At 46.7% G+C, this 144,179-nt stretch overlaps 1 protein-coding gene across 1 annotated transcript; it reads right to left on the bottom strand.

The window, feature by feature from the left end:
- Positions 1-30,447: 30,447 nt before the first annotated feature.
- On the bottom strand, positions 30,448-132,148 carry PRSS8 (serine protease 8). The gene is made up of 6 exons (XM_069651896.1): positions 131,609-132,148; positions 66,838-66,867; positions 63,496-63,640; positions 51,833-52,101; positions 51,175-51,338; positions 30,448-31,728 (listed from the first exon to the last, which is right to left on the bottom strand). Exons 1-6 carry the CDS (start codon positions 131,661-131,663, stop codon positions 31,405-31,407), a joined length of 987 nt encoding a protein of 328 aa, XP_069507997.1. The 5' UTR covers positions 131,664-132,148; the 3' UTR covers positions 30,448-31,404.
- Positions 132,149-144,179: the final 12,031 nt, after the last annotated feature.

Below are 144,179 nucleotides of genomic sequence, written 5' to 3'. Positions count from 1 at the left end.
ACCTCCTCCAAGGCCTGAAGAGGTTCCACCTCTGCCTGACGTCCTCTGGTGGAGGGTCCTCCTGAGCCTAAAGAGGCTGAGCCTGTGCCGCATAACTGCTTGGCCCCACCTGCTAAATTTCCCACCAAAAAGGGTGTGACTGATGTGCATGGGGAGGATCTTCCTTCGTCAGTCAGGGCATTCCATAACAGTGTGGTAGATTTGAGGTTGTATTTAGACATTCCGACTCCTGACCCTCCTATTCTACTGGCGGGCATTTTGTCGGTATTAGGTCAAATGACCTTTTTCTTTTTTCCAAAAGTGAAAAAAGACTGATTTAGAAAAATTGCTCCGTAACCGCACAGAGCAGTCTAAATGTTCACTCGTGTGCGGTGCAGGAGCCGACAGTCTTGGAGAGGACGAGCTACGGGAGTCAGATGTAAGTGTATGTGTAGTGTGTGAGTGTGAATGTCTGTTTGTGTGCACATGAGTGTGAGAATATGTGTGTACGCAGAGAGAGGTGGGGGGACAGCAGGGAGCAAAGGGTAGATTTGGGGGGTGAAACCCCTCGGGAATAAAAAAAAAAAATGTGGTGATGTCCTTTTCCTGTTTTCTGGGGGTCGCATGAAATCGATGAAAAAATACTTGGTCTTTTTGGAATGCGACCATCGGAAAACAGGAAAGTTACATAGAACCGTTTTGTCAGGAGCTCTTACTTTGAAGACACAGGAAAAGTCAGGCCTTTTCCTTCAAAGGATATATTGGCCGAGGCCAGAAAGTGCAGGAAAACCAGACACAGGCCAACACAAACAAAAAGATAGATACTCCATACAGGCTACAAGCATCTGAGGAAATTTCCCTAACCACGTGTCCCTTCCCATCTTCTACGATCGTGGCAGTAGCTACCCTACATTCCAAGGCCTTGCTGTCATCCACCTCAGCATCACAAGTCTTGTCAAAGGAGGATAAAGAGTTCAGGTGATTGGGAAGAAAGTCTTTGTAAATGCAGCCTTCCACCTCCATCAAGCAAATACTGAAGCAGTGCTAGCCGCTTTCGGAATTCAAACAGTTAATTCCCCAAGATTAACTTGACCATTTCAAGAGCGGTCTATCGGAAGCCAGAGTCCTGTCTCGGGACCTGTTAGAGGGAGCCGCACATATTGACATTTCGGCATGCAGCCTTACGAATGGCGTCGATGTCAGCCGCCAGGCGTGGCTACACCCAACCAAGTTCACGAAGCAGGTCCAAGAGAAGGTCCTGGGTCTTCCCTTCGAGGGAAATGAACTGTTCCACAGCTCTACTGATGGTGAGCTGCCAAAAACCAAGGCAAGTACTTTGACAGCAAAATCACTGCCTGCCCTCACAAAGCCTCCAACCAAAAAGTCCTCTTGCCCCCAGAAATCAGACTTTCATTCGAGATCCTTTTCGGGGTTTTCCAGATCAAAGGTCGTGCCAGCCAGACCTTTCCCAAAGCAGACCTCGGCGCAAGCAGAAGAAAATTAGTAGTCAATGATTTTTCTCTCACTCAGAAGCCTCCACCTCAGGAGCACATACCTCCTCTTCCGCTATAAAACCCAAATGATGGTTTGGAATGGTCTCACCCGAATCCCGATGAGCGATGCATCTCTTTGCACCTGGCGGTGTGGTGGTCAATCACAAAGGATCCTTGGGTTCTGTCAGTGACCCCGTTCGGGTTTCCGCCTTCCCCGTGCGCCAAATTCCTCCATCCCGTCATCCTCTACAGAAGACGGGATCTCCTCCTCTCCTCTCAGAGGGTCAGAAACTTCTGGACGTAAGGGCGATTGAACATGTCCTTCCAGGGGTAGAGGAGAGGGCATTTTACGCCCTAATTTGTACAGTGCCAAAACCCAACCAGTCTGGTCTGCACACTATTTTAGACCCATCAGATTTCAATTTCCACAGTCCCTGGGAAATATTCAAGATAATCATGACCACACAAATCCACTCGTCCCTGGTAAAGGACTATTGGCTTTGTGTGGTGATCTTCAAGATGCTTTGCTTCATACACCAATAGGACCTCAATACTGCAAATAACTTTCGGTAGGGGGCAAGCATTTCAGTACCGGGTCCTCCCTTTCGGGATGCGCTTGGTGCCAACAGTCTTCACAAAGATGATGGCGGTGATAGCAGCATTTCTCAGGCTTTGGGGAGTCCATGTATATCCATATTTGTACAGCTGGCACCTTAGGAGTCACTGGGCCTCATCACGAGTTGGGCTGTAGCCCTTAAATGCAGTGGTAACGGTATTACCGCCGCATTTAAGGGCTGGCCCCATCACGAGTTGGGTGCTAAATCGGCTGTTTTACCTCCAGCTTTTTTCTGGAGGTGAAAATCCCTGTTTTCGGCTGTATTACAGCCAGCTGTATTAGCCCGCAGTATTAACACCGAAAATTCCCCATTGGATCCAATGGACCCATTCAGGAATGGGGATTTACCGTTAAGGCCCAACCCGTGATCCAGTGGTAATACCACCGGACCAGTCGGCGCTAGGGCTATTACAGTCAGGAATACAGCCCAACTTGTGATGAGGCCCACTGTCTTCAGAAAGTTGCTTCACAAATGCATTTGTTACTTCAGTTTTATGTCAAGCTGGGATTGTCAGTGAACTAGAGGAAGTCTTCAATGACGATCTTGCAAGATCCGATTTTGTTGGGCTTTCGGTCGAACATAGTCAGTGCCAAAGTCTTTCTAACGAATGATAGGAGGAGAGACCTAGTGCATATATGTTCCCCAATTTTTTAACTCCACCCACAAATTAGCATGGTGGTTCCAGAGGCTTCTGGGCCTAATGGCTTCCTGCGTCTAAGCAAGGTTAAAGATGAGACGTACACAGACAAGGCTCAGACAGAGCTGGTCTCAAGCATGTACCATGACTCCCTGTTGATCCGGGGGTCCACGGTGGTATGACGTTTATGATGGATTCTTCCCTACTCAGCTGGAGGGCAATGCTAGGTCATCTGGAGGTGTTAGATTGGTGGGCTTCCTTGGACAGGGATCACCGCATCAACTACCTGGAGTTACTAGCAATTTTCTTAGCCTAGAAGGCTTTCCAGTAAAGCATCTACACTAACATAGTTCAAATAAGGTCAGACCATTCAGCTGCAATGTTTTATGTGAACAAGCTTTGTGGTGGGGGGAAAACAAAGTCTTTGCCCCTGGTGGATCTTTCCCTTCAGATATGTGAATGGGCGTTACAGAAGGGAATGTGGCTGCCGGCAGCACACATTCCTGACCAGGAGAACACAGCAGCGATTCTATCAGTCGCCAGTCTACTGCACACCACGATTGGGATTTAAATGAACAAGTTCTCTCCCAACTCTTTTCCAAGTGGGGGAACCAGAGTGTAGATGCATTTCCAACACTCTCCAACAGGAAGCTTCCTCTCTACGCCTCCAGAGGCACTGGGTCTAGGTTCCCTGGAAGACGCCCTAGAGACTTCTTGGGACAGATTGTCGACGTTCACCTTTCCTCCACTGCCCTTGATTCATCACGCCTTGAAGCTCCGGAGGTGCACAGCGGCCAGCTGGTACTTCTAGAACCCTGGCGGCCAGCCACATTCTGGATTTCAGAGCTAAAGTTACTGTCCACATCTCCATCGATCCACTTGCCAGAGATTCCCAATCTCCTGCACCAGAGTGACGAGCAGGTGTGGCATCCTTGCCCACGATCTCTCAATTTAGCGGCCTGGTTCCTGAAATCAGGTCGCTAGCACAGTTCAACCAATGCGATGATAATATGCGTGTCTCTAGGCAGCGCACAAACCCTCATGCACAGTACAAAATCAAACTCCTACGCGTCCGTCACTGAAGACAAAACGGCTTGATCCTCGTTATCGGACTTTGCATCCACAAGCATTTATATCCACTCTTGCCGTACGTACCCGTTGGCTAATTGGCATAACTCAATACTGATTCTTTGTCGTTCACTCTCTACATCTCTATCTTCCCGTCAAGATGTGACCTCACGGTTGTGTTCAATGCGCTCTGCCCTAAGCCATTCAAGCCCATGGCAATGGTGGTCTTTAAATTACTCACCTTGAAGTGGCCTTCTTGGTCGCCATCACTTCATCTAGTACGAAGGGCGATTGCAGGCCCTCTGCATTGAAGCACCCTTTGTGTCTTTCCATACGGATAAGGTGGTGGTGTGCGCACACCCATCTTTCCCCCTAAATAATAATTTCAGTTTCATATTTACCAGCCTATCACCTTACCTAACGCTCATCAGACGTAGAATGGGTCTTTCACAACTTCGACATCAGAAGAGCTCTCAAGTTCTATCTTCATAGGACAAAGGACTTTAGAACCTCTTCTCACCTTATAAGATTTAGAAATTCAAGAAAAGAACAGCCCGCAAAGGCCACAATTTCCTGCTGGATTGTTTCCTGCATTACCGAAGCCCCCACGGTAAAAAGCCTTCAGCCAACCGCCCCTTCCCTCCATCTCTACCCCCCACAGGACATCCATGCACATCTAGTGCTGGGTAAAGCGATCTCTATCGCTTTCCAAACGTACAATGATTGGGAAACCATTGCCAAAGCAGCCACTTGGGCCTCCACATCGGCGTTCTGCAAACATTGTCTCGACCTTAAGTCTAGGGCTGATGATCAGTTTGGCCAAGCCGTCCTCAGAAAACCTCTTTCACTAGGGAAGTTTTATTGCATCCACCCAGTTCTACACATCAGTGCTTGTGAATCTCCCACAAGTATGGAGGAAAGTAGACGGGACTCAGGAGCAGGAAAATGTTACTCACCGTAGTGACTAACGTACTCTTAGTCCTTTCTCCATTTGCCCACCCACGGGCCCCTCAATTGCAAATCTGTCTACCCTTCACCACCCCTTTTTTTTACCCCTTAACCCTTAAATATCCATATTTTTGTATGCAATTTTGAAGGATTTACTTTGTAGTAAATTACCACAAAGTAATTCCGGTTGATGATTGAACAGGATACCAGCCCATCCCTACCCTTTACCACCCCTCTATACCACTTACATATACCTACTATACCTCCACGAAGTTACCCATCACAAACTACTGGGAGAAACCGGAGGTTGATCTCACAGGTAGTCCCGAGGATCCATTGCTCAGGTGGCCAGGGAAGGGCCATCGCACTTGGATCTCAAACCTGGGGGCGGACCAGCGAGGGAGGATCACCTGGGCAGGGGGTCTTCGGGACTCCATGGAGGGTGTCCGAAGGTGAAAAATTGTATCCCCCCCCGTTGCTTGCCCCAATCCATCCTACCCACCCTCATTGTTCATGGGATATAGTCACCAGAGTCCCATCCTACCCCTCGACCTTCCCTCACGAAAAGGGAAGATAAAATATCCCAGACAGCTAGGGAGAACAAACCCTTTCACAACTCTTGACTCTTACAGTGTCTTTCCTTCAAGACCCATTGTTTATGGTCCAAGAGGAGGAAAAGAGTCAAGTACATGAGATCATCGGGTGAGAAAAGATCAAGCACAACAGAGACAGGACCGGGATATTAATATCCATTCATCAGTTACCCATCTAGACCACAGGGAATACTAACAAGACCCATGCATGTATAATAAAACAGAGGTATGGAATACTCTGCTGCCACACAGGGAAGCTATATTTTCTTTATTTTTTTAAATGTTATGTTTGTTGCAAAACTTTTCATTTATCACTTTCCATTTTCGATTTAGCGATTCTATGTCTATGGCTTTTTCCTTTGTTCTATTTTCTTTAGGTAGTACCTCTTTTCCAGTAGGGCTATTTTTTTGGAATCAGAATTACGTTAATCCAAAACTGTACAATGGTCAAAATTAAGCGGTTGTCTTGTCCCAGGAAAATATGTGACCATCTTTCAGTTGGCGCCATCTGTTTTTTTGAGGCTCCAAAGAGGTCTCTGTGATGGTTCCTTTTATCCGTCAATGGCAGACATTCCAAAACTATGTGATATAGTGTTTCAGTTTGTCCTGGTTGGTTGAAAAACCGGCAGCTTTGGTTCATGGTTGGATTTTGTTTTCTCTGTGCTTGGAGTTCCCTCGTGGGGAGTATGTTCAAGTGGAATTTTAAAAATAGGTCACTGATCTTTCGATCAGGAAAGAGAGATAGGTAATCGAGGAGTTGATTCAGACTTCTTGTTTCGCTTTCACATATCAGATTGTGTTTGTACTGCGATTGTTGGGCTAGCATCATTATCCAATCGTTTCTTTGGATCTTGAGTTTAGCATCTTGCGGTCGCTCGACCAACACATCTACAGATATCTCCTTGGTTGGCAACTTTTTTCCATGTCCATTTTCCAGCTATCCAGAGCTTTGACATTCATTGCTTTTTCCATAAGATTTCGATTGCTAGAATTTGTTCAGGACTGATGACTTTCCTGTATAACTCCAGTTGCTTCCATAGAATTATCGATTGCAATGATTGAAGAGCTAGTTCAAAGCAAATTCTTGGCATTGGAACGTTCTTAGGTAGAGCTAGTGTTTTTCTCCAAAAAATAAATGGCTTTGTATCTTTGTCACTCTGTATGCTGTTGGTTCAGCATTGACTCGCCTCCATAGCTTAAAATGGGTATCACCGTCTCAAAAATGCCACAATCTGTCTTAGGGAGAATTTACCAAATTTACATTGGAAAAATCTACCTTGGCAGGCTAGTTACAAAGCCTTTGTCTCAAGTTGTTCATTCCACTCCTTCTCGTCTTTTGATTGATCAAGACGCCAAGGTATCTTATGGTTTTGACCACTTCAAAGGTTTTGTTTTCTATGACAACTGGCAGATTTTTAGTTTTTTTTTTTGTTTGCATTAGCATCATTATTTTGTTCTTTGTACTGTTATTTTTAGTTTGTTTATCTTCATGTATTCCTCCATTTTTGCTTGCTTGTAGCCCTCTGACCATTTTATCTAGTACAATGATGTCGTCTGCATACATCATTGTTTGGAGTGATTCTGAGTTTGGAAGTTCTTTGGAAGGTTTGATAAAGTAGAATATTACATTCTTCGTAATTCAACGTGTATAATTTGTACAAGGTCGCTGCCAACGGATATTGATATTTTATTTCTATCGCGCTCATACACAAGTGTTTCAGAGCGCGACAAGGGAAGGGGAACAGAGGAGAAACAAAAACAACGATCTTACTAGGCCCAGTGACATTGAGAACGCGCAAGTGCATGGTAGAGGGGGAGAAGTGCATGGAAGGGGGAACAAAAGGAGGAAAAAAAAACAAATAATAATAAATAAATTAATAAATAAAAAGTCAACAGAGGGAGTGCAGCCAGCAAGTGGCAGTGCTGGGTTTAAGGCAGAAGGCTGGGTAGGTCTGATAAGTGCAGGAAGACCAAAACAAAGGGGTGGGGGCTGTATGGGTACAGCTACAGACCCCAGTGCAAGGGGTGGCCCGGAGGCAGTGCGTGCCGGTGGCAAGAGGAGCAGGTACCTGGGCCCAGAGGAAAAAGGGTGGACAGGTGCATGGTGCTGAGGGAGAGTAGAGTCAGCAGGGGGGAGGGAGGGCAAAGGCAGAAGCAAAGAGGAAGGTCTTGAGGTGCTTCCGGAACCGGAGATGGCTCTCCTCAAGTTTTAGAGTGGCAGGGAGGCTGTTCCAGTGGGAGGCCCCAGCTGATGACAGACTGACCCTGAGGGAGTTAGAGGTAGAGGAGCGGAGTGCCCGAGATGGGAGGTATTTGCGGAGGGATCGCTCAAGGTATGTTGAACCCAGGCCCCAGAAAGCCTTGTGGACAATGCAGAGGGTTTTCAATTTAATCCTTGCATCCACTGGGAGCCAATGGAGAGATTTCAGAGCTGGAGAGATACGATCCCAGGGCTCGAGGCCAAGGACAAGTCTCGCAGTCCTGTTCTGGATAAGTTGCAAAGGGCGGAGAGTAGAGGTAGGTAGATTATGAAAGAGGCTGTTGCAATAGTCCAACTTAGAGAGAACCAGAGCTTGGGAGACAGTGAACTTCTGGGGGAATGAGAGGAAAGGAAGAGTACCTCTGAGGCGGTGCAGTAGGAAGTTTGACTTTTTTGCTACATCAGCAATGTGGGCGGAGAAGGAGTGTGTGGAATCAAAGGTGACACCAAGGTTCTTGGCCTCGCAGTTAGGGATAGGGGGAGGGCCAAGGGAGGCCGGCCAGAGAGTGAGGGGAAAGGAAGGTGATGGTGTGCCAATGAGGAGGATCTCAGTCTTGCTGGCATTCAGACAGAGATCGTTGGCAGCACACCAATCTTGAATGGCAGTTAGGCAATCAGTGATGAGAGAGGTGGAGGAGGTGGCCGAGGGCAGCCTGAAAATGAGCTGAGTGTCATCTGCGTAGCACTGGAAGTTTGAGCAGAAAATGGCAATACAGCGGGCAAGAGTTGCTAAGCATTGGTTGAAAAGCCACGGCGAGAGGTTAGACCCCTGGGGAACACCAGGGGTCCACAATTGGAAACATCCTTGTTTTAGGCCATTCCAGGTTTTTATTGTCTTTGACATTAGCCCTTCTTTGGTAATTCTTATTCGTATCATAGTATTTGTGTACAGTTGTTGAATCAGTTCCAGAATATCTATTGGGCATTGCCATGCTGCTAATTTTGTCCACAGCCTTTGACTATTGACAGAGTCTAAAGCCAACTTCAAGTCAACAAACGCTGCGAAGATCTGACATTTATTTGCAAACGTCTCTTGTTTTATCGTGTTTAGCAAGATTAAGTTGATGTTGGTTCCAACTTTTGGGACAAATCCTGTCTGTCGGATGGCTCGTCTCTTGTTTTTTTTCCAAGTATTCATGTGTGTTAGAAGGATTGTGGCAAACAGTTTTCCTAATGGATCTAACAAGGCAATTGGCCTGTAATTGGCCGGATCTTTTCTATTGCCTTGTTTAAAAATCAGAATCAGTGTTGCAATTTTCCATGTCTGTATGATTTATTTTATTTGAACAATTAGAGTGATCAGTTGTACAAAGAATGAAGTCCACTCTTTAGGTGCTAGTTTAAGCGTGAAATTGGAAAGGCCGTCTGCTCCTGGCGCCCTTGATGTCTTGAAGTGGGTTATCGTTTTGGAGATGTCTTCTGGGTCCCATTGTAGGTTCCAGGTCTTGGCCGGACTCTCGAGGCTAGGTATGACATGTTGAGTTCTTTCCTTATAGAGGTCTGAAAAATGAGTTATCCATTTGTCTTCTGACACTTCTTGGATCATCTCTTTATTTGTTCTCTGTTTTTAAGAGCAAGCATAATTCTCTGGTGTTTCTCTGTTTCAAGGCCCTAAGAATAGCTTCAGCATCAGTTTGTTGCAAGGTACATTCCGCCGATTTTAGCCAGTTTGTACATTTCTCTTTTGAGTCTTATTTGTACTGCACTGGTCTCTGAGTTTTGCTTCTTCAGAGCACATATTTTTTTCTGATGTTAATCTGGCTGTTAAAATAGTGTTTGTGTCCGGTTAAAGGTTTTCTACTCTTGTTCTGTGCTTGTTGATATGGCTGTAAGATCCATTAATAATTTACTTTCTCACACGCTGTTTTGGTTGAACCTTCAAACGTTTCTGTTAGCTGAGTGATATGATGTTTAATTCGGAGGCTATTCATCCCATTATTTAGCTCTAATGGTAGTAACTCTAACATCTCTGTACAGGGGATTCCTTGATCCCAGGTTATTAGTATTTGATGATGGTCACTCTTATCGGTAGCAATGTTTACTGTTTTGGATATTACTTGCTGTATGTAATCTATTATAGCTTTTGTTTTTCCTCGGGTCCAAGTTGTATCATTTGTCCAGTTTCAATTACTGCTTTACCCGTCAACATAAGATTTCTCAGTGCCATTTCATTGGACCACTTCTGGGCTCTACTAGTTAACATTGCCGTATTGGCAGGATTTCCATTTAATGCATATAGGTGGATGCTCAGGTCACCACATATGATGAAGTCGATGTACTTGCATTTGTTGCTCAGTTAATCTATCATCGAACAGGTGGAATCTATGAAGACCACATCGCCAATAGCTAATGGATTCCAGTACAAGTAGAAAATTCCAATTTTTTCCCTTGGTGTTGCTTTCGGGTTTTCTTTATCTGTGGGTCGTCTCTGTATCGGCATGTTTAAAATCACATATTGCACCCATGGATTCAGATTCTTCGTTTCGATGATTAGGTCTCGGTCTAATTTTATAAGTATCATAATTCCAGACGATGGTCTACCTTGTTTGTGTTTTATTGCTGGATTTAGATTAGTATATCCATCGCAGATCACTTCTGAGGTTAACCATGTTTCTTGCAAACATATGAGGTTTAGCTTTGCCAATTCTGGTGTTGATTCTTGAAAAAGGTGGGCATTACCTCTTGTTTTCCATGTGCATAATGTGTAGCCAGTGGACAGGAGATGGTTTCATTATGAGTGCGCTGTTTTTTTTTTTTCTTCTAGTTTTTGGTCCTCCTATACTTATTGGTTCCAAGTGCTGTTTTAGGGTTTCATAGTTCATGTCTCTCCAAATAAAATGTTTGGTAATGTTCGAACTTGCCATCCTTATTCTAGTTGCATTGTCATTTGCTTCTCTCATATCACCGTTTCTTTGTTCATCTACTGAGATCGCTCTTCGTCTGTTGGTTCCATGATCGGTCTCAGCAGAAAGTCTTTTTTCGTCTCGTCGATTTTTGTTGTGTTCCCCAACTACCTCTTCATGTTCGGGTTCTTTACACTCGAACCCCAGTCTGAGCAGGTGTAATTCCATATCTAGGGTAGGGTTTTTTATTTGTTAAGAGTGAAAGTCGGTTTCTACTAAATCAAGTAGATTGTCATCTGGAAAATAGATCGACTTAATGTCTTCCAATCTAATTTTTTTTGAGGTGGGGTATTACCTTGAGTAGCCGTAGAACATTTGCTCTGTTCAGTATCAATGGATCCTTTCTTCGCTCTAATCATTCGAGTGTAATTGTGTTAGTGGTTTGTTTCCTCATTGGGTCCATAAATATTGGTCTCGGTAGCTCCTCTATTTGTAAACTAGAACACCTTTGTTGCTGCTGTTCTTTTTTTCGATATCTTTGCGAGTTCAACTCGCACATTACTCTCTTGTCTTTTTCCTGTCGCTGGGTTCCCGGTTGACTTGTTCCTTTTGAGGCATGCTGTATCCAGTCTTTGCTTGTCTCATCAGACAAGCTTGAATATTCAAAGTCATTATTCAATATTTCCTCGCAGGACAGTTCCATTAATATGGAGTGGATTGAACGCTCTTCCCGATATTCGTAGATTATTAGATCGCCATCCTTTGGGTCCTTTTGTGAGTCTATAATCGATATCAGGTCATCGACTGGATATATGGAAAGATTCATTAGATCAATGGGTCCTCTTCTGAATTTGATCGAAATGGGGTCTTCGGCTGGATATGTGGAGAGGTTCATTGGGTCTTCGTGTTGAGTAGTCCATGCTTCTCGTTTGTAAATGTCTCTGTCTCATAACCTTTTCATTATTTGCCGTTTCTGGTTTCTTTGCAACTGCTACTTCTATTTTGTTTTTGATGGGCTGGTTGTTCTTAATTTCTTTCTGAAGATTTTGCTGTATCGGCACCAATTTGCGTAAAAAGTCCCTCGAGCCCTTTTGATTTTGTTTGGATGTTTTCGTTTGTTTGTTAAGATGTTTCTTCGTGTTGTCGCATTTCGTAGCATCAAAGATTTCAAAAGGCATGATTGGAATGTGTGTTGAGGTCCTATTCTGGCTCTCTCGCATGGACTCAGTTTTCTTTAGAGACTCGGTCTCTCCTTTTCTGTTCTTGAGTTTTCCTATTTTTGATTTTCCAATATGGGACTCCCATCCATTGGGGTGCACCAATTCTCTTTGGTGCTTGCTTTTGTAATTTTCTTCCTGTTCCATTGTCTTTCTTGTTAGAGCTATTACTATCTCCATCAGCTGTTTGTCCATTCTATCATCTCTTGCAATATCAGAAAGTCAGTCTGGTTTGCCACATTCTGCTCGCCTCTGCTTCTGATTTTAGCCGTTCTTGTAGTATTGTCATAAAAGCCTCTACATTTATCTGCTTTGTATGTATTAGAGCAAGTAGGGTGGCTTGATCTTTTGTAGCTTCAACCATTGCTTTCTGTAATTTCAAGAAGGGGATTATGGCTTGGGAAGTTACTGCGATGAGAATATTTTGCAAGTCTACCATCATGGTCCGGAAACTTTCCGATATCCCGTCTGTTTCTAAGTCTGGAGTTTTTTTCCTGTTGAGGATAGTATCACTGCCATCCTGGTTCTTTTCTGTTCTTTATTGTAGGATCCATGTCTGGAAGTTAAGCTTTGTGTGCATTTTTCTGGCCTTGACCTTTTTGCAGGGTTATTGGATACTTCTGGTGTTATTTTTTTTCTAATGGTGTTGATGTCCTTTGTGGCTTATTTGTAGGTGCCTTACACATCTCTCCGAAGATTTCTTTTCTTCGCTCGGGACTATTCATGATGGTTTCAACTTCTGTTATGTCAAGGAATAGGCGTGCTAACCTGGCCAGGCCTGGTTGGTTCCTTTGTCCTATACTTGATTCTGCATTTTCCCGCTGCATAAACATGGTTTGCCATTTTGTTTTGCCAATTGTGCTTTTTCTTTCATTGACATATCGTTTTGTTTATCTCCCCGCTTGATAGGTTGTTTTCTTTCCTTAGGCTTCGTCACATCTTGGTTGGAGTCATTCGGTAAGTTTAGTTGCCGTTGTATCGCTGCTTGTAGATCTTGGTGTGTGTCTTCTTTTCCTAGGTCGGGGTTTTCAGGGAGGATCCGCTCTCCCGTAGTCTCATTGGTTTACTCCTCACTTCTATCTTGCCATTCAATAAGAATGGTGTCACGATTAGACTCTCTTGGTAGTCGCATGGGACTACATCTTTCATTGTGTCCTTCTATCCGCGCACAATTTGAGTTGCGTGACCACATCTCTTATTGCCAGTCCATTATTATTGTGGTTGAGTTGCTCGTTCTCTTTAATCAGTTTGTCGGGCAAAGTCTGTTTCTTAGGATGCAGGTTGTTGATTAGCCGCCATTGAGGCTTTCCACAATGTCATTTGCGCAGAGGTCTGTTGGAACTGGAAGTCAGATAGTGAGCTTTCATGAGAGGACTGAGTTGTTTTGTTCTCTTGACTTCCTCCAGATTTTTCTAGGGTTTCTGGTACGATTGTAGGTCCCTCAGTTAGGTCCACTAAGGGAGGGTTTGAATTGGGCTCGGTGGTCGCCAGCTGATTCCCAATGTGTGTTCCACTGTCGGCATTCTCTGTACCATTGCTTTCACACTCTTTTGGTTGTAGCATGTTCATCTGCAAAGCTTTAAGATCTTCCTTTTGATGCAGTTGTCGTAGTATACTGTACCTTCATTGTTGACACTGGTTGGAGAGTTGGTGTTTTTATTGTATTCTCATTGTTCTCTCTTAGTGTGGACTGTGTTCCGGTCATATTCACCATTTCCTTTCTGGCAAATGCCCAGCACATTAGCTCTTACATGTCGCGTGCGCTTGCTTCCTGGTGTAAGCAGCCTCGCTCTTGGGATGGAAAGGAGCATTTCCTTGGGTCCCCAGGCGACTGATGGGTCCTGGATGGAACTGAAAATTGAAATAAGGTGAAAGGAGGTGTCGCCGGTTGATGTTTTTTTGTTTTGTTTCGAATGGTTTGGCTGTCTCCGCTGGTCAAAGGCCCCAGGCGTGCATGCAAGTGTGAAACAGAGGGAAGTAGAAGGGCTCTTAGAAGACTTCGATCTGTCGATTTGGAAAAAGGCCATAGTTTGTATGGGCTGGTTATAAGTTCTCGTCAAGATTTCTGAGTATGAATCATAAGTTATTGACGGCACACTGTTGTATGTAAAGATTAAACTTACTTGGTTTGCCAGTAAACTGATGGATCCTGTCTGCGAGGCACTGGCGCCAACTGGCCAAACAGCTAAACAGCAGCGCCTCGCCCTTTCCTCTTCAGGGCTTACGCTGCAAGGGCATGTGGGGCGAGGTTTTATGGACGACTAAACAGCTGATGCCATCAGCTGCGTACTGGTGGCGATTTAAAGTGATGGCACACGTTTGTTCCCTGTGCTGTGGCGTGCTGGAGTCAACCAATTGTTGCATTGGGTAGAGCACCAATAGCTGATAGAAAGCTGATCAAAAGCAAAAAAACAGTTATTCACGTAGTAGGTCCTTGCAAGTAGGTTCGCTGAACAGCAGCGCCTCGCCCTTTCGTCCTCAGGGCTAAAAGCTATCTCATTAAATAAAAACAAGGCCAGAAGATGTTCCTATCTCCGTTGTCTATCTCCTAATTGTATTCTAGTAAATAGACTGAACCATCAATCTAATCTCTGATCCCATTTCACTTTACAGTCCTCTCCCTCAGCTTCCATGGGGTAACTCCAGTCTCACCCCATCTCCCCCTTTCCACCAAACACTGTGACAAGGAAGAGGCAACTAGGATCAGTAAGGATTGCCCAGAGGAATAACAAGGGGAAGGTAAGGGAAACCTCCCATAGAAAGAACTCTAGTTGTCCCACTAAGTAAGGCAGAGTCAGGCCTTCAACAGTAACCATTAACACCGGACTCCAGTTGACTGGTCTTTTCACTATAAAAGGTGTGGTCAGACATAGGAGTAGGAGAGCCAGTAAGAAAGCGAGTTGGGAAACAGCCAAGTCGCCAGCCTTATCCAGGACCAGATGCCAAGGTGAGGAACTGCCGTGCAAAAGGGCAGAAGCATGGCGAGGGAGCTGTGTCTCCAAGGAGCGAAGAAGGGTCTGTACACAAGAGTCGAGAGGCATGCTGGTGCCCCAGAGGGCCTGTTTACGTGAATGCTCATTCAGACCCTGACCTCGGAACGAAGAATCAAACAGTGGTGCAGAAGTCAGCCCAGTGAGTCAGAAAGCTTTACCGGGGTTGTGAATAGCGAGATACACAGTAAAGCATTTCAATGGGTGTTCATTGAAGTCAACAGGAAAATCCCAGACAAAGATACAAGCGGAAGACTCGCGTGTGTGCAGGACTATGAAACAAGTTGAATGAAAGAGGGTCAGAAGCCTGTGAAGAAGGTGCAAGAGGCATGAAGGAAAGGACAGTATAAAAAAGGTGCCAGAGACCTGGAAACAAGGAAACAACCGTAACAGTGTGCGAAAGCATGAAAGAAGCATGGAAGGGGCACAAGCAAGATAATGAAGAAAGGTCAGTGCAAATGTGTGTGTGGAAAAGGTGAAGGGACAGACTGTTGGTGCAGGAAGCAGCACAAGTTTAAAAAGTGTAAAAGAAAGAGAAAGTAAAGCAAGAGAGGGGGAAAAGGGGTCAGAGTGGACGTATTGAGGAAAAGTAAAAAGCCTAGCATTTTCAAAAGCCTCGTATTGTACCCCACAAGAGGATGAAATGCAGGAAAAGATTGTACATAAAAAGGCACATCCTGACCAGCTGTTCTGTGTTTTGAAAGCTGGGAGAGGCCTGAACTTGGGGAAGGGAACCCTTCGAGGCCAGTTGAAGAGAACCTGGCTTTGTATGTTTTTAAAAGCTCGAAGAGGCCCGAGATTGGGGAAGGGAACCCCGAGGGGCCTGTTGAAGAAACTGATGTTGTAGTTTGCATTGAAAGCTGAAAGTTAATCAGTTGAAGCTTAGGTAAGGGAACCCCCAAGGAACTCATACATTGGAGGCGTTTGAATTCACCATAAGGGCCCTGTGAAGAAGGTCGTACAAACAGCCCTGGTGAGTGAACCCCTCTTTGTGACATTGACCAAATTGCACCTGGTGAGAAGACCACCTGGTTTCGCCATTTTTGTTTAACCACTGTTTTTTCTTTTCACAAAACTCCCTATAACATTTTTGTATATAGCGTGAGGGCAACATTAGGTTTAGATAAAGACATTTATTTTGGACTACTATACAACGGAAATTAGAAACATCAGTTAAGGGAAACCTCCTTTTAGAGTTAGGGACAGTCAGGCATTGCACCACCCTAAGAACCTCAGTAAATAAAAGGTTTCAAAACAAATACTTTTGGGCATTTGCCTCTCTTGATACCATGCCTGTCCTCACAGTACCCAATATTGCGCAAATGAAAGCAGAGGTGATCCTCCCATGTGAGAAACTGCACCAGGGCCCTGCTTAACTGTCTAGGTGAAAAGAAAACGTTCAGCAACAGTTACACAAGGCTCTTGAGGCAACCAGGCTCTGGCATCTGGGAAAGGTGACACAGGCCGATCCAGGAGCTTCAGTGAAGCACAAAATATCTTGCTGAGATCCAGATGCGACTTGTCTCACCAGATTAAGGTAAGCACACTGCAGTCTATTCCTTCTGGTTGCAGAAGAGGTCGAATTTTGATCCAGGAAGATTAACCTTCAGACGGCGAAGCATGGGACCCTTCAAAAACCAAACAACAAATTCCACAGTTTTACATGGTACTGGTGAAAAAGAGTTTGTTTTTAGCACTAAACGCAGGAAAGGGGAACCCTTACCGACAATGATACACAAATGCACCAAACATTTGGTGGCTGGTCACCACATTTAAAATGTTCTGGGCACATTGACAGGCGATTTCGGGGATGTGGATTCCACAGGACTTCCAAATATACCAATGGTCATTCCCCAGGCACGGTGAGGTAGGCATTGTATCGCACATTAGACACAGACACAAAAATACACGTTTCAACACCTTTATTAAGCTCTGAATGGGGGTTTGAGACTTCCTAGCTGGCCCCAAGACTATAATGGGACTAGTTTCGACCGTTAAAAGTAATTAGTGAGAGTCAGTCTAGTGAAAATAAAGAAATGTCTATATCCGAAACCTATGCTTGCCCTCATGCTTTTACAATAACCAAGTGGGGGGAAATAAGTCCAAACAAAAGAGTATATCCAAAGAAAGTCAGGATGGCAATCAAGTTAAATAACACTCCCTTCCCTAAACTCGAGTAATAAGAGAGTTTGTTGGGAGCTTGGTGGCTAGTTCACCCAGTTCAACAGCATACAGTTTTCTCACACTTTTCTCACCTGGTTCAGCATTAAACTCAAAATGTTTCACAATGGGGTTCCCTTCCCCAACAGTTCAACAATCCTTCAATGGTTTACGTGACAGAGACCTTTACAAACTCACAGTATCCCTGAAGCTGCCCACGCACACGGAGTGCATGCAGCACCATCGCCGAAGGGCCTGCCTGACCCTGTCTCTAAAGGTGCCTGACTCCCGCATGCCGGGCGCCGCGCGGCACGAAAGCGAGGCTGATCCTCGCTTGATGCAGTTTAAACCTGCATCCATCCGCCGGTAGGCGGAACCGCCGGTGGCCAGCACTAAGGCCACACAAAGGCCTGTTCCTGCGCCTGTGCCCCATTCCTGCAAGCCTCGCCGAGGGTAGAGGGCAGGAGCCCCCCCCTCCCATCCCTGAAGCTGCCCACGCACACGGAGTGCATGCAGCACCATCGCCGAAGGGCCTGCCTGACCCTGTCTCTAAAGGTGCCTGACTCCCGCATGCCGGGCGCCGCGCGGCACGAAAGCGAGGCTGATCCTCGCTTGATGCAGTTTAAACCTGCATCCATCCGCCGGTAGGCGGAACCGCCGGTGGCCAGCACTAAGGCCACACAAAGGCCTGTTCCTGCGCCTGTGCCCCATTCCTGCAAGCCTCGCCGAGGGTAGAGGGCAGGAGCCCCCCCTCCCATCCCTGAAGCTGCCCACGCACACGGAGTGCATGCAGCACCATCGCCGAAGGGCCTGCCTGACCCTGTCTCTAAAGGTGCCTGACTCCCGCATGCCGGGCGCCGCGCGGCACGAAAGCGAGGCTGATCCTCGCTTGATGCAGTTTAAACCTGCATCCATCCGCCGGTAGGCGGAACCGCCGGTGGCCAGCACTAAGGCCACACAAAGGCCTGTTCCTGCGCCTGTGCCCCATTCCTGCAAGCCTCGCCGAGGGTAGAGGGCAGGAGCCCCCCCTCCCATCCCTGAAGCTGCCCACGCACACGGAGTGCATGCAGCACCATCGCCGAAGGGCCTGCCTGACCCTGTCTCTAAAGGTGCCTGACTCCCGCATGCCGGGCGCCGCGCGGCACGAAAGCGAGGCTGATCCTCGCTTGATGCAGTTTAAACCTGCATCCATCCGCCGGTAGGCGGAACCGCCGGTGGCCAGCACTAAGGCCACACAAAGGCCTGTTCCTGCGCCTGTGCCCCATTCCTGCAAGCCTCGCCGAGGGTAGAGGGCAGGAGCCCCCCCTCCCATCCCTGAAGCTGCCCACGCACACGGAGTGCATGCAGCACCATCGCCGAAGGGCCTGCCTGACCCTGTCTCTAAAGGTGCCTGACTCCCGCATGCCGGGCGCCGCGCGGCACGAAAGCGAGGCTGATCCTCGCTTGATGCAGTTTAAACCTGCATCCATCCGCCGGTAGGCGGAACCGCCGGTGGCCAGCACTAAGGCCACACAAAGGCCTGTTCCTGCGCCTGTTACGCGCACAGGAGCGCGGCGTGGCCACCCCCCCTGCACAATTTTTCCACTCTCCAACCGATAGACTACCACCCGGACAATGAAAACGTACTGTAAGTACATGCTAGCACCGGAGACACTACTGTATGCTTATAATCCTAACCGATTCTATTGAAATGTGCTCCCAGTCTCTAACACTGGTCGTCTACAGACCATTAGACTGCTGTATTGTGCCCCTTGGTCGCCTACAGACCTTCTAGATTGATGTATTGTGCCCTCTGGTCATCTACAGACCACCTAGACTGCTGTATTGTGCCCTTTGGTCGTCTACAGACCATCTAGACTGTTGTATTGTGCCCTTTGGTCGCCTACAGACCATTTAGACTGCTGTATTGTGCCCCTTGGTCGCCTACAGACCTTCTAGATTGATGTATTGTGCCCTCTGGTCATCTACAGACCACCTAGACTGCTGTATTGTGCCCTTTGGTCGTCTACAGACCATCTAGACTGTTGTATTGTGCCCTTTGGTCGCCTACAGACCATTTAGACTGCTGTATTGTGCCCTTTGGTCGCCTACAGACCATCTAGACTGTTGTATTGTGCCCTTTGGTCGTCTACAGACCAAATTAGACTGCTGTATTGTGCCCTTTGGTCGTCTACAGACCATCTAGACTGTTGTATTGTGCCCTTTGGTCGTCTACAGACCATCTAGACTGTTGTATTGTGCCCTTTGGTCGTCTATAGACCATCTAGACTGCTGTATTGTGCCCCTTTGGTCGTCTACAGACCAAATTAGACTGCTGTATTGTGCCCTCTGGTCGCCTACAGACCATTTAGACTGCTGTATTGTGCCCTTTGGTCGCCTACAGACCATTAGACTGCTGTATTGTGCCCCTTGGTCGCCTACAGACCACTTTGAGGAGCTAGCGCGGCACCTTATGGTCGCAGCTCGCCCTGACACTAATCCAATATGCAAATTTGGTTGCCCCTCATCATGTTCCCGTTTTGCATTCTCCCCAGCCTCACACCCTGCTTGGGCCACTACTACCGGCCCCATAATAACGGTCTCAGCAAGCCGGCATGCCCCCGGCATCACCCTATCCCTTGTCCTACACCATTCCTTCCCTCTACTCCCCCATTCCCAAATAACGCAAGTCTCACCCCCAGGACCTATCAGAATACAAGCTCACACGTATTGCCCATCTCAGAGTCACCTCACCACGGCCATACCGAAAAATTCTCTAACCCCGTGATAGGTGTAGCAAGACACTTCCGATTAAGGTCTCGTACCTTCAACCACCCCAACCCAGTCAAATATGAACACACACCTCCCAAACAAACTAGGCCCAGAGCTCTTCCCCCTCATCAAAACCATACTCCTAGCCAGAAACCCAACACTACTTCCAAACCAGCTCCAGACACCCCCAACAAATCACTATCCACCTTCAAAGGAGCGCTCATCAATGCCCGCTCCTTAGGGGCACATGCTATAGAAGTGCACGACCTCATTATGGAATCACAGCTCGACATACTAGTAATCACAGAGTCCTGGCTCCATCAAGCATCAGGTCCCCTACTAACTCTGGCAATCCCACCCGACTACACCATATTTAGAACAGATAGGACCCACTCACAAGGAGGAGGTGTCGCTATTATAGCCAAGACTAAATTACAGCTTAGATCATGTCCCATCGAAAGTATAGAAGGGTATGAAACACTACTCGTAAAATTTCCCATAAATGCTAAAACTACTATTAATTTAATAGTAATTTATAGAGCACCTAGCCCTAACAACCACCCAGAGACTGAAATTCCGTTGCTATTAGCTCCACTAATAAAACCTAGCTCGAAATACATCATCCTGGGTGACCTCAACCTAGGTTTCAATGATAGCCAAGATGCCAAAGCAGAATCACTTCATTCCGCCCTGAAGGACATGGGTTTCAGCCAACTAGTTAATGCACCCACACATATCAAAGGCAGGACCCTTGACTGGATCCTCTCCCTTAATACACCCATAACCATTGACGCCATCTCCCCTCTCACTTGGTCCGATCACCATAATATTGTATTTACTATCAATCCCTCCGAACCCATACAAAAGAAACCTAAAACCATGATTACCTATGAAACTAGAAACGCCCGCAAACTCACGCCAGAAAACCTCACGCCTCCTCTTTCAAAAATCCTAGATTCCACCTCGATCACTAGTGACAACCCCTGTCTCCTAGCTGACATATATCACAACTGCCTCACTGAAACCATTAATGCCATAGCACCGCTCACCACCAAGGCAAAACGCTCAGACAAGCGATCTAGCTTCTGGTTCAATGAGGATCTTATCGCCCTCAGAAGAACCAAACGCGCGCGTGAACATACCTACAGAAAGCATCCTACTGCAGAGGCAGAAAAAGCCTACCAAGAAATAAACAAAACCTATAAAACAGCTACTATTACTTATAAATCTAATGCGTACAACAATAGGATCAACAATGCCACCTCAGACACCAAGGAATTATTTGCCATTTTAAAAGAATTGGAAAACCCCACCCCAGCCATAAACCCAACCATCCCCAGCAAGGAATGGTGCACCACTATTCAAGACGCACTAACAGCCAAAATTGAACTACTCCAAATAAAAATCACATCTAAAAAACAATCACTAGCCGATAAACCTGCCCTCCTTAATCTAAATCGACCACACCAGGAATTCACCAGCTCCCCATTCCAGTTCACACCAGTATCCCAAAACGTAGTGTTTGACACCATCGCCAAACTCAAAGCCTCCAATTGCAGAGGCGATTCTGTCCCCGCATCAGTAGTCAAATCCTGTGCCCACACCCTCACCCCTATTATCACCAACTTCGTGAACGCTTCCTTCAATGCCAACCTAGTACCAGCCAGCATCAAAGAAGCCTGGGTCACCCCTCTCCTGAAAAAACCTACCCTAGACCCTACGGTGCCCACTAATTACAGGCCAATAACAACTGTCCCATTTCTCCTCAAAATATTGGACAAACTAGCTTACAACCAAGTCCAAACTCACCTCGAACAAAACCACCTCCTTGGCACGAGGCAATCAGGTTTCCGCCCCAACCATAGCACAGAAACGGCGCTCCTTGACTTAAAAATCCAGATGGATACCATCAGAGACTCAGGAAAACTCTGCATCCTCCTCCTACTCGATCTCTCCGCAGCGTTTGATTTAGTAGACCATAATAAACTGTGTGCCACACTAGCGAAAGACTTTAACTTCTCCACCGAAGCTACTACCTGGATCAAATCTTTTCTTGCTGACCGCACCTCCAGGGTCGCCATAGGTAAAGAAGCCGCCAACCCAATCATAGTACCCATTGGTGTCCCCCAAGGGTCCTGTCTCTCACCAACATTATACAATGCATACACTAAACTCCTCTTCTCAGCGCTAGACGACATGGGTGTCATCTACACCAACTTTGCAGATGACACCCAGATCCTCATCCCTTTATCGGGAGATTACACTGAAGACACCGACACTATCAATAAAATATATGCCATAATCCAAAATTGGATGGCACTAAACAGCCTCTGCCTCAATGATGAGAAGACTGAGGTTCTCATTGTGGGCTCCCAATCCAAAATAGAAGCCTTACACCCTGATTACTCATCCATCAACATTGATGGCACAAACATATCAGTACTCAAACAAGTCAAAACACTAGGTGTCTACCTTGATGCCAACCTCACCATGACCAAGCACATTAACGCCCTTTCCTCCTCTACTTCCTACACCGCTAAACTTATTGCTCTCAGTCGCCAATTCTTGACACCCACTAACTGTATCACGCTGGCAAGAGCTTTAATCTTATCCAGACTCGACTACTGCAACGTACTCTACCTGGGCACCTCAAAAGCCAATCTAAACAAACTACAGCTTATTCAGAATAAAGCCCTTCGGGCGGCCCTTGGAATAAGGAAGTCAGATCATATCTCAAATATTAGAAGAAACCATCACTGGCTCCCCATCAAAGCCAGGGTCACATTCAAAGCCCTGTGCGTCACATACAAATGCATCCACTCATGTGTCCCCATCTACCTCAACCACGCCATCACCAAAAAAGTATCAAAGAGAACCCTCAGATCTAACAGTCAACTACTCCTAGCCATCCCCCGATACAAGACTACCAAGGCAGGAGGCAGTAGTTTCCAATATCTCGCACCCACATATTGGAACACTCTTCCCCTCCCCATCAAAAATGAGCAAACGTTCGCAGGCTTCAAGAAATCTCTGAAAACGTGGCTATTTAACCAAGACTAAAAGCCTCTTCCATGCTTCAGGAAATATCACTGTATTTAAGCCCTGCATTTAAAGTTTTCATGTATGATTATTTTGTATTCACATGCACTGCGCCCGACTGGCAATTTCCAAGAAATGTTTTAACTAAGCTGTCTGTAACATCGCCGTGGTACCTAAGGGTTTGGGCGAGTAACAAATGCAATAAATAAATAAATAAAATAAATAAGTATTCACTAGCCCTGTGCGGGACCACTCGGTCAGTGAGGCTTTTACACAATCGTAGTTATAGCATAGTAACAGACTTTCAGAAATCATATATGGCATTTATAACGCACCTATACACAAGTGTTTCAAGGCACGACAAGGCAAGGGAGGGGGACAGAGACAACGATCTTACTAGGCTAAGTGACATTGAGATTGCGGAAGTGCATGGGGGAGGGGGAAAAGTTTGGGGGGGTGAGTGCTGATCATGGGATCAAACAATAACAAGAAGTGCGGCCAACGGGTGGCAGGTGCAAAGGTAAGTGCAGACAGAAGGTGTCCCAAGTGCAGGTAGGGGGGACTGAAGGATTACAGACCCAAGTGCAAGATTTGCCGGGAGGCAGTGCAGGTGTGCATCTGGGCGGGCATGGACTTCTGCCCGAGATCAGAGGGTAGCCAGGTGGCCAGTGCAGTATCGGACAGGAAATCAGCAGGGGAGAGGTAGAGAGAAGGCAGAAGCTAAGAGGAAGGTCTTGAGGTGCTTCCGGAATCAGAGATGGTTATCCTAGAGTTTCAGAGAGGCAGGGCGGCTGTTCCAGAGGGAGGCCCCAGCCGACGGACGATCTCCCACCAACTTGTTGCTTGGAGAAGCGACTGACCCTCAGAGAGTTGGAGGAGCGAACAGCTCGATGAGGAAGGTATTTATGGAAAGAGTTGGAAGCACTTAGGCCCCAGAAGGCCTTGTGGACAATGCAGAGGGTATTGAACTTCATCCTCGCGGCCACTGGGAGCCAATGCAAAGATTTCAGTGATGGAGATACACGATCCCTGGGCTTGAGGCCAAGGACAAGTCTCGCAGTCCTGTTCTGGATGAGTTGCAGAGGGCGGAGAGTAGAAGCAGGCAGATTAAGACAAAAGCTGTTGCAGTAGTCTAGCTAAATGCACAGCATCTTACTCAGCCCTGAGCGGGACCACTGTTGCCCAGGCAGTCTATACAGTTCTTGCTCCTCGCATTATACTTCACTTGGTCGCGCCCCCAGCATGGTCTTTCACAATCTTCACTTGTGGGTCTCATCTCATTACGGGTCCCAGACCCTCTTAATTCTACAAACATAACCGTTCTTATTTAACTTTCGCTCATGCTTTGAGCATTGTGCAATTCACAATCTCAAAAAGTCTCTTTGCTCATGTAAACGTACTTAGAACACTTTCCACAATGGACAAATGAAGCTTTCATCTTCACTGCATCTCTCGCCATACACGTGTCCTCACTCTGCAACATTGCATTTCTCTTGCACCTTTCAATAAACAGGGCTCCCTTCTGCTTTGAACTCACCGGCTGTTTTTCTCCATTGCTGGTTGCGTGTCAAGGTCAGTGTCTCCTCCACTGCACCCCTGACACTCCCAAGACTTCATGCACACCCAGTAGAACAAGCACCTGTGCCAGGATTTCTCTTTGGAGTTTTTTCCTCAAGCAACCCCCTTCTGGCTCCTTGGAGACACGGCTCCCTCGCCACACTTTCTGCAGCTTTCCAGGGTCTGTGCTTTGTTTTTCGCTGACAGATTTCAAGGTACCTAGGCGACCCAGTTCGCCTGCCTGCTCAACATCCAACTCTTGTCATTTGTTGGGCTCCAACTCAACTATCTGATTCTATGCTCCACCTCTTATACTCTGGGTAGCCGTTAATGTGTTTCAGGCTTGTGTGTGATTATGACCGAGTGCCTGGCCCTACCTGGCCTCATTACTGGGACAGGACCACTGCATATTACTAGTGTTAATCTTCCAAATCTCAGTATTCCTCTTCCCGGTATAAGTAGTTGGGCTGACACAGAAAGGAGGGGAATTATGGGAGTTGTAGCTCCCATAAAGGTAGAAGGAATATGGGGTAAACAATTGTTGTGCAATAGGGTATACCATGTCTCGCCTTCCGGTGCTTCTTCCCACTCCCACAAGGATCCCCAACCCAGGTGATCCTCCCTCGCTTGTCCACACCGATGGTCTGGATCCAAGAGCAATGGCACTTCCCTGGCCACCCGAATAAGGACTCCCTGGGAGTAGTAACCCTCAGATTTTTTACAGCACAAACACATTTACAAAGGACAACCAGGTACATTTGTCAGGTTACTGTATTCACACAAACCAGGTCTGTCTGTCTGTCTCTGTCTCTGTCTCTCTCTCTGCAATGAAGCCCCCCCCCCCTGTTGTAAAATGGCCACACATGGTGAAGCCATGACCCAAAGTTGCACAGACACCAGTCACAACATAGGCACACTGTTTGGGCAAGGTTACACCCACAAGGAGCCTATGGAATACCTTTGCAGTATCCCTCTCCTTACAGGCCATAAGGGTCCTCAACTAAGCATACATGTTACAGAGTTGCATCCTGTGTGAGACTTCAGTGGGGCACACTTTGAAGAAAATGGGCGAGAATGAGGAAAAAAAACCAGCCAAAACGTTCAGAGGGCTACATATGTGAGCAACAATGGATTTTCTACCCATTGCAAAAATCACAGGAAGGGTGCTATGGGTTGAAAAACAAAATACACTTTAGATTGATAAAATGGTTTAATTAGCTTCTTTAGCAGACAAAAAAAAATACTATTTTAGTCACCGGAGTAATTGAAGAGCACTCAACAGAATCACTATAGTCCTTGGGCCTTCGGAGTCAGATATGACCAATTTATTGTCAACTTATCCTAGTTCAAGACTCGCATGCAAGGTATATAGTAAATAAATCCCCACCTTCCTAGCTATTGCTATAATAGGTCATGTGTAGCCTTCTACATGCAGATATAGTCATTGTACACCTATTATATCCTCACATGCCTGTTAAGGTCATACTATTTAAGGTGTAGCCAGACGCATCAGAAGTTGCCATCATATGCCGAGCGCAGACTCCAATTTCTTATATATGCACACTTCACGCAAGGCCAGTTATTGCCTTGTATGCATGGTATAGTCACCAGTTATGTGGAGGCTCACCAATCCTGGTTCTGCAATTATGTGCAGTTGCAGCCACATTGCCTCGAATACTGTGCTATGCCCACTCATCCCTAACGTTCAACATGTCCAAAGACTGCCACTGTATGTAAATTACAGTCTCAAATGCTGAGGTTCTGCCATGCAGGGTTTGTTAATGTTTGATAAGTATGTCAGGACACCTTACGTAAGCTGCAGTTTTTCCAGGACATACGACGACAGCACCTGTACCACACATGTGGCGGCGATAACATGCATGAGCCATTAACAGACATTGGATGTTGTAAGTGGAGCTTTGGAGACCGCACTTTGCATATGATGGTAGCACCAGTAAAGTGCAGCCTTGCCTACCTCAGAAAATTCCATTCCCTGTCAATTACTTCCCGATATAGTCACCATAGATGAATGTGCAGTGCACATGGCCCTCACGGTCGCCCCTACACTTTGCAACCCCACCCGAATCATCCAAAGTAGTCAAAACCCTTGGAATCCTAATGGACAACGAGCTAACACTAGAACCATAAGTCAACGCAATAATTAAGAAATGCTCCTTTCATCTGCTCACCTTAAAAAAGATACTACCCTTCCTTTTCGCATAGAACACTTGCCATCGCCTCCATCATCATGCCCAGGAAAGACTACACCAACAGCATAGACCTTGGAATGCCTGAATACTTGCTGAGGAAAATACAAGGATTGTTGAATGCAGCTGCCAGACTTCTCCTCAAACTCTCAAGAGACCACATCACACCAGCGCTAAGGATGCGACATTGGCCCCAGTCAAAAAGAGAATCACCTTTGTAACAGTGTGCATAACAGACAGAGCAATCCATAGCCAGGGAGTGGAATTCATAGAAAAGAAAATCACCATCTACCAGCTAGCAAGAACCCTTCTATCCAGCAATGACATCCACCTAGAACCTAAATATAAACTCTACACAAGAAAAAAACGTCAAGGATATGGGTGTACTGCTGAGATCACTGAATTTATGGTCACAAAGGCTGTCCACCAAGGGTAAAGATGGCTGTAAGGCATACCGGTGGCCCTCTTGGCAACCGTTAAATGATGTCCCAGAAAAATCTAGGGGAAATTCACCTCCACCTACTCTTTCACTGTAACAATTGCTTCCATGGCACAATTTCCGCCCTAATGGCTCGCTACAATAACAGGTAAACTGAGGTGCACAGGAAGGATGTGCACGCACTCCCTCGCCTCACTGGTTTACATGGCTACCCAGTTTACAGAAAATTCCTAGCATGCGGCCCAACACTGCGATCTGGGGTAGTTAGTATCTGCTGTACTAGGGCTTCTCTCCAGGTCACATAACAGTTTAAGAATTCAGATGGAAAATCAGGAGGGACACAATTTAAGATTTAAAATCACATTGATATTTATTACCATCACACATTAAAATGATTTAAAGCTGGTGAATGGAGAAAACATGATCAAAGATGAGTAAACTTCTTTCAAAATTAATAGCGGAGCAACTTCTTCAAACAGCAAAGTTTATGCAATCGAAATCGCCCGTCTTGGTGGCTTCAAGTTCAAGACAACGTTTTAACAAGATTAATGAAAATATGCAGCATGGTGGTTTTCATTTTGTTGTGGTTAATTGGACATGATCCTTACTTTGTCACATCAAAAATGTTATATTGAAATACTGCACGCCAATAAATATGTTAAAATGAAGCTGGCACTATAATACCATTTGGTCGGCTTACGCGGGGAAGCTGTGAACAGGTTACAGCATTTGGAGACAGCCTTGGACTTGCAACCTGCCTGGAGGCCATCTGCTCAATTTTTATTGGGCTCATAGCCATCATTTATGCCTACAATCTTAAAAGATTGTGTAGGCAAGGCAGTAATGGCTAAAAAGAGGATATGTTGTCATTTGAAATACAACCGCAAACCAGGATGGATGTTCAGGTTCAAGACTGGTTAAAATATGTGAGCAGGTTTTTAATTTAAAACAAATAAGGTACATATATGCATACATCATCCTTGCACAAATGGTAAAAGATTCTAACAGATGTGAAGAATTGTATGAGCGCAAGTGTGGCAGGGACTATGCCCATTATTTTCATGGACGTGGATTGTTTTGCCTTATATCGAGCCTCCACTTCTTCACCCCTTCCCATCCCAGCCACCCCTGTCTGTACCTTCTTGTTTCCTTCCCTGCCACAGATGTAGACGGGGTAGGGTCGGAGCAGGCAAGGCCCACCAAAAATCTGTAAATGCCCGCTCAACAGCCCTATGTGGGCATTTACAGATATTAATGCCACTGCGGTGGGCCCAACTACATTAGCTTCAGGCCCCACTTGTTAAGCAATCCTGGTTACGCCTCTGTTCCCGCTCTTCCACATCCTCTGTAAGTCATTGACCGATTCTTTTTGTAAAACGATTTTCAGTTTTGTGTTTCTGCTTAAGAATGCTCATTTAAATAAAGCTAATTAGCTATTAGCGAATGGAAAATAACTAGCATAGCCATCAAAATTGTTTTGGAGTACATGAACATGCGATTTTGACATAATTTTAATGAATGTCCGATGATACATTTACTAGATTTTTGTAAAAAAAAAAAAAAAAAATGTACAAGAAAGAAATCGTTTGCTGTCCTCCCAGAGAGGAATATTTGACTTTAGCCCTGCAGAGTTGTGTGGCTAGATCAATTCAAAATACATTACTCTTCTCTCTTTAGAGCCATCTCTTTATATAATGCAACTGTCACCCCACACCAAGGCAAGAACGTCATATTCCCTTCCCCTCGGAGCAAATCGTTCTCTCTCGGTTGCAGTTTCCTCTGGAAACAAGATGGTCGTTGCCCTCTGTGCGGTTCTCTGGGTATTGAATCTCCATGCACGTCAGACGCCAGCGCCAATGCAAATACAGCATGTTTGTTGAATGAAGTGCACAGTACTGGCAATGGTTCCTCCACTCTAAAGGGTTCAAGTGGACTGATCGCACAGGATCACAGAATCGTGGACAGTATTATGACGTCATAACATCCAAGGGGGCTTTGTTCTAGTTACACAGTAGCAGAGACAATGGGGTGGAAATAGTCACTCCTGGCAGACGTTAGTCATCCTTTGTCCAACTCTTTCAGGGAGCATTTGCAGTTGTTAGGGGTGATCCCAATTCTGTACACACGCGCACACACCCACCCACGCACAGCCCTCCTTTTCACTTTAGCGCCTAACCTCTGAAGCAAGGAATGAACAGAGACTAAAACCTGGAAATTGAAAAGACTGGCTGCGGTGGAACAAGAAGAAAGACTGGATGGACAGAAAAGAAACCAGCAAGAGTGGCAGAAAGTTAAGGGCTGTGCATTATTGTGCGATTTAAGATCCACATGCAACTGAAGACTTATGTACAACTGGTTGGCAAGGTTGTCTTGTTTTGCAGATTTCGCATTTAACCTGTAGATCATTTTCTGTACACGCTCTCACCACAAGCATTTGAAGCCATGGAAGGTTTTCACAAACATTAACAAAATAGATTCACTTTGCTGTTATATTCCACAAATTGATGCAAGATTTTGTAAAGCACCATACATACTTTTGCATTAAATATGCTTATTTGTACACAAATTGGAATACAAAGAGGGGATGATGAGAAGTATACTTTAAGGTATCCTAATATAACAGTAGCCAGGAGGTGAGTTTGGGGCGACACCGCTCTTGACCACATGAAGCACAATTTCTCAATACAGGTAGTTAACTTGTCTATGTGGCGAACCTAGGGGCCATTTAGAGATCGTGACAGGAACAGGGTCCAAGCGAAACATCAGAAATCAACCTACCGCCGCCTCTACAAAGGCATCCTACCTGTATAAGAAGGTAGTAACGCTTTTCTTTCACAAGTACATTGCCTTAATAAAAAGGGAGTCATTCTAAATCTTGTCCACATGTTTCGATGATAAAATCATGTTTCTTTGAGTTGATGGGTGTAATTGGTTTATAAACCGAGCAGTTCATGTAGCATTGATTTGCATTCTTGGTGTGGTATCCATTTGTACAGCTTCCAGAAGTGTATGTGCCCATCTTTTCATGGCTCAGGCAAAGCAACCAGTTATGACGGCACAGCCTGCCCCATGCTGTGCAACAAGGATAAAACTGACACTACACAACCATGGACCCATAGAGTCTACTTATCGGTGCACTGGCTTCATGGCTCTCCTGATTGTGTACACAGGAGTTGACTGTTAAAGTGATTGAGAACGGAAATCTAGTCTTCCTGTCCTGGGAACAACATGCTTTTACAATCGTGTTTGGCTTATGGCTAGAGTACATAGTATAGCTGCTCCAGCGCCAATGGGCCATCAGACTGAACGACAGAATGCATTAGCACCCAGCACAGGGGTGCCAGCCATTCAGCTTCCCTGCGCCACACCCACCGTTTACAAGTACCTCTTTTGGCAGTAAATCCTCAGTCACGAAACCCTCCCATTTCCCGCTCACCCATCCCCTGGCACACAAACCGTAAGCGGCTGTGGCCCCTTGGCGGCCTCCTCCATTATATGCTGCCAAAGATCGCGAGGGAGGCCATGATTCGCTTGGATTAAACAGTGGCCAGCCGCAGCCACCCCTTCATCAAAGGAAACAGCTCTTTTGCTGAACAGAACCCTATTTGCACACCAGGCAGCATGCCAATAGCTTTGCGGGGGGGGGGGGGAACAAGGCCAGTGGGGGGGGGGGGGGGGGGAACAAGGCCAGTGATGGCCGGTGGTTCCTCAGAGACTGGACTCCAGATTCAGGCTGGTGGGCCATTACTGGCCGTTTCCGACCCTGAATGCGTGGCTTAACAGTAGAATGCAAGAGCCCCTAGCCATGAGGTTTTGCAGTGAAATTTCCCTGGCTTTGTGCCCCCGAACAGCTGCTGCCCTTCCAATTGGGGCTCTACCATCTCATGTGCCCCACTGTGACGGAAGTGTCCACTATGCCAGGCTTTTGCAAATGCGAGCTGTGGCGCTATGGGCATGGGAGTAAGAAATGCCAGGCACTGCAAGTCTGAATTACGAAAAAAGGATTATGTAGAATTAAAGGGAGTGAGGCGAGACCTATGGGTTTTGATGGTGCAGAAAGCGAGGAGACACATTAGAATGGCAACACTGAAGTGACTAGGACCTACAGAAGCAGAGGTTCTAGAAAAGAAATATTCGGGGGGGACAAGGACACAGAAAATGCCAAGAAAGTGAGGACACAGAAACGAGTCCCAAAGCGACGATGCATAGGAGTTGCCATGCCAGGAGAAACAGGTAGCATAAACACAGACATCTCTGCGCTTTTCTTCGGGTCGCACAGTTCATCTATAAATCATACAGAAACGTCACAACATATATATACCTGCGCCCTCATCTATGGGGAAGTTATAAACACAGAGGAAAGTGTGTCTTTGATGTCTGGCTTCTTTACATTCTCTTCCGGTTCCTGCACCTTCAACGCTTCCTCCATTACAGAAAATAGTGTCCTATACTCCAGAAACACATGCCTTATAGGCAAGGATGCCAGAGTACGCCACATTTCCCCTGCACCCTCCTCATACTGTCTGTTGCACCATCAGGTCTTGGGGGAATCTCGCTAGTCTGTTCCTGGGATGAAGCTCTCCGGATTCCTCCAGGGCCTGACTGTTTACAACGCACTCAGCAGGTGCACTGTCAGGAAGTAAAAAGGCAATGAGGTGCCCACTAAAAGCACAGAAGAAGCTCCGCTTGCATGAAACTGCCCATCAGCATCCAGGCACCCGCCTTCCGGTTCTGGGGCAGGAGTGATGTCAATGGTGGGACAAAGGATCTGTGCATCCGGGGCAATGCTTGCAATCCAGTCCGAGTAGGTGCTGGTCTGTATGTAGACACCGACACGGTTTGGAGCTCCGCAGTCATCTCCCCAGCTGACGACCCCTGCCTGGTAATAGGTGTCACCAACAAGGCACGACAGTGGTCCACCAGAGTCACCCTGCAAAAGGAGGAACAAGTAAAAAAAAAAAAAGCCATTAGTCTCGCTCGGAGGGTGCTGCAGCACAGTTCAATGTTTATTCAGAAACTGCATGCCCTCTTGGTCATGCTCTTCACATTTCTATGCGATTAAGGGGTAGCTTCCTTAATGCCAGTGTGGATGGTGTCTTCTATGGTCAGTCAGCAGCACTTCTCATGCCATCAGCATCCATGGCAAGTGAGAGGGCCCACTCTTCCAAGGATATGTTCTAGTGGCGCTTCACTCACTTGCCCAACTGCTTCCTTGGCAGCAGAGGTCTCGGGAGGCAACGATCGGCCTTCTGCTACAATGAAATGGATGCTGGAATGCCATACACAATATGTCTTGCTGTTTAATAAACATCGACTGAAGTATTTCTATCCATCATGGATAGGCCTTTTTCAGAAGTCATAATTTGAGCGGATGGTCAAACACTTCTCCCCTCCAAACCCCACACGGGTCTCCCCAAATCAAAGGTCCAAGAGTGGCATCTGGCATCGAACTACAGCATTCGGCAACATTGAATGATCTAGGATATATTTAATTTATAGTGGGCCCATACACACAAGTGTTGCAGGGCGTGACGAGGCAAGGGAGGACAAAAACAACAATCTCACTAGGCCCAGTGACATTGAGAATGCGCAAGTGCAGGGAAGGGGGAAGGCGGAAAAGTGCAAGGCTCAGGGGGAGTGGAGAGTGCTGAACACGTGATCCAAACAACAGGCGGTAGTGCGGACAGCAAGTGCAAGAATTAAGCGCAGACAACGGGTGCCAATAAGTGCAGGTAAGGGGACTGTAGGGTTGCAGATACAGGCCCAAGTGCAAGGGTTGCCAGGGGCAGTGCAGGCATGCAGCTGGGTGGGTGGGTAGGTAGGTAGGGACATGGGCCTGAATTCAGAGGGTGGCCAGGGGCCCAGTGCAGAAACAGATCAGCAGGTGAGAGGAAGAGAGGCAGTAGAAGCAAAGAGGAAGGTATTGAGGTGCGTCCGGAACCGAAGCTAGTTCTTCTCCTGTTTCAGAGAGGCAAGGAGGCTGTACCAGAGGGAGGCCACCAACTCGTTGCTTGGAGAAGCGACTGACCCGGAGGGAGTTGGAGGAGTAGGAAGGTATTTCCAAAAGGGGAATTGAAGGTATTGCGGGCCCAGACCCCAGAAGGCCTTGTGGAAAATGCATAGGGCCTTGAACTTAATTCTTGCAGCCACTGGGAGTCAATGAAGAGCTCTCAAGGCTCCATTCGCTGGGCTTGAGGCCAAGGACAAGTTTCGCAATCCTGTTCTGGATGAGTTGCAGAGGGCGGAGAGCAGTAGCAGGCAGATTTAGAAAGAGGCTGTTCAAGTAGTCCAGCCTAGAGAGAACTGGAGCTCGGGAGACAGTGAGATTCTGGGGGAAGGAGAGGAAAGGAAGAATACCTCCGACGAGGTGCAGTTGGTAATTGGACTTCTTAGAGACACCAGAGATGTGTGGAGAAAAGGAGAGCGTGGAGTCGAAGATGACCCTGAGGTTCTTCACCTCACAGGTGGGAGTAGGAAGAGGGCCAAGGGTGGCCAGTCAGAGAGTGAAAGGAAAGGAAGGTGCAGGAGTGCGATGGGGATCGTCTTACTGGCATTAAGGAAGAGGTCATTGGCAGCACACCACTCCTGGATTGCAGACAGACAGATGAGCGAGGAGAGGCGGTGGCAGAGGGGAGCCTGAAAACAAGCAGAGTATCATCAGCATAGCACTAAAAGTTGGAGCAGAGAGCAGCAATGCAGTGGACAAGGGGTGCCAGGTATTGGTTGAAAAGCCAGGGAGAGAGGTTAGACCCCTGAGGAATACCACAAGTGGAGAGTGAGATAGAGGAAAGGAAGGACCCAAGTTGGACCTGGGCGGGTTGGTTGAAGCTTGAGCTAAATGAGGCATTCTAAATGTATTAAAAAAATTAGAACATAATGAATGGCCAGTTTCTATTAAAGTTGAAGCTTGTTTTCATGAATGACAGACACCTCAGCATGTTCTATCGATTTTCTCCTCAATACTTTTCCCTATTCTGAATTTCAACAAGGGTAGCTCCACATTTCATCATCCACATTTTATCAGAGGTCTGAATTTTAACTAAGGCCAAGGGTGTGAGGCTCAGGCTGAATCCAATAGATGCCATTATTGGAAATGCACAGAACACATGCTAGAAAAAGAATCACTTTGCTCCACGATACCACGGTTGTGGTCTCAGTTGCATTTAAAACATAACATGAAACTAACATACTAATTTACCTTATCCGTTTAACTAACAGATTCCCATACTAACATTTAGTGCATGCTAGTTATATAAACTTGGTGCAGATTGATGGAATGCATGTACAGGCTTTAAGCTGCACAGTGTCTGAATGGGAACGTGACAAATCAGAAGTATGGAATGTGAGATCTGTTCTGCTAAAGACATTGTATAAAAAGCTTTCAGAGCAGGAAGACCACACTGAGATCTAGCTATTATTTCCGCTTACAAGCGGTGAGGATGGACACGGCAGAACCTTCTTGGATTGGTTGACTGACAAAAAGGGAGGTGGCTTGAAAACACATGAGGTTGTAGAAAAAAGGCTTGAAGAAGAAAGGGCAGAGTCACTCGCTCACTGGCTCGGGAGCTGGCAGCTGTCTAAAGGTTTGTTCCAGGCGCTCTCTGCCTCGGGCTGACTTCGGGAGCAAAAAGAATGGTAGAGCGTTAGTTGCAGGCGAAAAGGGAGTGGACCAGTTAAGAGTTCTTCTGTCTGACAACTAGGATTGGGGTCGCAAGCAGTTCAAAAGACACACCGACAATTAAAGATTGCTTTGGCAAGTTCAGTCAATGTGAGCAGCGTGCTGATAAGTGAATGCCTGATGTTAGATAGTGTAGAGTGAGTAAGTCATTTCATTTTTAGGTGCTGCACCATGACATTTTAAATGTTCATGTTTCTCCACGTTTTGCTGCAATAAAACTCACATGTGGCAGAAGCCTGTGCTTTGCCAATTTTTGTTGCAAAGTTAAAGCCCAATGTTGGCAGAACTTTATTAAAAAAATCTTGTCTACTGTGCCACATGCCCATGGGCCTCAGGGAACACACATAGAACTCTGGGCATTATCGCAAATAGAATGTTTTGAAACGCAATGCAGGAAAGGCTTTGTTTATGTTTGAATTACAACGTGGTTGCACATGCCATTCTTTGTAACTTGCACATTTCTAACAATTTGAAAAGGTGAATTAGCCTCAGTGTACTTTGTCTGTGCTCAGCTTTATTGGGTTGGCATACAGTGAGGGGCAGAATGTGCGGTAAATAATAGTCGTCGTAAATGGTGTTGCTTCAAGAGGCTCTGAATGAATGTTCGTGTTTCATTTGCATGGTAAATGTATTCTGGGATGCAAGCCAAAGGGGCATAAGGTGGTATTGTAGATAAGATACCACAGGAGGGGATAGTCCGGTATTGGATTACCAATTCTGGTATAAGAAAAATGATCAGGCGGTACTCTGACGTTAGGCCCACCACTATACCATAAATACCAAAAATACCACGAGATATCAAAAATATAGCCAAAAAGAAACACCAAATGAGAGCATTCAGCAACATTAAATGGTCCAATATCCCTTTGAAGCTTGAGCTAAATGAGGCATTTTAAGTTTATTAACTTAAATAACATAATGAATGGCCAGTTTCTATTAAGGTTGAAGCTTGTTTTCATGAATGACAGATACCCCAGTACGTTCTATTGATTTTCGCCTCAATGTGTGATGCTACTCATTAACAGAAATGGGCTTAGAAGGGATTTTAGTTACATCAACAGATCTACTTTCTTATTCTACTAATATCGTGTGAACTTCAGAAAATGCTATCTCTGAGATGGATTAGAGACTCTGCTCCCATAAGAGAGGGACAGGCAAGAGGTATTGCCCCCCCCCCCCCCCCCCGGCTCGAGAGGCCTTCATCTGCTGTTTTTTTGCAGTGGTTGCTATACCCATCGGCTGTAAACCACCAACGCTGCAAGCTTGGTGCCCAAGTATGCCACTTTTATGGCCACCCACAATTTAACCATAAATGTGTCAAAATGTAGGTTGTGTGGCAAGAAGGGTATAAACAGATGGAGGGAAATATATATCTCAATGGGTTTAATGCTAATCTAGCTCAAGTAAACTGTTATGGATTACCTTAGGGTTTGCATATTTGACCATGTGAGCTGGACCACGAACAAAGAAAATCGAACTATCAAAGGGACACAAATTAACAGGCATTAGGAAATCTCCGTCACCAACTGAGGATTAGCAACAACATCTGTGATGGAGTTTTACAAGGAAAAAATCTCTTTGGATTATAAAATCATTTTGTGGAATTTTGTGCCATGACCCTGGGGACAAATGTAGCATTTAGGAAACATTTGAAAAGTATTCTAATGGTACCCAAGTCTACATCGAATGATCCATGCATTGGAGCTCTTGACATTAGAGCAGGTTTGACAGCAGCCTTAAAATGCAGGCATGAACCTGGGTTAACTCATCCATCCCTCTTCTGTTAACCATGCTGTTTTTCTTTACATTTAATTAAACTATAAACTTTAGAATACATTTGTTAAATTATGTTACAAAACATTGATGACATCGGGCTGTTCCGCTTTATTACAAAAGCATGGTTTAGTCAAATGGACACCAAGACGCTAAGAGAAACATGGTTGGAAAGGGGACCTTTCTGCAGCCACTTGTTTGTGAGATAGTCATTTTCCTCTGTCCAAAGTTTTTACTTTGCAAGGAAGAACATTCATCATGTTTCAAAAAAGTTAAATTGCAGAATTACTTTTCTAATACCATCGGTGCTCTGGATTCTGGTCTCACTTATGCTCTGCGTAATATTTTATGTTAGGTTATGCTATGCGAAAGGTTCTTATACCGCACAATGTGACCACCTGCATGGTCCCTTTGCACTCTGGCAGATCTGTAAAGCAAGAGGGTAAGGGGGTGTAAGTTAGTTGGACTGAGCATGAGAAAAAAAAAGCTAGAGAGCTGTGATGTGTTGTTGGCAGTTTCAGTTTGGTTTACACAGTTCACTGAGCATAGGTATGAATTTCGGTCGGTAGCAGTCATGAGCTGTTGTGCGAGGCTATGTGTAGTTTGCTTCATTGTTGTGGTGCAGTCAAGTACTTGCAGTTTGTTGTGCTGTAGAGGTATGGCTGTGTGAGGTGTATGCAGGAGGAGTTTCTTTAGTAGGGTTGGTTAGTGGCGGTACCCTATACTATGCCCTCAGTTTTGGCTACCTGCAGTAAATATCCCTTCCCCTGTCATACAGTGTGGTGCGTTACAATTAGCACTCCTGTGTTGTGTGCAGAGGTGTGGATCCTCAACAGGGCTATTCAGTGGCGGCACCCTCTCCTCCCCAGTGTTCAGACCAATTGCTGCCCACATCTCTCCCCTCAGCATACCCCGGTGTGCAGCAACCACCACCCTGATGCCCCCACATAGGGTGTGGGGGGTGTCTGTTCTTTGTGCCACGTGGTCCATCTCTTCAGAATTTGGGATGCCCCCCTCTCCCCTTTTTATCTGGACCCTCAAGATCCTCCTTTTCTCTTCTTCCCTCTCCCCTTCCTTTGCCAATGCCCCCCTCTGCCACAGTGCCTGGTTCCTTCGGAGTCGTATAGGGCACCAGGCCCCCCTTGCCCAGTGTACCCCAGCACCCGCTGACCCCCCCCCCCCCCCCCAACCTGCACTTGTTGCCCCCCCGCCCCATACCCTCACTAGCCTGGTAGGGTCTGCATCCATACCAAGCCTGGTCCACCCCTGTCCTCACATCTAGCCGGTGGACCCTCACTCCCTGCATTCCATGGCACTTGCCCACCTGGCCTCCCCTTAGCACTCTCCTAGCCGCAGGTGCCTTCTTCTCCTCCCCCCCCCCCACACACCCCTGAGCACTTGCATGATCTTTACTCTACTCTGCCCTCCACTCCACTCCCCTGCACTTCCTATGACTGCACTTGCACGATCCGAATGACACCAAGGCCTAGAAGGGCCGTTATTATTTTTCATCCAGGTCCCCTTTGTGTGTTGTGGCACCTTGTCTCCTTCCCATTCAGACATGTCTCTACTTGCCTGCACTTCACTCTGGTCTGGCTTACTCCCCAGTCTTTTTCAGTTGTGTGTTTATATGGAATTAGGCAGATGTAATACATAATAGGAATTCTTTACATTGTGTATGCAGTGTTTCAGCTGAAATTGACTAAATTGCTTGTTATTATTATGCATTATATTTTAACAGAAAATAAAATTGTATAGATGTTATGAATGATTTTAACCGAAATCCCATTAACTTTCATGGGATCATGCATATAATTGTGTACTTTTATGGCCATGTAATTTCTGAAACAGTTTTAATTGATTGAGTCCTGGGTTTACCAAGGACTACCATGGATTACTGAAAGCAAAATCTGACCACAACCCAGAGGTTATTTGCTTCTTTTTATGAAAGAAACACAAAAATGTACCTAGTAGGGAGAGTAAACCAAACTATTTATTAATAATATTGGCTTAGGTATTATGAAATGAACCCAATATGTTAGAAAATATAGGAACTATGCACAAATGATCAAAAGTGTTATTTGGGGTGAGTTGGTACAAGTCCCATTCTCTTGGGAGGGGGCGAGCCACAAGTTACTGAGATGCCTGGCTGCTTACGGAGGAGACTACCAGAGGATGAATGGAGCGGGAACCTGCAAGCTCACTACTGCCTCTAAGACACAGTAACAAGCCTCCAAAGGCATCCCTGCCACAAAATACAGATATAGACTACAATTCCCAAACTGCTTCTTTTAAAGCTGGAAAAGACATATGTGGACTGAAACCCAGAGATTTAACCCGGCACTGCTTTCATTTCTGAAAAAAACTTCTTGCTGCAGTGCACCATGGGAGATCAAAAAGGTTTTGAGCTGGGAGCGCACCCTTCTCTGGCAATTATTTTTTAAAACACTACCAGGTGAAATTACACCAAACCAAAGAAAGGAATATCTGTAATACTTTTCTTATTCGTTTCAAATCGGTCTATTGGTTTTTGCACTATATGGGTTCAATTGAAAGACTTCCATTATGGGAAAATGACAGTCTGAAAACAGCATTTTCTCTCTTTGCTCAATAGCTTTTAAACAGTTTGACGTATTTTCTTCAAATGTTCCGGTAGGATGGAGGAAGAGGGCAGCGAGTAGCTGGGACATGCATCATTTTTCTGGTAAAATCGGATCATATATATACACACACACACATATATACTCACTAGAAGTGGGCAGGTAATGTTTCTGGGCACACCCGGAGAGCAATGAAAAATGTGAGAATGCGGCATTGGGTTTTCCATAGGCCACCAAAAACCCGCTTTCAGGACTCCGCTCTCTCGAAATTGGCTGCTTCGTTTTAAGATTTAGACACCCACCTAGCCAAGATGTGCACTGAAAACTGTCAAACTCGAGATGTTCACTTTTTAAGAAACAAAAGCATGTGCAGTAGGCTTGGAGTGGCCCAGATGCTTGCTGCACATAAGGTGTGCACACACACAGAAGCACTCCCAATAACAAACCTAAAAGGAACAAACTGCTGCCATCACCATCAGTGCAGAATACTGATGACAACAAAAGACTGGACGAATAAGTGTGGAATATTCATGTATGGAGAGAGACACTGCATGTGAATAACAGGGAACACAACAGTCAACAATAACTCAAATCTACCATACACAAGAATAGACGCTTGTGACGGCAGAATACAACCAAGCATAACAAGTCCAGCCAATGGGCAAGCACAGCACAGATCACAAACGGAAGCATATGGGACAATAAGCACGTACCTGAAGGTTTGAATTAACGTAAACACGGATCGCAGGCACAGACTGTCCAATGGGCACAAAACATGCATATACACACAATACTAGCATACATTATTATGTTGAGAATCAAGCAAGGACAGGTCTCATTAGCAAGCAACACTAACCTTCAATACACACACATCTGACGATCGGAATTAGAGCACAGGTATGAAGTGTCAGGAATATGCACCTAACATGCTTACTCGCACTCAAACGAGGTTCTAGGAGTAAGAGGTGGACACAAGGGTGGCATGTTGATTGGCAAAGACTTTATTTAATCGTCAAAATAAGCGAGGGTTGGAAGAAATCCTAGCTAAGGACCCTGCCTCAACAAAACTAGCTAATAAAACTGTGAGAAGGTCCAAAGTAAAGTTTGCCGTCCGGTTTCCAAATCTTAACCCGTCCCTCACATTCTAAAAACAGAAGTTGAAAACGGGAAATGCCTCTTGACTGCCAAGCTGCAGCCCAACTTTGTAGGCCAAAAACACCAAAGGTTTCAAAAAGGTGCAGAAAGTAAGCAAAGAGTTCCACAAGACTTAAGTGGTTGATTCCCTTTCCCCAGAGTTTTCTAGTGTTCATCCAATGATCTGCATCTGTAGTCTTGAGGGTACCAGACCCTTTTCTCAGTACCCACTCTTTGGTCTACTCTCCTGCCAAGTAGGGTATTTGACTTTCTCATTCACCCACACTGTTGATTTACTCTCCTGCCAAGGTCTCCGAGTGTCGCTTGCATTTGCTTGCTCTGCGTTTCTTGATATTGTGCTTTGGGGTAGGTGTACCCTCTATGGGGACCAGACACTCTTTACTTGGTTAGCTTCCCAGCTCTGTCCCTTTTCAAGCCTCAACCCTGGTTCACTCTCCTGCCAAGGTTGGGGAACTCTCATGTTTAAGATTTATTCTCCTCTTGGTTACACGTTGAGAGATCTTTCCCCAGCGTGGGTCCCAGAGCCCATTCACTTGCTAATTCCATGTATTCAGCCGCCCCAGCCTTGGTTTACTCCCCTGCCAAGGTCTGGGTGTGCAGCTTGTATAAACAAAGCTCATATTTGTTACTGTGCAGTTTTAATGCTTCCACTATGGGTCTCCGACGCCCCCCCCCCCCCCTCCATGTGATAATCCGCCTCTTTGGCTCTTCATGCGTTTTGGCTCAAGTTTTCTGCCGCCTCTGATCTCCCCAACCCTGGGATCAGCCATCCTGCTACCTGTAGGGTGTGGGAATCCCACTATGTGTGTGTCTCCCTCCCAGGAGCTTCAGAGACTTCCCAGGCTCTCCGGAATCCTCTCCGGCCTTCTTCTGCTGCTACGCATCGGTCCCCCTGCACTCCAGCTGCTCCGGTCACCGGTAAGGGAATAGTTTCTTACCTGTAACTCCATTTCTCCAGCATTGGTATCTTTCATGGATTCACATGCTTCGAATATTCCCTGTCGACAGACTGGGAACCCGCGGTACGCTTATAAAGCCGTTTCCCATAGGAAAATTTCCAACACTTGTGTCCTATCTACGTCATTTTTGGGGCCGCCCACGCATGCCCCACTAGGACGTAGCGGTATAAATGCCCCGCCCCCATGGCTCCCTTCAGATTTCGACCCCTCCAAAGCAGAATGGGGTGAAAACCTAGTTATACAAGACGATTGCATGCCGAGGAGGCCGGCGGGCGCATGTGAATCCATGAAAGATACAATGCTGGAGAAATGGAGTTACAGGTAAGAAACTATTCCCTTCTCCAGCATTGGATCCTTCATGGATTCACATTCTTAGAATAGAATGCACAGCAGTGATCCTGAAAAAAGAGGTGAGAATGTAATCCGGCACCCTCCTAAGCATATGTATAGCGAACCACGCTTACGTAAAATGCCAATTTAAAATTACGCAACAGTACATGCACATATCTATATATAGATACATACATCAAAATAAGTACAGACCCTTCTTGAAAAGGGCTTACCTTATAGAAACAAATGGCGTAAGACTGCTCTTCCCATTTGTATCTTGTCCGCATGCTGCCGTTCGAGGCAGTAATGGCGGGTAAACGTGTGAGGCACTGACCATGCCGCCGCCTGGCAAATGTCTGCGGGATTCCTGCCCACAACGCCGTCGACGACGAAGTTGCCCTTGTGGAATGAGCTCTCGGATGCTCTTGTAGCGGTTTTCCCGCTTTGGAATGACAAGGCAATCGTCGAGACCCATCGGGCCAGTCCCTGCTTTGAAATTGCTTTTCCTTTCACCGAAGGACCATATGCAACAAAGAGTTGTTGCATAGATCTAAGTTGCCGAGTCCGATGAAGGTAAAATTTTAGAGCTCTCTTTACGTCCAAGGTATGGAGGACTTTTTCCACAGCCGATGAGGGGGTTGCAAAAAAGGTGGGCAGGTCAATGGATGAGTGTTTATGATAAGCCGTACAAACTTTTGGAATGAAACGAAAAGCCACTTTCCATGACAAGAACTTCATCGATGATGAGGCCATTGGTTCAAAGGGTGCTTTCATTAACCCTGCTAGCACCACATTAAGACTCCACGTTGGTGGAAAACGTTTAACCGGAGGGAACGTCCGGAACAAACCCCTCATGAAGTGTTTCACCAACCTGTGACTAACTAATGGAGACGACCGCCTCCTCCACGTGAACATAGAGATGGCCGCCAGGTGTACCTTTGATGAAAAAGATAATCCGCTCTTCGCCAGGTGCAGCAGAAGCTGTTCCGGAGTTACTCTTAGAGGTTGCACTCCAGTCTGTCCTTGACACCACGTCCAGAACCTTCTCCACTTACACTCGCACGACTTGTTGATGGAAGGGGCCCGCGCTGCTTGCAGGATTCTCCAACCATCTGACGAAATGCTCAAGGCACCAAATTCCGAAAAGTCAGGAGCCAAGCTGCGAGATTGAGACTGTCTGGATTGTGATGCCACACTGTTCCTTCGTCCCGGGACAGGAGATTGGGAACCTTCGGGAACGTTATTGGTTGATCCACTGACAGGTGAAGCAGGTCGGAAAACCACGGCTGCCTCGGTCAACACGGTGCCACTAGGATGACCCGGCACCTGTACCTGCGTATCCACTGCAGAGTTCTCCGTATAAGAGGGAACGGAGGGAAGGCGTAGAGGAACTTGTCCGTCCACGGGAAGGAGAACATTTCCCCCAGAGAACCTTCCTGTGGCCACCTGCTGGCATACCTTTCGCACTTCTTGTTCCTCTTCGTAGCGAAGAGATCCAGCGGAGGCCGTCCCCATTTCGCGAAGACCTTCGACAACTGAACGCGGTCTATCTCCCATTTGTGTATTTGGTCCATTTTTCTGCTGAGCGAGTCCGCTTGCTCGTTCCTTACTCCCGGAAGATGAGCTACGATGGATATATCGTGTTTCAGAGACCAATGCCACACCGGAGCCTCGGTGGAAAGGGTTCTGGATCGCTTGCCCCCTTGCTTCCTCAAGTAAAACAATCGCCGTCGTGTTGTCGGTCAATATTCTCACTATAGACCCTCTGATGTGCAGCAGGAAAGACTTCAGGGCCCAGTGCACTGCTCCCAGTTCCAGAATGTTGATGTGCAGGAGAGATTCCCTCCGAGCCCAACGACCTTGCGTTTGTAGAGTGCCCATGGGTGCTCCCCAGCCTGTCAGAGGCGCATCCGTCACTATGGTTAGCCGAAACTCCGGCTCCTGTAGGGGTACCGCTCTGGATAGATTCTGAAAGCTCTGCCACCACTGAAGAGCTAGTAGGAGCTTGTCATCGACTGGCAGTTTGTCCGACCAGAGCCCTTGGGCCTGCATCCACCGGTCCGCCAGAAACTCTTGAACCGACCTCATGAACAGGCGGCAGTTGCTCACCAGAGGAATGCAGGACGCCATAGCGCCCAGAATCGACACATTTTCTCACTGATTGGCAGGTCAGCTGAAAATCAATACCAGACTATCGATTGAGTTTGGTGATTCTGTCGAAGGATGGCTTCACTAACCCTGACTGGGTCTCGAATTGTGCGTCCAGGAACACCAAGCTTCAACGGCGGTTACGAGGATTTCTCGAAGTTTACCGCAAACCCCAGCCGCTGTAACAGGTGCATGGTGGCCTGCAAACTTCTGCGAGTCGACATAGGGGAGGACCCCCTCACCAACCAGTCGTCGAGATATGGGTAAACATGATGGCCTTGCCTTGTCAGCCAGGCCGCCACCGGGGCTAAACATTTTGTGAACGTTCTGGGAGAGGATTTCAGCCCAAAAGGAAGTACTGTGAACTGGTAGTGAGTCCGTCCTACCACAAAACTTAGGAACTTTCTGTGTCGCCGACACATTGGTATGTGGAAGTATGCACCCTGCAGGTCCAGAGACGCCAGAAAGTCCCCTTCCTGAACTGACCGGTTCACTTCCTGGGGCATGAGCATCTTGAATTTTAGGCTTTTCAACATCTTGTTTAGATTGCGCAGGTCTAGAATGGGACGCCACTTTCCATTTGGTTTTTTCACCACAAAGTATCGGGAATAAACCCCTGGACTCCTCTGCGACAATGGAACCAATTCTATAGCACCTTTTTGTAGCATAAGTGCTACTTCCTGCTGCAACACGCTCAGATGGGGTTGAGCTACAAACGCCGGTGGAATGTGCAGAGGGTTGCTTTTGAATTGCAGGGAATGTCCGCATTTTACAGTGTCCAACACCCATTGATCCATTGTTATTTGCTCCCATTCATTGATGTAGCACGATACCCTGCCTCCCAGAACGTTCAGATGCCCGTCATTGCTGGTCCTTGGTCTGCTTATCCCTTGTCTACGAGTAACCGATTCTCTTCTTGGGGGCCTGGTAGTCTCTGCGTCGTTTTGCTGCTTGAGAAGCCCATTTGTATCCCTGGGAGGGGTATGCTGGCCTACTGATGGATCTGTCTCTCGATGCCGAGAATCTGGAGTTTCCCGATGCTCCCCTAAAGGGACGAAAAGACCTGAACCTTCGACCACTTTGGAGTACCCCCAAGGAATGCGCTGTGTCCGAGTCCTCTTTCATGCCCTCCAGGGCCTCATCCACCTACTCGCCGAACAGAAGGTCTCCCTCAAAAGGCATAGCCAGCACCTTGTATTGCACCTCTGGTCTAAAGTTGGTGCATTTCAGCCATGATTGGCTTCGGAGAACCACACCGTTATTCACCTGCTTAAACCCTGATTCCGCGAGGTCCACCGCAATGTTTATGGCATGATTGGAGGCCTCTTCACCTTTCCTGACCAGTAACATCCCCGCCTTACGATGTTCTTCCGGAAGATTCTCCAGCATAGGAGCCAGTCGGTGCCACATCTCCCTGTCGTATCTGGCTACTATGGCCAGAGAATTGGCCGCTTTCACTGTGGTTGCACCTACAGACAGCACTTTTTGCCGAAGGCATCCTGTTTTCTGGCTTCACTTTCTGGGGGGGGGGGGTCATGCACTTGTGCTGGGTCCTCGCTTTTCTCGCCGCCGACACCACCGAGTCAGGGGTTGGTTGGGAGGACAGACACTTGGGGGTAGCTTCTGGGGCGTTACATTTTTTCCCCAGGCAACCTTTTATTGCCGGTTCCGAGAAAGGGTGGCGCATGGTCTGTAACCCCTCCTGCCACACATGATCCAGGATGGGTACTGAAAACAATGACCTTCTACTCTGACCCATGTGGTAGAAAAGAAACGTCATTTTTCTCCTCTTCCTGTGGCAACCTGAGTTCTGTACAAGCCTTGGCCATCATGGCGTGAAATGACCCAATGTCGTCCGGGGGAGACGGCTGAGCCGGGCTTCTAATTCCACTTCAGACCCAGGTTGGATCCCTGGAGAGAGAAAGTGAGACATCCGATAAGGCTCTACTGTCCGAGTCTGAATCTATCAGCTCTCCTTCCTCATGGCGTGGAGCTGAGAGGTCTCAACCGTGGGGGTTGACGAAAGTGGCCGACGAGACAAGCCCGGTTCGTCGATGGCTGTCCTGGCCAGAGTTGCTTGAGGTAGTCTCACGTCCAGTGTCTTCAGCAACGTTTGTAACGTGGATAAAACCTCCAGCAACAAGAGTGACTGCAGATTGAGAAGAGGGGTAGACCCCGGAATGCTCCCGGAGAGAGGCCTGGTAATCTCTCATAACCCAAGGTCTGCAGGGCCAGCTACTCTCACATCCTCATCTCCCGAGGACACCGACAAGGCCTCTTGCTGCAGTAGGGTCTCTGGCAAAACTGGGTGGAATATTTCTGGTCGCCAGGCCTCTTGCGGGATCTCCGTCGACAAGGCTAAAGCTGGCCCTGTCGTCGTCACCCTCTGCAGCCCAAGAACGGTTGAGACCAATTGTGCCAGTGGCAGAGAAGTGGTCGACGACTGCCCAGCCATCGACGACGGTGGTGGTGGTCGTGTAAGTCCTTGAGGCGTTCCCGCCTTTTCTGAACTCGACCTACGCTTCTCTGCATCTCGACTCGAGGTCTATCTATGATGATCGCCCGAGGAGGATTTCGATTTTTCTTTTCTGTCTTTCTTCGTCGAAGATGAGGATGACGAGGCTTTCTTCGACGAAGACTCCTTAGAATGGCTTCTCGATGATTCCTTCTCCGCCGGTCGCGATTTCTTCACCGGGGGTTCCGACGATGTCGAGCGGCCCCTGAAGATTTTGACACGGAGGCCAGAGCCCACCTCCGAAGGCGGGTATGCCCCGGCTCCATCGTTTAACGATGCCGCTAGTCTCCGATCTTTACGAGTCTTCTGGGAGAAGCCCTTACATATGTCGCACTTGTCTGCCGATTGATGAGGGTGAAGACAATATATGCAATCCATATATCCGTCCCCCTCGTACACCTTCAACCCGCACGTAGCGCACGGGCGGAACCGCACTTTTCCTGACATCAGGAGAAAACTCCAACAGCACAACCTAGACAAAATAGTAGACTATACAAGGTGCTCCCACTACTTTGGAGACGGTTGAAATCTGAAGGGAGCTGGGCATTTATACCGCTACGTCCTAGTGGGGCATGCGTGGGCGGCCCCAAAAACGACTTAGATAGTAAAACTTCTGACACTTTTGTGTCCTATGGGAAACAGCTTTATAAGCGTACTGAGGGTTCCCAGTCTGTCTACGGGGAATATTCTAAGCATGTGAATCCATGAAAGATCCAATGCTGGAGAAGCAATTTCCCCTTCTCTCCAGTCGGCTTTCAATGTAGCAAGACTTCTACAATTGCCGTTTGCTCCTCGACGCGGTCTGCTTTTTCTGGAGCCTCTCTCAGTCCACACAGGACCAAGAACGAAGATGCCATCCCTCGCTTCCCTCCCTGCCGTTGAATGACAGTGGGCCAAACGAATTGCTGAAAAGGCTAGAGCGTACACCGTTGTTTGTGCGAGTTACCACCATTACTCATGGCCTTTTCCTCGTGCCAGTAGTTATTATCTGGGATGTATTACAATACATGGTGGTATCAGGTAATGTGGAGGAGGATAGGTCTTGTGGGGGGGGGGGAACGGGACACTATTCTCCCAAGCTGGTCACCACAGCCAACAGGGTTCTCCCTCCCCATGAGATCCTCCCACTGAGCACCTCCCCAAGGGGGACTATCAGGTAGTGGCCTCACCTCCCTGGCCACACAGAGAGGGGCTCCCCCATCTAAAGTAGTGACGACACCTCAGGATTTGTCACAGCACACGCCTCACAATCAGGATGAACAGTGTAACAGAAAAAACAAAAAAGGAGGGGCTTGCCAATGTTAAAGTGCAAACGCTCAGTCTATAGGTAAAACAATGCTTCAATTACACTACCACATCTCAAATTAAACTGTACCGCTGCTTCACAACAACATTTAATGATGGCATTAATTTCAGAACCTAAATGTTTAAAGTGTCGAGCCATGGTTTCAGAGACTTCTTTTTGAAAGTCTACACTTTGATTGTGGTGAAGACACACGAGTTGGGGTGAGGTGTGTGGCGGAGCACTGCAGGAGACACCCCACCTGCCCCCCAATCAAAAAGGTCAGAAATGGGTTCATCAGTCGACCAAAATGTAGATTTTTAAAAAGAAATTATGTAATCACGCAGAACTGCTTACATTTGATGTATTATTTATTTTGTCATTTGTATAGCGCACACAAACTCAGAGGCACATAGGTTCTGTCAGAGGAAAACCAGTTCCATGTGGCCCGGAGGCAGTGTGCAGGAATAATCAAGTGCAGACAGTTACAGCAAGTATAGAAACAAAGTCAACCAAGAATTAACAGAAGTTAAAATATCTCATGTTACTCATGAGCCACTCAGTAAGGCCTCAATCACTTTTTTTGCTTCCAGTGCCAGTAGCAGAGTGAATAGCCATTTGCAACCAGACCCCGATTGCACCCACAAAGCAAGTCCATCAAAATAAAAAAGCTAGGCAAACGCCTCTAAATAACAGAAACCTGTGCCCGGGGTTGTGGTTTGGATGCTTGCTCAGTAGTTTATGGTCTAACATTGTCCAAGTGCCCTATTCCGCCCTAAAACAGTCTCTGCTGAACTGTAAACTAAGTGAGTATAATTTTTTTAAATCTCCAGCATGTTCTACTGGGGGTCTTGCGCATGTTTCCAATTTTACTTCCCTTTCCTTCCTCATTCTGAATGAAGAACCAGCAAAAAAAAAAGAAGTCCCATGTTTAAGGGTAGATGGCAAGCCTGAATCATGGAGGCCGGTGACCACAACCTTCCAAGTGAACATCAGAGGCATTGCATGCAGGATCTCTCAGATTTCCAGGTCCATCGTTAACCTAGTGCAATTATCTGACATGTCCCGTCACCCCGGCTCGAGAGTCATCGTAGGAGAATCAGAACTGGAGTGACCATGTACATAACAGAGGGGAAAGGAAAAAAAATCCAGGCCTGGGCCACAGCAGCTATCTATTGGCAGTTTTTATGGACCCTCAACATCTCACCCATATGGACTGTGCACCAGAAAGGGATGGCAGAACATGTGCACATAAAATACCATCTAAAGATTGGAACCTGAAGGGAAAACACGATTTCCAGCCATTTGATCAGCTAGGATGTTCAACAATGGTCTAAATGAGCGATGGTACCGGTCGGCAGTCATCTAGCACACCAAATCCGTTGAGTTGCTCCACAAATCTGGACAGGGCATTTGCTTAGATGCAGGAGAATAGTCCTGGAAGTCACTTAGACACATGGGTGGCTGGCTGGAGTAATGCTACACAACTAAAGGTTCACATGGAATGTGGGTCATTAGAGAGCTCGGTGGGTGATCATGTACACAAACGCGGATAGCAAGGGAGAACAACTAAGCAAATAAATTAATGCATGCAGTCAAATGCTGGCTCAGCTAATTTGGGGCCACAGCTGAATGCAGTTGAGTCAAGGAAGGCCTCAGAAATGCAGCCACACCATCAAAAAGAGTCCTGCAGACTTACGCCGGGTGTTGGAGAGGACATGGTCCCAGAGAGGGACTTCTTTGGCCATGGAAAGCAGCCAAGAGGCAGAAGAAGAGCAGGATTGAAGGAGGAAGAAAAACATTGACTGCAAGAGAAGTGGTGAAGAAAATGAAGGTGATATCAGTGGTATATTAAGAGCAAAGGAGGTGGAGCGCAAGGTAATAGAACATACGAAGGGGATAAAAAAAACTAAAATACAGAAGATTGGACAGAGTTGAGGGAGGGGCCAGAGGTTGAGGACAATAAGTGCGGAAGAATCCATTGGAAAGACATTGGTACTGAAAGAAGGAGGGGGAAGAACATTAGGATAACAAGACTGAAGGACATGGGCAGGCAGCCTTGAATGAAAAACATAGGCGGAGGATAAGCAAGAGGCAGCAGGGAAACATCTGTGGCGTGGAAAGGAGGTCCAAGAAAGCGGTAGGTGTAAGAAACCTAAATCGAGGATCAAGAGGGCCATGGGGTATTGTGGAGGAAAGCATTAAGGGGGAGGAGGAATTAAGCCGGTTGGGCCAAGAGAAGGATCAAGTGTCAAGTGCAGAGGGAGTCGGGTAAACCAGCTGCCATCTCAGTGCTGGCAGAGACTGTAGCAGAGATGTCTGCTGCAAGTGCCAACAGTTCTTCCACTTGAGACTCGAGAACCCCGCAAGCCCTACCTGGTGGGAGCTTGCCAGTAAGAGTGAAGAAAAAAACAATGAAAGAGGAACTATCCAGTCAAGAAAGACGTGTTGGTCTCACTGAAGGTACCATGAGTGAATTTCATTTTACCACCAGACAGCAGAGCCAAGCAGAAGAGGGGCTGGATTGACAGACTACAGTCCTTAAACAAGCTGGAATTGCCTAATTTTGATTTAGTTGAATATCCCACTTTTAGTTTTAGTGTACACAAAACCCCTGCATATTTACTTTACTCAACACTTTACTTCTGGGTGTTGAGTCGTCTATTTTTGTGAGATGCTCCTGATCCTAAACAGAGAGACAGGGAGGAGGTTCCCTCACGTCCGTGGACTAGGATTAGAATGTCGTCCTCCCACTGCTCCTCTCTGATCCTGCCATAGGCTCCCTGTTGATCACTTGTTCCTCCTCCTACTGCTAGCAACAGTCTTGGGGAAACAGGGCCTGCTAGAACCACCTGTGTTTATTTCCTCCTTCTGATGCTCTAGTCCTGCCTCATTCATGTTTGCCACCACCTCCTTTTCTTCCCTAACCTCCATTTACTTACCTTCTATTACTTCCTTCTGATTTCTACTCTCTTTCTGACTCCGCCCGATAGGCACCAACCTTATCCTATTGATGTTCCCCTTACCAAACTCCTGTGTCCAACCTCCCCTTCTCATGCTGTTCTCTACCCACCTGCTGGCTCTGTCCAACCTCTTCCTTCTGACGTCCCCCCTCCATGAATAACCTCTCTATCCGACTCAGTCTCAATGTTTTTCTCCAACCTTCTATATGATCTCTCAGTGTCTACTAGTCTACTTTGAGCTTGCAGTGTCTGCGTATGCATTTGCAAGTGGGCTTCTGTGCAAAGGCGTTTAGGGAAAGAATTCGATAGTTTTGTTGAGAAGATTAAGAGGAAGATTCCCATGTGTCATTAGCACTCTGTAGAGCATCATTGCTTGCTCCAAGTCTGTACAGTGCAACACTTTCTTTACAATCAAATAATTTCTACATTTCCTATTTTTTTTTTCGAACATAAGAAACGCTGAGGGATGGGTTTAAAGGGGCTCCTCCCTGTATTATGTGCTGCTTTGTATCACTTCATTGCTTGAGTACCTTAGTCTTGCACTTGAAGACGACCTGCCGAGCCCACCTTCATGGCCAATGTAATGCCAGTGGGCATTTAAAGAAGCTTTTCTTATCCATTTGCTTTTATTTTCTAGATAACTCACAGTGCGTTGCTTAGGATAGGACAAGCCAAGTCTCAAGGGAGTTCAAACCATGACCACTCTTGCTCAACATGCCTTACCTTAAAATGCCTTCCAACACCCCCATCCAGGCCCTTATGAATGGGGACCGGCTGAGCAAGATTGTCAGAGCAGGGGTTTGGAGCTAAGAAATCAAGAGACACCATTTTCAATTTTTAAACAAAGTTGCTGCCAAGTTTATGCCCATGACTGGATGATACTCTAGTGTTGAAATTCAGAACCGTTTCATTCACAGGCGACACGGGAGCAGAGCCCAGGACAAGAGCTTGCTTGCTGATTAAGGAGACGCACCTGGCAGGCGTCCCGGGTTCCGCTTGCTGTGCCGGCGCATAACATATCTGGCATGACCTCTGGCTGATTGCTGCTCGGGTTGATACTGAAGAGGCACTTGCATGTGCGCCGGCTCATGATGGGCACCAAAGCAGCCTGGAGATACATGGGATAAGGAAGGGGTGCTGCAGGGAGAAATACATTAAATTAGGAGACATGCTTGCTGACAGACTATACATTTATTTAGTCTTGCATGTGCAGTACTAATGCTGTCAGGCTACATACACAATGTTCTCAACTATGCCGTATTTAAAGTGGTGTCACACCCACCGCCCGAACCAATTACCTTCTGAACAATGCACAATCCCCTGATGAATTTAAAAGGCATCACTCTACCACATGTTAATCTTCATTGACCTCAAGGTCACTTTAGACCCATTGGAGATTTAGTAGGTGGACAGGCATGCACATATGTCTATGGTCAGTGAGTGGCACCTTTCTCTCAGAGGATGTATATTTGGTAGGCTGAAGCTCCTCTTGCAGACGGTGTATATGTTTTTCTCATATACCGTTCTTTAGGATTAGCAAGAGTTGCTTCTTGTAATCAGAGCATATTAGCAGGAAGAGACACCCTTTTCACGGTTTCGGTTAAGTCACAAAAACATCTAAAACATCTTACCAGAAATCCCAATGTTCCCCCAACCAGTGACAGTGCACTGCATGCCTACAGGGAAGACAGTCGTGCTGCAAGGTAGAGCAATGGGTTTGATGGCGTCTGATGGATCAACCGGACTGCTCAAAGTCAGCAGCGCAATGTCTCCGCTGCCCCCTGCCTCATAGTCCAAATATGTTTCGACCTTATCCACTGTGCGTGAGACCATGTTCGGGTCAGGAACCCCCAGTGTGCGGCAGCCAAGATTGATCAGATAGTTGCCCAATGAATGGTCCCTAGAAAACACAAGGAGTCAAATGTAACAACAGAATGGCCATACAGCGACACATCATGCAGCATCAAACAGAGCAAGCATTCAAGAATAACATATCCAATGTTTTGACAGAAAGGGTTTAAACACAGGAGGGGGTATCTGTACTCCTGCCCTCCATATGGCAGAGTAGAAGCACAGAGCACCCCAGCCAAGGTTCTCTATAAGGTAGCGAATGGACGAGCAACCAAGACTTAAGAACCAGCCCGAATCACCTCCTGAGAGGTGAAGTACAGTGTAGTCCCAAGACCACACAAAGGAAATGTCCACACACTATGTTATGTGCTAACAGTTCTTGATATATAAAGAAAAACATATACATCAATTAATAACACTTTGTACTCTGACAATTCTAATATGGCAAATATATATGTCTATGTGGTACCACTCTTAGCTAGCGACTCCTTTAAAATGCATCAGCTGCCGACAGTTATAATGGCATACAAATCATACAGCACTGGGTAACAGCCAAGACAATAGAAAGGAAGGCAAGTTAGGGTAAACGCTGGCAGCATGCTTTCCATCTCTACCAAGGCACAATTCTGAGTGATGGTTCCCCCCACCCGCCACCCCCCCCACCTGCGCAACCTGTAATAAAGAGTATTAACAAGCCCAGTCCATTCATGTTTAAATAGTCTTGGTTCCTGGTTAAACTGCTCAACTACCCCAAAATACCAGAGTTATAAGTTTCTTCGACGGTTCATCAACGGATCCCTCAAGAGTGGACTCCTTTAAAAGCAGCACCCATAGGGTGTCAAGATTCCTTGAAGAAATGTGAACTCTTGCATCGAGACAGCAGCTTTGACCTTTGCGGTGCTCTTAGACGATAGATCATGGAAGTCCTGTGAGGAGTGCAGTCCACCTCCGTGCAAAGCGTTCTGTGCCGCAAGAAGACTCGGTGATGAATGCAGGCCCAGCAGCGGACGCCAGGTTAGCTTCGGCGATCGACCACGAGCTGGAGTTTGGCTCTTCACTGGTCTTTGTGGACTTCAGGTGGCAGGAAACCCACTGGCAGAATTTCCTCAGTTGTCGACGACCTCAATCGGTGGACGGTGATGGCAAGGGAGCACATCGTTCAAATGTTTTTTGGGCAAGGTGGAGCGTTGCGGCTCCGGTCGTCAGCACAGCATCAAGCGCTGGGCGACACAACTCAACAGGCTTCCAGCAGTTTCGGAAATCCTCCAAACCCCGGTCGACGGCCTCGATGTTCTGGTGCTTTACTTCAAGATTTCTCGGCAGACCCCGTCCGCAGTCGACAGCCTTTTAGGGCTGGCTTCCAGGTGCCTCAAAGATCAGCTTCTGCATGATGTTCCTTCTCCTAGGACTCCTAGCCAGATCCTCTTGAATCTTTCCTTGGCAGACTCGACGGATTTTGGATTTCGTCAACGGAAAGCAGCTGCAAACCTTTCAGCTGGGCTTCAAGGATAAGCAGCTTCAAGTTTCAACTTCAGCTTCTGAACAAATTGGGAAGTGAGAGGTCCCCAGATATACACATCTGTCCCTCATGCCCACTGCTGGACCAAGCTTAGTCAGCCAATGAGACAGAAGGGCATTCATGCAGGCAGACAGCCAATCAGGCTCATGGGCATTCAGGCTATTCACTTCCACCCAGACACCCAAATCAAGGCATGTGGATTGGGGCAAACACCCAACATTACATCACACCACACCGCATTCATTTCTGTTTCAGACAGGCTGCCTCATTCATTGTGTCACCCACACAGAAACCAGGCACCCATAACATGGAATGCATATGGGCCACACTCCATTCACACAGGTCCCACCCCAAGGGTGTACCCACAAAATACAGTCCCTGGGAAGGCTCCAGCCAGTCTGGCCTGGACTTCCTCCACAATACCATATATGGTTCTTCCACCCAACTGCCAATCAGGAGAAGGGACAGAGTCAGGGATTCTCGGCACTTTGGGGAAACAAGATGAAGTAATAGAAATCAAGCTGCCACATGGGCCATCTTGCCTTCTATCAGGAATCCACTGATTCCTATGGCAGGGTCTGGGTATCCCAAAATGGAGGATACTCAGCACCTGTCAAATTCAGCATGGATTTGCCACCAGCCCATACCCTGCTCTGTGGGCCACACACACACACACACAGACTGGTGCCTGAAAACATACACTAGGAGTACAGGGTTGTACCCCCACCGATTGGTGCCATAAGGGTACCCCAAGGGTCTCCGTTCACCACAACCAAAAATAGAGCAAGAGCTCCATTGCCAAGAGTCCCACAAGAACTCCTGTTCAGAAACCACAGAACACACATAAGGAGTACAGGATAAGGACATGGAGACCCTGTCCCTCCAATGCATTTCCAGAATCAAAAGGGTGCAGGAGCAAGCAGGGAAAATTGGGAACAGACAAATACAAGCATTATGAAAGTTACTAATTTTAGCTTTAGCATACAGCAGTCGGTGTTGCCTGGTTAGCATATGCCCAGATACTGACTTTCCTGGTAGTGGCATTCTATGGCCAATCAGTCTGATAATTTCATTGCCATTTCCTGCCCAAGTACTACCATTATTTGCCAGTTGCTGACATTCTCACAATTTGTGATTTATCATCACAAAATATTTGGGTACTCTTACCACGTGCCCAAGATAAATGTTAGTCTTTCTACAAGTCTTCTGGTGAGGGCTTGTGTGGGTCAACCTGTAGCATATGTGCACGGTTTCCATCACATTATTCCCGACTCCCAAAGGGGTAGCTGGCAAAGCAATACATACTTTAATTTTAGGAGGAGGAGGGGGATGGTAATAAAGTGCAAGCCACACAAGAACAAGCTTTGAAACAAGTACACAAAGGAATTTTCACAAGCATACTACTCAGAAGTATTCTCTAAAGTAACATTTCCAACCATAGGGAAATGCAAAAGATGATATAAGAATGTTAAAAACAGCTCAGTGTCTCTAAAAGACCCAAGAGTATCACTTCAAACCAAATGTGCAACAGTTTTAAAGGTAAGTAAACTTGTCAGTTTTAAAGAGTTCGAAATTTTCCCATTTTTCACAATGTCAAAAGGCAGCTCCCAGTAACAAAGAGGTGGTCCAAGGGCTCATTTTTGGTGGAATGTACATGGATCGCCATAGAATCCCACTGGTTTGTCAGATTTTTGTCATGGTGCGGATGGAGGTGGCCGAAAAGGCAATTCGGATCAATGTCCCTACTCCTTGTTACAAATCCAGGAATATCCGCTAGTACATTAAACCAATGCATAAAATGTTTGATACATGGTTTTTATGCACAAGGCACACACCAGTCATAATTAAAAATGACCAGCTTAAAGTCACCACATTCATAAGGGTTCGGACATTTTTTTCCTTGAAACATCGAAGGATTCATTTTAAAGCTCAAGAACGTCTCACACAAATTTAATTAGCCGGTATGCCAATTGAGGTCTTAGGGGCCTGTGAGCGGCAGTCAAGCTAACGTATCACAGGCGCCTGAGGGTTTGTCTTGAATTAGAAGGACCAATAGAAAGGGTTTATGTATTAATTATTAAATTACACCAGTTTTGAAACAGTATATAAACGGGCTGAATTCAGGGATCAATTGATTATTGTTAGAGCTCCTGATGTATGCTGTCTGTCTCCTGGTTTGCCGAGAAGAATAAAAAGATGACTCTGAAAATCAGTCCGAGTCTCTGCCCGCTTTCCTGCTTGGTCATGATCCAGAAGCGCCAGAGGCTTCGAGGGAGAACTGGGCCCATCTCAACAATACAGTTACACACCGTAGGGATTACCTTACTCCTAGTCCCCTTTCATCCATACGTTTGGGACATTCCGTTCATCGGGACGGGACCAGAGCACTTTTGAAGCATCAAAAATTATGTTTTGTCCTTTTATTTTTACGTGGGGCAACTGCGTGTGACTGTAGCCCCGGCCTCCTGAGCTCCGCCCCGCACATCACCATTCAGTCCTTTTCTATCACCAAAGTCGAAGGACCATTAGCAAAATAGAGGATACTTCTTAGAGGTGACGGCGGGTGGGCGTCTGGAGGAAAGGGGACTATGATTAAGCTAGTGACCACGGTGAGTAACTTTGTTATACTCCTACGGCCCGTCCACTTTCCTCCATACTTTTGTGATATTTCCAAGCACTGACCAAAGAAATGGGAGGATGGAAACTTCCCTTACTGGAACAGGTTCTTAAGAACTGCCTGGCCGAACTGGCCATCAGCCCAGGAGCTCAGTTCAAGACAATAGGGTCTGCAAAAAGCTGAAAGAGAAGCCCACGTAGCAGTATTGGCCATCGACTCCCAGGGGACATATTTCTGGAAGTCAAAGGCGGCTGCTTTGCCATGGACCAAATATGCATGAATGCTGTTTGGGGGCTGAAGGCCTTGAAATGTGTAAGCCTTTGAGATCCATAAAGGGATCCAGCGTGAGATGGACGCTTTCGAAGCAGGTTTCCCTTTTGGGTCACCAAAAGTAACAGTTTGTGAAGAACTTCCAAGCTTGCTTGTTCTGTCGAGGTAAAACTTCAGAGCTCGTCTGACATCTAGGTTATTTAGCACCCTCTCTGCATCAGAGATCGGATTTAGAAAGAAAACCAGTAATTATATTGATTGGTTTATGTGGAACTCTAGAATTTTTGGGAGGAAAGAAGGAGGAGTGCGAAGCACAACCTTTTCCTTGTGGAAAGTTAGGAACAGATGTTCAACAGAGCTTGAAGCTCACGTATTCTTCTTGCAGATGTTACCGCGATCCAGAAGGCCACTTTTCAAAAAAGGAACTTGAGCTCAGTAGTGGCCATAGGTTCACACAGCTTGCGACAAAGTGGTGAGGACCAAGTTCAGATCCCATTTTGGGTGAAGAGGCCTGACCGGCAAAAAGAGGTGAAGAAGACCTGTAAGTGCCTCCTGATTACTGGGTTTGTCCATGAAAAGGAGCAACTGTCTGTAGAAAGATAATCTGCAATGGCTGATAGATCTGTTCTGCACGACAAGACGTGAATGTCAGAGGCCGCAAGGTCTGATATAAAAGACAGTCAATCGAAGCCTGTCGAGGATCAAACTGTTTAGACAACAAGGACAAAAACAAAGCCATTTACTTTTGTACTGTGCCCTTGTAGAAGGCGTAAGTGCCACCTGAATTACGCACACATTATCCTCTGAAAGACTAAAACTGTGCTAAGGAGCTGAACTCCAGTACCAGGCCGCTAAGATGAAGGGTTGTGGGGAGAGGTGCCGGATTTAGTGATTGCTCTGGTGAAGAAGGTCAGGAATCTGCGGCAACCTGATGTTATGCTTGAACTAAAATGGCGCTGGTGCGCAGTGTATTCTGGGAGCGCTCAGAGCCATGATGGATATTTACTTCATGCCGCAGTGAAAAGCTGCACACATTTTGCCGAGTGTTAGATTCACGGTGCTGAGAAAAACATGCTTTCCAAACCTGGTATGCGGTCAAGGACATTTCTGCTGGTAAAGCTAACTTTGTTATGGTTTGGTACGGTTCTCCGCGGAGCGAGGCACTCTGCTCCTTGAGGGTAGCACTCTATTGACCCAGCTGGCAACCGACGTCTGCTCATCAACTGCACAAGTGCAATTTCCAGAAGGTTCGAGAATTGACCCCCCCTTTGTGGAGTGTGTATATATGCGGAAACCCGGAGGTGGTCAGGTGAGACTTCAGCCAGGAGGACGCTTACGTCCGGAATTCCTGTGAGCTGTGGTGCTCTCGGCCTGGCTGTTGCCGGGTCTTCCAGCCGCTTCTGGGCGAGATGAGGAATCCTGTTACGCTCACGGTGATGTATTTCCTTCTGAATTCTTTGCTTCTTCTATGATTTATGTCTATATTAGTTCTGTGAGTTATTTCTATATTATTATTGGTTGCTTCAAAGCTTTGAATAAATAGCCGTATAAGAGCTGATTATCTTCTAAGAGTGTGTGGTTGTGAGTTATTGCATCTGTCTGCGTTCAAAGTATTTGCTCTGTAATTGCAAAGGTGATTTGTTTTTCCGTGCACTCTGGGGAGAGCAATACACCTGACCAGGTCACATTATCAATGGCAGCTACAGCTCCAAAAACCAGAACCTGACTGGCCACCAAGGAGCTATGAAGAGTAGAGTGCAGTAGGAGACACTCCCGAGTTTCCAGAGCGACCGATAAATCAACGGCAAAGGCGGAAAGGCATAAGCCTTCATATTGGCCCAAGCAATCTCAAGGGCATCCCCCACCCCTCCCCAAGGAAGATGCTCCGAGACCATCCCCGGAAGCATAGAGTGGTAGTTTCCCGTTTGCTGCAGTCGCAAAGAGGTCCATCGTTGGAGAACCCCATTGCTGGAAAGGTTTGGTAAACTCATTTCCCATTCGTAACTAGCCACAGACTGCCAGCTCAGGGAATCTGCTGCAACATTGATCTGACCCGAAATGTGCACAGCCAGTAGCCAGACATTTTGTTGCACTGCAGAATTCCAAATCTGGATAGCTAGATCCACCAGGGGAGGATCCCTGGTGCCCCCTTGTTTGTTGAACATGGCTATATAATTGTCTGTGGTAATTTGCAACACTTGGTCGATGATAGAAGGCGGGAAAACTTTCAATGCCAGAAAGACTGGCAGGAGTTCTAGGTAGTTGATATGAGACTCTGTCGAAGGACATCTACAGATCGTACACCTTGAGGTGCCCCAGTGTCGCTCCCAACCCTAGGAGGGAGGAGTCTGTTGTAACCATAATCGGTGGGTAGAGCTCCTGGAAGGAGGTTCCCACTAAGGGGTTGCTCGCGGTTGACCACCATTGAAGATCTGCCGTCATGGAGCATGGTATCGGAATCTCTTTGGAGTCCGGGTCCAGAGCTTGGTACCAGCAGCCCCGAACTGCTTGCTGTGTGTGCCTCATTTTCAGTCTTGCAAGAGGTAGGGCTAACACGCAAGAAGCCATCAGGGCGACATGTGGGAGGCATTCAGGAAGAAAAAAAAAAAAATTTGCATGGCTGATAAATCTGCTATTCTGTCCTCCGTCAGGAACACACTGGTGTTGACAGTATCCTAAGGGGACACGCAGATAAATCGGGTCTTAAGCAACCATCATTGACCATTTCCGCCAGTTCACCAACAGCCCCAGTTGGAACAGGAGCTGGAGGAGTGACAGAAGATTGGCTGTTGCAGCTTGTGGACAAGGACTCTGCAGACGCCAATCATCCAAATATGACATGAACTCCCTGAAATCTGAGGAATGCTGCGATAACTGCCATCTTTGTGAAGACACGCAGTGCCGAGCTGAGACCAAACGGCAGCACTCTATACTGGAAGTGTTCAGTTCCCATGGAAAACCGAAGCTATTTTCGATGTGGGCCCCAGATCAGGATGCAAATGTAAACCTCCTGAAGATCTACCACACTGACCCAATCGCCCTTCTGGAGAGAAGACCTTCTTTGGCTGGGCGTAATCATCTTGAATATCTCTTGGGGTAGGAAAAGATTGAAGTTGGACAGGTCGAGGGTAGTGCGCAGACCAGCCTGGTCGGGCACTAAACAGATGTGAGTAATAGCCCTCCCCTTGTCCCTCAAGGGAACAGGTTCCACTACTCTGAGGTCCAGAGGTTTATGTACCTCGGCTTTGAGGGAGGGAGACCCAGTCTGCTGAAGCAGAGGGCGAGAAGGTGGGATATGAGGGAGGGTCACGCGGAAGCCCTTCTGGGAGACGGACAAACCCACCCCCCCCCCCAAACGGTCATCTGATTGTCTGCCACGCCTCCAGAGGAGACAATATACGTCCTCCCACCGGAGTCTCGGGTGACCTATGGAAAAGGCCCTTGTCTGTGTACCCGACCTCTGCTTATAGACCGCTTCAGCAAGAAGAGCCAAGATTTAGTGGTTTGCATGCTTGCCTTTGTTTTATTGAGCTCGTCGGTGGAGGAGTGTAACAGCTCTTTACCTTTGAAGGGAAGATAGAGTACTCTGTCCTGAACCTCATTTGAGAACTTTGCAGCAGGCAACCACGCTTGGTTGGAGAGGTCTACTCCCACCATAAGGCCCTGAGCAGAAGGGACTACATGATGGGCCGTGGGCTCCAGCAGGTCCTGCGCCAGAACTCTGGCATCAGATAGGCACTCTAAAATCTTTCAGCCTGTCCTGAGGGATACATTCCTGAAATTAGGAAAGCTCCTTCCACAGCTTGAGATTTGCTTCTGCAAGGATGACTTCGATATTTGCCTGGCGCAGCTGAAGACCGGAATTGGAAAATGCCTTTTTCCCCAATGGCGTCAAGAAGTTTGTCCTCTTTGGACAGGACCTGCGAGGCCCCTGTAGAGGATGTTGAGGACAGCTTAGACTGGAGCGCAGCTGCTGCCACCTCCGTTGAGGAGTGGAGTTGACATGCAGTCAAGGGTATGTCTTCTGATGAGTGTAGCTTGTAACAAGCATCGATTTTTCTATTTACTTGCTGCCAAGAGGGAGGTTTTTCCCAGACCTTGCAGGCTTCAGCAAGCACATCCTTTTTCCACATACCATGGAAAATTCTGTGTGGCCCTAAAAATAGGCCCTTCTGCAATAGCCATTGAGAACATTGGTGTGAAAGAGCTGGTCAAAATGGTCGACTCGGACCCCGTGGGTTGAGCTGCCATTAGTCACTGCCTGAAGTGATCTGTGTCACATGTTTCAGTGAGGCCATGGTCACCATTGTGGTTGCAGGGGCTTTTTTTATCCATTTAAGCCTTGTGACTAGCAGATCTAGAGCGCTTTTGAGCCCTCTTGGCTTCTGTGGAAGAATTAGCCCTCGTGAGGGAACGTCGGCAGGGCCAGTACTTGAAGACTTAGAGGCCTTTGCCCCCTCAGCAGGACCAGTTCAACCACAAGATTGTTTGCGAGAAGGCTTCGATCGATCTCGATCTGGTGGTTTTTAATTATAACCCCTAATCGGGGGGTCCTCTGGGATAACCCTGGTACCTTTGGTGACTGGTCAGGAATCCTCAAGACTAGGCTCAGTAGGTTTAGTTCCATACTTGGAAATCTCAGGTATAACCCCGGTCAAAACAGCCCCAGAAATGTTGCATTTAGCCTTAGCCCCTAGATGGGGAACCTTGGATTAATATCCAGTCCGGACAGCCCCTTGACAGGCGGCCCTCGAAGCAAACTCCAAAATCCAGGTTAAATCCCTTTTGGAACATGTCCTGAGAATCCTGGTACCAGAGCCACTTGGGGCCCTCCCAGAACCCAAAGACCCGGGAAGGAGACCTAAAAAAGGAAGGAACTTGCGGACACTTCCTTTTTCATCGATGAGCTTGCTGTAAATGTGGAGGAGGAAGCCGTTGAACACCTCCCACCCGACAAGCCTACGCTGGAGTGCCCAGACGGAGAGGGAGTCGAAGCAAGAGACCCACCAATTTCCTTTGCCCAAGCACTCCAGAGAGAATGGGGATCCGCCCTCGTGAAATGACGTTCGCACGAAGCACAGGACACGAATCCCAGATGCTCCGGCATAGACCCAGGAAAGCAGGAAGATGAAGGACAAGGGAATAAAAAAAAAAAAAAAAAAAAAAAAAAAAGACAGACCTACGGTGGAAGTGTGTCCAACCACGCAGAGAAAGGGACTGAAGGGTAATGCCTGGGGCAGAGCTCAGGCTATGGTCACATGCGGTGGCCCTGCGTAAAAATAAAAGACGGACATAAAAATATTATTGCTGCTTCAAAAGTGCCTCGGTCCCGTCCAGATGGACAGAATGTCCCAAAAGTATGGAGGAAAGAGGACGGGATGTATATGTAAATGGAATCCCATAAGAATATTTATAAACCCAACACTGGGGAACTTAATTCGATAAAATGTAAGAACACTGCACCTTTTCTCTGTACGTGCCAAATTGCTAAATAATTAATAATTACCCACTTGGTTTTAGTGGACACCCGGTCAAAGTACCACAATCTGTATTTAATGGAGGATACAGTCCTCCTTGGTACAGAGAATTGAGAAGGGATACAATTGCAATCCTCAACAAGCCAATGTTTCTTTGTTTACTGCTGACTGGATGGTATAGTTCAAATCTTCATACATAGAATTCAAAGGTGGGAATATATTGTATATTATAGCAGTAATTCATTTGATTGAGCAGGAGCTTGGAGGAAGATCGAACAAATCTCATACCCAATTGCTGAAATGGAGACAATTCCTTTACAATTATTTATTGATCTAATCACATGTAGTGCTGAAGCATGATGCTGTAAAGGAAACTCTTCTTTACTTAGTCTATGATATAGGAGTGAATGTTGTACGATTATGTGTGTACATGTGTTTCTGTAGGGCCGGGAGCAGGTAGGAGCATGGTAACTATGGCATTTTTACTGGGCATCTATAGTAGATGCCCAGTAAAAAATGCTGTAAAAAAATGCTATTATGTGGCTAGAGTGGCATTCTGGGGCAGCTAGTCTAGCCTTTTGCTACTGAGGCATGACATGTTTTACTGGCCATCTATGATCAAGCAAGCAGGAGAAGTGTTATTACATGGCTAGACTGGTCTATGTTGTGCAGCCAGTTCGGACAAGTTTTCTTATTGTAGCATGCCATTTTTAAAAAAGGCAAAGCCAACAGGATTATGTTCTTAATTTTGTATAGTGCCAAATATTGGCAGAGCGTGGGCATGTTTTCTTATAGTATCGTTACTGGCATTATGCGCAAAGCAATCACGAGTACGTTTTTATATGTGAATTCTGACATACTGGTGCAGTCAGCATCAAATCTATGGACACAGCCAGTGTACAATTATATCAGCATATATTTTGGGCAAAGGCATCATAATAATGCTTTGGGAAAGGACTATGCAATGTTGGGGACTTGCATCTATTGCATTTTTGGATTTCAAAACCAATTAAACGGTCTGGCTTTTTACCCAATTTGTCACAGAAAGCGTGATTTGTAATGTACTTTATTTAACCCAGCATCCCAAAATAAATTTTCTGGGGCTGGGGGGACCCACCCTGAACCTCCATTGGTCGGTGTGGGCTCCCTTGCTATGCTTGGTCGCTCTGCCAGATTTGTGGGAATATTAAACGCATCCAATTAAAATAATTTGCCACAGACGTGCGTATTGGAAGATCCCTTTGACATGTTTTGAGGAAAACGTTCAATCAATTTATAATGAAAGAGAAATACATGACCTGTATAAAAAAATCATTACTTCTGAAATATCTGGAGTAATATTTAAATCAGCGCAAGTATGAAAGTGAAGAGTTTGCAATTGTATTGAACAGTACAAGTTTTAGCAGCATGATCCCTCCTTTCGTCACTAGGTCTAAGGCCACTCGCACTGTTAATTGAAAACAGCCCACAGATTACTATAGACAAAGCGTTTGTGATTGAAAAATGGTTTGGCCAACATTGTAACAGAGCGACACTTGACATACTGTTCATTATGCTTACCCTGGGAAGCAGTGAGCAGCTGACAGCACACGGGTTTTGCTGATAAGAGACCCTCCACAGACATGGACCCCCAGGTAAGTCACGCTAACCTGCCATGGCCAGTCCCCTACGTCAGCACTGATACCGCCCACGATACGACTGTGACCTGGAGAAACAGAGGCAAGCGTTCATTAGATCAGAACATGTGTGTGTAAAAACAGTGATATTTGCAAACAAAAATTGTTGCCCATAACACAGATGGAGCAGAGAGGCAAGTGGAAGACTGGAAATTGCTGGTTGTGCATCCTCTGGGGATTGCGTCCGACATGCAACAAGGACTTCAGTCTCAATGTTTTCTACATCAAGGGACGATGTCCTCTCATTCGCGAAGTATTGCTCCCTAACATTCAGACAATGCCACATTGGTCGAACATTCTGTTTTGGAAGGATTGAGATATTCCCATGACTTGCATTTATTTTCCAGGTGTTCACGACGGTGTTTAGATCAGGGACACGGAGGGCTTTGCTCAGTTTCCAACACTAAAAAGCAGATGTTGAATCAGAAAGTCTGACTAATTGACTGGATTTGGGAGTTTATTTTATGGCCATTTTCTTTTTTAGATACAACAAGAGCACAGTCGTACATAGCTGCATGATTTGGTTTGGGCGTCGCCTCTTCTCCAGCTAACAAGGGACACGAGTGAGATATGTGAAACAAGTTCACACTCTTGTACTTAGTTTGAAATGGAAAGGGCCTCCGACTAATTAGAAGAGACTCTGCAACCATGTTGGATTTCTACAATTGGAGTATGGCAAGCGCAGGAAGAGGGATTGCCTACATTATATAAACCCTTAAAGAGATTGTGCAAGGACTGTTTCTTCCAGACACCCTACAATGGTGATCCTCGTTCCAAGATTAAGTAACCTTCTGAGCTGGTAATGGTGGATGCATCCAACCCCTCCATTATTACATGGGAATTTGCCTCCCGAGATGGTTTATTCTGCATTTTAGGTCACATACTCATCGAATATGGATGGTGGGTAAAGTATAGGGGCCCCGTGCTTTGTGTCAGAATCTGATAAATCAATGGTCTGAAGCAGGCATGCCAAGGTTTTCGGCCACAACTGCATGAGAAATCTGCAATGAAACTGACAAATATCACACCAGCCACATAAACTATGTGCCCAAATTGTGGCTGGTTTGTGAACGAATAGAGTTCTGTGGATATAGACCTGGTAACATCAGAGCACCGATCATGTACTGCATCTGGCATGTGTGGCTAATGTCCAGGCAGACCCCTTGAGTCAATAGACAATGAGCCTCCATGAATGGGAAATAACATTAAAGTACACTAGGGAGGATTTGCGAACTGGCTTGCCGGAGTAGTCCTTGATGGCTTCGGGAAATAGCTCGATATGATAGAAGGGGCTATGTACAAGTAAGCGCACTCTGCTTCTACTGCTGGCTGCAAATGTGTGTCAGTCTCTTGCATGCCCCCTTGCCCTCTGCTCTCTGTGAGAAAAAAATCCAAGTGCATGATCTCCAGATAATTATGGCCCACCAGATCTTACGGTCAGAACTACTCCACCAGATCGCCATGGTGCCTTCCCTGAGAAGCCTTAGTTTATTAGATCTCCTGCCCCAGCAAGGGGCACCGATGCATGCTTCACAGGAATTACTAAACGTGTGCATCTGACCAGTTTGAGGAGTTACACGCTTCAGGTTACAGTTTAAAAAACGATCAGACCAGCTGGAAACCCCTTTAAATTGGTAATTTATTGCTGTACATGAAAGACTGTCTGGGACACTACTGGTCCCCCTCTTTAGTACTAGATATCTTCATTGGCACAGACTTCCACAACTGGTTCTACAAGTTAATTTGAATGGCATCTTTACTTTAGAAGGATCTTCTAAAGATGCAATTTGCTTCTTTATCATTTAAAGACTCTATCAAGCATTTATAAACATTTTACAAGTACAAAACATTTTGTCCCAATGTATTTAATTTTATACCTGCTCATAGATTTGGTTTGGTCTCAGATAAACCTGAATGGTAGCAGCGATCCCAAAGGAGTATGTTGAATAGTGAGTGCAGTGTACTGCTTTCAGAAACTATTTGGCTAAAGAACTACTTTATGCATGGCCGAAGGGTGCAATTCAGCAAACGGAAGCGGGTTCTACGGCTTCCATTAGGAATCTTCCCTTGGAGATGTGTGAGATTGCCACCTGTGCTCCTGTGTACACCCTCATTAAGAGCGATTATATAAAGTCTCGTATTCAAGACTTGGCAGAGCAGTGCTGCTGAACCTTTGTTGTGAATCCCCATCAGTTCCCATCATGCCAGGCTTTGCTCTGCTTTCGGAGTGGATTCAGAAGGGTCAGAATCCAAATTCAAATAACTGAACAATGGCAACCTTGTTCAGTTGGAGAACGTGGACGTTACCTTTTGTGCATCGAAGAGCCTTTGGCTTAAAACGCTTTTATGGGGCTTGTTGGTGAAACCAAGTTCACTGGCCTTCATAGATTTTTAAGAGCCATTCCATACATTTGAGTGTGTGCATGGTTGATTTTTTTACTCCAGACCTACCGGTGCTCCAACTATTGTAGTGGTAGATGTACAAAGGCACCTGTGTAGCAAACCACAAGAGCAAAGATCCGTAGCTATAGGGAGGAAACGCAGACCTTGTGAGACAACCAACCTAAGGGTGACAACAACTACATCTTCTGCAGTTTTGCTTCCTGTGGTCAGGAGTATGAGGGGAGCCTAGCTAGGGGAGCTTAGCTAGGGTGCCACTGTGGACAGGACAAGTTGAAAAAGTAGAACCGTTAGAGGAACTTTGAGGGTCAGACAGCACAGAGTGACCAAAAAAAGTAATAATGAGGGGGTTACATAAGTAGGTTGGCTACACAGAAAAAGAAAGACATTCGAAAATACAAATTTTAGGTGGACCTTACAACAGCCCTCCCTTTGTCTTCACACCACCTGTCATTTTTCATGTTTCCCATAGCTTATTTTAATCGGCATGCTCACCATCATTCTTGCCACACTTCTTAGTCTCCCATACAGTTCCAGTTTCTCACCACTTCTACAACCGAGCCAGGCTTTCCTCATCTTCACATTGAACTCCTGTGCACCTCCCTACCCCTTCTGTACACACCACACCTGCCTCGCTGACCTTCCTCTCCCAACGGGACTTCACTTACTAGCACCCAAATCCTCACCTTATTTACAAATCCGAGGACCTTCCCTCACACTTCAGTTTCCCATAACATCTATTGAGATTCCACAGCTATATTTTTTCTAATACTCATTATTTAATCATTGTATGTGATCTTTAAACGCTTTTAATAAAAATTCTTACTTGCTTCTTCGGGTGGGAGATCACAGGCACCTGCAAGAGAACACATACGATAGTTACTTTTCAGAGTAAAGGACTTGTCACAGTTGTAAACAAGCACATTAAGGCGCAATCTTTGGCTTGCAACGGATGCATTTGAACCCCTTGCATTGCTGCATTTGACTCCGTCGTATATGTAAAGTCGCCCCTAGGTGATTAAGTAGGGCCCCATGTCAGGTTAACACGGTTTATCCGTTAATGTGGAGGCGCTGGCTTTTGAAAACAGATGCTCATAGCACTGACATTTTTACAAATGTGAATATTAAAATTATTGGAAAATCAAAACGTATAAATATGTGCGAGTCTTTAAGCAAGATTTGATTGCCTGGTTTGAATCGGTTTTTAATGTAAAGATCCTTTTTTTGCCAGTTACCCTCGTAGTGGATTGTACTCTTAATTGTTGAAAGCACAGTGCCGTCACTTACCCAAAGCATCCAAAACGTGCGACCTTATTATCCTATGCTCTTAATCCTAAACCCCTCAATTTAAAATGTCCTTCGTTTTATTTGCAAGCACTTTCACAGAACACATACAATAAATCAATGAAACAAATGTATGGTGCAAGTACAAAAATAAAAAACGCCAGAGCAACAGTATGATACACTTTGTGAATATATTATTATTCACCATTATTTTTTTGTTGGAATTATTGCTAAAGATTTTTGGAAATCATTACACAACACCCTGTTGGCTCCCTGATGAGGGAGCACTTTAGAAAACCTTTAAATAAAAAAAAAAAGAAAATGCAGAAAAGCCAGAGACAAAAAGGACTATAGCAAGATTTCTCAAAAGAGCACTCAGGAGAGAGAAGGGGAGGCGTAAATGGGGAAAAAAAATGCCAGAACTTTGGAAACGCAATAGGACCAAGAATACACTTGCACCCCACAAAGAAAAGAAGAACAGGAGAGGACCAAAGCAACCGGGTGTGGTATAATGTGAGTAGAGTAAGTGAGCCTGAATCATAGGTCAAAAGACTGAACCGAGACCAAAAACGCAGAAAACCACGATGGACCGAAGAGAGGCGTTTGCGGCAACAAAAGGATCAAAGTGTAAATTAAGAATTTTGGTAGATTAGAGGGATACGTAGTGAAAAGATGTGCACAGTGTATTTTTAAATGCTCCATGTGCAGGCTCAGTTCTAGATTATGTTGGCCCAAGTTACTTAGAATTGCCTGCATATGAATTGATGCATGTGTGTCATTTTGTTTTTGCTTGTTTTAGGTGTTTAGCACAATCAAGAACAGTCGAAAAGAAGGGGGCACATTTTTATATTGAAGAGTGGAAATCTAAAAGTTGGAGAAAAACAATAAGAATGTCAGAAAAAAAGTTTAATAAAAACGTTTACTCTCCCATTGTAAAAAAAAAAGTTGTAGTAGAGTTGATGGAAATGGGATAGCAGAGGCGGGGCAAGCAAAAAGGATGGGACGCTGGAAAGAAAAGTCACTTTTGCAGGAATGTGCTGTAAATAGCCAGACATTCAAGATTGGAAAGATGCCGGAAACTGCATGAAAAAAAAAAAATTACAAAAAAACAAACAATTTAAGAATGATCAGCAACAAAAAGGCAACAAAGGCTAAAGGATGGGAGAATAGAAGCAAGGGAAGCCGCAAATGGAGAAAAGGCAAGGACTATACCTGGAAGGTTGCATGGCTGCGTAGAGCAGAGATAAAGCCGCAGAGACTTGGCCTGCCCACCGTTCAGGATTAAGCATGTTCAGAAAGGTAGGAGGAACACTAGATATGTGACGTCACGGGAGATCCAATAAGGAGAAAGATTAGAGAGGATAGAGGCAGGCTCTAGTGAAGATACTGGTAGGCTGAAAGAAGAGAAGAATCTTTCCAATTGCAAACAGGCATCACTGCTACTTGGGGTACATTACCAGAACATCTACCAAACAAAGGTGCAAGGGTTGTCAGCAGCAGATATGCAAGGTTTCCAAATGCGGACGGGTTCTGCAGAATCGTTTTATTTCCATGTGTCCATCTTGCTAGGAGTCTTTCTATAGAGGTTAAGGGAGTTCGCCAATTTTCACAAAGCACAATAAGAGTCCAAGTCCCAACTCGGTAGCGTTCATCATCCACATGAAGCTCTGCAACCTACTTTGAGAACAAGTGGATTTTACAGAGAGCAAGGACATGAGAAGTGTTAAGGGGGATTTGGACCATCTAGGGGGCAAGAACGGAGTCTAAGCAAAGAGTCCTGAACTTGACGCGGCTGCCAAACAAAGCTGGTTGGGAGTTGGCTGGGTGGCCACAATTTGTCAGCCACTCTTCAGAGTGATAGCAAGAACTCTGCATTCTGTAGTTCAAGTAGGCAAAAATATAACTAACATTTTCCAGGGAGGATAGCTCAGGGGCAACATACTCGCCTTGGAAACAAGACGACACAGAGCAACACAGGTGCTATCCCTAGGTCAGAAACCTCTGGATATTAAACGCGTTATATATAAAAATATCATCGAGCACCTGTGTTCTTTGAAGATGCAAGATTTGCCAATAGAACCGATGTGGGGTGCAATGCTTTCGACATTAAGGCCCTGATTCATGGAATTATTTGTGTGTAAAAATGGGGATTTGTGTGCCATTCTGTCTGCAAATCCCCTTCGTCAAACAGGATTTGTGGGCAGAAAGACAGCCAATAAAGGGAAGACCCTGGGGGTGGTACTGGATCAGGAGCTTTCCATGAAAGTGTATATCAGTGGCCTGGTATCTAGTACAGGCTAATATTTGAAAATGTTGGGCCAAATTAGCCCGTTCCTTAGTAGATCCAACTGTGCGGCAACCACGAGAGCGATTATTGGGGCAGCAAGGACTACTGCTCCAGCCTTCTTCAGGGTGTTGGAAAAGGGGAACTGGCAACACTCCAGCACATCCAAAATAACGCAGTGAGAGGTGTGAGTATCAGAAACGCTCCTAGTTATCTCACTCAGAAACTGGTTCGGCTGCCAGAGAGAAGGGTCCCGAGATCAAACAACTCAAATCTTCTGCTCTTTCCCAAGGCAAGACGGACCATGGTTGCACATAACTCCTTTGCCCACACAGCCCCCAGGTTATGGAATGATCTTCCGCCTGACCCGAGGGCCTGTAGCAGCTTTCTGAAATTCGAACAGGTACTTAAGACACTCCTTTTCTGCTAGCTGCCTCTGCCCACCCTTGCCCTGCCTTCTCGTCCTAATCGGTTTTGTTCCTATATGCATGTCCTTGCACTTTAATGCCTATGGGCCTTGTCAATGCGCACTACCAATACATAATGTTAAACTACCAAGATACATTAAAATTCAATCATTTTAAGTCCAGTTTGAGGTAAGATATATACAATTGCAATCCATTTTTCATGTTTTAGCAGCTGTGAGACATATTACCAGATTCAGTAAAAGGCAATATGCAGAAAAGTGCCATCAGAATTAAGACAGTAGATCCAAAAGTCCATACTCTTGATAGTATTATAATCTCTGACAAACGTATCTAAATTACACATGTATACAGTACCCAACTGTCTGCATTATAACATGTTTCGCTGATTCATCACCGGTGATTGAGGGGCATCCAAAGTTCCAGTTGGGGACTGCTGCAGAAGGTTACTATCTCCACCTAACTATATCTGTGCTCCACCACCACAAAGGCCCAAACTAAGGCCCCTGTCTGGCCTCACATCTACTCTGTCCTGCACTCATCCGGAGCTGGCTGGTCACTGGCTTGCTCTCTGCCACCACTGTCCCCTGGATCACGCGGAGGAGCGGGATGGATGCTTTATTCCAGCTCCTTCAAGTAGGCCCATGCAGGCTGTTTATTTTTCATGTGGGCCTTTGATCTACATCTGCTGTCTGAAATTGAACTGGTTGCGCTTTGGTGTGGTGATGCTCATTTGCCTGCGTGCTACTACCAAGCCCATGTTAGCTATTGTTTGGGCTACGTTTTAATCCATCTGAATTGCATTCAAAGTCATTTGCAAATGGCCGCCGCCATCATCATCGGCACAGGAGTGCCTCTGAGTGTTGCCATGGAGCCTCCCCAACGTGCTCCCAATTGGCTGCAAATCACAACTTGCGCTAATCCTGGTAGCTGGCAGGCATAGCCGGCTCCAAGCACAAAGGCTGACACCAAGGACCCCGTCTGGCTGTGGCTGCAGGGCCTGGTGTTGCTCACCCCCATTTCTTCATATGTTTCTCATGCATGCTCCCACCACTCTGCTGTCTGAATGTAATAAGAGCTTTATTTATATATTTATTACATTTGTATAGCGTACAGCAGCCCTTGGGCATTGAGGCAGTGTTACTTGAGGGGAGCTTAGTTACAGGGAGAGGCTGGGAGCTCGATTCTTGTTGCCCAAACAGAATGCACCTCTTCGATCTCATTTCCAGAACCTTTTCACAAGCGTCCCTTGTTGTGGCCGGTCATCTGGCACCCGCTGCAGCCCCCCCTCCTTCCCCCACCTCACTGTTCGCATTTGGGCTGTCCTGGCATCCTATGGGACCCTTACTACACACACCATGGTTTTGCCACCTTCTCATGCCTTCTTCCGCCTGCAACCCTTGCCAACTTAAAACATTGAGGTCGGCAGTCTCTTCATCTCCCGCCGTGTACAATCTTGAGACTTCTGACCCTGTTCTGGGTCCTCCATGTGCTGCATCGCTAAACTTCTTGTCCCAAAAATGGTCAAAAAGGTACCAGACTTACAACTCCTTCGGTTGCCCATCAGCCTGCTCCGTTGTTAATGCCACGTGTCGCTTTATCCCACCACTCCCATGATACATTTTTAGGCCTCTCTTATTCTGTATGCCGAAAATATCCTGCATTTTCTGAATGTTGGGTTATTTTATGTAACCTCATTTAAATTGCAGAATTTTTTCCTGTCTGTATTGCCAGAATCTAGATGCGATTTCAATACCTGCACTTGACCGTAATTGCTGCATTCTGTGTGCTTTGCCCGATACCCGAAACTAGATGCGATTTTGAAACCTGCACTGCACTATATTGTGCTGCATCAAGTGCTTTTTCTGTAAACCGAATCTAGATGCATCTTTAAATCTGCAAGTTCTACACAATGCTGCATCTTGTTAAATCAGAGTCTTGTGCCCACATTCTTTGGCCTGTGATAATGTTTGGTCTATCCATCTAGTGTAACATTTATTAAAGTTCCTCTGTAAAATATTTCACTTCAATTGTGATTCCTTTTTACCTTAGCTCAATTATCACTGCGGGATGCCTTCTTTTACTGGTGGCTGCGGCCCCACATTTCTAACTGTTCTTGCTCAATGTCTCCTTTTTCAGCATAGGCCCTATTCCTTATTATACTTGGTTTTACTGCTTCACCTGTTGTCCTCGCTGGACTTGCTGCTAGGCCACCTGGTGAGCTCCGCGTGCAGTGCGCAGTTCTCGCATCTACTCTCCACCCCTCATCCCCTGTAACTATGGTGCTCTCTACCTCTGCTATGTATTCTAATTGCTACTCTATTACCTTTGCTGCCCCTCTCTCGAAGTCTGGAAAGAAAACATTTAAGAAAGCACTCCAGGTCTCCAAATCTGAATTGCCCATTGCGGACACCAACGTAAATGCTTCCTCCAGACAGACTATTACTGACATCCTTTTTACTGTCCCCTTTATGGACCAATGGATTCCCCATATGGTCACTACCCTCTGCCCTTTTTCCCTCCTCTACCATTAATGGAGGTACCAGATGGTAAGTTCTCTTGGCATACTTCCTATCATCTAGGTGCATTGTTAATATTTACCAGAACAGCACTATCATGGCCCAGGGCTCTCAGCCAGACCTCCTCCTCAACAGGCATCTTCCAACTTCCTCCCTTCTCCTGCCATTCCTCTGGCTGTCCCCCCCCTTTGGCCTCTGTCCCCTCCGACGGTGGTACCCCCCCCCGCCCCTGTACACTGCCTAGAAAACTTTTTTTTAAAAAAGGTGGAAACCACCTTCACTTAGCTACCCTCAACTATCTCTCTGCGGTAAAACATTCCTCAGACATCCGTCACCTCCATGAAGACCTTGACCATGACGTCTTCGCTCTCACCGAGACGTGGTTCAATGCCAGCTTGATCACTGCTTTCGACACTTCTTCCTGAGGGTTACAAGATCCTCTCCAAGCCCCGGTCTGACCAGTCTGAAGGTGCAGTGGCCCTAGTCTTGTGTCCCTGATACCATTAAACTCAATCAATCCTTTCCCTCCTTTGCATGTCTTGTCTGCAAGCTTTTCATCTCTCCTACCTTCTCGCTCACCCTCTGAACCATCGATAGGCCCCCTGGGCCAATCTCCCCCTTCCTCTCGGAGTAGGCCGACCTTGCCTCCTGTCTTCTAACCTCTGCCTCGAAGCTGCTCTTCCTGGGAGACAGTATTCACCTCCTGATGAGGCCACCCTACTCTTCTGCAACATCTGCGTCTCGCTCTCTCCCTCACCATACTTCCCTCAGGTCCAACACTCAGCCGGACACACTTCGAATGTGCGGATATCTTCTCCAACCCTCTCAGCACTCCCCTCGCCTGGACTAACCATGCTGTCCTCTCCTCTGGAGCACCAAGGCTCCCCGGCTAAGCCTCTGCATGCACTGCCAGTCTCCTTCTCTGTCATTCGACCAATGAAGCGAGTGTCAGTAGCTGCGTTTGCTGCCTCCCCCCCCCCCATTCCTACTATTCATTCCCACACTGATTCAGCTCTTACTAACTAACCTTCACCTCTCCAACACTCTTGACATCCTTGCCCCTGCCATGGGGATCGGCATGAAGCCAGCTCCCAAGTGCAATAGTTGGTAGGATTCCGAACTAGCCTCCCTGAAACCCAAGTGCAAAGCTGCGGAACGCAAGGGGTTGTCTTCCAAAATATCCTGACTAACTGGCCTGCCGCCAGCTCCAAAGGCACTAGCGACTCTCCATCCACTCTATTTAACGGGTCCATATCCAATGTCACATCTATGGGGCCTCCAACAACACAGCAGAACTTTTTTAAATCTGTAAAGAACTTACCAATCATACTGCTGTCTCCACCTCTCCTCTTCCTTCTCAGGCCCTCTGCATGGCGTTGGCCCCGCATTTCATAACCAAAACTCAGGTCATCCCGTTCTCTCTCCCCCCCCCCCCCATCTTCCCCTGACTGCATGCAGACCTTGCCTGACCCCCCCTCCCCATTTCGCCCCCCCCCCTACCCCTTTCTTGGGCAAACTCTTGGAGAAGTTGGTCATCTCCCAACTTATCCATCACACTCGGTCAGCTGCCGCCATGACCAGCAGTCTGGCTTCAGAGCAGCCAGAGGCACGGACACTGCTCGCCTGAACACCCGTGAGGACCTGCTCTCAAACCTAGACTTTAACACCCCTTCCGCCCTTACCCTCCAAGATCGGTCCTCTGCCTTTGACACAGTCAATCAATTACTCCATCCTCATAAAGCGACTCCAATACCCTTAGCATCATGCACCAGGTACTGGACTGGTTGACCTCTTTCCTTGCCAAATCGGGCTTCAAGTACAACTGGGCCCTTTTCTCTCCTCTACTCAAACTGGACTTGCGGCATCTCTCAGGGTTCTATCCTCTAGCCCTGGCTTTACAATATTTACCTTGCCCCCCTGGCCCACTTGATTACCACTTTCCAATGTTATGCTGATGACACTCAGCTCTCCTTTAAGCTTCCCTCCCCTTCCACCTTCTCTCATTCCCGACTGACTGCTATCCAGGCATGGTGCACTGCAAACAATCTCTGTCTTAATGCCAGTAAGACCAAGATCCTTCTCATTGGGACTCCTATTCCTTTCTTCCCTCTTACACTCTGGCCGCCCTCCTTGGGCCCCCCCCTCCCCTCAACCTTGTGTGAGGCAAAAAAAACATGGGTGTCATCTAAGACTCCTCTCTCTCTTCCTCGCCTTATATCGCTGACCTTTCCAAGAAGGCCCACTACCAGCTTTACCTCTTCTTCACATTCCCCCAGAAACTCAATGTCTCCAGAGCTCTGGTTCTCTCAAAGATTGACTACTGCAACAACCTCTTCCTCAATCTACCTCGCTCTTCACTTCGCCCTCTTCAACTAATCTAGTCTCTGAGACTTATCCTTGGCCTCAAGCCCAGGAACTGCATCTCTCCAGCCCTAAAACCTCTGGACTGGCTCCCGGTGGTTGCAAGGATCAAATTCAAATCTCTTTGCTTCATCCACAAGGCTTCTGGGGCCTGGGACCATGCTACATCCAACCCTCTCTCCCCAAATACCTCTCTGCTAGAGTTCTTCAGTCCTCTAGCTCCAACTCTTTGCAGATCATGGAGCAATATAAGCCCCAACTCAAGTCAAAGGAATTCCATTGGTCCTGATGCAGGAAGATTTCAAATGTTCCTCCAGAATTTACCTTCAAATCTATTCAATCAGTTAACATCTCCAACTATCAAGGCGTCCAAGTCTGTATAGAATGGCTGAACAAAAACTCACTTTAAGAGGACAACTATGCCTTTAAGACTGTAGCAACAATCAAAAACAGAAGAGTGCAGGGCACAATTTGTAAATGTGTATAACTAGAAAACCATGTAGGATTTAGTTAAATGGGGAAGATCATTCTAACGGGAGTATTGCAAATGTTGACAAAGTGAGTTGACCGTTTTTAAAGAAAGCACTCAATACATAGAATTCAATTGTAAGATGTACAAAATACTAAAACAAAAACCAATGAAATGCAAACATGAGAATTTTCAAAATATAACTGGGTAAAATTTGTAAACATATCAATTCAATACAAGACCTGGGTCAACCGAAGAAAGACACATACTCGCACATCCACCAGACTCACAATCTCAACCACTCATATATACCTCTAACGCACTTCATATCCAAACAATGTACTCGGATGTGTTAATTTTCACAGAATAGGATCCAAGTGCTGGTGAATATATCCCAGCTTGCATCACTTTTCAGGTTGTGCACCACTACTACTCGTCACCTGGTTTTACATTGATTTGACCCCTCACGACACAATTTCATCACAAAATATATCACAGAGTTCATCCTTCATGTACTGCTGCCAACTCGAGTGTCAGCGAAGCGGTGTAAGCAGTTCATAGAGACGCCCAGCCTTCATCATCAGGGCAGACCCCAAAACCGTTGTGGATGGAAAATGTCTATATGCAATAGCGATCGCGACAATCATTAAAGTATCACTTGAAGGTCCGACGGGCACAGGAACAAAAGCCGCACTCACCCTGTCCAACACAGGGTACCAGGGGCAACAACTACATCTTTAGATGAGCCATATCATTTGGTTTCGACACAGCCAGGTTGTCAAAGCACGCCAATTGATGGTATCTTAATTGGGCAGTCTGTACGGGCTACAGGCCAAGACGACAACAGGGCTAGCCAAGTCTTGCTGAATAAACACTGAAACCTATGGCAGAACTCTGTTAAATGCCTTATCCTCATCCAACACTTACCGGCGTCCCATGCGACAAGACTGTAGCCAGCCATCTGCCTCTCAAAGTTATAAAAAAGTGTGCCCTCCTACTTTTAGCTGCAATCGTTTCTACATAATCAGAAGAATTATCTTGATACCCAAGTAAGGATAGCTGGCCACATATTCTATTGTTCCTGCTGAGGCCTTTTAGTATGCTTAGAAACAAACTGCATGGCCTTAGACTTTTCCATGTTTATCGCAAGGTTATTTTTTTCCCTGCATATGGCCATAATTGTTGCAGAGTTCTTAACATTCCTGAATATGTGTGTGATCGAATAAGACAAGATCGTCAGCACAGGACACAAATACAATATCATCTCCAATCTTAGGAGGACAATTAACCACAGCACGAAACAGAGTAGGGATGTCTGCAAGGTACAGTGGTGTTTTGAAAGAGTACCAGGACGTATGGGACAAGGGTTTGCTGTGGCCAAATTATGGGGGAGAGGGGAGGTTGGTTGGGGATGTATCTACCCTTTTTAATGAGGAAAACACCAACAAAATATAAAAATAAAAGAGGCTTATGGATGCATTCATGGAAAGGGGGAGGAAGGCAATGAGAGAATGTGCTACTCCGTTTGACAGAAGCTTCACAAGGGGAGGCCACATTATTTCAAGGGTCAGAGGGGCCATGGAACAAGGTTGTAACAATAGGGTATCAGAGCAAAAGGTAATCCAATTTGGTGGCTCCCCATCTTTGTGCCAGAGGGGAGGCAGGATGCTCATTACATTTTTTGTCGCCAAGTGTTTGATCTGAGCCTCATTATTTCAATTTCGCTGATTGAAAGTGTAGTCACGGTTTGGGTTGCTTCTTGGTCTGTGTGGTCTTGCCACATTAGAGTTGGTTTCATAGGGTAGTCACTGTGATGGGACCCCAGCAGTGGTCAAAAGGATTTGCAGTAATTGTAGCAGGTTTCTGGATCAGTGGGTTTGCGTTCCGATCCAGTCCTTGGGAGGAGGATGGTTGTTCCACCTCAGCACCATATATCCGTTCATAAATATGCATCAAGCACACTTCTCTCCTGGTCTGCGTAAAGCAATGCCTTCAAAAAGGCACAGCCCGTCTGATCACGTCTGACGTGCAAGCAAATCAGACGTAGCACAAGCATGGCCCCTTATCTGAAGATGTGGGTCAGGCGTGCAACGACTATTGGGCAAATGGGGCTTTAGCCTCCAACTCCCCAACGAAAATGATGGGTCATGTTGACTTGAACTCGCTCACCGAAAGAGCTCGTAGGCAGGACAGGACGCAGAGGATAAACGGTGCCTTGGGCTGTCTGTTAATAAATGGCCAGCAATTACTTCTGTAAAGCATTCCATGGTTAGCTGCGCATTTCGTATGCACACACTTTTTGGCAATTGAAATCGTGATGGGATGTTAGCACTTGCCTATCGGGCTAGTGCTTGGAAGGGTAAGACGGGACAAGAGAAATCGTGGCAGTTTCAGAAATTAAAGGGAAGTGTTATGGCCACTTTTAAAACTGAAGCGTCACCTGAACAGTGCCACTAGACTTTGTAAAGAAGTTAGATGGCCTACATCCAGCATTTGGTCAAGAATGCCCACAGAAAGAAAGGGACTTAAAAAAAGAATTACTTTTTAAATCGGAGTTCATATTTTACTAGACCATACCATTGGAAAAAAAATCGAATAAAAAAACAAATGCATTTTTTGAAATGCTAATGGGTTTAGTTTAGTAAAAATCTGTTTTCATTTTTTTATGCATTCGATGTTATTTTTAGATTTTTGTCAATGGAGATTTTTGTCAATGGTATGGTTGTTGATGGTTTGGCTGTTGATGGAATCACTAGGAATCATGTCAGTTTAAATCAAATGCAGCTGATATGATAATGGCATTTATAACGCGCCTGTACGCAAGTGTTGCTAGACGCGAACAAATGTTTCTAGGTGTGAAAAAAATAAGACATTGTGCATGTCTAGCTGGACATGCACAATGAACTAGCAGCTGATGAAGCCAACCACACACCACATCCCAACCACAGTATTACCACGCTGCTAAGTACCAATAGAAATGTTCAATCCCATTATGTTTAGCAGCAGTGTCAGTGGCCCCGTTGTGCTTTAAATTGCACAATTTGCTGATAAAATCTTGACTGGTTCCACAAGCATTATTTGTCAGAGAACACCCCCACACAATTAAGTTTGACCCCCCCCCCAACAGTCCCTGAAGTTGGACCCTCTCTCAACATTTGAATAGCGAGCCGTCTCCCCCTGAAGCTTTAGTCTAGTCACTTGTGCATCACCCAAAAGTAATTATGGGCTAGGAAGAGGGAAAAGGCACAACTTTTGGAGCGGCTGCAACGCTTGTTTGGCAAGACCTGACCGGGCTTCCATCCGTGGTAGAGTAAAACGCTCTCCATACCCGCACATGGACGTCAGTTTCCGCTGAGCTTCTATGGGCCACGACCGACGCGGTCCAGAAATCCTACATAAAAGACTATTCTATCTTTCGCCTTTCTCAAAGAGTTGATGACAGCCCTCTTCCCTGCACTGAGCTACAGAAAGCCCCCCCCATTTATACGCAAAATATCTTGCCAGGAGACACCCACCACATGGCTCCCACCTGCCTGCAAGTTTCCCAGGTTACTGAATGAGGAATTGTGCAGGGCAATCGTGTTGCCACACCAAACTCCAGGTGGAGTGATTATCTCTGCAAAGAAGAGTTCTGGTGGACTGGTGAAACCGAGGACTTCCATCCACCCCAGAAGATCCCAGTCTTCTTGCGGTGACCTGCACTCCTGCAATTACCCAGAGGGCTTCAGGGGTGCAACACGTTGATGCCACATTATACCAAAAATAAAAACGTGTCCACTTTTTAACGCCGAGTTCAAAAGGGGTGCAGTCTAACTTTGCCATTTCTGTCCCCAACGGTACCCCGAAATCCCCCCCACCCCTACAACCCAATAGGCACCTAAATCATGACAGGGTTTTTACTCCTTGCATTACAAAACCTCTCAAGATGGCAGCCTTAAAATCAGATTGGCTCTCCATATGCGCATTTAGAAGACACTCCTAGGGTTACTTTGTAAATGTTAATGAAAGTGCTTAACACCAATAAAAAATACCACTCAAGACCAACCGTCACTACGCCGTCCTCCTGCTTTTCACTTTTTCCTGGTCTAAAAGAAATATTTCATTCCAGAACATGAAAGCCTCTGTTATTACCCAACATTAGCACAATTCGCTCTATAGACAGTTCTAACCACAGTGCCTTCCAATGAACAATACTAATCCATGGACCCTATCAGAGACGTCATTTCACCAAAATGCCAGGGGTAGCGGAAGTGACATCACATGACCGTCATCTGATGACATCACATGAAGTTATGTCATTTGACCACACCCCGAAGATCATGTAAAGTGATAGAACACGACCTTTCACCCCTTTAATGAGTCTAGCAATTACTGTATAGAGTTCCAGAAAAAAACATTTTTTATTCCTATTCCTTCTTATTTTAGGTCACTGCTTAAAGTTTCACTTGTGGAACCACCCCCCCCCCCCCGTTTAAAAAAAATATATATATTTTTTATTTAAGAGACCTCAACAAAAATGCCAGCCACTTCAGAAACAAAGATCCACACGCACACGGCACTGGCCACAGCCCAGGAGCTTCAATGTAAAACAAAAAAATATATAAATAACATCTTTTTTTTTAAGGGGTAGCAATGGAGATCTGAGGGATCACAAGTGCGATGGCTGGCGACCCCCAAATGACGCGACGTCCCTGAACCCCATCACTCAACACCCGGTTGCCGTGAGAAAAACCCGACAACCTAGTCAGTATATTTTTAATCTTTGATTGGGACCAATGTTCCTTCACTGCTATCATGGACCATCAAAGAACGAGGCAAACCTTCCATGATCTGTGTAAACTAGTTATAGCTAGAGCTAGGACGACTTGGACCGATTTTTGTCATTATTCCCATGGCTCTGCGCTACTATAACTTGTATACAACTGAAGTATACACAAGCCAACTTGGTCTTAGTGTATGTACTTGGTCTTGTGTGCTGGTGAAAACCCCCTTAGTCTTCCGCGGCCTCCCTCCAGAAGGCAGCAAACCCCAGGATTTCCTAAACAAGCCCAAGGGCAGTTCTGAAAATAGAGCGAGGGTCTTTAAACTGCCCCAAACCCGCACCCCCGCTTAAGTGGGGGAATAAAACACTTGTCATGTACCTAGCCTGACCACCCTTGGGCCCCCTGAATCACTTGGTGAATCCAAGTTCAGAAAGGTTTCTGCTCCCAGAAATTCTAGTATCTTGGACGTGGAATCAAGGTGGAAGCCGGGGAATGATTGACAGGCGGGCGTCCCGCTCTGAAAACGTGCCATGATTCTGGAGTGGAAAGCTTCAGTATAAACCATGGTTAAAGAAAAAATGTGTACATCTTCATGCTACAGTGGCACAATTTTAAATTCCCTATGCGCGAAAGCCATCCAGCCCAGTTTCCTCTTGAAATTCCTGGTCCTAAATTTAACATCCAAAACTACAGCAACATAATTCCAGTGAAAACAAAGCTGCAGGGCTTTCTCGATCAGGAAACCGGGAAATCTGAGCGCTCTGCATTAGATCTTTTTCTTAAACAGATTATATTTATCTTTCTTGGCACCGTTGCTCATGTGACAGAAGCTTGGAGGCCTGCACCAGACCCAGAAACCTTTTTCCCCCCCGAACTTGGTTATACGACCTGTAACTCAAGCCTTATTATTATCTACACGCCTCACTCTCCAGCCACCCCCACAGCGAAGGCTTTATCCAAAAGGGGCACTTTGCCAGCTAAAGAAACCAAGGAACATTGCATCGTGATTGAAAGAAAAACCTGCTCTGTTGGCAAGAACAAAGGGGTGGTTGTGCTACGTTTACCAGAAGCTTGTAGGGATCAGATTAAAATGGACACAGGTATGAATGCTGGGCTATCAACTACCTAACGCCAGGAGAGTGGCTCATTAGCACTACTCTCCAATGCAATGGGAAACAGCATTAGGCGTTAGTAACAGTTTCTCGAGGAGAAACTGCTTTATGGTGGATGGTGAACACAGACGCCTGCAATATCTATTTAGAAGCATGCTAACTTACTGCCGCCTCTTTGTGGAACCCCCTACTCACTTGTAATAAGAAAAGGGAATCACTGATCAACTGTAATAGTTTAGTACAATTTGTCATGCATCCTCACAATGCTGCTGGCACCAGCAGAGAGCCGAATACTAGGTGCAGCTTGACCACAGTAATTGAAGGCGGGCCCAGTTTTCCAAATTCCTTCCTTAGGAATTTATGTTGATAAGGAGACATTTATGGTTGCATGTTTATTCAGTGCACTGCTGGACTTTAGTACAGGAAAGTCAGACTGTCTAATCTACACAGTACCACATATCTCAAAACACAAAAACGACCGACTTTGAAAAAAATGCATTTTAATTAATCCATTCACAATACATTGTTTTTTCCCCCCACCTTTGTGTGTATATGGACACTGGGAAAATATCTTGTCTTGTATATGAGGTGGCATAGTGTCACCTTGCCTTAACACCATCTCCAGACAGGAAACTAGACTGACCCGCAAGGAGAAAATTGGTTAACAGTCCTCTTGCTAAGCTCCCTCCTGGAGGAACTCAAGAGTGCTCCAAGTCTCCTTCACTTTAGGAAAGAACCGAAGACCACGATCTTCTTCCAACAACACCTTGGTGTAGAGTAGACTCTGGCTATCTGGTGCACACCCCCATCCCAAAGTTGCAATGTGATGACCATTACTAATGTTAATGTGATGACTATTCTCGCTGCCAGAGTTTGCTCTATGGCCGCCTGCACGGTGTTGCTCAGGGGCAAGCTATGTGCTATAAAATATAGCATGCTGTAAAAATATACAAATATGTTGGCGTATGAGACCAAGTTTTGAAGGGAACCGCAGTCTGGTCATGTACTGTAAGGAACACAAAACCCCCTGCCATAAGTAAAAGATAGAGTCCTGTGCCATTATAAAAAGAACTTGAACGCTCTATTCCCCCCCCCCCCAAAATCCTTGGTGACTTGCAATATACTTGTAACATACAGGAGTGGTGCTTCATCCCACATATCACTAACGAACAATGTTAGGGCTTTACAATACCAAGCTGAACATAATACGTACACAAAAAAATCCGAATGCAACAAAACAGCCGCCGACTCCTCGTACTGTTCCTGGCACTGCACACCGCATGGCCGTCGGTTATCAGCAATTCGGGGCTCAAACACTCAAGGTTTAAAAAAAAACAAAAAAAAAAAAAACACCCCCCAAGTGCTCGCGTTATCAGAAACCACACCGAGACTCTCAACTGAGTTCGTCTCAGCAATGAGCAAATCATTCTCTGGCAGGCATCTCCATGCACCTGCTGTCAAGCCTGCCAACTGAGAGCGCAATGCCCCCCGCGAGCTCATCCTCTGCATGGCTCGGTTAAGGCCTTGTTGCTAGAGACTATAATCCTGAAACAAACAAACTCTTGAGACCGCTTGGCCGTCGTAGAGGAATGCGAGTTTCACTCAGTCACGTTATGTGCTTTCATGATTAACAAAGGAAGGGCCGAGAAAAAAAAAAAAACGAACACTACCTAACCCGGGCAAAGGTGTCGGGTACTAAAAAACTGATGGCAGTCATCCCAGAAATCTACAAAAATGGCAAAACAATACATAAGTGTAAGCTACTGACAAAAAAAGGAAGACAGCCGTTTAGCGTTTGGTTGGCACTGAAGAGTTTGAAATTGGATAGGATGGCTTTGTGTTTGGAACTAGTACATGCACTGGCAAGGAGCGATCGATTTCCTGTTCCCTCCTACTCCTAGAGGCACACTTTTCATAATTTCCGTCAGAAATCTGCCTTTATCCGTTTCCTAAAGCATTCCCAGGTTATTGAAACATCACTTATTTACATCAAGTTCTAAAGCGTGGGGTCCATCACCGATTTAATCCACAGTAGTTAGGAAGGACTGGCAGTGAGCAAATGCTAGTCCCATGGGGCACCTTAGTTCATATTGGAACCCCCAGGTTTGGAAAGGATCTGAAGACAATTGGAGAAAGTTCCAACCTGAAGAGACTCAAATAGAATACAGATCATGGTCTAACCCGGGTGTTTAATGTTTAGCCCAGATCCATTTTTCTGCTCGAGCTCTTCTCCGCCAAAAAACCTAATCGATCTCAAGACATCATTAACTACTATGACTGACGGGGTGGTTGCGTGCGCATTTCAAATAGTTTGTGATTCAGTATAGGCCAATAATCATCCTGCCCACTAAAGCAAACATTCTGGCGAGAGCGGCGGTTAAGAAACTGGACCATTTGGACACGTTGCATTTGGAAAATCCTATTTTGTCCTATTTCAGAGAACTCCATGGAACAGAGATAGTCCTAGTTGGGAAAATATTCTGGGGTTGATCAACTCTGGGCGTTCTGGTCTGCTGTGATTAGCTCACTGAGAAACCCTGAGGGTATCCTCACACCTACTCCCCTTGGATCCTCTCAGGTGGCCAGGGAAAGTCAAAATCACTTTTGTATACTGACCCTAGGGGTGGAGTTGCGAGGGAAGGTCACCTGGGTGGAGGGTCCTTGGGGAGAAGATATCCACAGGCGAGACATAGCATCCCCCTCCCTTTACTGGTGAGAACCAACCTTACCCTCCCCCTGCCTTTATAGGCTATTGCCAATCACTTCCCCTCTTTCCCCCCCCTCACTCATCACTATAGTACTGGGACGAGGAAGGGCGACTAGGATTAGTGCACATTAGCTTGTCATTTCACCACTCTGGTACTGAGACGGGAGGAGGCCGCAGGACTGTTGAGGGTCAGGCATGTCCCAATAACTATGGTCAGGCAATTGGAACTAAGAACTCACACCTGCAACCTGTTAAATGGGTGCAGGTGTATCAAAGGAGAGAGAAGCAGCAGAGGAGAGACCCAGCTCGGCAGGAGAGCACGACAATCTGAGGAGGAGCAGGCAGAATATGGGCAGGTGAAAAGGACGTAGACTGCAGAGAAGCCAGGAAGAGAGACCCGAGCGGGCCTCGCGACGGTCTGGAGCCCATTGCAGTCTGTTCACCGTTGGCAGTGGGGAACATCGAGACTTCCCCGATGCCGCCAACCACTGCAGGAAGGTCTGGAGGAAGAGAGCGCTGATCACCGGAGCTCCTCAGGAGTGAACGAGTAGCCAGCAAGAACGAGAGTGAAGCCAGAGCACCCAGAGGAGCGGCCCAAAGACTGGAACTGACCTCATGCATACCACAGAGAACAGGGAAGCATGGAGGCAGGTGGGCTCGTCTATTCCTAGCCAATCTGATCAGGAAGGCCAGTCCTTATCTGACATTGATGAATATTCACCTCTAACAAACAGTAGGGAATGTGGCAGGACCAGTGTGTCATGGGAGACCAAACAGTCCTCTGAATACTTCTGACCCTGAAAACTCATGAGAAAATCAGAGTTAGATTTACAGAAAATGATATTGCAAAGAGACCACCTTGCCCTCTTAGCTGCAAGAGAAAAAGCTAAAGCTTCAGCCTAGGAAGGATATTTTAAAAACCTCCACATATTCAGGTGAAAGGGTGTATTCTGTCAGACTACCTGGAAGGCGGGATAGTACATATTGGCAACAATCCGAAAAAGACGGTTCTATCCTGCGCCTAAAAGTGACGACAGGGAAAGGGACCACGAGAGCTCACGGCAGCACAGGCGAAACGAGAAGTCTAGATCCCATGATTCTGGGAGGAATTCCCATAGGGAGCGCTTAGGAGGCAGGGCAGTGCCAATAGCAGCACCCATTCCAAGTGTGAATGGACTCCGCTTCAGAGGCAAAAAAGAAATACACAACAGTGAAAGGGTTTTGTTTAAGACCCAATCAGGCAATCCCAACCACATTTGTATCACCGAAACCTGGTTCTCTGATGATTTTGCACTAGCCGCGCATGAAGCGAGTGGCGGGGGGAGGCCTATTGCCCACAACAGACCTTCCAAAGGTGGCGGGGTGGCAACGCTCTCCAAACCTCATTCCTCTGTCTCACTTGTTGAAACCCAGACATGCAATGCTGCCTGTGAATCACTTCTAGTAAAACTTTTGCTACCATCATCAATCTCCCACAGCTTCCTACTAATTTACAGACCCACTGGAAATTACATTTTGCCAACAATCTCTGACTCAATAGCTACCATTCAGGTAAATCACCCAACTCTCACACTTTTGGGAGATTTCAATATCTGGTTCGATATGCCCAACAACCCCATGATCCCAACCTCCGGTCGACAGTCTCGATGCACTCAACCTCTCGCAACATACCACTGGTCCAACTCACTGAGGTGGTCAAACCCTTCATGCGATCCTATGACCTGGTCTCCATATACAGTCTCAAACCACTTATCTGGCCAGACCACTCTGCCATCCCTTTCTCTACACACCAACCCCTCCTCCCACTGCTCCCCCTACCCCCAGTTCTGATCACAAATGTTAGAACAAAGTCAAAGTACTCCCCGAACTGGCCAAAGCCCCGTTACTCCGTCCCCCAGCGATGCTGACCTGTGGTAGACCCTGAACCATTGAATCCTTTGACTCCTGGCTTAAAGAATCACCAATTCCTCTCATGCCCCGCAGCCCCACGCAAAGGCCCGTCCCCCAAATGGTTCACAACCGAACCTGAAGACTCTCAAAAACCTAAATAACTCTGGAGCGTACATGGCAAGCATCTAAAACCAATGTCAGCAGATCTAGATCTAGTAGATCTATCCAGGCCTGGATGGCAGCAAACGGCCTCTGTCTCAATGGGGAAAAAAAACAAACAGATTTGGTTGGCCCCAAAGAGACCCTCAAAAAACTAGACAGCAACTACTGCAATTTCAAAATAGAGAACACTGTAATCACAGTCTCTGTAAAAACTCTGGGAGTTTTCCTGGGAGTTTTCCTGGACTCAACCTTGTCTATGGAAAGACAAGTTAGCTAAATCTCCTCAGCAGCACTTACAACTAAAATTATCAATGCAGTAAAACCCCACCTCTCTGCCAAGAACTGCCTCAACATTGCTAGAGCTACCATAGGCCCAAAACTTGACTATTGTAATGTCCTCCTACTCGGCACATCCACCAAAAACATTAACAGACTACAAATTGCACAAAACCATACACTTAGAGCAGCTCTCATTATCCCCAGGAGGGAGCACATCTCTCAGGCAAGACAAGAGGCCCACTGGCCTCCGATCAAAGAGTGTATACTGTTCAAGACACTCACAATCACTAACAGATGCCTATCACAATCAGCACCCCCCTACCTAATGGAAAAATACACCAAGACCAAACAATCAGACCTAAACGTGACATATACTGACACCAACTCACAATTCCTGCCTTTAACAGATCCAAAGCCGGTGGATCCAGTTTCGAAGTATTGGCTCCAAAATCTTGGAAATCACTACTACTCTAAGAACTGAAACTTCTCTCATAGCTTTCAGAAAGGCTCTAGAAACCAAACTTCAAGTAGACCGCACTCGCTCCGCTGTTCCCCTGTAACCTTGCAACAAGAGTACTGTATGTACCTAACCATTCAACCTGAACCTAAATTATTGTACTAAGTGAATATTCTGTAACAGCGCCTCAATGACAGAGGGCAGTTTGTGTGCTTTATAAATGGAAACAAAATAAATATATTCGCCCTCCACCATCGGAATTACAAATTCTGAACTGTGGCAGCAGCAGTAAAGAACTCCACAAGATCATCTCCGAATTCGGGAAACCTACTTGTACCTCTGTCCAAACTTCTCCCACGCAAACGCTCTGACTCCCCATCGCTTCATTTCTACAACACTGCACTTGACAGGATGGCAACCCTTAACACCAAGCTTTCCACCCTCACCCCATGCCTAGCACCTACCTCTCCTGATTCGTCACCCTGACAACCACTTTGCTAACCCTTAACTCTTATCAACCCATCTCAAGAGACAAGTTCCTAGATCTATCCAGCAGCAGACCCTCTGGATCTCCCCCCCCCCCCTCTTCCCCCCCCATCCCCCAAGCCCTGCCACGCCTGTGTTCTGAAAGATGCATACTCTGGCCCCTTTCCAGAACCTTTTAACATAGCGCATGTCAAACCGCTTCTATAAAAAAAAAAGGCATCCCTCGACCCCACTGACCCGAAGAATTACAGGCCGATCTTCAACACCAGATTTATCGCGAAAATCATTGACCGGGCTGCTTACTCCCAGCTCAACTGTTTCGTAGAATCCAACAAACTACTCAACCCCACATAATCAGGCTTCAGACTACGCCATGGAACAGAAACCACTAAGATCTCGATCTGGGATGATCTCAAAGTCCCTGCAAACTCTGAGGGTTGCACAGCTCTTCTCCTTGACCTGTCGGCAGCTTTGACACAGTTAACCATTCAATCCGCCATGACTGCTTCCTCTCCCTAGGAATCTGTGGCTCGGGCACTCAAATAGATTGCCTCCAGGAAACAAATCGCCTTCCTCTCCACTTTGGTCTCAACTGCTCACGCTGTGAACACTGAGTACCCCAAGGTGCCTGCCTCTCTGCTCTCCTTTTCAACCTCTATCTGACCACTCTGCCAGGAATCATCAACACGCGCAACCTCTCTCCTGCTACAACTATGCTGACGATACCCAAATTATCCCAAGTATTCCCAAAACAAGCACCAACCCACGTCCCGACCTTGAAGCATGCCTCAGTGCTCTTGACAGTGGATGACAAGAAACCACCTCCTTCTGAACCTAGACAAAACTGAAATCATGGTGTGCAGAAATACGGCCTTTCTCCGGCAACCACTCCCTTGGCACCCCCGCCCGCTCTTTCGAAAATAGTCAAACCTTGGCTGCACTATGGACTCAGGCCTAACCCTCTCCAGTCAGATCAAGAATGTATCAAAATCCTGTCACTACCACCTCAAACTCCTTAGATGCATTTTCCCTTACCTCACCTATCCCAACAGAGTAGCCGCTGTTATGTCCATTGTTATGACGAGACTGGACTATGCCAACTCCTATCTGGGCGCTCCAGCATACCAATTTAACAAACTCCAAAGAGCCCAAAACGCTGCCGTCAAGCTCCTTCTAGCCCTGGGACAGAGACCACACCTCCCCCACTCTCTGCACCATTCACTGGCTTGATGAAGGGCCGCCTTCAAAACCCTATGCATTACCCACCAAGCATTGCACAAAACCAGCCCAACGTACCTACAACAGAAGACAAAATCTTACCTTCCATCACACACTCCAAGATCAAGCTCTGCCCTCCTACTAGTAATTCCAACCTCAAATTCAGCCAGGATTGGAGGTTCCGCCTTCTCAACCTTGACTCCAACCCTTTGATACGATAGGTTATTTATAACGTGCTTAATACCCAGAGGTTTCTAAGCGTGGACCCAGGGATCGAACCTGTGGTGCTCAGTGTCGTCTTGCTTCCAAGTCGAGCATGTTGCCCCTGAGCTATCCTCCCCAACTCGCTCCCCCCACACATTCAACACACCCAAGACTACACGGCCTTCCGCAAAGCTCTAAAAACCTGTTTCCAAATTCAGATTAAGACCATCTAATGCCGCCGACACCCTGCAACCAGTGGACAAACGTAGGAAATACCGAGCAATGATACCACTGAAAATAACTAATAAGTAATAAGTCTATTTAGACGCAAGCTATCGCAAAACGTGCAAATGAAATCAGAATAATGGGCTTGTAAGATTAAATCCTCAACTCCCCTCTATCGCTATGCTTACTCTCTACACCAACACACAATAGAGCGCAGCTACACCCCTCGATCAATTTTAGCCTAGCTGCGCACATAAAACAATACTCCAAACACCATGCTACAACGCAGCTATACCCCACAACAATCGGCCTAGCTGCACAAGTAAGCGTCCTGCCTATTTATAAATATATATATTCACACCAGCCTGGTTCTTGGCTTACCTATTTCGTAAGGGGGAGGGGTCTATGGGGTATGATATGGTTCATAGACAGGGCTAGATTGAATGATATAAAAAAGGTATATTGGTGTGGTGCTTTTAAAAGGGGAATGGGAACGTACTCCTGCATTAATCGTTGCCCTATGCATATATCCCACAGGTCTCACATGTAAGCTATCCTTTTTCACATTTAAGTGATCCCACTTGCCAACTGGACTGCATAAATGCAGAGGACTCTCAGATCTAGATTTTTTTAATGCCATGCCAGACTAATGGGAGGCATCATCCATGTGCTTTTCTGCTCTATAACATAGGGTTGGAACTGGCTGCAACAGAACAAAGAAGAATAAAGGGTGCGGGCCGGAAAAGGTCAAGACATCTTTCAGAAAGCTCTTGGATTCCAACTTTATTTTTTTTTTTACTCTACCCGTGCCTACTTTCCCAAGACAAGGTGAATAATAAGTCCTCCCCAGATTACTCTACGTGTTTAGTGGAGTGCCATTAGAGTTTTGAACAAGGACTTGCCCTCCAAGCATAAGGTACTGGGCGATTTTCTCTGGGGGCCTATTAAGAGGTTTAAATAGTCATGAGAATTGTTGAAAAGGTCTCTAGACAAAGAAGGTTTTTAGGATTCACGACTTTGCATTATATAACAAAGCAGGCACACAAACATTTGGGCAATGGTTTGGCGCGAAGGGTCTGCCCAGGTGGATAAAACTGGACAATAATCTACTGGCTCCCCTAGATATCAGGGCTGAACTAGAATTGGTGAGTGGATTTAAAAGGGTACCCTATTCTAGGATAGTCAACAAAACTACTAGCTTGCTGGTTAAAGATAATGAAGAACAAAGCTTCATTGCAAAGAGCATAATTTGGAGCAATAGGTGTTTTATCATTGAGTGAGAGGGGGGTGGGAGGACAGTAGGCTGGAGGCTATGCGTTTAGGTGAATGGCTCAGTGCCAGAGTTTGAGGGCTTTATGTTTAACTACACACTTGGTGAAGCAGAAAGGGGCAGACAACCTGTCACAGGAAAGGCTTGATGTCTGCCTGTGACAGCAGTGTAGGTGGTTGGAAAGCATCTAGTACTCATCACTCTGAAAAAGGCCCTCGGTTGATTGCAGCCGTATACTTTTAAACGCGATGATCAAAAAGCGATCGAATAACCAAAGCTTATTCTTTGGAGAACATGGAGAAGCAAATACGCTTTGGGCCATTTCAACACCACCAACAATGTAAACCTCTTCTGAGTCCTGGCGCTGCCCTGATCCCTGCACCCATCTCCCATTTCTTTTGACCCTATAGCTCTTTCCTTTCCCGCCTTCTGTCCCGACTAAGCCCACAGCTTAGCTTTTTGCTTAGGTTTTTGATTGGTTTTTTCCCCCCCAGCCTTCCTCCAACCCCCCCTGCCCACCTCCCACTCCCTCCGATTGGTCTGTGACAGGGGACACATGACCAGGATTAGGGGTGTCACGGTATTAGTTTTATGACGGTACGATAACCTTCTTGCAAAATGACGGTATATCATGGTTATCGCGGTATAGCAGGTGGAGTTAACAACAAATATTTTCTAAAAGGTCATAAATTGTCAGATTTATCATCACAAACAAAACCTGGCACCCAGAGTCAGAATTGGGCTTTTCAACATACTTTTAACTGAAATGCCACCCCTTGCTTCCACCAAACACAAACATGTGTGGAGAGGAGGAGGGGGAGAGCCCTGCTGCGACTGGCAAAGCAAACTGAATAGCTTTTCTTAAGTGGTCATTTAGGCTTTTAGCTCCCCCACTAGCTACTGGTGAAGATGAACATGTTGCCATATTTATAACATGCATGCCCCAGATCAATGGAGGCCGATGGTAGTATAAGCTCGTGCGCATTCTCGCACACGCATGCTCTCTTTACGTTACAGCCTTTAGTTTACTTGTGGGCCAAAAGGTGTTCAATAATCAAGGACATGTCACCCTTTGTTATGGCAGCAGGGAATACCCACAGAGATGAGTGAATTTCGCAGTGTGACTTATCATATGTTAATTCAATGAAAGAACCAGGGACATCCCCCATTGTCATACGTTTAGCAAACATACATTATAAATATATAAACCCCAAAGCCGCCAACCCAAAGTAAACCCTTTTCCTTCTTGGCACTGTATTTATTCTTCCTATTGCTAACACATTGATTTTGTGTCAGGCACGTGTAGTTTATGGAATGGCATTAAAACTGCTCCAACTGAAACTACTTGGCAGATGGCACATCCAACAGTGCAAGACCAAGACTGCGCAGCACTTGCTTACTGCAGCTTTCCAAATCAGATTGAAAAGCACACTTAACGGTATACCGGTATGAACAATGTGACGGTTATTATTGTTCAATTGAGTGGTTCGCGGTATCCAACGGTATACCGTTATACCGTTACATCCCTAACCAGGATACCTCTCCTTCACAGACTCTCCCTGGGAAGCCTTGCCAGGTAGCTGGCCGAGGGCCACAAGGGAAAGACCAGCTCCTCTCTGGGCAGCTCCCACCCAGTTAGCCTATGGACACCTGGAAAAGCACCCTACAGCAACAACTAAGGCAAGGTGGTAGCTATGGGCGGGGAGCACAACCATTATTGTGCGCAATTAGAACCCTGCCACTTCATCACTACCATCAAATCAGAACATTGTGCAGATTACCTGCTGTGCTCCTCAGATTGCCCTTCACAATGCATCAGGCTAACGTTGTGCTGCACTCAAGGCATTTTGGGGGCAGGAAACGCGTTGCACTTGGATGCAACACATTTGTCCCCATCCTGCGTGAAATGAGCAAGTTACCCTCTTACCTGGTAACGTTCTTTCGATGGGATGGTCCAACTATGTATTCCATATCTATGACAGTAATCACCACAGCTGTGCTGCTTCGGAAGATCTTTCGGCGTCTGCGTCGATGACGTCGATACGCCGTCTTCGAAGGCCTCCGTCGATCCAACGTCACCGGATGTTAGAAGTAGGACGCACGACGCCCGTAGCCTCAGTTGTAGTATTTCCCCCAGAACGTGTGGCACCAAACCACTGCTAGTATGACCACAGAAAGCCTTGCAGAAACGTAAGCTGTAATCACATAAGAAATTCTGTAGCGGGGCAGGTAGGGAGGGAGCAATATGGAATACGTCGTCGGACCATCCTATCGAAAGACCGTTATCAGGTAAGAGAGTAACTTGTTCTTCGAGGGGATTGGGTCCTCCGACGTATTCCATATCTATGACAGACTCCCAGAGCGGTACCAACATATGGGGGAGGGAAAAAGAATTTAGAATATAGAAATGTAGAATGCCCAATCAAATTGCAGAGTAAAGCACCACCTTGTCAAAGGCCAGATCCTCCCCATGGATAGAATCCAGGGACTAGTGTCGTACAAAAGTATGGACCGAAGCCCATGTGGCTGCTTCACAGATGTTACGAATAGGAACACCCCTCTGGAGGGCAGTAGAGGCAGCCATACCCCTAGTAGAATGGGCCCGTAAGCCTACCAGAGGGTCCTTACCCGCCAGGCGGTAACATTCAGAAATTGCCAAGATAATCCATCTAGACAAAGTCTGCTTAGTCACAGCTTGTCCCAAATGCATTCCAGCGTAACCAATAAAGAGCTGATCGTCCACTCTGACCCGGGACATGCATGAAATGTAGAAACTTAAAGCTCTCCTAGGTTCCAACCTACGGAGCCTCTCCTCTTCCTTACCAGGATGTGGAAGAGGATAAAATGCCAGAAGAACAACCTTCTGGCTTAAACGACATTCCAACACCACCTTCGGAAGAAAGGAAGGACTAACTCTAAGGACAACCCTGTCCTTATGAAACAGTGAAGGGTGGCTTAACTAAAGTGCCTGCAACTCACTCTGCGCACGGAAGTGACCGCAACTAAAAACACAGTTTTAAGGGTTAACAGCCTCAAAGGACAAGAATGTAAAGGCCCAAACAGAGCACCCATAAGAAATTTCAGAACAAGGTTCAAATCCCAACCAGGCACCTGGAAAGGTGACGGCGGAAACACATTAGTGAGTCCTTTAATTTCTCAGTTTCTCAAAGGAATTTTGAAATAGGAACACTGCTCAGACGAGCGCTTAAATATAGACAGCGCCGCCAGGTAACCTTTAACAGTACCCACTTGCAGGCCCCTGTGGGCCAACAAAAGCAAAAAAGACAGAACCACATGAAAAAGGATCCACATTCTGACCCCTGCACCAGTCGCAGAACTTTCTCCAACGGCACATGGACTTAGTCGCCGGCCATCTGGCCGAAAGCAACACCTCCATCATGTCTTCAGGGAGGTCCCAATCCTTGTACCTCAACCTTTCAGAAGCCAAGCGTGAAGGTTGAGGAACCTTAACTCTGGATGGAGAACCCGACCCCCTCCCCCCCTGCCCTACCGTGAGAGCAGATTGTCTCGGTAGGGAAGACGACGTGGAGGGCAGATGGACAAGTCGAGAAGGTCCGGGTACCACGTCTTCCGGGCCCATGCCGGAGCAATGAGGATCATCCGGGAACCGAACCTCCGTAGCCCTTGCGGGATGACGGGGACTGGAGGAAACGCGTACAGCAGTGGGAAGGACCCCTCCACCCTAAGTTTCCTTTTGGAGGAAATTCCCACGAGCAGGTTGACACTGGAGGCGAAGAGATCCACTTGAGGGGTCCCCCATAGGGCGAAGATCTCCAGGAGAATCTCCAGAGCCAGCTCCCACTCGTGAGAGATCGTGCTCTGCCTGCCCAGAGCGTCCGCCGTCTCGTTTTCGTCTCCGGCCATATGAACTGCCGAGATCGAAACTTCCTGCTGGATGGCCCAGAACCCGAGCTGCATCGCCTCCCTGCACAGAGGAAGTGACCCTGCCCTCCCTTTTTGTTGAGGTAGTGCATGGCCACTGTGTTGTCCGTCAGAATCAGGACATTCTTCCCTCGCACAGTCGGCAGAAAAGCTTTCAGGGCAAGCCTGACAGCCCGCAGCTCCAACAGATTGATATGGAGTCTGGACTCCGACGGAGGCCAACGACCGCTGATTGTCAACTCGTTGGCATGAGTTCCTCATCCCGTGAGGGATGCGTCCGTCACGATCGTCACCTCTGGCCAGGGCAGCCAAAATGGAGCCCTCCCCCCATCAGATTGCCTACGACGGCCCACCACAGAAGGTCCTGGGCGACCGAGGGCGGCACCTGAACGGGGTCCGACATCCTGCCGGAGGACTGTGACCACTGGAGCTTGAGGGCCCATTGCAGAGATCTCATCCGCAACCTGGCCTCTGGCACCAGAAGAATGCAGGATGCCATGAGGCTGAGCAACCTCAAGAACGCAAACGCCGGGAGCATCTGGGCAAGTTGAAACTTGTGCACCATCTGCTGAATGTGAAGAAACACTGCCCCAGGGATGTGTCGAGCACTGCTCCGATGTACTGGAGCCGTTGTGTTGGAGTCAAGTGGGACTTAAGTTGAGGGAGAAACCCAGCTTGTGAAAGGAGTGTCAGGTGACGGACAGATGATCCAGGACCTGCTCGGGTGAGCGCGAACTGATCAACCAATCGTCCAGGTAGGGGTAGACGTGAATCCCCACTTTCCTGAGATACGCTGCCACCACCACCATGAGCTTGGTGAAGACCCTTGGGGCGGAGGTCAATCCGAACGGCAGGACACGAAACTGACCTCAGGTACTTGTGCTTTGGATGGATCGGCACATGAAAATAAGCGTCCTTGAGGTCGAGAGACACCAACCAGTCCTGAAGTTGAAAGGCCTGGAGGACTTGAGAAAGAGTAACCATCTTGAACTTGTCCTTCCTGAGGAGTTTGTTCAAACCGCGCAAGTCCATGATGGGTCTCAAACCCCCGTCTTTCTTAGAAATCAAAAAATAAGGGGAATACCATCCCTTGTTCCTCTCTGCTACAGGCACCAGTTCTATGGTGCCTTTCTCCAGCAGGGATTGAATTTCCTGCGCAAGGAGCGGATCAGGACTCTTCAAAGAGAGATTCCCTAGTGGATTGTCGTGAGGCCTCAGCCGGAAAGGAAGACAGTAGCCGTGGGCTAGGATCTCCAGAACCCACACATCTGAAGTAATGGCACACCACTCTACAAGATGCTGCGCCAGCCTTCCCCCCCCCCCCCCAACCGGCGAACCATGGGACATGGCCTCATGACTGAGCTGAAGTGGCTGCGGCAGTGCCTGAGGGCAAAGAGGCAACTGCCCGAGCAGCCTTGGCACCTCAAGTACCCCGTTTTCCACCTCTGGCATTCCTACGGTGGCCCCTTTGACTAGCAGCTCCTCTCGATTTACTAAAGGAGTAATATCAAAAGGAACCTCCCCTCCATTGTTGTCCCCTAGGCCAAAAAGGCGGAGGTTGGAGAACTGCAGCACCCAACGACTTTGCTGCAGCTTTGGAGGTCTGCAACCTCTCAAGGCTCTCGTCAAAAAGAGGTTCACCATCAAAGGGCAGGTTGAGGAGCCGAGCATGCACATCAGGAGCAAACCCTGACTTCCGCAACCACACAAACCTGCGTATTACGGTGCTCGCCGCCAAGGACCGGCTGACGCAATCAACCATGTCCAGACCCGACTGAACGGACTCACATGGCGTCCTTGCCATCGTGCATGATAACAAGAAAACCATCCCGTTCCTCCCCTTTGGGAATATGATCAGCCGCTAAGGAGATACAGTTCCACAGAGTGTGCGTGAAACAAGACAAGGCACAAACTGAGTTGGCAGCCTGAAGCGCCATACCCCCAGAAGAAAACACCTTCGCCCAGCCGTCAAAACGTTTGTCGTCCCCATCAGGAGGGATGGTAGGGTACGACGCCTGCTTTGCGGGGGCCGCAGCCGCCTGCACCACCAAACTCTCCGGAGTGGGGTGCGTGGTCAAGTAGCAGGGGTCGCCACTGGCTGGGTGATATTTCTTCGGCAAGGACTTGCTCACTGCCGGGAGACTCTCCGGAGAAGTCCAAGCCACAGCCACCCTTTGTAGGCCATATGGAATGGCAGTACCGGGTCAGTTGGTGGACCTTGGTCGAGTATATCAGTCAGATCATCCTGCTGAAAATCCCCCAGGGGTGCGGGGGGTGGAGGAGGGAGGGGGCAGACCACCCCAGGTAATCCGTGAACCTCGACATCAGGCGCCAGTAAGAGGAGTTGGCATGCGTGCCAGGCTCAGGCCTACCAAACTCCACCTCTGGAGAGGTGTCCAGCCCACTGGCGTCGTGCAACGACTGGCGCAGGTCCTCAAGTTGGCTATAATCAGAAAGGAGGCCATCAGGAACCTCTGCAGGAACCTCTGCAGGAACCTCACCTTCCTCAGACCCCTCATCCAACTCAGAAATATAATCCAAAGGCTGGAAAGAGGGTACAGAAAAAGGAACAAAGACATGTTTAGCCTTGGCCAGAGCCTTTCTGGGGGGGTTCCACTGTGCCACGGGGTACCCCCGACAAAGCCACCTCGAAAGGCGTCAACGGAATCAGCGACAAGCGAAGCGCTGACAGCTTAGGCGGCGTCGACTCAGGCCTCGAGGGTGGAGCCCCGAGCGTGTCTCTCGACAGCCTGGTCGCCGACAACTTCCTCAGAGGCGGAGCATCGAGAGTGTCAGTCGACGACCTCGGCGTCGATGTCTTCTTTGAAGACATCGAAGGTTCTCATGGCCTCGAGGACCGGGACCTGGAACGAGCATGCCTAGAGTGACCATCCTTGTCCGACCGGGACCTCGAAGGCGCCCGGTGGTCGTGACAACTGCTCGAGCCCGAAGGCAGACAAGCAGTGTCTCGTACGGCCACGCCCGGCGTCCTCAGACGGCACGGGCAGACCGGAGCCCTGCGATTGAAAAATCGCCAACATCTCCTTTCAGAAGGAATCCCATTCCTCAGGAGTGGAATGCTGGTTGGGAAAAGCAACCCGCCGACGGGCGGAGTCCTCGGACGAGGACGGCGACCAGTGATGGCACTTCCTGGAGTGCCTCGAAGAGGCAAAGGAATGGCGGGACCGACTCCCAGACCGAGAACCCCTGGATTCACGACGAGGCGGAGAGTCGCCCCTCGAATCATTCGTCGAAAGACCAGTGGAACGTGACTTCCGGGGGTTGGCCACCTTACTGATCGACATCTTCTTCTTATGCTCCCCGCAAGGCCTTCGATGTGAGCGATTGGCATTCGAGACAGTCATCCGTATCATGGTCCTCCCCGAGGCACCAGAGGCAAGCATTGTGCGTGTCTGTCAGTGACATCTTGGACCCGCACACCCCACACTTCTTAAACCCAGACCACGGGGTGGAAGAAGCCGAAGACGACATACAATATTCAATGAAAAAACAGGTTCGAAGAAGCGAAAGAACAGGATTCAGTAGAATCGAGGCGCGCCGAGATCTCCGAAGCGAACACGTTCGTGGAAAAAACGGAACTGAGGCTACGGCATCGTGAGTCCTACTTATAACATCCGGTGACGTCAGCTCGATGGAGGCCCTCGAGGATGGCGTATCGACGTAGGATGCAGAAACATTTTCTGAAGCAACACAGCTGTGGTGATTACTGTCATAGATATGGAATACGTCGGAGGACCCAATCCCCCTTGAACTATTGGCTTCCACTCCAAGCCAGGATACTGTTCAAGACTGCATATATCATGTACAAAGCAGTCACTGGTAGCACACAAATGAAGCTGGCGGCTAAGTTACACATTTGGTGGCACAAAGCGGCAAATCGACCAGCCAGCTTGAACCACAACTCGTCCGCAAAGAAAGAACCCGCAAACAATCCTTTTGTAATGTACCTACCCTCTGGAACTCGATCATGGTGCCGGCTCGGAATGCACACACAGACACACACACACACACACACACACACACACACATCTCTCTCCAATTTGGCAAATCTCGCAAAACATGGCTTTTTCAACACCTGACCAAGGACTAATTCCAATGAAAGCACATACCGATACAGACCTCCTAGTACTACGCTACTGAAAAAAAGATGCTAGCCCAAATCCTGGCTGCCCACACTCTGTACAGCACTCGCTGCTCTTGAGCTAGGTCTGCGCACTAAACAAAAAAATAAAAATACATGTATTTGGTTAGCTGACAATGTGTTCCACATCCATGTATCTTGGAGAGCAGACAATGCGTTACACTTGAGGCATTTTGGGGTTGGGCATGGTGTTGCGCTCAGATGCAACTTGGGGGCAGGCACTGGGTCACACTTTGATGGATTTTATTGCAATGATTCTAGATGAATGTTTGAACGTAGCTAGACCACTGAGGGATTTCTGAAGTTGTAGCCGATACTTGAAACCTGTCGCACCCACTCACTCTATAAACCAAACTTTACACAAAGCACAACACTTCTGCGATTAGAATACAGCTACGACCTATGACAAAATACGGTCTAGTTGGACACAACTAGCCACGCACATTCCCCTGTCCACCTCCCAGCACACATACACATGCCAGACCATCACGGGTAGCCTTTTCAGTGGCACAGCCAGACCACCCAACTCACTTTCTTGGCAAAATGCATGCACGCATCCTAAGCCTCTGACACAATTTCCCATACAATGGATTTTGTTCCTCCAAGGGTGTTCCCTCCACAAGCGCCTTGAGGCCATATTCATCGGATAAAGGTGCTCTACAAATGACAAACTACTACTCGTATAGTCTCATGTCCGGGGTTTACAGCCTCATTGACATCTCAAAAACATATTGGGCCAGGTTTGGAGAGAATATAGGGTAGGATTGGAATGCGTGATGCTGTGTCTTTAGCACCCCATAGGTCAAGCGCAGCGCTGCGTTATATTCAACAACTAAAGATTTATTGGATGTACTGAACCTCTTACGGCTTGACCGACAGAAGGCCCTATACTGGTCTTGCGCCACACGTTCTGGGAGCTCAGTAGCGTTGCGCATTATGGTAGGGAAATAGTTGTATGAGTGGATTTTATCCTGAACTCCATACTCAAAACAACAAGAGAATGGATTCTTCTGGGTTTAGATGAGGCAACCCTCAGGAGGGTCACAGGCTGTGGAAGGATGCGTCAAAGCCTGATGTAGATGGAAGGCTACAGATAGGAGTACGCCTGCATCATACGAGAAAGCCCAATTGTAAAGACTCAACCGCGAATACAAGTTTAGGAGCATCTGGAAATACTGTTTCGGCTAATATGCTTGATGCCCTATGCCACATAGACCATGTGTGAGGCCGTACCAACCCTACCCCCTGCCCCTCTTCCGCAACCCTTGCCTGCGTCTTGGTGTACATCCTCATCCCGTGCTAAGTGAATAACTGAATTGTAAGAATTGTCCTTACCTTCCCACCATGTTCTTTCAACCCCACACTTAGTATGGATTGTGCAGTGTCAGTCTAAATTCGTATTAGGAGCTTATGTAAACAGAAACTTTAACAAAATAGCACTGTATATTGTAATGTACCCCTTTTCATAAATCGGCTAAAAACAAAACCGGGAGCATGGTGGGATAACAAGAGATCACTGGTGACAAAACAGACACCAAAATGAAAGCAATATACTTCTGGCCTCTCATGCAAACAGACAATTGGAATCATTCCCAGGAAGGGCTGGTGGCATTAGCTCTTGCCAAGTTTGGAGGTGAAAGGCTGCTCCGGGTCGATACCATATCACTACATTTGTGGCTAGCAGACGGGGTGCATCATTTCAAGTGCTTGCGTGGGGGCCGGGAAAGAGTGGGGAGGCCAGGGTCTTTCGCGCGCATGCGTTTTTTTTTTCTTTTTTAAAATACTGCTGGATGTCAGGCTCTGGAGTTCGAATCTCGCGAGCAACCTCTCAGAAGTTCAACCGCTCAGAAGTTCATCCTGCGGAGGTCAATACACCGAGAACCACCAGCTGTGTTGGGAATAACACACTGTCATAAGCATGCTGTACCACTTCTATTCCTTTAATGTTCGAATATTTCAGTGATTTATTTTGTTTTACATATGCATTATACAGAACCTCTCTCTGATCCCCTCAGAACATTCTAATCACAGAAACATCATTCAAGGTCAAGTCGGTTTATGTTTTTCAAGAAATGATGTACATCAGAAGGAGAAGTTATCAAGATTCCATGATTCAAACTACTCACACAGTCGTCTCCTTCGGTTGTCAACTGGTAGAAATAGCAGGCAACGCGGCCACAACAGGACCATAATTAACCCTTGCCTTTTGGGGAAACTAGCTGAATGAGAACTCCTTTCCTTGGAACTAGGAGGCAGTAGCAAGGCACGAGTATGGCGCAAGGTGGGGTTGCGCCACCATGGACAGGCAGGTCCGCTCAGCAAGTGAGAGGAGGTGCCCCGGATCCAGTCCGAGCATATGGGCCATTTCTGGGCAATGCTGCAGTGCTTCACAAAGCGAGGCAGGGTAACTGATGTTCCCATTAGCAGGCCTGGAGAGGGGCAGCCCAACCCTCCCCCTCACTGCTCCCCCCCCCCGCCTCCCCCCCAGGCGAAGAGACACGCAGTCTGTTTCAGCACAATGCTGAGGAAGGCTAAGGTGTGAGCAATCACCTCACCCTTCCTTCAGGCAACTAGGTGCTAAGCACCGAAGGAAACCAACAGGCAGGCACCAGCTTCAAAGACCTGCCCCCCCAGGGGGCCAGATAGTCGGCTATCCGGCCGGGGGCTGGAACATAGCAGCCCCCACTACTATACATATCAAAGACCCAGGGTCTTATAAATACAGAGCGACATGCTCTGAGAAAACTACAGTTTGTGGACCCTGAACGGGGACCCAAACAATCAGGAAGTGCACAGTTTACTCAGTGCCTTCCAAAACTTTGCTTCTTAAGCAAAATCATTCGAGTTCGCTGTATTCCGCAGCGTCTGGTTTCCTTTTTCCGATCATTGTACTGTTCACACCACTCAAGACAGGCGAACGAGCGGTGAGCACTGGAGAAACAAGAAGATAAAACTCCAGGGACACGTGCCGTGCGAAATTGTTTCAACTCAGCCCGGACGAGAGAAGGAGAAGTCAGCCGAGCAAGCCCGGCGCGGACGGTGTCAGTTTCAACAAAAACTTGCAGGTGAGCCGCCACGCTGGGAGCACAGGAGGGGGAAAAGACATCAGTTCCCGATTGTCGTGAGGCTCCACGGATAGAACTGCAAATAAGTCATTAGGAAAGAATGTTGCAAGCAGAGCTCCGGGGCTGCAAGAAGTCTGCGCATGCCAAACACGCTTTCTTCTGTTAAAAACAGAAAAAGTTACAGCCGGTCAAGTGGCACAGCAAATAAGAGTTTTTGCTTTTGACATTCGCGGAGAACTTGCCAACGCAGTTTCGAATCACGGCAGGGCCAAACCCAGCTGACTTTTCTTTCCGAAATCAATACGCGTGCATTCATGCACCAAGGGTGATAGTTAAGTCATCAATGAGACAGCTGAACATTTTTTGTTTTTTTAACGTTTAAGCAGTTAAATGGGCACATATACAGGAGTAATCATAAGCAGAAAAAAAACAAAAAAAAAAAAAAAGCCTGCGCATGCCAAACACGCTTTTTCCAGTTAAAGACATTGAACATTTTACAGCCGGTCAAGTGGCACAGCAAATAGAGAGCTTACTTTAACATCCGGGTAGAGCTTGCTAACGCAAGTTCGAATCACGGCAGGGCCAAACCCAGCTGATCATTTCTTCCGAAATCCATACGCGTACACCCAGGCACCAAGGGTGATAGTTAAGTCAACAATGAGACATCTACATTTTTTTTTTTAATGGTCAAGTATTTAAATGGGCACATAGACAGGGATAATAATAAGCAGCGCTTAGAACCTGCCCATGGCCCAATCTTTTCTTTATGGGGAGAATTACCAAGATTGCTCCAAGAGTGCTCTATTGACCTACCGCAACAATAATACCTCCCTAGACAACGCAGAGCTGAGTCAGCGCCAGGGATAGGGCCAGTTGGCAAAGAGCATAATCTGCAACAATGGTGGCACAGCAGCTACCAGTTACCCAACACGGGTGCCAGATATAACAAACCTTAAGCAACACTCCAATTGCAGGCAGCCAACCAAAATTTTGGTAAAACTTCTTTTTCATGTAACAGGCCAAAAAAGAATATGGGTCCCAAGCGGAAAACACAAGCGCCCACACCGGCACAAAAGCCCAAATCACTGCAGCTTTTAGCAGCCATCTAAGCAGCTGAGCACTACAGATGGGCATGGGTTAGAGAAAACATGTACGGTCTACCCAAAGAAGGAATCCCCAGGCCACCCATCCTTGAGGACGGTGCAACACCAAAAAAGAGAAAAACTATCAGAAGGTGCCAAAAAAGGTAACAAAAAAACTGTCAAAACTATGTGATAATATATCTGAATTACAGCAACTAATGCTTGAAATAACGGGGAAGCAAACACCGCCCGCAGATGAACCTGGGGCCCCTAGCCCCACCATCATATTAGAACCTACAATAATGTCAGTCAACACCCCAGCAACACCATCCCCAACAACCCCACCCCAACAGGTGCCATCGACTCCCACACCAGCCACCACAGTGGCCCCAACTACCTCAGCAACAGACTCAGCAGGTGCGCTAAAGAGTGGGCAACCCCCATCGCAGACACCACAATCCCGACAGGGACACCCGGCAACAGCACAACAGACATAGTAACAATCTGCAACGCACATTTAGATTTAAAAATGAAATCTTTCCAGACTGAAATATTAAATAGATATAAGAGATGCCTAGCATGGAACTTTGACACCACAATCAAAGAAGCCATATGGGCCAAAGAAGTCAGACATTTTTTCATTGATAGAAGCATAGCGCAAAGGGATAGATGCTTTCAGGGAGCCCAAAAAATAGAAGAAAAAGTGATTGCCAGAAATGGCCAAGTGGAACAAAACTGGGACAACTGGTTACAAGCCTTTGCCATCTTAGCAACAATGTACAAAGAAAAATTCCCCATGGAATGTAGGAATCTCTGGGCATATATGGACAGAATAAGGGAAGTAAAGGTCACCCAGAAAGGGAAGACATGGCTGGCTTATGATATTAGGTTCAGAAGAAGCATGTAAGAGAGGCCAGCCATTGAGTGGGACGAGGTCCAGAATGACTTGTACACCCTCAATGCAATGCTGAGCCTCCCCCGCAGGAAGAGGCCCTGCTAACTTCCTCTAAAAATAACAAGAATACACAGGGTAACAGGCAAAATGATAACAATAAACCCAAGCAAGGGCAACAGCCCTTTCGGAAGAACCAGCCATGGGCGGCTAAAAATAATACCCACAGGCAGAACAAAAACCAGTCTGCCAAATCGAACATTCCATGCAGGAACTTTGGGAGAAACCAGTGAACATGGGGCAAAGAATGCTGGTACAAACACACCTGCACAAACTGCAACGGTGACCACGCAGCAAGCAATTGCACCAGACTACCAGTCAAAAAAGAATGACATCCCAAATTTTGTACCAGGAAAAACACCCATCAACCCAGGCAATTTTAGAGAAGCCCTCAACAACTACCCAGACAAAGAAACCAGCAAGGCAATTTGGCAAGGCTTCACCAACGGCTTCCCCATCCCATTGGGCACAGGGTCACAAACCGTCCTGATGAACTGAAAATCAGCCAGGGACAACCCCCTGTTGGTGGAGAGCAAAACTGAGAAAGAACTAGCATTAGGCAGGATAGCAGGTCCTTGGGACCGCATGCCACTAAAGAACTATTTAATATCTCCCGTAGGCCTGGTCCCCAAAAAAAGAACCTGGCAAAATGAGGCGAATACATCACCTCTCCTTTCCAAAGGGCCAATCACTAAATGACGGCATCCCAGATACGGAATCCGCCGTATTTTACACGCATTTCCAAGAGGCGGTAAGACTCATACAAGAATGTGGCAGGAACGCCCTGATGGCCAAACTAGACATCGAATCCGCCTTCAGACTACTGCCTGTCCACCCAAATTCACAGCAGTGGCTAGGTTTCACCTTTAAGAACAAATTCTATGTGGACAGATGCCCCCCCCCCCCCCCCTAATTAACACTATTCGAACAATTCAGCTCTTTTTTCCAATGGGCTTTCCAAAAACAGAGACCAGGGACCAAAATAGTACATTACCTTGATGACTTCATGGTAATGGGACCACCAAATTCTGAAGAAAGCGGCAAGGCCCTATTAAATCTAGAACAGATGGCCGCCAAGTTGGGAATCCCTTTGGCTAGAGAAAAAACCCACCAAACCAGATACATCCATAATTTTTCTGGGGATTGAAATAGATTCGGCAAGAGGCCTGTGCAGAATTCCCAAAACAAAAATAACAGAACTTTTGGAAAAAATACAAGGCCTGATAACTAAAAGACAAGGGGACAGTGAAAGAATTACAATCTCTGGCAGGTAGTCTAAATTTCAAATCCAGAATACTACCCCAAGGGAGGATATTTTTAAGAAGCCTGGAGCTAAAAATCAAAACATTCACCAAACCCCCACCTGCACATATGGCTAGGCAAGGAGGTGGAACAGGACCTGGAAACCTGGGCAAATTTCCTTAGAGATTTCAACGGGACCTCACTTTGGCGAACGCCTTTTGAACACTTGGTCAAACAGGGTCCTATTCACTGATGCCGCTGGGAGCAAGGGTTTTGGAGCCATACTAGACTCAGAATGGGTGGCAGGCCACTGGCCCAACTCATGGCAACTGACAGGGTGGACAAAAAACATCGCCCTCCTAGAAATATTTCCAATCTGGCTAACATTACACATCTGGGGCAGGCAGCTAGCAAACACAGAACTTTTGGTGTGGTGCGATAACATGGCTGTAGTGGGCTCCATAAACAGAAGGGCTACCAAATGCCTTTAGTACTGAAAGTCCTACGAGCCAGTACAGCAGTCACACTACAAGAAAACATTGTGGTCAAAGCGAAGCACATTTCGGGGGCGGATAATAACATTGCTGATGCTTTATCTCACTTCCAGTGGACAAGATTCCGAGAGCTAGCGCCACACGCCCAAGAACAGATGACGCCCATACCGGTGGAATGCTGGGCAATCATGGGAAACCAAGAATAACGGCATCAACGCTAGCGCCAGAGAGCTCAGGCCGGGATGCCCAACAGAAACCAGGCACATCAAAAACGGGTGCCAACAACCTCTCAGGGTTTTTAACGGAAATGGCAGAGAGCAGTGGCAAGCACTACCGCAACACAGTACAGTAAGTGCTTACAAACAGTATTTAAAGCCACAGGTTTAAACCATATAGAGTTAATAACGATTAAAGACATAGAAGTATTTTTAAAATGGGCACGGGAACAAGGTTTCAAAAGAGATTGCCACCAGATGTCTTTTTGCCCAATCTCATACTTAACAAAAATACGGGGCGATTCAGACCCCACCCAGAACACCCTCATCTCCAATGCAATGAAAGGATGGGGCAGAATAGAGGGTTCACAAGTGGACACCCGCCGACCCCTTGACTTCAGCAAACTAGTACAGATAGCAAGCCAGCTGGAAGCCATATGCTGGCACCCATACGAGATAAGTTTATTCAAAACAGCATTTTTTTCCAGCCTACTTCGGGGCCTTCCGGGTAGGAGAACTCCTCGCTTCCAGCACCAAGGCCACAAATGGTTTGGGCGTCATGGAGGTCAGGGTCAGACAAGAGAGCATTAGCATAGAAATGCAACAGTCAAAAACGGGGGCCAAAAGAACTATTAACATTTGTTGCATTGATGAAGCAACAAACTGTCCGGTTTGTATCACCAATCTCTATTTACTTACAAAGACCCCAGGTGGGGGTTGGGGAGGTTCCTAATCCACAAGGACCCATCGGCGCTAAGAATTTAAAGGGGTGCTGATGAAAGCAATTAATAAAGTAGGGTGGGACCCTAAGGGTTTCGGCACCCACTCCATCAGGATAGGTGCCGCCACCGCAGCATGGCAGGGAGGCCTAGCACCTCAACAACTAAAAAACATTGGGGGATGGAAGTCAGATTGTTTACAAAAGATATCAGACCACAGCTAATATAGCCTGCCACCCCCACCTTTTTTCTTTCCCCCCTCCCTTCATACAGAAACACCAGGCGAGGCGGAAGACCCCCCCCCCCAACCATCATGGATAGTCGGCCACCCCCCTCTTTTATCTTCGGGATAGACCGATGGGCAGAAGAGACCAAGGATAGGCCACCTTTCAGAAACACCATTTCCTCATGGTGAAGCTACAGAGGCCTCTAGGGGCAAAAAATCCACGAAACATTAGCAGACCTGGTCGCATACGGAAACCCGCCAGAATTCCTGGTCATACAACTAGGGGGAAATGACTTAGTATCACTTGGAAGGAGAAAGTTAATCAAGGACATGCGCTCCTCCCTTGCAGGCATCCCACACAATTAGAAAAGAACTGAAATATACTTCTCAGCCATCCTACTCAGAAAGGAAAAGCAAGGGGCCAACTGCTACAAACCTGCAGTCATTTCCTAGGTGAAAAATCAACAGGGTTTTGTTGTACAGCAAGAGGACTGGGCTGCATAAAGCACCCAGCCATTACACTGGGTGACCCAGACCTTTTTCACAACGACGGCACCCACCGATCAATTAGGGCATGGAAAATTATTTCGAGAAACCACAGCAACCCTAGCCTCCAGGGGTTGTCAATAGGAGATACTTTTGGGGGAACGCGGTCAGCCGTCAACCTGCCTACGTGTGGCGGCACGGGCCAGAGGGGGTAACCAAGACCCGGTGCCCAAAAATATTGTTAATGTAATTATTGTTATTTGCATAACCATATCTGTACAATAAAACCTACGGCCTTTTATTGCCAACACTTGACAAACTATGTGTGAGGGTATAGTTTCAGCAATGTACAAATATGCATGCATATGGGTTCAGCAGTTATGGGCAATGCTGCAGTGCCTCACAAAGAGAGGCAGGGTAACTGCTGTTACCATCAGCAGGACCGGAGAAGGGCAGCCCAACCCTCCCTCTCACTGCTCCTCTCCCCCTCCAGGCGAAGAGACATGCAGTCTGTTTCAGCACAATGCTGAGGAAGGGCGAGGTGTGAGCAATCACCTCACCCTTCCTTCATGCAACTAGGTGCTAAGCACCGAAGGAAACCAACAGGCAGGCAGGGACCAGCTTCAAAGACCACCTCCCCCCCACCCCACCCCCAAGGGGGCCAGATAGTCAGCTATCCGGCCAGGGGCTGGAACATAGCAGCCCCCACTACTATACATATCAAAGACCCAGGGCTTCCCTGGGTCTTATAAATACAGAGCAACATGCTCTGAGAAAACACAAACTGTTTGTGGACCCTGAACAGGGACCCAAACACTCAGGAGTGCAGTGTTTACTGCGTGCCTTCCAAAACTTTGCTTCTTTACCACAAAACCCTCCCACCCTACAAATAAGGGAGAAGAACAAAGGAAAAGTACAGGGCACTGTACGGTGCCCACAACAAGTCGTGGGACATGAGAAGGCGGGCACGGGCCAGAAGGGGTAACCCCAAGACCTGGTGCCCAAAAGTATTGTTATTATCTTATATGTGATTGTTATTTGCATAACCATATCTGTACAATAAAACCTACGGCCTTTTATTGCTAACACGTGACAAACAATGTGTGAGCCAAATTATTCTGGGTGAGTGTATAGCTTCGGCAATGTACAAATATGCATGCATATGGGTTCAGCAGTTATCAACACAGTGCATGCATAATCCTCGCAAGCTCTCCCGCTGAATTCACCCGGCTGCTCATACACCAACGTCAGCTGTCCCTCCAATACGTGCACCAATTCCTGCCACACATGGATTACACCGACAGGCGAGTTAATGCCCGCCTCCCACCCACCCGTTGCTCCCCTCAACCCATCCACTACTCCATTCAATCCAACAATCTCCACCACCGTCCCCCAAACAAATGCTTCACCATCTCGTCCTCTCCCATCAATCCAGATATTATTGCGGCAGTTCATCAATTCCTCCCACCCAGTCAAATTAGTGGCTGATCATCCACTTTTGCTCCCTAACCAACCAATACTAAGTGCATATTAAACAGCAGACGCGCAGGAGCCGGTCGGCCCCTTGCTTCACCCTCATGGCTCTATAAACCTGTTCGGCCACAGGAAGGAGCTTTGCTAGAATGACTGCCTGATCTTAAGTGGATCTTTACATTTCCATGGATTAACAGCTGCAAATCATGTTGAATTACAAAAGGATATCCGTTTTAGAGTTAAAGAAAAATCCCCCTTTGAAGTTTTTTTTAGTGCATTTCCTAGTCCCTAAAAATCATTGTACTCCCAACATCCTAAAACAGAGGTACTCCCACCCTCCCTTCAGAATCTTATCTGGAGTCCCTGCAACATAATTGGGCAAGTCCACCCAATGGTTACTCTGGGCCAAAAAATAAAGTAATTGCTACCAAGCACTCAGTCCTGTGAAGAATCCCAGATGCTCCAGTTTACCCCCACTCCCCCTTTTTGTTTGTGCTTTTACTGTACACGTTTTTATTTCGGCAGAGGCGCAGACCAGTCAACATGTTTTCCAGCACTGGGAAGCTGCCTATAGTCCTGGTAGCTTGGGATATTGCATTGGCGTAAAGATGGAGAAGGGAGATGAAATGCGAGAGGGACACCTTGCGAGTGGCGTTTGGCTCCCCCCCCCCTCCACATTTACGCCACTGGCCATCTTAATTGCCCAGGTCCGCCCACCCACTAACTGGCCCTCCCTGTTCAGCTATCTCTACCAATCAGAACATCAAGCTTTGTGTGTCTTGCCAGGGTTATTTCTAAACAGTGTTCTATGAATGGATGGCTATAGCGCATCTGTAAATCTACTCCGGAGAAAATAAGAAACTCTTAAAATCAAGCTCTTAAATTAAGACGGTTGGTTTGTAAGCAATATGGGCTTCCTCACATCTGTTCCTTGCACTGAAGTCTTGTTAAAACCAGCATTAGCAAAGCCAATAGATTTGGCTTCTGTAAAGATATTAGATTGCCAGGCACTTCCCTCCTCCATCACAAAACATGCTCAAAAATCTACATTACACCTCTTACTGCATAGAGCGACATAGCCACCCACAGCCAGAAATCGAACACCCCCTGCCAGCAGACAATAACAGCATCAGATCTACATTTCTTTCCAGCAACTTGTATGGCACAGTCGCCAACCAGTGCACCCTTGCATTATTGGGCGAACGAGGCTCCCTTCTGAATACAGATATCGCGACACAATCCCCTACAAATATACCCATATCAGAACCCAAGCTCTTCTAATCTGCCCATACCAACGCAATAACAAGGCCAGCTTTCATTTTCTCTGTGCCCCCGAACCAAACCCACCTCTTTTGCAGAGGCCATGTCGCCAAGAGACCATGAAATGGGAGCGGGTATAAAACCCAAACACATAATAGAACCAGGCTGCCCTACGCTGCCAGGATATTGGGTAAGCAACTATTGAAAAAACAGAAAGGGGTCTGCGAGGGCGGGCTTTCGATAGACGGTTTACCAGTAGTTCACATGTGGTACTTCACAAAGCAAGCATGACCCACTGTCGACACAGCACGAGAAGACCAACTTAGCATGTGCACTTCATATGGAAGTGCAAGACTTAATATCCTCATGTAGTGCATGACGGAGCTCTTTTTTTAATTAAAAATGATATGCAGCATTCACAGGGCATTACTTCCGGTAGCAAAAACCACAAGTGCGTGCACTGCTCCACACCAAGGGGTGCCATTTCGGGCTCATCCACTTGGGCTGAAGGTAGCTTTTTCCATGTAATGCACACTGTCGCTGTGGCTAGTTCTTAGAGCCAGTCCAGATACATAAACAAGCATTGGCAATACCAACAGTTTGGGCTTGTGTGTAGGCATGCCAACTTGTAGTATTAACTGGCCATTAAGCGTTGCAGGTGCAAAATGGTGCCAGTACCTGGGCATCCAATACTTGCACACAAGCCAAAGCCATGGACTTTGCAAATACTTGTTTTTAACAGGACTTCAGTGAAGGACACGTATAGTTCTTATAAATCGAGTGGCCAAATGCAGATCTGGTTTAGACATTTGTATTACACCAATATTGTGTTTACTACTCCAATTATGCTACCTCTCAGAAGGTTGCTTTGAAAAAACACTGGCGGGCATGTCGAGTGCAAAGTTTGATGGTAAGGCTTAAATACAGCGAGTTCAAAGAGTTCCCATGAGGAGGTGTTTTGGGCAGAGAGGAGCAGAAACTGGGTGGACCAATAATCAAACACCTTCAAGCTTTGTGTCCCTCATATGCCCTTTCACCCCATATGTACTCTAATGCAATAGTCGCTTTTTAGGTGCACTGCCACCTAATTGACCAAGTTAAAAAGATTCCGTTCATGTGTTTCTGCTGAGGCGGGGGTAGGGGATTGGGGGGGGGGGGGGCTCCAGTGCCTCTGTGAGGTGTAAGAAATAATTCAACACACTCATATGTTTCAAGGGCAGTTTACATGTGAATAACGCAATATGCCTGTATAAAGACATTACACAAACACTCGATGGTACGCCTTTAAGGATTACATTTTGCAATTTCAAATTCGAGATTTTGCGCTTTATAAATTTGCTATTTTGAGCGAACTTTTACAGTCTTAGGTTTAAGAGGTTGCTAGATAATCGGGAATGTAATCGAAGGCGAGCACGTATTCTACCTTCTTCAAGGCATACAGTGTCCGCAAATGCTAGATGAGGAAATGTCGTAAATCACGACAATAAGATACCTTATCTCATGTAAATGTATGTCAGATGCCTCTTGTCCGCCCAAGCCTGTACAGTAGATCCTCCCAGGTCTATGCCTTTTGTGAAGGCATCATGAAGCCAGACACAGAACAGGTTTAAACAAAGTACCTTTATTAACTCAAATGTCAGGATGGTGTAAGGCCCAGCTTGCCCTATACTAAGGTGGGATTTCCCTACCTAAATAAACTAATGATAGTCCGAGTCAGTAAGTTCAATTTAAGTCTGTCCGTGTTCAAAACCTATACTTGCCCTCACAGCTAAAACTAGACAATGTGTAGGGATGTCAGCAACAAAAGAAATAGTTTTCCAAATGAAGTTCTGAGCTTCTTCCATCTCTTGGCTTACACTTCAGCTCCCCTTTCCCAAGTTCAAAGCAGTTCCAAAAGACCTCAGGGTTCCCTTCCCCAAGAAGACAACACAGTTGCAAAAAGGACCTTGGGGTTCCTTTCCTCAAGGAAATAATACAATTCACAATGCCCAGAGGTTCCCTTCCCCATGACGTCAGCTCTTCCAGCTTGACCATTCACAACCAGTTCAAGTCTCTTAATTCTCAAAAACAGTTCCAGATCAACTTGGCTCTTCAATACTATACAGATTGCCATCTTCTGCATTCACTTCAGCAGTTTTCTTCACAAGGAGACTATCTTTACTTTTCCAGACCGGTATCCTCGGACTAGGCCCAGTTGTCGGACCACACAGTCCACCTATTACAGGTCACGCGACCGATAACCCTAGCCTTCTTGCCCACACAGGTTTCTCTATCACTAAACCTGTGCTTTGGTTTACATTCACTGTGGTTTTTTGCTTGCCAGTCTCTTGGCTTAGCCACATTGTGTTCTTCCACACAACTAACTTTGTGGTGCTCATTCTCTTCCACCACCTTGGTTTTCACAATGTTCACTTGCTTTACACTTTTCTAGGAGCCAAGTACCCCCACGATGAGCTCCACCCCATGTTGCCTCTATGTTGGGAACTGGAAATGGCAACACCTGCAGTACCAGTGAGGATGCCTGTACTGCAAAGAATCCTCAAGACAAGGTACCCATTGAGAAAACCCTATATACATGCACAAAGAAACAGTGCTCTCTTGGATGGGATTCCGGAAGAAGTGTGCATATGAACGAGAAAGACTGGTGACTTCATACAAAGCAGAACTGACACCTTGAAAAGACACGTGATAAAGAACATATAGACATCCTATAGAAGCTGAAGCGCTGAAGTTGAAGCAACATTTCAGGATTGAAATGAAGATGCCTGTGCAAAGAAGCACCGAAGAAAATGCAAAGTCATTTTACACCTGTACAGATGCAGAAACGCAAGTAGTGAAAGAATTCAGAAGGCTGGCTACGTAGTGAATAGATTGCTGCGATGCGCCAACGTATACACATAGGAATGTATAGAACCTGGATATTCCACAATGCACTTTAGCAAGGCTTGGAACCCCACGATTGGAAAGGATAACAGTGTGGCGCAGTTGGAATTAGACTGCTGGCGAAGGAGAAATTCGAGAAAGGCTTGGCTGGCCCAGCACCAATAAGTCGAGGCCAAAGCGAGTTGGGTGCTTGTCAAAAAGGCTACAACGAACGTGAGAAAATAAACTTCTGTTTGAAGCAGAATGAAAAAACACTGGAGGCTTCAAGAGTTCATCATTTAATAAAATTAAATGCAGCAAAAAGCTTGAAAGAGTGGTCTCCAGTCACATGATCAATATCGAAATAGCTTGGGTCAAGCTACACTGAAACCAGAAGACAAGACTATGCCACACTCCATTTAATTCTCAGGCACAGACAGCTTCTGCAAGGCCAAGTTCAAAGCCTTAATTGACTGGCAGACTGTAGGAGTGATGATAGATGTGGGGAGGCAAGACCATGCCAACCCTCCAGGCACCTGTGATGCTAGCCTGCATGCTGCTAGCATGGGGAATATTCCAGAAGGTTACAAGTGTGCCAACCAATTCTAAAGGGCCATGTAGTAAAGAGCCCTGTAGTTTGTTTAACCAATTAAACGTCATGCATTTAGTGACGATGAAGATGACTGTTCACTTGGGATGGGCTTAGTCGCCCACCTGACCTTAGATACCCAATCACAACGCCCGGCTATATAGAACGTACACTAAGATGTTCACGGAGAGCCTAACCCTTTCCAAGATAGTTTGCTAGTTAGTGTGACGTCAGTGATGATGAATTTTTCCTATAAAAAGTTATGTTTTTTCTAAAAATGTATTGAGATTGTGCCGTGCGACGTCAGATGTCAGTTGTGCTCCCCGTTTTAGATAATTGATATTAAAACAGAACCAAGTTTTGCCAACCTCCTGAATCATTTTAATTATTGATGTTTGAGTAACTTCTGCATCCCCATCCACCTCCAAGTATTGCTACCTCATCTTAAAGGACTCAGGTCTCCGAGTTCACACTTTATTCATAAAGATTTGTGCTTTGGTTTAAAATGTTCACCCTGTGGGTTTCACACATGCTTTCATCTCATTCACTTACTTTATCAAAGCTTTCCTTTAGTTTGGCATTCAATAATTTATATTCAAGTTCCTTTTCCTTGTAGTTCAACGTTTCCTCACAGTGTTCAAAACCCCTCCCTTTGGGTTCGCCATCACTTGCAAACTTACTTCAGTTCATATGCTCTTTAGTAGCTCCAGGAGCACTGCAGTACAAGTCTTCCCTCCGATTCACACACTGGTCCTAAGCGGCTCCACCTGGCGTCCTTTTTGTTCTTGGCTCCACGCACACTTCTCTGGACCTCTGCAAGCAGCTCTCGCCTCCTAGATATCGCACTGTGGGTTGCCGGTAGCTCTGCTTGTCACTCACAGATGCTACCAGTGGCCTGCAGCACTGGGAGGGGCGAGGAGGGGAATCTTCCGTGCCCCACAGCTCTGGTGTGGGCACCCGACAAGAGGCTCTGGCAGCTTTGACCCTCTCATGGCCCTTATGGGCCCCGGCGTCCCAGGTTCTCCTCGATAATTGCTGCCGTCCTGGCCTCCAGGAAGGACCCTTCTCGGCAGCTCTCATTGGCAGGAATTCGCCCCTCTCAGGCCCATCTCTCCCAGCCCGGCTTCTCTGGATTCTCCCTCCTTGCTGGCGGCTCCGACTTTTATGCACCCGTGACCTGTTAACAGGTTGGAGGTGCGAGCCCCTTCACTCAATTGCCTGACTCCAATTACATATGTTCTTGGGACATGCCCGTCCCTTGCAATAGTTTTCAGGCCTCCTCCTTGTCTCAGTACGAGAGTGGGGCAACTGAATGTTAGTGTGCACAGCTCCTAGTCGTCTCTTCCTCATCCCAGTACTAGAGTGGTGTGACTGAGGGAAAATAAGAGGAGATGACTGGCTACAACCTCTGATGGTAGGTGCAGGAGAGGGTTTGTCATCACAATTTATATTGCGCCACTCACCCAAAGGCCTCAGGGCACACAATAGAAAGGGGGATACGATGCCTCTCCTAAAAACACCCTCGCCCTGCTCCAAGGACCTGTAATATAGTTTGCTACACCAAATATCTAGAAATTTTCCATGCATTTACTGTATCCCCTAAACTTCCATTTGTTACTCCTAGCCTCCTCCGTTGCACAGCTCCTCCCTCACATTGCCCCATCTTGTCGGCCATCGAAGGAAATTGGCTGGAAACAAGATGGAGTGGAGGTCTGGCAAAGTTTGTTTTGCCAGATAGCTGCTGTTGCCCTGACCTGTCCCAATGCCCAGGGACTAGCCCAGGAAACTCCCAGATCGGTTCACGCACGAGCAGGCACACTTCAGAAGACACAAGACTGAATGCAGAAACAGCCAATGCCTCACATCCTGTTCAGAAGTGGTCGAATTTGGTATATAGGTCTTGCAATTTACAGATTTTTTATTAGGGCGAGTAATGGACTCTGCTCTTTTCATTGAACACAACTTCCATTACTCCTAAAAAGGGTTTCTACCATGACAGACAAGTTTTAAATGTAAAAACGGTGAGCATTCTTATTTTTTCCAAAAGATTCTCTGCATTTAGGCAAATCACCAGGCTTGGGTTCCATCAAGAGATCCTGTGATGCTAGACCTGGTGACACGCCCCTCAGCCCTGCTCCAAATTCCCCACGGTGGAGAGGCTTCCCAGAGTGATTTGTTTCCATTTCCAGTGTTGCTTAAGGCCCTTTGTTTTACAATGTCGCCCCAAGTGGAATACCACCTTTCCTCGTTGACAGTAAGTATGTAATCGCCTCAATCAGACCGCTCTACATCCTTGCATTGCCTTGCTACCCCTCCGCCAAATGGATTCTGACAGCCTCTCCTAATAGGGAGGTCTCCAGACAGAACTACAATGCAGAGAATGCTTTGTGAACTGGACACAATACCCAGATGTGGCCTTCACAAATTAGCACTCCAGGCAAGACCGGCCCAGTGCTGTGTAAAGACTGGCCACGTCACATTGCCCTACGCCTTTGCTCTGGGATTTACTGTGCAGCACACCTGTGGGTTTGCCTGGCCCCGCGCCAGTTGACGGTCAGGTGCATCATCAGCCAGGGCTCACTTGCGTCTTTTTCTAAAGTACTGCACCTGCTTCTGGGAACCCTAGGACGACAAACTGGGAGAGGATCCAATGCAAAGAAATGGGAGCAGCAATCGCCCAGCCCAGTAACACTCAGCCGGCAGAGATTGCGTCATTGCTTATTTGAACATTTCGGTATCACTGCATCGCGGGTCAGTGTTCCGGCATGCAGAAACTTAAAACCATACGAAAAACCTGGAAGAAAGCCTCCCACAAGGAGGTGGCTGGTTTGATCATGGACACCCAATCAGAGCAGCTTTTTAATTACTGTAAAAAAAAAAATTACAAAAAGAAAAATCAAAAAAACCTATTTAAACTAGATGTAGAAGGTTGCATGTTTCAGTAGAGGGTAGGCAAGGTGCTGATCTGTAGTAGGCATTATGCTTCCCTTAAGCTTTTCAAACATTTGTACCTCATGTATGCATTTTGGTAAATGGTTGAGACACCTATATTTTAATAATGTCATCATTTGTATAGAGCCCTTCACCATTAGTGCCAACGCGCCTTAGGTAGAGGCTCAGAATTATGGGAAGGTTAGTAGGTGCTGGCATGCGTGTGTGCATAATGGCCATTAAAGGTTACGAGGGCTTGGTCAAGGCATTGAATTAGATAAATCAAAACAAACTATAAATTAATTTAACAGGGTGGAACATCTGCTGCAGGGGTGTTGCTAGGTCTGGAAAAGACCCGGGGCTACGCTAATGTCGGAACTGTCACGACTGGGGGCTGGCTAGCCTTTTGGCTGTAGCTCCTGAGATTCTATCTGGGGCTACAACCAAAAGACCAGGGGCTATAGCCCCCTTAGCCCCCCCCCTACCAACGACTCTGATCTGCTGGTTTCATTTCTAAAAGGGACCAAACAATTAACAAAAACTGCTACTTTTTGAATAAAAGGTGCAACAATCATTACACTCAGCAGCCGTGTATGGACCATGGAAATTAAGATGGCGTGAACCGCAGCTCATAATCACTTGACCGTCTCTTATTAATATAGCGATTTCACCAAAGCACTTCACATACAACATAAAGCTCCCCAAACCTAAACTCGGTGTACATGTAAATACCTCTGAAGGAAGAATGGCGCAGTTGCTTTTGCTAGGATGTGAACCTCCGACGTGCCAATCACAAACAGGTGTGCGCCACTAACCCTTAATCCGCAGAGCTATTTTACGGGAACAGGACAAGAACCAAAGACCTGCGTTAGTGAATTCCTGTAGCTCCCTGACGCGGGAAGGTGAAAGCTCCAGGAGAAACACGGATTGCCATGCCGTGGGCTACGCACGCACGGAGCCCCCAGGATCTATAATCGAGGCTCTGCGCCCCCTACTTTCCCGACTGCTGGTTCAGAGGCGTGTTCTCCTTCCAACCGTATCTTATGAGGCACGTGCGTGCCCCCCACACACTCCCGGTTTTACCTGCGCCCCCTCTACCCATTTACCAACACCTTCCACCCGAAAAACCAGTATATTTGTTTCTAACTTGTTAAAGTCACCGAATTACATTTTTGCGGTAAACCTAATCCCTTAAAAAAAGCAATCTGCGTGTATACAATCGGGATATTCACAGCATCCCATTTTACCAGCGACAACGGGCACAATAAAGCTGCATTTGTTGGACGGGGTTTAAAATCTCAACTGCCAAATATGGCGGAACACTCCTCCCACGGCGCATTTCAGTGGTGTTGTTCGAAACGTCCACCACAAGAGCAAACGGATGTCCTTTCGAGGCATGATTAATGCAGGTGGAAGTTTAAAAATAATAAACACTCACTGGACAAATCCGGTTGGAAACCTGTATGCTTCGCTTCCCCTGCGGGGTCAGTTTATGCATAGAATTTGCAAAGAAAGGAAAAACAAGAAAGGGCAGAGCATTCATCTGCCAGCTAACAAGTGCACCTTCTGCTAAGCAGGTGCTTTATTCTGAATTTGAGACCACTGGGAACTGAAACAGTCCAAGGCCAGGCAACCCTTTCACTGCCATGAGGCAGTTCATAGATCCACAGTGTTTGAAAACAAGCATTGGCAATTATCAAGTTTTGGCGTGTACTGCTGTTCTTTGCATTTATAGCACAATGATGCATGGAGGAGCGTGGAAAGTTTTAAAGGAGATGCGATAATGGGTTTACCACAGCTACCTCCCCTCCCCCGACTGCTCTCACAACTTCAAAGAAACCCAAGAAGGTCTCTTGGTATGAGGAGTGTGAGAATGGCTTAAGAGACTCGTTGTGCCAGGCCCCTCTATACAAAATACCTTTTTTTTGTGCAGACAGATGCCTCCGACACTGGGACAGGTGCTGTACTATCTCATGTAGATGAGAGACAAGGAACACCCAATTGGATTCATACGTCTCCAGCTTAAGGACAGAGAGCTCAGGTGGTCCACAGGAGAGAAATAATGTTTCTCTGTTGTGTGGGCCCCAAGGAAGCTGATGCCCTACCTCTATGGGACTCACTTCACTGTGCAAACTGACCATAAGCCCTTAAAGAGGTTCCTGAACATGGAGGTCGAGAATACTAAATTGCTCAGGTGGTCCATAAGCCTGCAAGGCTTTGACTTCACCATGGAGCATAGGCCAGGTGTCCAGCATAGCAATGCTGCTGGGTTGTCCAGAACGTTTAACAGACCTGAGCAAGAAGCTCATCCAGGGGCGGATTAGTTCCCCCTGCCCTTGGTCTGAGAGGGGCGAGTGTTAGGAAAGACTTCCATGTAAGTGCAATTTTACCTCCAGTTCTGAACCCACCCACCCCCCCAACGTTTTGCTTTTGTCTGACCATCCTAGCCTGACTTTTGCCAGTGGAGCCCAGCCTTCTGCTCTACTGCTGGGCTTTTGCTCATTTTGTTATGGGGAAACTGACATGCCCTTCAGACTGTCAGTACTGGGAGACTTTCCCTTAGTCACTATTTCTTTGTAACATTTTATGAGTGCACAATGCGCCCTAGACATCCTCTAAGGATTTTTGGTGAATGTACAAGTGTCTCCAGGACAAGGCTTGTGGCAGCAGCATTTGTTTAACTCTTTGTCATTTCGAACCTCTAAGCTTAGTACAGTCATCAAGACCAATTACATTTCCTACTCAGATATAAACAAATGTTAACTCATTACGATGAAGGTATATTGCATAATCAACTATAACTAACCCATTACAATAACAAACTAGACAAAACACCACCAATCAAATCACATTTACATTTCTATTAGTTCACATCCTTCCAAACGACACAGTCACCCCAATTCATCCAACTGTTATACTAATAGTTTAGCCTCAATTATACAGTTCATTGAAAGGTCCCCATATTTCCAAATATTCCATCTCTCGTTTGTTTTAGTAGCATTAGCTTCTCATAACATGATAGAGTCTGCAAATCAGACAATCATCCCTCCACTTTTCCTCGTCTTCCAGATCCTCAAGATTTGCTTGGTGGCCACCACCAATACTCTATCCAGCTACCATGTTAACGAGCTACCTTACACTCCCTGCAATTGAGAACAGAATTACTGAGTAAGTTGATCTAGAAAACACTAATCCCCAAATTATGTCCAGCCTGTCCAAGACTGCCCCACCCCCAAAAGTTTACCACCCTTGGACAATCCCACAAGATGGGTAATAAAGTACCTCCCCTCTGACCACAACCCCAGCAAGACTCCCCAGTTGTCATACCCAAGTCAACTATCCATACTGGGGTCCAATATAAGTGACACAAAACACTGTGGCGAGCAAACCGCAGATTCAGATCCATCTTTGAATTTGTACCTACTTGTATTAAACAATCCCATTATTTTGTAGATCGGTCTCTACCCAGTTCTTTCATCCATGCTTGCCATCATTTTCCCCATGAGGCAACACACGAGTCCTCGATAGGCATCGATTTCAGGATGGTCGAGACCATACGTGGTGGAGAATTAAAAATACTGAATATCATCAGCCTCACTTTCATTGGGCTATGTAACATCCCCCGTCTCTGTGTAAGAAGGCATTCAAACTCTGAATAACGTCTTTGTTCCCTTTTCCCTAAGCCAAAGTTTCTCCTCCGAATTTCAAAAGAAATAATTCGACCATCACTCCGACCATCACACACCCTTCAAATTCCTTTCATTATCCACTCCGCCAGCATAAGGTCTTGTTCCCGATTTGTAGTCCTGGGTTGTACCACAAAGACAGTCAATAATGGAACCACAGATTTTCACCACAATTGATCATCAATGATACCAACGCGTCTCTAGTTGCCTCAATAGTTGGTAGTTTTACAGCTAAGTGTAGTATTTTCCCCATAAAATATACATCTCGCAAGGAGTATGGTGAGAAGTTAGTTTTTTCAAAAATCATCCATAATGGCGACCAATTATCCCTCTCATCGATGTGAAGTGCTGATTTCTTTAATAAAACCCCCTGTAATAGTGTTCCAGATTACACCCCCTCTCGCACTGCACACATTAAAACACATCGTGGAATCCCAGGTCTCTTGCCTTCTCCCCATATATTTTTGAAAGATTTTGTCTATACTGGAGGACCTTCTTTGTAAACCTGAGCGGAAGCGATTGAATAATATAGAGAACTTGGGGCAAAAGCACCATCGAAATCGCATTAACCTTTGCCCAAACATTAAGAGTTAAAAGCGATGTGCAAAAATGGGCCAGTTTAAGTACCTCTATCAATTTGACTACATTAAAGTCTACTATCCTCTTTAGACCTCGGACAAGATATACTCCCAGGTACTTCACACTTGTGGTTGCCCATTGACAGTTCCAAGAGCTCAACTCATTCCGCAGGTGCGTGCAATTAGTGGAAAATCTACCAACTTCTCCCAATTGATGGCCTGATAAGAGACCCACTTCCTCAAACAGACTCCAAGTCTTCCCCCTCTCTCTTTTGGGTTAGCCATAATTATCATTGCATCTTCTGCAAAGCATAAAACTTTAATTTCTCTGTCCCCCACTCTGAGCCTCTGCAGTCCCTGCTCCTGCCTAATATAAAGCTATAAGAGGTTCTAATGCCAGATTAATGAGGAAGGAGGCTAGGGGTGACCCATACCTCTGGACCGGGGAAAAGGCGCTGAGAGTTCCCCTATTTACTCATACTATAGCACTGATTAATGCAATGCCCCAATAGCTTTTAAGAAAGGCGTTCCCAAACCCCATTTTGGTTCAAGTACAATCTAAGAAGCTCCGAACACAATTGAATGCTTTCTCTGCATCCATAAAGATTAACAGAATGTCCCCCACCTCATTCCTAGGAAGCCCCATAATGTTCTAAGATGGTCATAACTGTGCCTTTCCCACATGAATCGAACCTGAGAACAATCAGATCACCAATGTATTTGTCCAGCCGATTAGTAAGTATCATAGTAAATATTTTAGCATCCACATTTAACAATGATATTGGCCTGTAGCTACCACACTTAGTTTGATCACTACCTCGCTTAGGAATTACCGTGATACACGCTTCTCGCATTGTCGGGCAGAAGACTCCCTCCATCAGAAAATAGTTAAACAAACCACATAGGAACTGAGCCAGTTTAGTCTCAAAAGCTCTACAAAATTCAACTGGCAGACCATCCAGGCCTGGTGATTTGCCTATATTAAGTTGATCTATTGCACTCATTATTTCATCCTCCCCAATAGGCTGATCAATGGCTATCACTTGTTCCGCAAGACATTTTTGATTTTCCTGAAGAATACCTCTAAATTGGCCGATGTTGGAAATTGGGTTTCCTCATACAAGGATTTATAAAAGCTCCTAAAGCATTCACATATATCTTCCCTCTTCACCATTGATGTTCGCTGTTAATACACTAGTCGAGACATGTGACATACCCACAATACATTACAGTTTATTAGCTAATAGCCTGCCACTCTTATCGCCTTCCTCCCAGGCCTTTCTCCCCCTGTAGATCCATTTCAGAGATTTGCATGCTCTATCAAGTATGTAGGTTTTCAAACGCCAGCAAGCGATTACAGACCATGTATTTTCAAAAATGTAGCCTCAATCTAACCATAGAAGGTCTGACAACCCTTTGGTTTTCTCAATAAGTTTATCCGAGACAAAATTACCAATTCTAGAATACGAGTCATGTACTGGTGAAAAGAAGGAATAATCTCTCTCTCGTGGGTGTAGGGTCCTCCAACTATCCACTAAGTCAAAACTATGCATGAACATTCCACATGCTCTACTCGCCCCTACTGCAGTGTATCTACACTGTGCTCAATGATCTAATTTGTGGTCAAGGAGACAGTTAAAGCCCCCCCCCAATATAATGTATGTACCATGCAAAGTCTGCAACAGAGAAGATAATTTTGAAAGAAATTTCCTGCAGTGCAAGGGCCATAGATAAATCCTATCGTGATTATGCTCCCCTCATAATACACATCCACCAAAATCACTCTCCCTTCATCATCCATAGTCACTCTCTCTACCCTCATACCCAATCCCCTGCGCAATAATATTCCTACTCCTATAAAAAGAGACATAACAATTCAGCATTGCCTTATTATATCTTGAGCTGGTCATAAAATTCTTGACTCCTCCACTGGAGGAGTGTCTTGTAGAAGGACAACATCTGCTCTTGCTCTCCACAATCACACGGTTACATCCTTCCTTTTCTGAGGACTGTTTAAACCCTTAACATTCCATGTACAAAATGATAACTCATTTATCTATGTCACTTATCTCTCCTCCCCTTCTTTCCCCAATTCTCATATCGAAGAAATTTGTATACATTTTTAATTCTTAAATGTGTTCTGTTGCTAGCCAGACCTTGCATTATACTAACAAGCTTTACAGACAGCGCTGGTGATGTAAAATTATAACTAAGCACTTACAATACCTTGATTTGGGGATTTCAACACAATCAGCTGGTTTTCCAACCTTTGCCGTGATACATATCCATTGTGTATACCATAGCCACAAAACAAACCACATACAGAACCACATAAAAAAACAATGCAAGAACATTTTGGCAAAACATTCTTAGTTCCAATATTTACACTACAATGAAAGTTCAGACCTATTCTCCCAGAGGTCCATGCCATTATCGGTTAGCACTATAAAGTATAATATATCCCCCTCCCCACACCTAAATGATCAAATAATTCCACGTAATGTCAAATTTCCAATCACTCCTGCTACCATGAACAGGAGCGAGGTTCATGCCATGCTGCTGTCCTTTGTAACAGCAATCCATTTATTCCCAACCATCCTGTGATGCACCCCTTGCAATTGCATGTCAATCAAATTCCCCAAGTATCAATAAAAGTGTAAGAAGCAGTTAAAGCTTCCACTTCAGTGCACTGCGTGTTCCCTTAAAACAGCAGGCACATTTGTTTGTGGGTTTGTATTATGCCTGGGAGGGGGCATGGCAATGGGGTTTGTGGGGAGCAGTGCAGGCCAGCAGGGAACATAGTTCCACTACTTCTTTTCAAGCACTTCGGCCACTGGTTCACACGGAACTTAGTAAAGGAGCCAAGTATCCTGAACCACTGAAGCAGATCTGTGGAACCACTGGTAACACGCTGTAAGGTTTGGCACCCTGACCCCGCTGTTGTCCCGTCACAGACCTTGTTTCGAATCGATCAATGAAGGCCGGCAAGGGTGCTTTGACCCTTTAGAATAGTGGGACTAACTACTCTCGGCACCTCCGGCTTAACCTGCAAAAGAGCCTGCTCGGTTGTTACTGGACCGCCCAGTGAACTGACCAGCTTGGACGGGACCTTTGCCTTGGTACCGCTGCATTCTACAGTTTCGACTTGAGCCTTAGAAGCCTGCATTCCTAGGTCTGGAATTTAGGCGAGTACATCTGAACCAGAGCATACGTGGTCACTGTGTTGCCCCGCTGTGGTGACAAACTTTGTGGGTACCTTGCTGCTGTGCCCTAAAATGAGCTGCAGTGGAACTGGTCTGATCCCTTCATCAGAAGTGAAGAAATCGCCACTGTCCCACCACGGACTGAGGTCCTGGAATACAGCCCTTAAAAGCTGCAGGTGCATGCAACTGCAGGATTTGAACCTGTGAACGAACTCGACTGGCGAAGTTTGGTCCGGATTGTGCCGAGGGTCGGTAAGTACTTGCATCCCTTACCTGTGGCTGCTGGCGCATCCATAGACTTTTTACTCACAAGTGTTCCCCGAGGGCCACTCTCCTTTGTTAAGGTAGCATGTGCTACCAAGCTATTCCCGATTCTTGGAATTCGCTCTGCCCTCTTGCGGAGACGCTCCTTCCTTGAATAATGGGACCTTATTCTTCATCACCTCACCCACCTTCCCGAGTCACTACGCTCCTTTAAGAGACCCGGTTTGAACTTAACCGCACGATCGAGTGCCCTGGCACTGAATGTACTTTTGAATGCAAGACTCCACACTCAGGCTCGGACGGAGTGGGACAAGAAATAGGCCCAGCCGCCCAAAAAAAAGTGTCCTACCCCCTCCTCAAAAAAGCGGCCCACCCCTCGCCTCTCAACCTTTGACCTCTGATGACATCACCAGAAGTGATCATTTGACCCCACCCCAAAGTGACATCCCGGGAAGCAATGAAACACTACCCTTCACAAAACAGGAAGTGGCATCGAATAGCATTGTTCCCAAGTACACTAAATCACTGTGAATCCAAGCAGACGTCCAAAGCCAAATGATAATGTGTTATTGTATAGCACTTACGCTCAAGTTCTTTTTTATAGAACAAATATGCATACAATATCAGGTACTCACTTATCAACCTAATAAGGATGATAGGCGTTTTGGAGAAAAAAAAACAGAATATTAGAAAAAAGAACCTTAACATTTTTTTTTCTCCAAACCGGCCCAAGCATGACCAGAAACCGGCCCCCACTCCCCAGGGACGATTTTGGACTGGCCATGGGCCGAAAGGCCAATCCGACCCTGTCCACACTTCGTAGGGCCTGGACTGCCTATTAATTAGGGTTTGAAGTGATGCCTAAAGTATATTCACACTGTAGGACTGCTTTCTGTTGCAGGTCGTGGATCTCTACTCATGTAATATTCCTTTAGGCCAATAGTTACTGTATGTATGTTTTCTGGTTAGTGTTGTGTTAGTTTGGTTAATTTTGCTGAGTTTACTTTGTGTTTAAGTTAAAAGGCCTGAAATAAATGCATATTTATTTTTGATATTTACACATGACCAGAGTAATTTGTGGTGTTGTTTGCTGTGTGTGCTCATTGTGGGCCTTCCATCACCCTCACTCCTCCTGAGACCTAGTCTTGACCACCGCCAATGCTAACTTGATTGGTCCGGCTTGTCTAGAAGGTTACCCTGTTCCAAGAAACTAGGCTGGCCTTCTGAACCTTTGTCCACCAGGTCAGAGTTCAGGAATCCTGCTTAACAGAATCGGACAAGCTCCCCCCCCCCCCCTCCAGACTCTGGCAATCTGCACCGGCCACTTGAAAAATCATCAAAAGACACCAATCGGAGCGATATACACGCTCATCTGCCCATACCTCGATGTGATTGGCTACAAACAGACTGATGGTGGCCAATCACATCGATGTATCTCCAGAGTTACTGGAAGGGCTGGAAATCCCAGAGACTCCACGCTCTTCCCCGGAGAAGAGCGCAAAAATCCAGAGTCTCTGGGATAAACCCAGAGACTAGGCAGGTATGCTTACATGGCTTCTTTGAGGCAGTTTGCGTCATTTGTCTTTTGTAAATCTACTTTAATGTATCTTGTTGCTGCAATTTGAATATGTACACTGTGGGGGGCATCCTTACATGATGCTAGTATTAAGATCTTCGCAGTGATAGGATTGAAGGAATTAGTGTCATGGGGAATTAAGGCAGGAGCGTTGGATAGTTATTAGACTGGGTTCAAAAAGGGTATTGGTACTCACAGAACTGCTTTATTTACAGCTGCTTGCTGCCCAATTGAAGCTCTCGCTGAGACCTCGTTCAGTAGCTTTTTTTGAGATATTCCCCAAGCATTTGATTGCGTTAATACAAGTTATAGTGTAAGCTGCAACAAATGGGGTACCCTTGAACTGTGAGGGCCCGATTCATGGAAATGTGTGCAGAAATCCCGCAGGGGGCCACGTGTCGAGAACATGAAACCATCGAAAGCTTCGGCTACATCATGGGTAAAACCTTCCAGCACGGGGGGGGGCGGGGATCTCCACCAGACAAGCTCACTTTCAGGCCAAGAATGATACCTACCCAACACGACCTTGCATTATACCCAATCATCCTATGGAGGGTGGGGTGGAAGGGTATTTCAGGCGGATAGTTCAACTTGTACACCTCACCACTAACAGCACAACACAGTGGTAGAGGCAGAGGGGGGTGGGGAGGGTGCTGCCCTCACTGGTACAGACTCAAGGGGAATTGCCAAGGTTATCAAGGGAGCTTCAAACTTGCGTGCAACTATGTGAAACTAACTTCTAATTAATCCATTGCCTTCCTGCACCAGAGTTCCCTCATCTACCAACATTGAGAGTGCACTTAGAAAAATGGCCACTGCCATAAAGTGCATACGAAATGAATGCATTTCAAGTTACAACCAATAGAACATAAGCTTATTCATTATCCAGAACAGTATCACGACTTACATTGCAGTGTAGAATTAGCATTGGGTCACAATCCTGTTCCTGAGGCTGCATTCCAAAGAAAGCATATGGGCTAATATGGTCCAAGTACTTAATGCTACATCCACACTACTAGATATTACATTAGCTAAATACAGGATGTTGTTCTATGGCTCTGAAGCTTCTATACGGATCCAGTAAATTTAGTAACATGGAGGATGCAACATAGAGCGGTGTGCCTTAGCGTTTGGCATGTGGCAGGGCCCAAGCAAAGAGTTACCACAGCTCCGAACTTAGTCCTGACATTACCACCAAGCCTGCATCCCAATAGAAGAGCAGGGCATTGGACGCCACCAAGCCTGCATCCCAATAGAAGAGCAGGGCATTGGACGCCACCAAGCCTGCATCCAATAGAAGAGCAGGGCATTGGACGCCACCAAGCCTGCATCCCAATAGAAGAGCAGGGCATTGGACGCCACCAAGCCTGCATCCCAATAGAAGAGCAGGGAATTGGACGCCACCAAGCCTGCATCCCAATAGAAGAGCAGGGCATTGGACGCCACCAAGCCTGCATCCAATAGAAGAGCAGGGAACTGGACGCCACCAAGCCTGCATCCAATAGAAGAGCAGGGGATTGGAGGCCAAAGTCAAAAACAGGAAATGATGAGATGGCAGGACCTCAAACAAAAGAGAAAAAATGACCAACGGATGAAATTAGCCATACATGAGCAATAAGCAGAAGAGGATTTGGAGGAGTTTGGTCAACTAGAAAATGTTCAAACATTGGTAAGCAAGATTGTTCGATGTACGCCAAGAACAAAAAGTCAACCAACTAATAAATCTGACAATTACTACATTTCTTGTTAATTATTACCCAAATCTGAAGGGCAAGTGCAATAACCTGGAAAGTGTATCCAATGTATCTGTACGATTAGAGATTTAGGGTTTACATCCCTGCTTTTCATTGGTGTGCAGCTGTGCCAGTTATGTAACACAATCCGAATTAGTAACCAAAGCGCGCCTACTGTTCAGTTACCCTACACTATCACTTTGTTCGATGTACAGACAAGTGTCTGTAAAGATATTGGAAGACAAGTGTAGACACTACGAAGACAACGGCTCACCTTGAATCCTAGGCGAACGAACCATGAAGGACTAGCGGAGTGCAGCCGTTTACGCCATTGAAAAAGTCATCTTTTGAACACATTAGAGGTCGAAGTGGGGCAGGAGCGGTGCTCCTCTACTGTATAAAAAAAAGTAAATGAAAAAAGTTCCACAATGGTTTCGATTTAAAATAAAAGCGCATTAAGAAGTTGAAACTTGTACTACCCATAAACAGCAGGCGCGTTTGTTTGGGGGTTTGTATTGTGCTTGGCGATAGGGTTTGTGTGGAGCAGGGAGTGGGGGGCGGGGTGGAGGCTATTGGTGAACATAGTTCCACTACTTTTCATACACTTGGACCACTGCAGTACATGGATGTAAGCTTGTAAGGGGACAGCTGGAGAGAGTAAAAAAGAATGCATGCTTTAGAAGTAGCAAACCATTTTAAACATCTAAAATTGCTAGGTGTGTGATGTGTTAATGGAGAAAAGTGTATTGCTTATTAACTCAACTGAGATGGGGGTTTGAATATTGTGTTTGTATATATTCCTAACAAGATGGATGTTTGATTCGCATAAAATTCAATGGGGGGGTGGGTCTCAAAGTCTGACAGTCTTCGCTCTGCCCACTTCTTTCAGGATCAGGAATGGGTCATTTAGGCCTAGCTGTGAACAAACTGTGCCCTCCCTGCTGTGACCACCCTTGCATGCACCCACCCTTATGTTGTATAATTAGGTTTTTTACAGCGCTTCACTGCTTTTTTTACGATCTCTTGCCGCCCTGGTAGACGTGAAAGAGAGGGGAAGGGGGGATAGCTTTGGTTAGCGTGGAACGAGGCAAATTGCAAGCTAGCTGTGCCGTTTTGTCGATGGGTGCAGTTGGGAAGCACATGGGTGCAATACGTGGGTCTATTTCCAGGGGGTTTGTGTTGAGAGGCCTCGAGGCCCGTGGCCAGAGTGAAGGCCATTGTGGTTGGGATTCGGATATTTGTTGGTTGGAAAGACGTAGCCATTCTTGCCGCTTGAGAAGGGTGTTCAGTAGACGTATGGGCGGCTTAGTACTTGTACTGTGTGCTGGAATGAATAATTTGACCAAGTTAGTACAGGCAGCAGTCCGTGGGCATGGAGGCACCTGTCCGGTGTAGCATTAGTGGCGCACCTCTGGCAGGGTAAACGCAAGGAAAAGTCGCCTTGGAGTGGCCTGGTGCTCCTGGCAGTGCACACACGGCCGGCTCGGGATGGCATGAGGCAGCAGAAGGGGCACCAAGCAGGCAGTGAAGTGAAATGCCTGCAGGGAAACCTATGAGACGCAGTGGGACGACTAGGAGCAAAAGTATAGTGTAACGCACCAGAGCAACATTTCAGGGAAACATCTGGCGGCAAACCCCAGGGGAGCAGGTTAGTAGAAAGGTCATCTCGTTGGGGCACTATGAAGCCGCATATAGAAAGACAACCACCAAGCATTAGAAGTCACAGCAAAGCATGAACAGGCATGCTGTACAAAATGGCCCCCTGCCTCCCCCCCCAGCATTGGTCTCTGGAGACCGGCCCCATATCTCCATCCAGTGTACACCGGGAATGGGCAGATGGGGGGGGCGGGGGGTCGGTGGAGCAGGCTGCCTGGACGGCACACACCACCCTACTCAAAACGCCAGCTGGCCGATATATGAACACCCGTGGTGCTCCCTTCACTCTCCTTGGCAGGTTGGTCGGCAGTCTGAAAGCCATCGCAAACCCCACTCTAACAGGTTCCAGTAATGGTGTGTCCGGTCCCAATAGCCTCGAAACCCCCCTCGCGGGCACAGGCCAAAAAGGAAGCCATGCCAGTGGCAGGACCGCCCAGCCCACCTCAAGGGGAGTGAGGAGCAGGGCAAACAACATGTTAACTCCTCCAAGAGTCCCAATTGATTCAAATGAAAAACAAACGAGAGTAAAAAATATATATATAATTATGTCTCCCTGGAATGGCCCCATATCTTTGAAAACATGGGGATCTTTTTGGAATCGAACAACCTACCCACCCCCCAGTATCTGCAGTCTTCTAGGTGGTTGAAGGCGTTTTTGGAGGGTACTCCCATTGGAATTTAGAAAGTGACTCCATGGAGGTCAAATGAAATGAATTCTTGAGGTCACCGGGATTCGAACTCCGGTCGTCAGAGCCAAAAGACACTTACCCGCTACTACTGGAACATCTGGTTACGACAATTATGAACACAACTGTCAGAATTGTACTCTGCAAAGTACAGATTTGTACAGGTAAAATGTGCACCGGTTTTTCTAATTGCCTTGCAACATTAAAGGAGGCGCTCCTTCTTTTAAATACAATGTATTCGTTAAAATCCTGACATAAATGTTTATTTATGGGTGGGAGGCTGAGAAAAATACCCCCAGCCCCCCTCCCCTAACTTACCACCCACGCGCTGATGGGATGCCAGTCAATTTCCATTTCCAGCTCTAGTGAGTAACGTGAAGATTCTACTCCACTCCCCCCGCGAAAAAAGGAATAAATATGGAAATAGTCCCGAAATCTCGCACTTCAGGAGTTGGCGGTCCGCAGACCACGTGAACGTTAATACACAACCCTCAGCTTTTCGGCGGCACCCCACCCGCCAGGCCTAAATAAAGAGCCACTATTCAATGTGCGGTCTGCCCCTCTTGAAAATGCACCCTACCCCCCTTTCTGAGCGAGCATGCCGCCGCTCTCCGCGACCCGGGGCAGCGGCCCCACCCTGAGAGTACACCCTGTGCAGGAGGAGGGGCAAAGGCGGCACGATCGAAACTGGAAACACGAGCCTGGCGCGGAAATCAGGACTGGGAAAAAGCAGCCCAGGTAACAAACACTAAGAGCGCACTCGAATACAACGAGCATGCCCTCCTCCCCCCACACCCCCCCCCCCACCAGGTTGCTCTACCGGCGCTCTGTATAGCCCGATTTAGATACACACGTGAAATATATAAATATACATTACTTGGCGGATACGAGAAATGGGACTTGAAGCAAGCAAGTAAGTGTAAGAATGGGTCTTTAGGATGTTATTGTGTCGTGTATTTTATCTGTTTCCTCTGTAGGTTAATTGTAGGTAAAGCACATATGTTTTGTGCAAAGTTCTTCATAATTTGCGTCCTTGCATGTACCGTTTATAAAAACGTAGTTTACATTGCCATGACAGGAAACTAATGAAATATAACCAGGTGCTTGTCTCTTAATGTGTTTTCAATCCGAATACGAATTTTTTTATATATATATATATATATATATATATATATATATATATATATATATATATATATATATATATATATATTTTAGGAAAGTGTATTTGGGTCAAGTCACACTCCACAGCACCCCTAGTCGGCTACTAGGGGTGCTGTGGAGTGCGACTTGACCCAAATACATTTTCCTAATTATATATATATATATATATATATATATATATATATATTCGGATTGAAAACATATACATTAAGAGAGACACACCTGGTTATATTTCATTAGTTTCCTGTCATGACTGGATGTTCACTCCAGTTCTGAGCCACAACAGCAAGGCATTGTGGGTATGCAAATTAACCAAAATGCAAACCTGTTCTCCAGAAAATTGGCCTTGGCTAAGAGGGCAGTGTTATTGTATCCTTCAAGTTAAAGTCTCCCCCCCCCAACCCTTTCAAACTCAGCATAGCTTTATATATATATATATATATATATATACACACAAAGACCCTGTGAAACCAGCCCTGCCCCTACTGTGACAAGTCCACACAGACCAAGAAGAATCCTAACCCACCACTACAAACTCAACCCGAGAAGTTGGAGCAATGAGGCTCAAGCCTCGTTATCCAAAAATCACCGCTGATGGATAAAAATCTATCAGTAAGAAGAAGCGGACACACACACCCATTCCAAAAATCACACGTGGTAGTACACATTAACCTGAACTGCAGGCGCTCCCGTGTGTACTTTTTATATAATTGGCTCGGTGGTTAAAATGTTAGATGAAATGAGAGCTGTGCTCGTTTGCCCCACCGTGTAGGTGGAAAGGCAGAGTTGTGCTGCGGGCGGTTTCAACCCTGTGGTTGTGCGGTTGACACTCAGCCCATGGCATTAACCCACTGAGCTCGCGGTTATGTGGTCCGGGCTCTGCGTGCAGGTTTATTATTCACCCCGCCTGCCTGCTTTGGAAGTCTTTCAAGGCAAGCGTGGAGAGGAGACTAGGAAGGGGGGGCGGACGTGCTGAAGTCCATGTAACGGGCAGGATGCGCTGTGAGCCGGCGTAAAGTCAAAAACATTACACCTGCACGTCCTTCCAAGTATCGTTCTGGATGTCAACAACCTGCGCACTGCAAAATATAAAATTAGTTAAACCAATGAACAACTCTGACTGGAAATCAGTAACTTCCAGCAAGGAAAAGGTCAAATAGCAACGAGATACGAAGGCCACACTGGTGGAGTGCCACCCAGGCCTGCACTTGGTGTGCCCGACTGCCACTCGCCCAATGCGTCGGATCCTTCGCCGCGGGTTTGGGTCCTCCTTACCTTGTTGGAGCAGCAGCGTCAGCACCGCGGCAAGAGTCCCCGGCAGGCTCGGCATCCTAGCCCCCAGGACGGGACCCACGTCCAGTGGCGTCGACACTGAATGCCCCCTTCCCCTTTGGCACGCTCTGCGTCGATCCCGGGGGTCCAGGTGCACCTCCGTCTGGTTGTCCAAGCACCACCGACAGCGTCACAAAGTCAAAACGCAGCACCACCTTCCAAAATATTGGTGCCTGATATCCTGGTGGTGGTTGCCTGCCTCGCCTTCACTAATGGGGTCCCCTCAGTAATCACTGGGCTGGAATCGAGGTCACCTTCTTTTCCGTTAACCAGGCGGGGGGAGCCCGGGAAGATAAGTTGCGGGCGCTCAGAAGAAACCGGCCAACCCAGTTAAAAGGGCGTCCACCTTAAAATGTTGCGCTGGAAGTGCAAGCTTTTCACCTCAAGAAAGGGGAGCAAACAAGACAAGAGGCGGCTGCTACTGTTAGACCTCCGAGTATTGCATCCGACCGTGAGAACGCGCACAGGTGGAATAAGAGCGGGGGGGAGGAGCCGGACACCTGAGGTAGCTGCCTCAGCCCGCCCACTGCCCGCCCCCTGACCCGCCAAATTCCCCAGCTGGCTCTGGAGCGCTCGGCCGTGCTCTGCACGCGCGCCGCTTTAGCCTCCCGCGGCAGCAGGGGTGTTACTAGGCCTCGAAAAGATCAGGGGCTAAGCTAATGTCGGGACTGGTGGGACTGGGGGCTAGCTATAGCCTTTCGGCTGTAGCCCCCGAGCTTCTATCCGGGGCTACAACCAAAAGCCCCCTGAGCCCCCCCTTAGTAACGCCTTTGGCAGTAGGCCCGGGAGCACCCGCGGGCACGCACCGGAAGTCGTGCAGGTTGGCGCTGTATGCGCCATGCAGGTTATATAATAGAATACCAGTACAGCATGATCAGAAAGAGGTAGGATTTTTTCCAGTTTAAATAAAATAATAATATAATGATGACATTATAGGCAATGCCATCGCATGGGCTTTGAGCCGATGACGTCCCCCAGTTCAATTTATGACCAGAAATGAAGCAAACTGCTGGAGAACATGACAAGCTGACGCATCTCCATCTTTCACCTGCCAACCAGGAAATATACTTGTTGGCAAGAATTTAGGTACGTGATTTTGGCAAGTGTATTACCTATCATCAATTCATCATAGTATTTCATTTCTGCGTGTCTGAACGCAGCATTGCGTAACAAACCATTGCAAAATAATATAGCCTAACAGGGTGCAGCAAACCCTAAATCAGAATAGCTTTAAATAAATAATACAGCATAACATAGGGACACAACATATACTGGCAAAACTGCACAGCATAAGGCAAATGTATCCATACCTGCTTAACCTCCGGATTTTTCTCGGAGACTCAGGAATTTTAGCCATTTCTCCGGGTCTCCGGGAAAAACCCTGGAATCTCAGGAATTTTTATGGGGGAAAGCTTTCACTGATTGCTTTTTTTTTTAATGCTTGCAGGACTTCGACACCACGGACTCCCTGCCAGAGTGTGGCTTTGTCTCTGCAGCAATGACTGTAACTCTTCCAGCTCATTGGCAAAAAGAATGCAGGTGAAGCAAAATAACGCAGGTTTATTTTGCTTCACCTTTCATTCTTTTTTGCCGACTTTCAATGTGAACGCGGGTTTCTTTTGCTTTCGTTCTTTTTGCCCAGGTTACACTCAGTCCCATTTAACCACAGCCACCAGGTTTGCAGACTGGACAACTCACCACTGCACTAAATAACCTGCTGAAATACAACTAAGGTGAAATGACCAATTTCGGTACTGCAAAATTCAGGGAAAACCTTTGTGTTGGTTCTTGGAGTTTACATGTACACATTTTAACGTGTTGTTTTAATGGAAGGCAAATGCCTTTTGTCCTATGCAATTTGGGTGGTTGTGAAAAGGCAATTTAATGAAATATGCTTTTTTTCACATTGAACTGTACATTTCTGATGTCACATCACATTACAACAGAGTTTACCTTTTTGACATGTGGGTGGAGCCATGTGAAAATGGGTGGAGGTTTGGGTGACTGTGGGTGGGGCATTCATCTCAGGAATTTTGATTTTCAAATGTAGGCATGTATGCATGTATCATAACATAAATGTCAATGTTAATTGTTAAAGGTATTTGTACCGAGCACCGTCACCAACAGAGTTGGTCCCCAGGTGCTCTGGCGGATCTGCAAGGGAGAAAGCGGGATGGGTAAGTAGGGTGAAGAGGGAGTAGGATAGTGAAAGGAGCGGTGTTCTGTTGGCAGCTTCATCTCGTTGTGTACACCGTGCGCTGAGCTTTGGTGCGAATATCGGAGCGATGTCAGTCCTCGTGTGCTGTTGGTGCAGTTTATGTGTTGTTGCAGTGTGGTGAAGTGAGTGCGGCTTGCAGTGCGAGAGGTGGTTGTGTTAGTTTTGTGAGTGAGCTAAGTATGCAGAAAATGTGAGTTTTTGTTAGTAGGTTATATGTTTTTGCAGCTAATCATCACAGTGTGGTTCAATGCCTCGATTTCAGGAGACCTGCATGGTGAGAAACAGCTAGGTTTGCGAGTCCGGTTAGTTCATTGCAACCCTAGAGCACAGCTAGATTAGTGGGACCATCCTGTATAGGGAGAAGGGGCCTACGCCTGACAGAATTAAGTTTTTTTTTATTGCGGCGCGCTCCCTGTTCTATTCTAATAAACTCTGTGGTGCAACGTCCTTTCATCGCAGGATGTTTTTTCGCAGGTTTGTTTTCCCACACATTTTTTAAAAAAAAAAAACCATCAAATGTTTTAGGGGGGTTAGTAATTATATATATGGGGTGTGGGTGTTTGGGAATAAAGAAAATGGGGTGTTGGGAGGGCACCCCCCCCCAAAAATAATGAACTAAGTTTAGTGGGTTGAGTGTCTGTTCTCCTCCTTGGGTGTTGGAGCAGGGGTTGTGGTCTCCTCTTACCAAAACTCGCAAATATATCACGCTACAATGAGTTAACATAACGGAGCATGCCATTAGACGGTATAGCATAATAGAGCATAAACGTAGCTCATCAAAAAATCTGCCTAATAAAACAAAGCATGCTATGGACAAGCATATCATGTTGAAAAACAAGTACTGGCATAGGCATCATAGACCATGCCAACAACGAACACTGTTTAGGATAACAAAACACAGCAGAATAACATATTGCAACAAAACAGCATGGCACAGACAAAACACACTGTGGCATAATGTAACTAAACCCAGAATAATCTATCATTTTATTTCGGTGGGGACCTGGCAGTTAACCAGGTTGGGAATTGGCCACTGTGGAGGCAAAGGGTGTGCATGTTTCAGGGAAACTCACTCCCCACTTTAACTCGTCCTCTCTTGCCTAGGCACACAAGGTTGGCTGGTGTAGACCAGACATTATCATGGATGTAAGGGGAGGCAAGGTATGGTTAGGCGGAGCCCTGCAACACACAGCACAAGAACCAAGAGAACCATGCCTTGCCACAAATGCCAAGGTACTGCATGAGAATAAACTTCTCTTGCATTTGTATGCACCCCACCTGACCTTCTGCTGCCCAGTCACTGAGCAACATCACAACCCCTGTGGACTCCACCTCCCTCAGACACCACCAGCCGTAGCTGCCATATCACTGCTTCAGTCAGTAGCAGTAGATTTTCCAGTAGTCTGCCCTGCCTCTCCAGTTCCACTGAGGTGCAGCAAAGACCACTTTGAAGGATACTGGAGCAGAAGGGTTGCACGGCCTTGAATGTGGGGCCTCCTACAAGGCTGAGGCTGGCTACACACAATTCGCTCATCCTCACCACACAAGACTTGTCCTCTTCCACTTCAGCAGCTTCTTTTTTTCTATGAGCCACGCTTTGGCCACTCAGGTTTCTGTAAGGATCTTAGAATAGATTAGTAGTGGAGTTCCTCTGCCCTGTTGGGAAAACAAGTGTGGTAGTCTAACTCGGGTTAGGTTAGTTTGCCAAATCTTTAATAGCAGCACTGCAAGTAAAGGCAGACAGGAACATACGTGCCTCTTGCTATCCCAGACTGGTCCCTCACCCCTAAATCAACACATCTTTAGACCTTTTTTCAGCCCACTGGTCTCAACATGATGAGTGGAATATCATATACCATGCTTCGGTCTTCCATAATTAACACATTCGTCTCTGTGAAGCCAGGCCATTTTACACACTCAAAGTCCATATCAAATCTACAAGAGGAAACTTTGCAGTTACATGCAGCGAATACAATTAAGCATTACTATTTCCAGGTCCAGGCGGTTATACCCCGCTCTTCTATAAGACGTTTAGAGTCCAACTACCTAACCCCCTCCCTAAACTGTATAATTCTTTCTGCCAAATCGAACAGGTGACCGCCACAATGGAAGAATCTGCCGAAGTACTAATACTCAAATCATGGAAGGACTCCCAAGATTGCACCTCCTATAGAACTATCTCACTGCTCCATATTGATGTTAATATACACTCAAAAATTAATTCTGGCAAATAGGCTAGTGGAGGAAATTCCATCATTAGTGGATCTCGATCAAACAGGTTTCATTAAAGTGGGAACCACCTTAGACAAAATACCCCAGGCACTCAATTTCATTGAAATAGTTCAAATTAAGCAACTTAAAAATGGCCTTATTGACTCTGGACACCACAAAGGCATTTGATAGGGTGGATTGGACGTTTATGCGCTCCACTCGCCAAGCTTTCCACTTTGGCGCGACATTTCAGCGAATGATTCTGGCAAATTATAATACTTCTACCACAACAGTTTGAGTGAATCGTGAGCGCACCAAAGCCATACCGAATTCCTGCGGCAGGGATGTCCCCTTTCCCCATTAATCTTTGCATTGGCAATGTAACCCTTTGCTAAGCAGGTTAGGGACAACCCTAATATTGCGTGCGTCAACACAGGTAGGGGGCAATATAAAATCTCCCTGCATGCAGATCTCGTGCTGACACTGACAGACCCACATTCTTCAATCACAGAGACTATGTCGGGACATGGCCAGTTACAAAGACCAGCAGGCTTTGTGATTAACTATCAGAAATCAGCAGCCTTATGGATAGCATTGACAGAGCCTGACATACGAGCCCTACGCTTACTGTGTCCATTGACCTGAGGGCTGACGTGGTGGAGCATTTGGGGGTTCGGATCCCGGCTCATCCTCAAACTATCTACCTGGAAAATGTCCTGATGCACTTGACTGGAGGGTGACCTCAAACAATGGGAAAACCAGGAGATTTCCCTTACGGGATGAATCACGGCAGTGAAAATGAACTTGCTACCTATGTATCTTTATTGCTGTTCAGCGCTTTCCGTCAAGATCACATTAAGGCCATACAACGATAATCCCCCATAAAAACGAATTACAAAATAATGAGGCAGAAAAACTCAGATTTTGTTTGCATTGAATTGTTGGGGTTTATTGCACTTTTTAAAGCAAAAAATAGATGGGGTGGGGTAAGCGAATAAAATAAGGAAGAGGGGATGTGGGAGAGGGATGTAGGTGGTCTCCCCCTGCATTTTCTTTTTTTAAAAGTGCAAAAAAATTAAGAGGCATTTTCGAAATTCGTCCCAAAAAAACTCTGCGTTTTCAGCCTCGTTATTTTAAATTCAGTATTTCAACATAGAACCCATACGATGACTACAGAACATGATATCCCAAGTATACCCCAAATACCTATACCTCTCCAATTCATATGGAGTGGTAGAAAACTCCAGATAGCTACGGCGGTTATGTTGGGAGATGCTCACCTGGGAGGAATGGTGGTACTGGATCTGGCCAAATATAACATTGCAGCCCAGATCGCGCACAGAGCGAAATAGACCAATGCTATCCCCTACCAAAATGGGTACGTACACCTAGAACAAACAAGGACAATTGGTTCCGACTCCATTTATGACATCCATGCCCTGAACACACTGGGTCCATTATTATCAGCTACCACAATCTCTACTGGGAACAGGGTTTGAGAATCAAAGGCATCTCAGGAGGCCTGGGCCATCTGATCCCCGTATTCAACAACCCACCTTTTACCCGGGGCTTAGATCTAAGGACTTCAATAGTTAGACACATGGGGGGCTCCAATATATATCACAACTGTTTATTAGTACCCTGGCAGAGGAAGCCAGCCAATCAGAGGCTAGGAACGCAGGCTTGTACCAGTGGTACAAGCCTGCGTTCCATGCCACCTGACGGATGAGCTCTCCCTGCCGCCATCTTCCCCCCACCCTCTGTCACGTTATTTTATTTTTGTGTCCAAGTCTCCTACTTACCTTATTTCCGTCCTTGTTTCAAAATCCGTCCTTCCCTCACATTACACGCGACCAAACTCCTAATTTCCTCTCTCATCTTTTCCCACCTCTTCTACTGCCCTTCTGTAATCTTTGGACTTCCCGCATCTCAGCTTGCCCCTCTTAAATCCATATACCACTATGCTGTTCGTACCCTTTGTCTCCTTACCTCCCGTGACTCCATCTCTTCCTCGCTCTCTCACCTTGGCTGGCTACCTTTCCACTTACAGCTAAAATTTTACTTTCTTTGCCTTGTCTTCAAATCCCTCCATGGTCATGCTCCTCCTTATCTCTCCTCCCTTCTCTCCTTCTACTCACCCTCTCGCTCGCTCCCTTCGTTCCGCTGACCATTTCCTTCTCACTGTACCTCCATCCCCCTATGCTTCCTTCCGTTTTCGCTCCTTCCAACTCCTTCCACCTCTGCACTGGAACTCGCTCCCTCTCACAATCCGCTCTACCACGACCTTCACCTCATTTCGCACTTCCCTTAAATCCTTCCTCCTCCATTCTCCTCCTTGAAAACTCACCCTCTGCCCTCTCCACTTCCCCTCCCCCCTCCTTTTCCTTCATCTGATTCCTCTCCCCCCTCTCCTACTCCTCTCTCTCTCCCTTCCATTTTCCCTTGCCCTATCCATCTCCTACTCCCCCCACCTTTTCCCACTCCCCTTGTCCCCCTGTCAGTTAATTGCTCTTTGCACTGTTTTGTTGAATGATTCAAGATGTAACTTCTGCTCCCATTGTTAAGTTTTTTTGTTGTTATTTTGTATCTTGTTGTTCCATTGTACAGCGCCTTGGTGTAAAGCGATCTATAAATAAATAAATCAATCAATCAATCAATTTCGGTGATGGCAGTTGCTGCACCCGCTCCTTCCCCTTGTCTCCCGCCAGCCACCATGTAAAGGGATTTTCCTTCGTACAACGGGTCACCATGCATGTCCGTTGTACAGGGATTTTAGCACCATGGGTTACCCCTTTGGTAAATGTGGCCTTCAGGGCTACTACTTTCATAGGTAAAGGGCAGCTCCCTAAGAAGCAGCTCCAGTCCCTGTTTTCCTGTGTTCGCCTGGGAAGCCAGCCACCGCCACCAGCAGCGGCTGATAGGTCAGTGTGGTCTGGGTGGGGAGTACAGAAATGATTCTACTCCAGTAAATCCCTGCCACTCTTATTACCTTACATAACATAGCACACAGATGTTAGCCAGACAATTAGTAGTTTTCCAATCACTGCTGTGTCCCATTTTTAGGTTTTTTCTATCCACTGCTGTGTTTCAAAATTAGGAGTTGTATTCCCTCCAGCACTGTGTGCCAGTTCAAGGGGTCTCCATACTACCGCTAGGTTTCAAATCTAGGTATTTCATCTGTAGTGCGACGTTCTAAATCTAGGTGTTCTTTCCCATTGCTATTTTGTTCCAAATCTAGGAGGTCCCTGCTAGCACTGTGTTTCAGTTCTGATGTTCCTTACTACTGCTGTGTTCCAATTCTAGATGTTGCCATCTCCAGCCATGTGTCCTAGTTCTAGGTATTTCCATACTACTCCTATGTTTCAAATATAGGTGTTCTTCCCTTTGCTGCTTCATTCCACTTCCAGGTTATTCTCCCATTGCTGCCTTTCTCCAATACCAGGTGTTTTCCCCTCTACCACTGTTACAATTCTAGGTGTTTCCATACTGCTCCCGTGTTCCATTTCTGGGCGTTTTCCCTCCTGCTGTGTTGGTGGGCCATGTCTTGCAACTGGCCCATCTGTGTTGATGGACTGTGTCTTGCATTTGGCCCATTTGTGTTGGTGAGCAGTGTTTCGCATTTGGTCTGTCTGTTCTGGTGACCCATGTCTTGCGTTTGGCCCTTTTGTGTTGGTGAGCCAAGTCTTGCATTTGGCCTATCTGTGTTAGGGAGCAATGTCTCTCACAGACAGACCGCGAGGCACAGGGAACACATCACCCTGGAGGAACCCTTGGGGGTGATAATTGCTACACACCAGAATGTACGACAGGGGAAGGGATAGGGCCCACAGTTACTTAGAGCAGCGGGGATAGGAAAGGGAACTGCCACTAACTTACCATACTAAAAACACACACTTCTGCATACACCTTCTCAAACTCTGAACTAAGCACACCCATACCACCACAGCACAACAAACCGCACACAATTCACAACACCACAAAAACAAAACAAACCACACAGAGCCTCGCCCAACAGCCCATGGCGGCTACCAACCGAAAAACACACCTATGCTCAGTGAACAATGTCAACCGAACTGAAGCTGCCAACAGCACAGCCAACAGCACAGCTTTCTTTCTCTTTTCTCCCGCTCAGTCCTACTAACCTACTCGCCTCCTTCCTTGCCTTACAGAGCCGCCAGATCGCCTAGAAACTATGCAGGTGGCAACAGTGCGCAGTGTAAGAACCTTTAGCATAACATAACATATGTGATCGGACTGCCCTTAATGGGAGAATATCCTGGTGGCCATCAGTGAAATACCAGGTAGGTAATTGCCCGTGGATCCAATGGTCATTCTATCCGGGGGTCAGTGCGAGTAGATTTATCCAAAATCAGGGGGGCCTCCAAATTGCTAATGCGTCTATTGGTTGCAGTGAGGATCCCAATAGCTATATTTTGGAAAGTGGAAGGGGGCCCATTGATTGCACAATGATGGGCTAAATTGTGGGACATACTCGTAGCAGAAAAAATGACAAATAGATGGCCAACTCCCTAGGTTCACGGATGTCTGATCGCTGGTCACCATTTCTTTGTGGAAAGGTCTTTCTTGAGATTTACTCTGCGCGCCAAACCAGGTTTGGTCCCTTTGTTCACTTTGTCTTTGGTGGTCTTCACGAGTGAAGCCCGCCTCTGGCTCCAGGGTGTCTTGGGTAGGCAGGAAGTAAGGGAGGTGCCGAAAACTCCCTGTGCTTAATCTCCTAGGAGTCCCAGATGCACTCTGTACTGATTGGTCGGCTGACTGTCTGGCAAGGACATCCACCATGCTGGGTGACTGACAGCTGGCTGGAATAAATGAGAGAGAACTGAATAAAAGGGGAAGCTTTTGGCTTGGAAGGCAGAGTCGACCACTGGACGAAGGAACCGAAGATGAACTTGAAGAGGACGCCTGCTGCAACTCCTGGACCACTGGTTTGCCCCATGAAGCCCTGCAGATGTGCTGAAACTCCAAATTCGTATCGACAGAGAAGCCCCTGCAAGGACGACTTCTCCCCTTGAGTTGGTGGGACCAATTAACTCCAAAGTAAGCCGCCTGGACATTCTCTCAGAGCTCGTTGACTTTGCATAGAGTTGCTGCTGGAAACTGAAACGCCAGGGAGAGGAATACCAGATTGTGTGTGTAGATTTTAATCAGGCCAAGCGCTCCAGAAAGATCCTCTCGACTCCCAGGAAGCAGGACTGACCGAACCTGAGCCCCTGCAACAGAGTGTGGGACCCTAGAAGCGAGGAAAGCCCATCTCGATAGCCAGGAACCGCGGTGTTGCTATTTGCAGTAGACGCAAGGAGCTGAAACACCGAACAGCCACTTGTTCGAAGATTGCCGGTTGCGAGCGGTGACCGTACCATTGCAGTGCAGGAGTCTCTAGAAGTCCTCCCTCTTGTCCCTAGGACTGAGGCCCAGGAACAGTGAGATCTGCAGAGCTGCTCAGGAACAGAAGTCATCTGCTACACTTTTTCTTCAATACAAAGGTGCTGTAAAGTCTGAGAGAACTTAACCTCTTGCTGTAAAGTTGCTTGCATCTTCTACTACTCACAAGTCTAACAGCTTGTGGCCCTACATTGATTCTTCTTTTGCTTCAAAGACTTCTAAAACATTGTGCAAAGACCTTTCTACTTACCTTAAAGAAGCACTTCAGCTCATATAGACTTTTGCCCATTGACTTTGGCCTAGACTGTTTTCACTGATTGACTCTTATTGGGGGATCTGGAAGTATTTGCCTGCTTAATATTTGTGGTCTCTTGTATGTCCCAATAACCTTTTCCTTTGACTTACTCTGAGTTGATGCTAAATGCAACAGTGAGATATTAATGTCCCCAGCACCCTAGCTACTGAAGTCACTTGAGGGTGTAGGTTGTGTCTGTGGGCCATCCCAAAAGGGTACTTACTGATTTAGAAACTAAGAGTGTATAGTTTTTGAAGTGTATTTTTATGTTACTTTTATATTGCTCCCTTCTAAAGAATACGAATTCGAACTGGCTGATAAATAAATTAATATTTGTTTATTCAAGAAACCTGGCGTGTGTTTATTTGAATGCTTGTCACTGTGAATCTTTGTGTAACTCCCCTACAGCTCACATTGACCCCTCTTGAGATAGGCCTGGATGCTCAACGCACTACCAAAACTGTGTAGTAAAAGCTTATACCAAAGGTTGGGTTTCCTATTACCTGCAGTCAGGGTTGTTGTAGTGCACCCAAAGGGTACTGCATACAATCGTGCCTGCCACTACCGACCACTGACACAAAAACCAGGGTCTGTCAAATGTCTCTTACAGCTTTGGGGGGTTATAGGAAGGGGGAGGAACTGTGAGAAATGACAAGGGAGGGGAAAAACAATGGGAGGGACTCTGACAGGCGTTTAGCCAACTGTATTAATTTCTACTTTCTGATATGGTGATTATTTTTGTTGCAACCAAACTTGTTTAAATAAAGTTGGTGAAGAAAAAGGAATGTGTGCATAGGCTGGCAGACCAAGCTGTAAGATGAGCTGGCGGCTGTGGTGAAGCATTGCATCGCTTGACAGGAGCAAACAAAGGAAATGTTCGAAAACAAGCTCATGTTGTTGAATATGCAGAGTCTTCGGGGACCGCTGCAGGGACCAGGTGGTCAACAATCATATCAAACACAGCAGGGGGACAGAGGGTGTATACAATACAACCAGAGCCGCTGAGACAGTGGTGATAGTTTGATCAACAGCAAGGGTGGGGAACACAAGGTCAGCAGGTACAGGGAATTTGGAATAATCAGCAGGATCCCAGAGCCATGGCACTCGCCTCTTTGATTTGTTATTATTGTAAGCCTTTTTGGGGCCCCCCTCCAAGGTGCGGGCCCTGGGCAAGTGCCCCTTTTGCCCCCCCATAAAGACGTCTCTGGTAGCAGTTGAAGCAGAGACAAAGCACAATTCTGGCAAACCACGCAGAAGCGGGAGAACAAGAGGGACGCCGGAACGTGGAGACAGCAGATTTCACCTGCAAGTTCTGAGAGAGTCCTGTTCCCCCAAAGTCTGAAGTGCAGAGGCTCCTGTGATGGGTCAGTAATGCGAAACGGACAACTGCTTGTAGATTTCTCAAAATATGCAATTTTATTAAAGAAAATATAGTGAGAAAATACTTTGCTTGCCCTGCTCTGCAGAGGAATTCCCTACCTAGTCTTGAGGCTAAGGGAACATTCTCTAGCATGGGTAAACTGGCCCTCACACTAAACAACCAATATACAACACAAATGATATAGCAGCACAATCTAATAACTAATATTAACACAGTATCTGAATGGCTTTCTCCTCTCCTGGGCAAGGTCCCTTCCCCAGGCTTCAACATCACTTCAAAATGTTCAACAAAAGAAAAGAAAGGTTTTTAAACAGTTCTTGAAAGTTCAAAGTCAAAACAAAAGTTCACCAAACACAAATCTACTGGTAACAATTCTTTGTTCCTGGGTGAAAAGACCCCCCTTCCTACTTCCAGAAATAAAACAGCACCAATGGTAATCCTGGTAATGATTATTAATTGTCTTTGCTTCTGGATCTTCTGAATAAATTGCCCCTGTTCAAAAGAAAGTGTGATATTCCTTAAATGTCAATCACTTCTTTGCAACTTCCTCTGTCAGAACGTTACATTTGGTATATCTGTCAGGATGTTTTCTCTGTGCTGCTGCTACTTCTAGTTTCAACAACCACACTTCCACTGTTGGTACTATGACAACAGTCACCTTTGTCCCACGGTACGTTACTTCTTCAACCACTTCAATGTGACATCTGCAGACACTTTTATATACCACCCCAGTTCAAGTGTATCTACTACTGATTCAGTAATTGTGAATTATTTAATAGATTTCAACCAGACAATTAACCTCTTCCGGTAGGCAAGGCACTCTTCCTTTTAATGGTTTTCTTAAAAGGGGCAGCCTCTTTGCCTCTTCAGTCTGTCTAACTACCACAAGAACAACCTGCTTCTGCTCATAAGACTCTTTCCCTTCTAGCTTTAGCAGTCTGTTGCACCGCATGTTGTCTTCTACTTCAGGCTATTCTTCACAAGCATTTGGCTCCCTGACCTAGTT

This window comes from Ambystoma mexicanum, chromosome 3p (genome assembly GCF_040938575.1).
Source record: "Ambystoma mexicanum isolate Mex_15411 chromosome 3p, UKY_AmexF1_1, whole genome shotgun sequence".
NCBI lineage: Eukaryota > Metazoa > Chordata > Amphibia > Caudata > Ambystomatidae > Ambystoma > Ambystoma mexicanum.
This window is presented reverse-complemented; position numbering and strand designations above follow the sequence as displayed.

What these genes read in the sequence shown, in the direction of transcription:
- PRSS8 (XM_069651896.1), bottom strand. Translation starts at nt 131,663, where the DNA reads ATGCCGAGCCTGCCGGGGACTCTTGCCGCGGTGCTGACGCTGCTGCTC. An exon ending in TCTCCCACCCGAAGAAGCAA is followed by an intron (nt 63,641 to 66,837) that starts GTAAGAATTTTT and finishes CTGTTTCTCCAG; the next exon opens with GTCACAGTCGTATCGTGGGC. An exon ending in GGGGAACATTGGGATTTCTG is followed by an intron (nt 51,339 to 51,832) that starts GTAAGATGTTTT and finishes TTCTCCCTGCAG; the next exon opens with CACCCCTTCCTTATCCCATG.